The 125,298-nt window shown below is 44.5% G+C and overlaps 3 protein-coding genes and 1 long non-coding RNA gene across 23 annotated transcripts; 3 read left to right on the top strand and 1 right to left on the bottom strand.

The window, feature by feature from the left end:
- Nucleotides 1-44,952: 44,952 nt before the first annotated feature.
- On the top strand, nucleotides 44,953-67,971 carry YWHAB (tyrosine 3-monooxygenase/tryptophan 5-monooxygenase activation protein beta). 5 transcript variants are annotated; one of them, XM_077948950.1, is made up of 7 exons: nucleotides 44,953-45,564; nucleotides 46,896-46,990; nucleotides 60,955-61,257; nucleotides 63,421-63,544; nucleotides 64,382-64,545; nucleotides 65,440-65,535; nucleotides 65,818-67,971. In XM_077948950.1, the coding sequence occupies exons 3-7, from the start codon at nucleotides 60,958-60,960 to the stop codon at nucleotides 65,872-65,874; spliced, it is 741 nt and encodes a 246-aa protein (XP_077805076.1). In that variant the 5' UTR covers nucleotides 44,953-45,564; nucleotides 46,896-46,990; nucleotides 60,955-60,957; the 3' UTR covers nucleotides 65,875-67,971. The 5 variants fall into 5 exon arrangements, with proteins under 5 accessions (XP_077805076.1, XP_015004353.1, XP_077805075.1 ...); XM_015148867.3 differs by having other exon boundaries at nucleotides 44,953-45,125; XM_077948949.1 differs by lacking the exon at nucleotides 46,896-46,990.
- Nucleotides 67,972-69,349: 1,378 nt separating this feature from the next.
- PABPC1L (poly(A) binding protein cytoplasmic 1 like) lies at nucleotides 69,350-116,456 on the top strand. Of its 16 annotated transcripts, none has more exons than XR_013398700.1 (15): nucleotides 69,350-69,743; nucleotides 72,315-72,508; nucleotides 76,129-76,244; nucleotides 78,288-78,427; nucleotides 78,565-78,659; nucleotides 81,268-81,405; nucleotides 84,008-84,103; nucleotides 90,680-90,888; nucleotides 92,335-92,425; nucleotides 93,045-93,173; nucleotides 95,028-95,134; nucleotides 96,549-96,642; nucleotides 97,974-98,104; nucleotides 98,582-98,656; nucleotides 99,032-99,220. XR_013398700.1 is itself a non-coding variant. In XM_028827341.2 (15 exons), the coding sequence occupies exons 1-14, from the start codon at nucleotides 69,551-69,553 to the stop codon at nucleotides 98,648-98,650; spliced, it is 1,860 nt and encodes a 619-aa protein (XP_028683174.1). In that variant the 5' UTR covers nucleotides 69,422-69,550; the 3' UTR covers nucleotides 98,651-98,656; nucleotides 116,243-116,456.
- On the bottom strand, nucleotides 102,095-120,344 carry TOMM34 (translocase of outer mitochondrial membrane 34). The gene is made up of 7 exons (XM_015148947.3): nucleotides 120,095-120,344; nucleotides 116,344-116,443; nucleotides 115,019-115,171; nucleotides 111,677-111,846; nucleotides 108,631-108,778; nucleotides 103,342-103,468; nucleotides 102,095-103,089 (listed from the first exon to the last, which is right to left on the bottom strand). Exons 1-7 carry the CDS (start codon nucleotides 120,219-120,221, stop codon nucleotides 102,985-102,987), a joined length of 930 nt encoding a protein of 309 aa, XP_015004433.2. The 5' UTR covers nucleotides 120,222-120,344; the 3' UTR covers nucleotides 102,095-102,984.
- Nucleotides 119,151-121,386, top strand: LOC144332180 (uncharacterized). Its single transcript, XR_013399986.1, has 3 exons — nucleotides 119,151-119,285; nucleotides 119,675-119,781; nucleotides 121,255-121,386. It is a non-coding gene; the product is annotated as an uncharacterized LOC144332180 (long non-coding RNA).
- Nucleotides 121,387-125,298: the final 3,912 nt, after the last annotated feature.

Here is a 125,298-nt window from a genome sequence, read left to right on the forward strand (position 1 = left end):
CTGGGTTCAAGCAATTCTCCTGCCTCAGCCTCCCAAGTAGCTGGGATTTCAGGCCACCATGCCCAGCTATTTTTGTATTTTTAGTAGAGACAGGGTTTTACCATGTTGGCCAGGCTGATCTCGAACTCCTGACCTCAAGTGATCTACCTGCCTCGGCCTCCCAAAGTACTGGGATTACAGGTGTGAGCCACTGTGCCTGGCTGGTTAAATTATTTTAAACTAAGAAGATAAGAACTGAGGTTCCACAACAGCTATCACCAATACTATCATTTTGCCCATTTTCAATTGACAAGCCGTGTTAGTTTCCTATTGCTGCTATAACAAATTGCCACAAACTTAGTGGCTTAAACAATGCAAATATGTCATCTTACAGTTCTGCAGGTTACAAGTCTACACGGGCACCTTGGGCTGCATTCCTTCCCGGGACCACCTGCATTCCTTGGCTAATGACCTCGTTCATCTACCCAGCAACAATGACTAAGTCTTTCTTATCACTCCAGTTGTTCTTCTGTAGTCGCATCTTCTTCCCTCTGAATTTCCTCTCCTGCCTCCCTCTTCCACTTTTAAAGACCTTCGTGATTACACTGGGTCCACCCAGAGAGTTACACAGAATACTCTCCCTGCCTTAAAGTTGGGCAATTAGGAGGGTTTTGTTTTTGTTTTTTGAGACAGGGTCTGGCTCTGTCACCCAGTGTGGGGTACAATGGTACAATCTTGGCTCACTGCAACCTCCGTCCACCTGTAGGACTCAAGCAAGCCTCCCATCTCAGCCTCCCAAGTAGCTGGAACTACAAGTGGGCGCCACCATGCCCAGCTAATTTTTTTTTTTTTCTTTTTGGTAGAGATGGGGTTTTGTCATGTTTCCCAGGCTGGTCTGGAACTCCTGGGTTCAAGTGATCCTCCTGCCTCAACCTCCCAAAGCACTGGGATTACAGGCGTGAGCCACCATGCCCAGTAGATTACCAATCTTAATTCCATCTGCAGCCTCAATTCCCTTTTGCCATGTAACCTCACATATTCACAGGTTTGGTTTTAGGACATGGGCATTTGTGAGAGGCCATGATTGTGCCTGCCACACAAGTCAAAGACCCAGAGAGGCTAAATAATTTGCCACAGGTTATATGGCTAGAAAATGGTAGAGCCAGACTTCAAATGCAGGCTGATCCCAACACTTTGAATGAGTGCTGACCCAGGCACTGTCATTGTTAATCATTGCACTACATTTCCCTAGCTCGCTTTCCCTTCTTGGCAACCCTACTGTGAGGTAGGTATGGTTATGACTGCTATGTGCAGTTTACAGTTGAAGACATGAAGACTCTTAGGGATGACATAGCTTGGCTAAAATTCACACAGGTAGTGGAAAGCAGAGGAACCAGGTTAGTCGGACTCAGATAAGAGATGCACCCAAAGCCAGGCATGGTGGCTAACACCTGTAATCCCAGCACTGTGGGAGGCCAAGAGGGGAGGATCACTTGAACTCTAGAGTTTGAGACCAGCCTGAGCAACATAGGTAGACCATGTCTCCGCAAAAAATTTTAAAAAATAGCCAGGCATGGTGATGTGCACTTGTAGTCCCAGCTACTTGGGAGGCTGAGGTGGGAGGATTTCTTGAGCCTAGGAGGTCAAGGCTGCAGTGAACTATAATTGCACCACTGCACTCCAGCCTGGGTAACAGAGCAAGACCTTGTCTCAAAAAAAAAAAAAAAACAAAACCAAAAGCCAAAAAACAAACAAACAAAAACAGAGAGAGACAGAGAGGTACCCATAATGAAAGGAGGAAGAAACTGGTTAACTGTGAGAGCGAGACTGTCATCCTTAAACCAAGAGCGTTTCAGCTGGGTGCGGTGGCTCACACCTGTAATCTCAGCACTTTGGGAGGCGAAGGTGGGCGGATCACCTGAGGTGGGGAGTTCGAGACCAGCTTGACCAATATGGAGAAACCCCGTATCTAATAAAAATACAAAATTAGCTGGGCATGATGGCAGGTGTTGTAATCCCAGCTACTCAGGAGGCTGAGGCAGGAGAATCGCTTGAACCTGGGAGGCAGAGGCTGCAGTAAGCCAAGATCGCGCTATTGCACACCAGCCTGGCAAAAGAGCAAGACTCCATCTCAAAAAACAAACAAACAAAAAACAAACCACAAGAGCATTTCAAATACTTTCGTTAAAATCAACAGCTCTTCTCTTAGGTTAGAGAAGTTAACTGGACTACTCTCATTTCCTTCAGACCTCTTCTCAAATGTCAGCTACTCAGGGATACCCTGACCACCCTATCCAAAATAACAGCTCTCATGCCCCAATCCCCCATTCTCTTATCTCTTCCCTTACTACTTGTCATAATTATGTAAACTTTTTGTGCTAGAACAAATGCTTCATGAGAGCAGGTGCTGTGTCTGTTTTGTACACTGCTGCATTCCCAGGGTCTGGCACCCAGCAGGCACTCCATAATTTTTTAGTCTGAAATCAATAATAACTTAATCCAATCTCAATATTCTCATCAATGGACTTGAGAATAAGCAATGTTATTAATGTATCTACATTTAGATACTGGGACTCTTGGCATTTCAATTGAAAAAGGCTTTTGGAGATATGAAGGACTGGACTAGCAAGAAATTCTCCAAGTTTCTAGCCTTGGCTGATCGTCAAAATTTTAAGGGAAGGCCAGGCACAGTGGCTCATGCCTGTAACCCCAGCACTTCGGGAGGCCAAGGCAGGCAGATGGCTTGAGCTCAGGAGTTCAAGACCAGCTTGGGCAATATGGTGAAACCCCATCTCTACAAAAAAATACAAAAAATTAGCCAGGTATGGTGGTACATGCCTGTAGACCTAGCTACTCAGGAGGCTGAGGTGGGAAGATGGCTAGAGCCCAGGAGGCAGAGGCTGCAGTGAGCCAAGCTCATGCCACTGCACTCCAGCCTGGGTGACAGAGCCAGACCATGTCTCAAAAAAAAAAAAAAAAAAAAAAAAGTGAGGGAAACTTGATTAAAACACCAATACCCAGTGCTACCCTCAAAGATTCACATTGAATTGGCCTGGAGAGGGGTCTGAACATCAGCATTTTTTAAGGCTCTCCAGTTGATGCTAACGTGCCTCTGTGGTTGACATTCACAGCCCTGGACCTCCTAAAACAGAATCCCTGGGACAGAGGTTTTCAACCTTGACAGAGCTTTGGAAAATACTGATGTTGGAGTACCACCTCTAAAGATTTTGATGTAATTAGACTGGGTGAGGCCCAGAGAACAGATTTTTCATTTTTGTTATTATACTTTTCAGCTCCAGAATGTCTATGTAGCTCTGTACATTGTTGTCCTGATTTCCTTTAGTTTTTTTTGTCCAAGATTTCCTTTAGTTCTTTGAGCATATTGAACATAGCTGATTTAAAGTCTTTGGCTAGTAAATCCAATGTCTGGGCTTCCTCGGGGACAATTTCTGTCCATTTATTTTGCTCCTTTTTTTTTTTTTTTTTTTTTTTCTTTTTTGAGATGGAGTCTCACTCTGTCGCCCAGGCTGGAGTGCAGTGGCATAATCTCGGCTCACTGCAAGCTCCACCTCCTGGGTTCACACCATTCTCCTGCCTCAGCCTCCCAAGTAGCTGGGACTACAGGCGCCTGCCACCATGCCTGGCTAATTTTTTTTTTTTTTTTTGTATTTTTAGTAGAGACGAGGTTTCACCGTATTAGCCAGGATGGTCTCCATAGCCTGACCTCGTGATCCTCCTGCCTCAGCCTCCCAAAGTGCTGGGATTACAGGCATGAGCCACCATGCCCAGCCTATTTTGCTCCTTTTTTTGACTGAAAAGTTAAAGTTAACTTTCCACTTGATGGGTGCCAAAAGTCTTGCACCCAGATCAGCTGCAGACAAGAGTAGAGCTTTCAATGGAAATTTTAAACAAATGAGATCAAAATCCTGAAGCATTTCTCCAAAGAACTGTAACAGGGATGAAACATTTACTAGTGCAATCCTGAAGACAAAGCACACTCAAAGCAATGGCTACCAAGAGATGGAAGTGGTTCAATCAACGCAAAAACAGACTGGTCAAGAGCAAAGACCATGGCAACTGTTTTATGGGGGATGCTCATTTTACTTGCTGACTTTCTAGAGAGCCAAAGGATAATAACATCTGCTTATTATGAGAGTGTTTTGAGAAAATTAGCCAAAGCTTTAGCAAAACAAAGCCGAGGAAAGCTTCACCAGAGAGTCCTTCTCCACCATGACAATGTTCCTGTTCATTCCTCCCATCCAACAAGGTCAATTTTGCAAGAGTTTCAATGGGAAATCATTAGGCCTCCACCTTACAGTCCTGATTCGGCTCCTTCTGATGTCTTTTTTGTTTCCTAATCCCAAAATATCTTTAAAGGACACCCATTTTTCTTTAGTTAATAATGTAAAAAAGATGGCATTGACATGGCTAAATCCCCAGGCCTCAGTTTTTTTAGGGATGGACTAAATGGCTAGTATCACTTACAAAAGTGTCTTGAACTTGACAGAATTTATGTTGAGAAATAAGGTTTATGTTTTCTGTTTTTATCTTTAATTTCACTTTGCCCCAAACTCTTTGAAGTCCCCATGTACATTTATCTTTATATAAGTTAGGTGTGTATATGTATATTTATGTCTATATGCATAGATTGCTGATGTTCACCAAACCGGTAGGGGCATTAAGGGTGACTTTTCCTGTCCTTATTGCACTTCTCCAGTTTGCTTATGATGTACGCATACTATTTTCACAAAAGGAAACTGGACTTATGGGTTGAGAGGACTGATTAAGCACATCAGTTCATCTCTTCTGTCTCCAAATATCCCATTGAAATGATAACACAAGCATTCCAATATTCTAATGAAAACTAACAGAATAATAATAATAATACCTCTCAGAATTGTGAATTTTAAAATCTGGCACATAGTGTTTGAGGATTATTATCTGCATTTCCCTATCCACTTACAGTTCTAAAGAGAACATTATTATAGATGCTCTTAACCCTTCTTGTGCCATGAACTTCTTTGCAGTCTGGTGGAACTCAAGGATGCCTTCTCAGCATATGTTTTTAATTAACAAATTTATATATATAGGATTACAAAAGAAATCATTCATGTTAAAGTACATTTATCAAAATATTTAAAAAGCAAATCAGGCATAGAATAACATGTGCTTCTACAAGATTTGGAGCATGTCTAATAATGATCATAATTTCAAAGTTGCGATGAACATAAGTGATATTTTGAAATAATTTCAACAACAGCAATGTGATGGGAAAATACCTGACTTCTATCGCTGATGAAGTCACAGGAACACTAATACTACTACAGTCTCTTGTTTATGTTCATAATTGAAGAAAATGCTAAGTTTGAGTTGAACTTTGTGAAAATAAAGATAATTTTTCTCTTAATCCAACTTCATGGATCTCCTAATTTAATAAAATAGATTTCCATATGTCTTTGCCTAAGTCTATTTATCTGTTTGGTCTCTTTCTTACTTATTACAGGCTTTCCTCAAATCTGCTGTTCTTTACATGGTATTAGCCTAAGTAAAAAAAAAATAATAAAAACCTATGATGATCCTTGACTGCTTGCTTATATTGAAGGATGAGACTTACACTAAAAGTTATTGGAAGCTATGTGCATGTGAGGAGGGCTTTTTAACGATGAGCTTTGAAGACTATTCATTAGGGAGCCCCTAGTATCAGGATCTTTACATCTTTCCTTCTGGACTGATCAAATTCTCCAGAAAAGGCTCTTCTAGCTTCTTTTTAGGAGAGGATAATCCTCCCTTAGAGAGTATAGTCCTGGGCAGTGCAGTTTTTGTTTTATTTCTTTTTTTTTTTCTTGAGACATGGTCTCACTCTGTCACCCAGGCTGGAGTGCAGTGATCATGGCTCACTGGAGCCTTGACCTCCCAGATTCAAGCGATCCTCCCACCTCAGCCTCCTGAGGTGCTGGGACTACAGACATGTACCACCATACCTGCTGATAGTCTTTTGGTTTTTTTTTTTTTTTTTTTTTTAACCTAGAAGCCTCATTATTTGTTTAGAGTCAGCATTATTTGTTAAGAGTCAGCATTCTGGAGTCTAGGCTGGGAAAGAATCCTGAGAAGCAACTGGGCAGGACATCTCAACCTTCCTTATGTGAACTTTCACTTAATCCTTCTGCTTTCAGTCCGAAGCCCCTATCTTTCACTACGCTTGGTGTGTCTCAAATCAGATACCCTTTCTCTTGCACTCTGCAGCTGTGCTATCCAATAGAGTACCCTCGGGTCACATGTGGCTACTTAAATTTAATTAAAATAGGCCAGGCACGTTGGCTCACACCTGTGATGCCAGCACTTTGGGAGGCCGAGGCAGGTGGATCACTTGAGGTCAGGAGTTTGAGAATAGCCTAGCCAATATGGTGAAACCCCATCTCTACTAAAAATACAAAAATTAGCTGAATGTGGTGGCGGGTGCCTGTAATCTCTGATACTCGGGAGGCTGAGGCAGGGGAATTGCTTGAGCACGAGAGGCAGAGGTTGCAGTGAGCCAAGATTGCACCACTGGCACTCCAGCCTGGGCGAAAGAGCAAGACTCCATCTCAGAAATAAATAAATAAATAAATAAATAAATAAATAAATAAATGTAATCAAAATAAAATAAACTTTCAGCTTCTCAATTGCACTAGTCACGTTTAAAGTGCTCTATAGCCACACAAAGGTAGTGGTTGGCTACTGCATCAGACAGTGCAGAACATTTCCATCATTGCAGAAAGTTCCATTGAACAGTGCTGCTCAAGAACTAGGATTGGCAAATTTTCTCAATAAAAGGCCAGACAGTAAACATTCTTGGCTTTGGATGCCATATGATCTCCATTGCATCCACTCAACTCTGTCATTGTAGTATGAAAACAGCCACAGACAATATGTGGACAACATTCTTAGCTTGCAGCCTGTACATAAACGGGCAACAGGCTGGATCTGGCCTGCAGACCATAGTTTGCTGACCCCTGTCCGAATGCACTGCCTTTTTAAAAAAAATCCCCACACTGTTATTTTCGTGGATCCAGGGAGGAAGCCGAGTCTAAGATTGCAGTCTTTTTGTTTGTTTGTTTTTTTGTTTTTTTGTTTGTTTGTTTGTTTGTTTGTTTTTTTGAGACGGAGTCTCGCTCTGTTGCCCAGGCTGGAGTGCAGTGGCCGGATCTCAGCTCACTGCAAGCTCCGCCTCCCGGGTTTACGCCATTCTCCTGCCTCAGCCTCCCGAGTAGCCGGGACTACAGGCGCCCGCCACCTCGCCTGGCTAGTTTTTTGTATTTTTTAGTAGAGATGGGGTTTCACCGTGTTAGCCAGGATGGTCTCGATCTTCTGACCTCGTGATCCGCCCGTCTCGGCCTCCCAAAGTGCTGGGATTACAGGCTTGAGCCACCGCGCCCGGCCTTTTTTTTTTCTTTAACCTACAAGTCTGATGATATGTTTAGGACTTGTCTTCTTCCTATACTTTAGGATCCACAAGCACAGAGCCCTGTATTTCTTATTCACTATTCTCCACCTAGTGTCCAGCACAGTCCCTGACATGTAATTGTCTTTTAGTAGATCATGTTGAATGATTAAATGCTCACCAACCCACCCTCTGTGTAATTTGACTTTTCACTTGGATCTGCCTTCAGGAAAGAATGTGCTGGTTTTGCTGAGTAGATGCCAGTCTGCTTAACAATTATATTTCAAGTTATCAACGCATACATTGACATTCCGATTTTCCATCTCAGTCTCATGAGCTTGGTAAATGTAATTCCACTTCTGAAGGAAGACATCAGCTGCTAAGCCTGTGTAGAATCAAACAAATCTTGGTTACAGAAGTGTGAAGTCACAATTGAATTTGATAAGAAGACTTGTAAAGAGAGGAGAAATAATTTGGAGGACATAAGTACCTGGAGAATTTTAAATACTGCACTGAAATTGCCCTCTCAGCAAGATAAGGAAGAGAAGGTTATGTAGAATGCTAACATTGCTGTGACTGTTATAGAACAATATGCCAAGGGCATCGTTGGAAACTGGTCTGGTGGGGCAAAAGCCACAGGGTAGATGAAAACTATACATGCCCCAGAAGGTGGTTATCTTAGAGCTTACTGACTGGGAAGGGAACGAGGGAACCTTCTGGGATGCTGGGAATGTTCTATATTTTAATCTGGTGGTGGTTTCACAGGTATACGCATGTGTACTATTTCATTCTGCCATGCTGGTAAGATATAGCACTTTATCTTATAACAGTATATAAGCTATTTCTTAATTGTTTTTTCAAAAAAAGAAAGGAATCATGAGGGAAATGCAAATCAAACCACAATGAGATATCATCTCACACTCTTTAGGATGGCTACTATCAATTAAAAAAAACACACAAGGGTTATACAGGATGTAGAGAAATTAGATCCCTCAGGCACTGTTTTTGGGGATGTGAAATGATGCAGCCACTATAGAAAACAGAATGGCAGTTCCTCAAAAAATTAAAAAACGGAATTACCATACGATGCAGTCATTCCCCTTCTGGGTATATATTGAAAAGAATTGAAAACAGACTTTTAAAGAGATAGGTGTACACTAACGTTCACAGCAACATTATTCATAATAGCCAAAAGTGGAAGCTACCCAAGTGTCCATTGATGAATGAATGAATGAACAGAGTGTGATATATACCTACAATGGAACATTCTTCAGTCTTAGAAAGGAAGCAGATTCTGACCCATGCTACAATGTAGGTGAACCTTGCAGACACAATGCTGAGTGAAATAAGCCAGTCACAAAAAGACAGATACCTTATGATTCCACTTATACAAGGTACCTAGATTAGTCAAATTTACAGTGACAGAAAGTACAATGGGGGTTGCCAGGGGCTGGGTGGAGGGAAGAATGGGGAGATATTATTAAATAGGTACAGAGTTTCAGTTTTGCAAGACTAAAAGAGGTTTATGGGTGGATGGTGGTGATGGCACAACAGTACAAATGTACTTAATACCACTGAACTATACACTTGAAAATTGTTAAGATGGTAAGTGTTATGTTATGTGTATTTTACCATAATTTTTAAAAAGTAAGAAATAATATACATATATAAATTTTTCCTGATTATTGCAGTTGCTCATTCTTTCCTCATGTGCAGCAATATTTAATGAGAAGACACGTGGCTTTCTGAGAGATACTGCTGTAGGACTACACAGATTGTAAATACAATCTTTAAACCATAAAACTCGTAACTGTTTAACTAGCTGTTATAAAACATGTTTGCTAAAGAAAATTGTACGTGGCCACTTGAGTTGTAGAAAGCGGAGACGGCCAGTTTTGTGTGGTTATTTTTGCCCTATAAAGAGAGTGTAGATTTTTCACTGGACAGAGAACATCGCTGAATACACAGTCGTGCTGGGGCCTCCCAGTGGTTGGTACTATAAAGATGGAAGTTGCCTTTGATAGATCCGATGCAGCCGCACGGCAAGCTTTGTTTCTTCCACACCTGCAAGATAGACAGCTAGGCTTGAGCAAATATGCTGTATTAAGGAAATCCAACCTAAGAGTTATCTTGGAAGACAGACAGCCTCAGCAGGCCACACTTCTCCACCCTGGTGAACTTCTATATCTACACTAAATATGTATTACTTCTTTAATGAAAAAAAAATTGCATATTTCTAATTAAGCACTTACATAGTGCTTGCTATGTGCCATTTGCTGTCCTTAATATTTTACAAACATTAATTTATTGACCAGGCATGGTGGCTCACACCTGTAATCCCAGCACTTTGGGAGGCCAAGGAGGGTGGATTACCTGAGGTCAGGAGTTTGAGACCAGCCTAGCCAACATGGCGAAACCCCGTCTCTACTAAAAATGGGAAAAAATTAGCTGGGCATGGTGATGTGTGTCTGTAATCCCAGCTACTTGGGAGGCTGAAACAGGAGAATCGCTTGAACCCAGGACGCAGAGGTTGCAGTGAGTCAAGATCACGCTGCTGCACTCCAGCCTGGGCGAGAGTGCGGAACTCCGTCTCAAAAACCAAAAAAACATTAATTTATTTAACCCTCGTAACAACCCTAAGAGAGTACCTAATATTAGTACCTAAGAAGTAGGCACTAATAGTGCCATCATCACATTCTACAAATGAGGAGGTTGAAGCACAGAGTGGTCAAGTAACCAGCCCAAGGAAAGCTTGTAAATGGCAGAGCTGGGACTTGAACCCAGGCAGTTAGCATCTGTGCCTGTGCTGTCAACAATTATGCTGCCTCCAAGTCAGGCAGAAGGAATTTCTCGGTGCTGGGGGGTATCCAAGTTCATTTGTGCTCCTATAGCAAAATAGCTGAGACCGGGTAATTTATAAAGAAGATACATTTATTTTTTCACAGTTTTGGAGGCTGGGAAGTCAAAGATCAAGATACAGATACTAGCAAATTTGGTGTCTGGTAAGGGCTGCTCTCTGCTCTCATGATGGCACCTTCTTTGTTGTTTGAGATGGAGTCTCACCCTATTGCCCAGGCTGGAGTGCAGTGGCAAGATCTCGGCTCACTGCGACCTCCGCCTCCTAGGTTCAAGTGATTCTCATGACACAGCCTCGCAAGTAGCTAGGATTACAAGCACATGCCATCACACTCGGCTAATTTTTGGATTTTTAGCAGAGATGGGGCTTTTCTGTGTTAGCCAGACTGGCCTCGAACTCCTGGCCTCAAATGATCCGCCTGCTTCAGCCTCCCAAAGTGCTGGGATTACAGGTGTGAGCCACTGTGTCCAGCCTCATGATAGCATCTTCACATGGTGGAAGGGGGCAAAAAAGGATGAATACTGTGTCCTCGCATGAAGAAGAGATGGAAGGTCTAAAAGGGCCTAGTTAATTCTTTTATAAGGGTATTAAGCCCATTCATGAAGGTAGATCCCTTATGTCTTAATCACCTCCTAAAGTCCCCACCTCTTCATACTACATCAGGTCTGAGGTTCCAACTTACAAATTCAGGGGAGGCACACACATTCAAACCATGGCAAGGAGAGAACACCTCCACGTTTCCTTTCTCCTTTTGTTTCTCTTCTTTCCCCACCCTTCTTGGTCCTTCATTTCAAGGAGGGGAAATTGTTCAATTTTGATCTAGATTGGTCAAATCCTACATTTTAAAGGATTTTTTTCCAGGATGGTTTTGAAGAGAGTTAAAAGGTCTATAGCAGTGTTTTTCAGACTTTCAGATCTTCCAGATGTATAATTTTTTTTCTCAAAAGTATTGGGCAAAGACGTCTGCTTTCAGTAATGATAGAGTAATGGAGACCAGATTTACCCTCCCTTAAACAATTAGGAAAACAGGCAAAATGATATGAAACAATGCTTTCCATATATTGGACAACAGACAATGAAGACTATGATTCCTGAGAGAGAGAGAGAAAAAAAAAAAAAAAAAAAAAAAAAAAAAAGAGAGATGAGCCTTAAGATCACCCCTTCCTGTGTGGAGACAGTTTTCACAATGCAGCTCATAGAAGGGAAACTCAAGCAGAATGGCCAAAGTGGCTAGAAATTACAGGGAAGAGTACTGAAGAGGAGTCCAGAGTTCTAAACTTCAGAAATCTCCAAGGGGTCCTCTTGAGTCTTTGGCTGTGTACTGATTTACACATATGTGAGAAAAAGTACCCAAGGCTGGTGGAGGGGAGGTGGGGACTGCTGGAAGGTAGTAGGCTGAAGAGCTCATATAAGGTGAGAAATTGTTTGTGATTCCAACAGTTAAAATGCAGACACTTCTTAATATATCGGGCATCAAGCAGAGCCCTCATAAGGAGACTCATCTCAGTCATTAGGCTAAATTAGCTCTAGACTAAAGGCTATTTGGAACCTGCCTCTGACAATCGTAAAAGCAAGGCTAAAATGAACCCAAATGACCTCATGTAACTTAACAGTGTCCCAAAACAAAGTTCAATACTACTTAAAGGAATACAATAAAATCCAGCACCCAGTAACAAAATTTACAATGTCCAGTGCTATTCAATGAACTGTTCTCCCTCAAATTCATACATATGTTGAAACCAATGTAATGGCAATTGGAGATGGTGTCTTTGGCGGGTAATTGAGTCATGAGGGCAGAGACCTCATGACAGGATTAGTGCCCTTACAAGAAGAAGCATGAGCTCTTTCTCTCTCTCTCTCTCTCTCTCTCTCTCTCTCTCTCTCTCTCTCTGCAACCCCCACCCCGCCCACCATGTAAGGATACAACAAAAAGGCAGCCACCTGCAAGACAGAGAGAAGGCTCTCACCAGAATCTAACCATTCTGGCATCTGATTGTAGACTTCCCAGCCTCTAAAATGGTGAGAAATAAATGTCTGTTCTTTAAGCTACATGGAGTATCACATTTTGTTACAGCAGCCTGAGCTGACTCAAATATTTGCGTTCTTGACTGGGCATAATGGCTCAAGCCTGTAATTCCAGCACTTTGGGAGGCTGAGGCAGGCGGATCACTTGAGACCAGGAGTTCGAGACCAGCCTGGCCAACATAGTGAAACCTCCTCTCTACCAAAAATACAAAAGAAATACTTGGGCGTGGTGGCAGGCACCTGTAATTCCAGCTACTTGGGAGGCTGACGCAAGAGAATCCCTTGAATCCAGGAGGCAGAGGTTGCAGTGAGCCAAGATTGTGCCAATGAACTCCAGCCTGGGCAACAGAGCAAGATTTGTCTCAAGAAAACCCCACAAGAAAACATTTTATCATCCTATAAAAAATTTTCAGGTATGAAAAGAAGCAGAGAAAAAGACCCACAACCAGGAGAACTATCAATTAATACAAATAGACCCAGAAATCACAGAAATGATGGAATTAGCAGACAAGGGTGCTAATGCAGCTATTACAAACAGGCTTCTTGTACAAAATGGCATAGAGGAAACCATCAACATAGTAAGGAAAGAAACGGAAGATATAAGAGACCAAAATGAAATTTCTAGAGATGAAAAATATAAGACCTGAAAAGAAAGATACACTAGATAAGATTAGCAGAAGATTAGACACTGCCAAATAAAAGATTAAAAACTTCAAGGCATAGTAATAAAAGAGATCTAAAATGAAGCACAGAAAGAAAAAAAGAGGAAAAGATGAAAGAGCATCAGTCATCTACGGGATGATATCAAGTGGCGTAAAATACATGTATCCAAAAGTCCCAAAAAAGTAGAGCAGAGAAAGGGAAGGGACTACGAAAATATTTTAAGAAATAATGGCTGAAATTTTCCTAACTTCGATGAAAAATATAAACCCACAAATCCAAAAACCTGCAAGAATTCCAAGTGGAAAAAAAAACATAAAGAAAAGTACGCCAATGCATATATAATTAAAGTTATTGAAAACTAGTGATAAAAAGAAATTCTTACCCCGTCTCTACTAAAAAATACAAAAAACTAGCCGGGCGAGGTGGCGGGCGCCTGTAGTCCCAGCTACTCGGGAGGCTGAGGCAGGAGAATGGCGTAAACCTGGGAGGCGGAGCTTGCAGTGAGCTGAGATCCGGCCACTGCACTCCAGCCCGGGCTACAGAGCGAGACTCCGTCTCAAAAAAAAAAAAAAAAAAAAAAAAAAAAAAGGAAATTCTTAAAAGTGTTTGGGGAAAAAAGAGTTGGGAACCTTTTGTGGTGATAGAGGCTGTTCTGTATCTTCATTGTGGAGCAGATGTGTTTATTGAAACTGCATATGTTAATTAAAACTCATAAAACTGTTTGTTTAAAAGGATGAATTTTACTTCATGTACATTATACCTGAAGAAACTTGAACCCAAAAATATGGAAGGAGGAGATGGCAAGGAGTGAGGAGAAAAGATGAAAAACGAAGGAGGAAGGAATAAGTGGAATGAGGGTGGCCCAACATGGCCAGATAAGGACAGGGGGAAAAAACAGACCATTTACTATCATCATAGTAATTTCATTTAAAAAAAAGGACTATTTGGAAATAGAAAAGTTGGTGAAAGAAACTAAGGAAAAAGAATCAACTATCTAGAGTTTTTACTCTCCCAATTATTATCAATAAATGTGCTGTTAGGAGAAATTTCCTGTTCCCATTAATACCTGCTGAAATTTTTTATTTCCAGCCTCCTTGGCAACTTGGAATGAATATTAGCTAATATTTGTTGAATATTTACATGCCAGCACTGTTTTAAGCACTTTATTTGCATCTTATCTCTTAATCCTTTTAACAACACTAAGGTAGATATTATTGTACCTGCACTGGAGGAATGTGGTTTAACTTTTATGTAACAAAGTTGGGAATTGTTTTTCTGTTACCATGGATTCCCAGGTTGAAGGTCACATAACCTGAGCATGCCAGATGAACCAAACGTGCAACCACAGGGGGACCCTAAGCCCTGGGACCAAGGAACAGGGACTGAATTAAGAAGCTCAGGAGTTCTTGACCAGCTTGGGCAATAGAACAAGACTTCATCTCTACCAAAAAGAATTTAATAATAATGAAGAAGAAGAAGAAAGAAGAAGAGGAAGAAGAAGAAGAAGAAGAAGAAGAAGAAGAAGAAGAAGAAGAAGAAGAAGAAGAAGAAGAAGAAGAGGAGGAGGAGGAGGAGGAGGAGGAGGAGGAGGAGGAGGAGGAGGAGGAGGAGGAAGAGGAAGAGGAAGAGGAAGAGGAAGAGGAAGAGGAAGAAGAAGAAGAAGAAAAAGGAGAAGAAGAAGTGGAGGGAGGAGGAGGAGGAGAAGGAGGAGAAGAAGAAGGAGGAGGAGGAGGAGAAGCAGCAGCAGCTCCGCAGTAGAATGCAGGATCCAATCAGATTGTGCTCTGGCATCACCCCACAACGGGATCCAGTCAGATCATGCCTCACGGCATCACCTCATTGCAAGATCCAATCAGTTCACATCTCATTACCCTATGCTTATAAAACCTGACCCAGCTCCTAGCTCAGGGAGACAGATTTGAGCATTTCCTCCTGTCTCCTTGCCACTTGGCTCACAATAAACCTTTCTCACTGCAAAAACCCAGTGCTTCAGAGTTTGGCTTTCTGTTGTGCAAGGGCGAACCAACCTAGTTTGGTTTAGTAACATTATTGTCCCCCTATCATAGACATGAAAACTGAGACTCCAAGTGAATAAGTAAATTGCATTGAGGTCCCACAGAGAGAAGGTGGCAGAGCCCTGTTTAGAACCCAGGCAGTCGGGCTTTAGCCATCATCCTGTGCACAAGTATTTCCTGGGGAAGGCTCACGGTGGGAATGGCTCCACAACATTCATCACCCCCATAAGATTCCTAGCGAGTTGCTTGTGAGTTGGCAGAATTGATCTTGTCAAATACAATGTCTGGAGAAAATGTTTCTGTATCTCCCAGTTCGCCCCACATCAGATCCTATGACTATATGTTCTCTGGTAGTTATTATATTCTCCATTTTTATGCCACAAATCCACCAGAAGTAAAATAAATATGTGAAGGTGATTAGAGGGTACGATGAGCTATACACAGTTAATAAACGTGTACTAGGCACCTACAATCTGCCATGTGTATTTTTGCTCCCAATTTACAGCTGCTGAAACTGGGGCCTCAAGAGGATAAATGACTTGCTGTATGATTCCTTTTATATAAAGTTTTAAAAACAGGTGAAACTAATTGACAGTGTTAAAACAAGATTGAGCAACCTTTGGGGAGAGGGAATGTGTAGTGACTGGGAAGAAACGCAGGGGGTCAACCAGTTGTTGGTAATAATGTGTTTCTGGACATGAGTGGTGGTTATCTGAGTGTATAAGAAAAAGACAGAAATGGGCCAGGCCGGTGGCTCATGCCTGTAATCCCAGCACTTTGGGAGGCTGAGACGGGCAGATCACCTGAGGTAGGGAGTTTGAGACCAGCCTGACCAACATGGAGAAACACCGTCTCTACTAAAAATACAAAATTAGCCAGGTGTGGTGGCGCATGCCTGTAATTCCAGCTACTTGGGAGGCTGAGGCAGGAGAATCGCTTGAACCCGGGAGGCAGAGGTTGCAGTGAGCCAAGATCGCGCCATTGCACTCCAGCCTGGGCAACAAGAGCGAAATTCCGTCTCAAAAAAAAAGACAGAAATGAAATGAGCTGGGTGTGGTGCCTCACACCTGTAATCCCAGCTACTCAAGAGGCTGAGGCAGGAGGATCACTTAAACCCAGGAGTTCAAGGCTTCAGTAAGCTATGATGGCACCACTGTACTCCAGCCTGGGCAATGAAGTGAGACCTTGTCTCTAAAAAATAAATACATAAATAATAAACAAAAAGACAAAAATGGAAAAGACAGAAAATATGAGGAAAAAGAGATTCTGTCAAACATTATTATAAAGATTCTAAAAGTTTTCCACTGGTGTTTAAAAAATATTCATCTATGAAGGAAAGAGAATCAGACCAGTATCAGATTTCTCATCAGAAGTCAAAAGCCAGACACCAATAGTGCATGATCTTGAAAGTTTTGGAAGAGATTTTTAAGCTAGAATTCTATTCTCACCCAAACACAATCAAATGTGAGGGCAAAATAAAAACATTTTCAGACTTGCCAGGACCGAGGAAGTTTGGGTTTTTGTAGTCTGTTTATTTAAAGTAAGGACAAAACACTAAAATCTTGGTTATAATTGTAGGACAGAATACAATGTTAACTGTATCAGTCAGGAGACACTTGGATAATGCTTGGTTGAGTTCCATAAACTTTATTTATTATGCTATTGTAGTAAGTAACTCCAAACTCTCAGAGGCTTAAGACAACAAAGATGTATGTCTTTCACATACTACACGTTGACAATACAGTGGCAGGTGGCTCTGTTCTCCTGGGGATGGCTCAGAGGCTCTACCAGAGGGAATGCTGTCAGGTATGACACCAGGGGAGAAGAAAATGTGTGTGTGTGTGTGTGTGTGTGTGTGTGTGTGTGTGTGTGTGTTTATGTGTGGTGGTGGTGGTGCTCACACCAGCCATCAAATGCTCCAGCCCAGAAGTAACAAAGATTACTTCCTCTCACAACTCATTGGCCATAACTAGTCATATGGTTCCACTCAACTTAAAAGGGTGGAGAAATGTAATTCTCAGTGTATCCAAAGGAAATGAGAACTGGATAGGGAGAAACATTTGAGGTCTCACCCCCATTAAAAAATTACAATTTAAAAACAAAAGAGAGGCTGACAAAAGAATGGAAACGGGAAGCAGAGAGGAAAGATGGAGAGAAAAGTAAATCATCTTAGAAAACAGGATTTTCTTTATTTATTTATTCATTTTATTTATTTATTTATTTTGAGACAGGGTCTCCGTCTGTTGCCCAGACTGGAGTGCAGAGGCGTGATCTCAGCCCACTGTAACTTCTGCCTCCCGGGTTCAGGTGATTCTTCTGCCTCAGCATCTCAAGTAGCTGGGACTATAGGCCTGCGCCACCACACCTGGCTAATTTTTTGTATTTTTAGTAGAGACGGGCTTTCACCATGTTGGCCAGCTGGTCTCGAACCCCTGACCTCAAGTGATCCACCTGCCTTGGCCTCCCAAAGTGCTGGGGTTACAGGCATGAGCCAACGTGCCTGGCCAGAAAGCAGGACGTTAAAAGGTGTCGTCCATGTGACAAAATAAGAAAATAGGAGTTATATTAATTGAATTTATGAGGAGAAATGAGAGAACTGCAAATAAGCATATAAATGTCAAACAACTGGAGGTGGAGAAAGCGGGGATTGCAAGTAGACTACAGGGAATGGCCCATTTGCCCAGCTATTTGTCCTAGTGTGTTCACGCTGTGCTATAGTTTGGACATGGTTTCTTTGACTCCTCCAAATCTCAGGCTGAAATGTAATCCCCAGTGTTGGAGGGGTGCTAATGGAAGCTGTTTGGGTTATAGGTAGGATTGCTCATGAATGGCTTGGTGTTGTCCTAGTGATAATGAGTGCTTTCTTGCTCTATCAGTACCCTGGTTTTTAAGAAGCTGGTTGTTAAAAACAGCCTGTGAACCTCCCTTTCTCTCTTGGTTCATTTCTCCCCATGTGATCTCTGCACACACCAGCTCCCCTTTGCCTTCCTCCATGAGTGGAGGCAGCCTGAAGACTTCACCAGAAACAGTTACTGGTGCCATGCTTCTTGGGCAGCCTGCAGAGCCATGCGCCAAAATAAACCCTGCCCCGAATATTCTTTTACAGCAACACAAATAGACTAACATATCATAAACTGGGTGGCTTCTAAACAATAGAAATTTATTTCTCACAGTTCTGGAGGCTGAGAAGTCCAAGATCAAGATGCTTGCAGACGGCCGGGCGCGGTGGCTCACGCCTGTAATCCCAGCACTTTGGAAGGCCGAGGCGGGCGGATCACAAGGTCAGGAGATCGAGACCATGGTGAAACCCCGTCTCTACTAAAAATAGAAAAAAATTAGCCGGGCGCAGTGGCGGGCGCCTGTAGTCCCAGCTACTCGGGAGGCTGAGGCCGGAGAATGGCGTGAACCCAGGAGGCGGAGCTTGCAGTGAGCCGAGATTGTGCCACTGCACTCCAGCCTGGGCGACAGAGCGAGACGCCGTCTCAAAAAAAAAAAAACAAAAACAAACAAAAAAAAAAAAAAAAAAAAAAAAAAAAAGATGCTTGCAGATTCAGTGTCTGGTGAGGGTCTCTTTCTGGTTCATAGACAGCACCTTCTTCCTATGTCTTCACATGGTGAAAGGCCAAGAGGTCTCACTCGGGCCTCTTTTATAAAGCCACTGATCCCATTATCACCTCCCAAAGGCCTTGCCTTCTCATACCATCACCTTGGAGGCTAAGATTTCAACATATGAATTTTAAGGACACACAAACATTCAGACCATGGCGCTGTTCTTTACATTTAGGGAGAAAATCAAAATGATTAAAAGAGGCGATCTCCAGGGTACTGAAGTTGGAAAATAATGTAGTCTTTTTTTCTTTTTCTTTCTTTTTTTTTTTTGAGATGGTCTCACTCTCTTGCCCAGGCTGGAGTGCAGCGGCACAATCTCCACCTCCCTGCAACCTCCACCTCCCAGGCTCAAGCGATTCTCCTGCCTCAGCCTCCTGAGGAGCTAGACTTACAGGAATGCACCACCACACCCAACTAATTTTGTATTTTTAGGAGAGACGAGGTTTCACCATGTTGGTCAGGCTGGTCTCGAACTCCTGACCTCAGGCAATCTGCCTGCCTCGGCCTCCCAAAGTGCTGGGATTACAGGAGTGAGCCACCGCGCCTGACCTCAAATAGTGTAGTCTAAGGTCATACATAGGAGCTTTCACATTGGGCAAATTGCCAGGCACGGTGGCTCATGCCTGTAATCCCAGCACTTTGGGAGGCCAAGGCCGGTGGATCACCTGCAGTCAGGAGTTCGAGACCAGCCTAACCAACATGGTGAAACCCATCTTTACTAAAAATACAAAAATTAGCTGGGTGTGGTAGCAGGCACCTATAATCCCAGCTACTGGGAAGGCAGAGGTAGGAGAATTGCTTGAATCTGGGAGGGGAAGATTGCAGTGGGCTGAGATCTCGCCATTGCACTCCAGCCTGGGTGACAGAGCAAGATTCCATCTCAAAAAAAAATTGCCATTGCTTAACTTCCCTGAACTTCAGCTTCTTCTTCTATAAGTTGGGAAGGCGGGGTGACACTCTTCACTTCCTGGACTTGTATGAGGATTAAGTGAAATTATGTATGGCTAGAGTTTGGCAGAGCAGCTGGCACATGGCTAGATGTACTGGCTAGAGGGACGAGGCCCAAACTGACGTTAGGTCCAGATCCGTGTCCTGAAGGCAGAGCAGAGACCTCAGATTCTTGGAGACCATCCAACCTACTGCTTTCCCGGCCATCGAGCACATGGGGCCCAGTCTTATCCACAGTCACACAAGGAATCAGTCTGTGAGCCCAGGACTAGAACTGGCTCCTGACACCCAGCCCAGGGCCCTGCTGGCCACCCCTGCCACTTCTGAATCATCGACTACATTTGGCTTTGGACATGGAGAACAGGGAGCGATTTGGGAAGAATGAAAACATTTCCTCTGTTCAAATTGTTTCTTTTTGTGCTGGCAAGTCCAAGGTGTTCTGACAAAGGTCAAAAGTATTTATTTTCTTGAATATCATGGGAGTGAGAATGTGACACAGATGAGGAGGAGTGAGGGGGAGGAAAGGAGGGAGGGGGAGGGCTGTTGCCAACTTCAATAGCTGAAAGGGCTTCTTTTTATTACAGGAAGTGTTTGGTTTGGGGGCATAGAAACAACCTTTAGTTTTCTATCAAAAGGAGCAGAAATTACTATCAGGAAAATCACAGTTTATGAACAGACTGACAATTCGGTCAAGGCTATGCTCCATGCGGCCCTGCCCACCTCCCCAGCTTGGCTCCCGTTCCTCACCCCCATCCGAGTTTTGCCAGCCCACTGGGTCCTGACCCACTGCACTCCCTTATGCTGTTCCTCTGACTACACTGCCCGACCGCAGTGCCAACTCAGGCACTGTTCTTGACCTACCTGAGTCCTCCTCTAGGCCTCCTCCTCGAAGACCCTCCAGCTCTTCTGTGTACATCGCACCACATCTTTCTGTCTTTGCACATACTCAACTGCCTCTAAATTGCCCCTGCACCCATCTGTCTCTCCCAGTGGACTGCAGATCATACACTGGACCCTCAGGCTCAGGTCTGGCATTCAGACAGAATCCTGCTATTTTTTGGCCTGCTCCATTTGGGGCCACATGGTGTTTTTGAGCTGTTTGCGTTCATCTCCAGAAACTAAAAATTAAGAGATTTCACATTAAAATCCAGATTTTTGGCTTCTCTCAATAAACTGGAAATCCAGCAACATGGGTCCAGCCCTCCTAGCAGTGGTCCCTTTTGGACACAGCATGCCTTTTCCATTTCTTCACAGTCCCCACCACGCCCTGCTGTCTCCCTGGCATTAAAGCCTCATGTCATCATTCTTGCAATACTGTTCCTTCTTATAGTGGATTAATAAGAAAGTGAAGTATTTATTTTACTCATGTTCCTTCCTCACACCCGACCCACTTCCCTTGTTTATGTTACCGGACTAGAACCTATAGGTATCTGGGCTTTCAACCCTTGCACCAGGCTGGGAACTTCTTGAAAACAGATACAGGCTAACTGTAGTGGCTCACACCTGTAATCTCAGAATTTAGAAAGGCTGAGGTGGAAGATCACTTGAACCTAGGAGTTCGACACCATCCTGGGCAACATAGTGAGACCTCATCTCTACCAAAAAAAAAAAAAATCAAAAACATTAACTGGGCATGGCACCCACCTGTGGTCCCAGCTACCTGGGAGGGTGAGGTGGGAGGATTGCTTGAGTAAGGGAAGTTGAAGTTGCAGTGAGTCATGATTGCTCCTCTGCATCCAGCCTGGGCGATAAGGCCAGACCCTGTCTCAAAAAAAAAAAAAAAAAAGAAAGAAAAGAAAAAATAGATACAGTGCTTCGTATCATCTCTGTAGCTCCCATAGCCAGCACAGTGCATAGCTCAGAGTAGGTCTCTCATAATGAATACAACTCTTGCTACTAGAAGAAAAGAGCCTCTTTATAAATTCTTTCATCTTCTTCATCATCCATTCTAAGGCGGGAAATTAAAGAAAGAAAGAAAAATAAAATTAAAAAGAGAAATAAGCTTTCTTGTATTAGGCTGACTTGTCCCAGAGGCAGCAATGGGCATAGCCCAGACCCAGGGAAAGTCTTGATAATCCTATCTGAGAAGCCAGGACACAAAGGAATGTGCTCTGGAGACTCTCCCGGCACTCCCTCAACACAGGGAGAAGAAAAACACATTTTCCTTTGCTTTATGGTATGAGTTTATAGATTCTTGTTCTCTGTGACTGGTGACTCCAAGTATTCTGTTTTATCTAAGCAGTGGAGTGAAGGTCATAAACCGTCTGAGCAGGCCACCTGGGCGTCATAGTGAAGGCCATGGAATAAGCCATGCTAGGCACTAAGCAAACCTAGATAACGGACATCTGGGTTGCATAGCAACGGTCATGTGTAATCCTGAGTTATGAACCTGTTACAATTTGATTTAACTGTCTTTGTCCTGCCTCTGTATCTCTGCTTTCACACCTCTGTAAGCCTGCTTCAAGCTAGCCCACCCCTTTTTAAAGTATGCATAAAAGTCAAGTGATGTCTTTGTTCTTGGCCCAGTCTTTGGATGTTAAGTCGGCTGGGTCTGCGTGCACTCAATAAAGATATCCTTCTGTGTACACCCCAAGGTCTCTCTCTGGTCCTCCTGATTCCACAACAATTCAACAACTATTTTCTGAGTTCACCTATAAGCCGATTTCCCTCCTCAGTGTTCTTTCTCTTTGATGTCCTGGTACCTCTTGTAAACTCCTAATACTCAAAACCCCTCCCTAGATTGCCCTTTCAGGTACCTCTTACAAAACTTTGATGTTAGCAGTTGCATAAGAGAAGATCACAAAAACCATTAATTAGTAGTGACAGTATTAATGTCAGTAATAAGTAGATATTAATATTATTTACTGAGAATTTCCCATGTATATCAGTTTGTTCTCACACTGCTAATAAAGACATACCTGAGTCTGGATCATTTATAAAGGGAAGAGGTTTAATTGACTCACAGTTCCACATGGCTGGGGAGGCCTCACAATCATGGTGGAAGGTAAATGAAGAGCAGCAAACTCACGTCTTACATGGCAGCAGGCAAGAGGGCATGTGCAGGGAACTCCCCCTTACAAAACCATCAGATCTCATGAGACTTATTCACTATCATGAGAACAGCATGGAAAAAACCCACCCCCATGATTCAATTACCTCCGACCGGGTCCCTCCCATGACACGAGGGAATTACGGGAGCTACAATTCAAGATGAGATTTGGGTGGGGACACAGCCAAGCCATATCACCGTGTACCAAGAACTTTACATAGATTCCTCACTCCAGCTTTACAACAACCCTGTGTATTATTAGTCCTCATATTAGTCAGGACTGTAAGTTGCAAGTAGAAAGAAAAGTAACAACCAACTCTCAAATGGTTTAAGCCAAAAAGTTCATATAACTGAAAAATCAGATCTAGTATTCATGAAAGCATTATGTGGATGACATAATTCTAAGATTTTTACATGTATTAATACTTTTAATCCTGTGAATAATATTTTAAGAAAGGTACTAATATAATTTCCATTTTACAGACAGGGAAACGTGAGTATTGAGATTTCACAATTTTACTATAAGTCATTCTTACTAGCTGGATGCATCTGAACCCACTTTCTTTGTGTAAGGGAATTACCTCCTTCATTCAACTCCTTGGAACCCAGAGTTCAATTCCACAGAGGAAGCAGAAAATGCCATGTTCACCTTGCATGGAGGACATCAGTGTGTGACTTAGGGTTGCCCATTAGGTGCATCTGCCGTGGACTTCGATTTTCAAACTCATTCATATAGAGACTGTTCTCTGGCAGGTGTGGTGAGAGAGTAAGATCAAGTTCCAGAGATGACAATCCAGTGGGGTTACGGGCAGCAATGGATGTCTGGAGCCAGAGGGCCAGAAGTGTCCCCAGGCCAATTCTGTTAATGAGAATGGAGACACCATGCCTGGCTTCTCAACCTCTGAGTTTGGTTCCCCTGTGATTCTATAATCTACTGCATATGCTTTCAACAAAACTCATGTGAGTCAATATTCCATAATAAACTCCCTTACATATATACATCTATCCTATTAGTTCTGTCCCTCTAGAGAACGCTGCCTAATACACCATATCATAAAATAAATTAAAAATTAAAGAGGAAGAAACCGAGGATCAAAGAACTTAAGTAATTTCTTTAGAGTCACACAGCCACGGAATAGAGAAGTTAGAATTTGAATGGCTCAAATTTTGTTTTGCTTTTGTTATTTTTTTGTTATTGCTTTTCTCATTTGGCTTGCAATAATGTTCTTAATTTTGTTTTTTCCCACTTTCCTGATTTAAATGCTCCCTATAAAAAACTTAAATACATAAAGTTATAAGGAAGAAAGTAACATTCTTTGAAATCTCATCAGCATATATTAACTCCTGTTAACATTTTAGTGGGCATCTTTCATGTCTGTCTTAATGCGTATGGGCAATAGAAGTAACCTTTTTCATAAATCATAACAAATAATACACATTATTTTAATCAAGAGCACCCTTTTTAAGTATGATTTTTTTTCTTACCTATCCTTTTCCTCTTCCTTTTCCAACCTCCATTAATCTCCCTTACTTACTCCACACTTTCTGGCTCACGATAACCCCTGTTAACAACTGATGTGTACACTTGTAGACTTTTCTCCAAGCCAAAATAATTACACATTTCTTTATATAAGTCCTGTTTTTAACTCCTGCAATATTAATATTAAAGGACACTAATGTGCTGTGCGCAGTGGCTCATGCCTGTAATCCCAGCACTTTGGGAGGCCGAGACAGGTGGATCATTTGAGGTCAGGAGTTTGAGACCAACCTGGCCAAAATGGTGAAGTCTCATCTCTACAAAAATATATAAAACTTAGCCTGGCATGGTGGCATGCACCTGTGGTCCCAGCTACTCAGGAGGCTGATGCTGGAGAATTGGTTGAACCCAGGAGGCAGAGGTTGCAGTGAGCCGAGATTGCGCCACTGCACTCCAGCCTAGGTGACAGAGTGAGACCCTACCTCAAAAAAAAAAAAAAAAAGAAAGAAAGAAAGAAAGAAAGACAGAAAGACAGAAAAGAAAACAAAAAAAAAGGAACACCAGTTGTGGCATTTGGGGCACCAGAGAGTAACTGTTGAAAGAGATTTCACCCATAGAAAGAGCCCTTCCTGACACCCCTAAAATTGCACTGCTGAGGTGCAATTTCATCTTCAGGTGAGCTCACCCCATCACAGTTCTAGAGTGAGTGTAAGAAGGCTGAGGGTGAGCACCTCTGTCCCCACCAAAGAAATAGATCGCCAGGCCCTGGTCTCATGGTTTCCAGGTTTGCTTGCAGACCCGCCTGCGAAGCTCAAGGACCTGCAGAGTCACTTCTGTCTGGAGCTCCTGAATGCAGTCTAGCTAATCTTCCCTACCCTGAAGCCCTTCAACATCTTTTCTCCATTCCCTTTATGGGTTTTATTCTTCTTTCGCCTGCTCAGCAATTTTCACCAGTCCAAGGACCGAATGCTCTGCTCTCAGATCAATAGCCCGTGGGAAGTACTGCGGACAGTCTCCGAGATGCACCCCAGCTGCTCCTGCAGAGGAATCGCTTTCTTTCTGACTCAGTTTCACTTGAATTAAGCTTCTTCTGCTTTATGAAAGCAGCTTCCTTCCAGAGTATGAGTTGACATCAACCCAGAACCAGAAAGAAATCAGTGGCTGGAACTTGTCTTATTCATCTTTGGAAAGGCCAGCTCTCCAGCAGGGGCTTAGGATTCTATTTCCTTTTTTGTTTCTTAGTCATCACGTTTGAGAAGGCATTTAAAGATACTCTTTGGCTAGAGTAAGTGCTCAGTAAGCATTTGTTGGCGAAGGGATAAAACAATAAGTGATGGAATAATCAGCATTCGTTAAATGGTTGGTGAAGGAGAAGCAAATGAGGTAACACATGTGAAATTGATATGTAATCTGTGAATAGTGAAAAATTGTTCCTGGCCAGGCATGGTGGCTCACACCTGTAATCCCAGCACTTTGGGAGGCTGAGGTGGGCGGATCACTTGAGGCCAGGAGTTCAAGACCAGCCTGGCTAACATGGTGAAACACCTCTCTACGAAAAATACAAAAATGAGCCAGGCGTGATAGCACATGACTGTAATCCCAGCTTCTTGGGGGGCTGAGGCAGGAGAATCCCTCAAACTGGGAGACAGAGGTTGCAGTGAGCTGAGACCATGCCATTGCACTCTAGCCTGGACGACAGAGCGAGACTCCATCTCAAAAAAAAAAAAAAAAAAACCCACACAGAAAAAGAAAAGAAAAAGAAAAGGGACTGGACTGCAGCGTTATCTGCTGGCGCCATCTTCCGGAAACGAGTTAGCACAACAGGTCTATTTCTGCTTTAGCAGGGTGTGAGGGCACTGGAAATGCAGGCAAGGAGGGGAAAAGAGAGAATGAATTTTAGCAAAATCTCTCCATCTCCTCTGTCCTGGATCTCCCAATTACTCTACCAAGATTATTATCAGTTTAATGTAATAGTACTACTAACATGCTAGCACTTGTTTTGAGCACCTAGCATGTGCCAGATACTGTGCTCAGTGTTTTACATGTGTGATTTCATCCTCGCAGTAACTGCAAGAAGTGTTTATAGTAAGTCCTCACTTAACTTTGTCGATGGGTTCTTGGAAACTGCGACTTTAAGCAAAATTATGTGCAGTATGTCCTCAAGTAATGTCCTTTCCATTATGATTACGAGGGAAAAAATGGTTTCATCATACATCATTTCACTTAAAGTTGCAGTTTCCAAGAAACTATCAACATTCAGTTGATATTAAAAACCCGAGGCATACAGGGTGTATGGTGGACTTATCATCTCTAGGGTTACATATCTAGTTGGTGTTTGGGATAAGACTGAAACCTAGTTCTGTCTGACTTCAGAGCCTGTGGTGGGCTGTTGTGAGTCAGGTCCCGAGGAATCAGACTCCAACATGGAGATTTACAGTCAGGAAGTCTATTGCAGAGTGCTGTCGGGATTACATCTGTGGAAGGGAATAGTCAAACTGCAGTCAAACTCAGCAGAGGCCTTGGCTAATGCCATGGGGAATATGGAGCTGGGATGGCAAGAGGACAGGACCTTGGAATGTCCACATCAAACAGTCATAGGGACTCAGCTGAGAGCTGCCAGCAGCCAATGCTCCCAGCAGCTGGGGGAATAAATGCCTCATTCTGGGGATGGGGGTCTTGGTGGCGTACCACAGGATGCACTGCAGAGCCCACTACCTATTCCCCATGAATTGCTCCTCAAATAAGGGAAATGGCTGGGAGGGAGACAACATCAGTGATAGGGTAGTGGAGGAGGAATTTAGAGAGTAAAAATGGTTTTGTCTGTCATCCACCCACCTGTGACCTAGGCTATGCATGCCGTCCAGCTGCAATAACCAATAAATTTTGTTCATTCATGTTGATATAGTGTATGGATTATTTTATGGGTTGCAAACCATTAGCAAAAAAATAAAATGCAATGTTCCACTGGCTGATTGGAGATGCATTCTTTAACATTCTCAAACAAGAAATGGAAGAATTGGCCAGGCACCATGGCTCACGCCTGTAATCCTAACACTTTGGGAGTCTGAGGCAGGGGGATCACTTAAGGTCAGGAGTTTGAAACCAGCCTGGCCGACATGGTGAAACCCCATCTCTACTAAAAATACAAAAAAAAAAAAAAAAAAAAAAAAAAAAAAAAAAAAAAAAGCCAGGCATGGTGGTGGGCCTGTAATCCCAGCTACTTGGGAGGCTGAGGTAGGAGAATCGCTTGAACCCGGAAGTCAGAGGTTGCAGTGAGCCGAGATCACGCCACTGCACTCCAGCCTGGGCGACAGAGCGAGACTCCATCTCAAAAATAAAAATAAAATAAAAACAAAAATAAAATAAAAAGGAGATGGTGCCTTCTACCCTGGGATTTAAAAAAAAATTAAAAATTGGCCGGGCGCGGTGGCTCAAGCCTGTAATCCCAGCACTTTGGGAGGCCGAGACGGGCGGATCACGAGGTCAGGAGATCGAGACTATCCTGGCTAACACGGTGAAACCCCGTCTCTACCAAAAAAATACAAAAAACTAGCCGGGCAAGGTGGCGGGTGCCTGTAGTCCCAGCTACTCGGGAGGCTGAGGCAGGAGAATGGCGTAGACCCAGGAGGCGGAGCTTGCAGTGAGCTGAGATCCGGCCACTGCACTCCAGCCTGGGCGACAGAGCAAGACTCCGTCTCAAAAAAAAAAAAAAAAATTAAAAATTAAATTAAAAAGAGATGAATCTATTTGTATAACATGGAAAGACCTCTAAGACATATTTTTGCATGAAGAAAGTAAGATTCAGTGCCCTAATAAATTATTTAAAAATGATATCTATTTCTAGAGTTTTACATACACTATAAAAGTGTGGAATTTTTTTTACTGACTCGCCTTATGGAAGGATTATACATCCCCACCCCACATAAGTCAGGTATAGCCACATGATTTGCTTTGGCCAAGGGAATTTGAGTGGAAGTGACATGTGAGACATCCACGCAGAAGCTTTAAGCGGCTCCCCCATTCTCTCATTTCTTCTTCCATGAGATCAGCACGTTGCAGCTGCTTCTTCCAGCTGTGTCCAGAGATACAGCTGAATTAAACCCATCACAAACATGAATTAAGGTATACATTTTTAGGCCAGGTGCAGTGGCTCAGGCCTATAATCCCAGCACTCTGGGAGGCTAAGGCAGATGGATTGCTTGAGCCGGGGAGTTCAAGACCAGCCTGAGCAACATGGTGAAACTCCGTCTCCACAAAAAACACAAAAATTTCGCTGGGCCTTATGGCACACATCTGTAGTCCCAGCTACTTGGGAGGCTGAGATGGGAGGATCACCTGAGCCCAGGAGGTCGAGGCTACGGTGAGCCATGATCATGCCATTGCACTACAGCCTGGGAGATAGAGTGAGACCCTGTCTCAGCGAAAAAACAAACAAACAAAAGACAAAAACTTTTATTATTATAAGACACTAAGACTTTGAGGATGTTGATATTGCAGCATAACCTAACCTACCATCACTGATAATACATGTTGCTATATATAATTGAGATGCTGTTACTACTGGGGAGGAGAAATGGCATTGGGGGTGGCGATCATAGGGAATTTTAGTTTTTAATATTTAATATTTTAGTTTTCTTACAATAAAAATATATCCATGCATTACTGTGTAATAAATATACATTATTTAAAAATGAATACAGCAGGAATTTCCCTACTTAAAATTAAATGCTAAAAAATATCTTTTTTTTTTTTTTTTGAGACAGAGTCTTGCTCTATCGCCCAGGCTGGAGTGCAATGGCACAATCTTGGCTCACTGCAACCTCCGTCTCCCAGGTTCAAGCAATTGTCCTGCCTCAGCCTCCCGACTAGCTGGGATTACAGGCGCTGGCCACCACGCCTGGCTAATTTTTGTATTTTTAGTAGAGACGGAGTTTCACCATGTTGGCCAGGCTGGTCTCAAACTCCTGACCTCAAATGATCCACCCACCTCGGCCTCCCAAAGTGCTGGGATTACAGGTGTGAGCCACTGTGGAGCTCTATTTCTGATTAAAACTATAGACCTCTCTGAGTTAGGATCTCAGCCCTAGTTCCATTAAAATGAAAAGCCAAAATTGGTTGGATGTATAGCAAAGACCTTGAAATATCATAGACTGCCTTGCAATTTCAACTTCTCATTCAAGCCAAACAACTGCTGTCTTTATCTTTGAACTTTACTTTTGAGCAAAATCAAAGTGGCTAGACTCCCTGATCCATTGCCTAGTGCCCAGCTTCATGTGTGTCAGATAGTTACAATGACAAGAGCAGGAGTAGCAGCAGCACCTCTGGCCTCTCAATCACATCTATGGTGACTTTGAAACAAAAGCCTCCTGGACTTCTGCAACTCCTGCTCTTCTCATGAATTTGTAACCACCTAATTCCCTATAGTCAATCCCTTTCTGCCTACAATACCTAGAGTGGCTTCTGTTCCTATCTCCTGCACAGAAACATGACTTAGTACAGGTTGGAAGATAATAGTCAGAAAACAGACACAAAGACAAAAAGATGAAAAATTGGAAGAAAAAGAAAAAAAAAAAACAACAGTAAAATTAGAAAGCCATTCCAAGAGGTCTAAACACCTGAATAATCAGAGTTCTGGAAAGTGAAGATATAGAAAATGGGGAGAGGAAGGAAGAAAATATTCAATAAATAATTCATGAAAACTATTCCAGAACTGAAGAAAGTATATTTTCAGATTGGGAGAGATCACTGAGGAACAATTAGACGTTATGTGCCTCCTGAGATGATGCCATAGAAAATACAAGTCCTGTTTATAAAATATTATTGCCAAAAACTAAACTGAAATCTAATCAGGCCTCTAGATTGAACTACTAGTTTACAGGACATTGGAGGGATGGTGTCACATTTTAAAACACCATGAAGGGCCGTGAGCGGTGGCTCACCTCTGTAATCCTAGCACTTTGGGAGGCCAAGGTGGGCAGATTGTCTGACCTCAGGAGTTCAAGACCAGCCTGGGCAACGTGGCGAAACCCTGTCTCTACTAAAAATACAAAACTTAGCCAGGTGTGGTGGCACATGTCTGTAATCCCAGCTACTCAGGAGGCTGAGGCAGGAGAATCACTTGAGCCCAGGAGGCGGAGGTTACAGTAAGCCAAGATCGCTGCAATGCACTCCAGCCTGGGCGACACAGCAAGACTCTGTCTCAAAAAAAGAAAAGAAGAGAAAAGAAAGAAATGAAATTTGAGCAATAACTTCCATGAGCTTGAAGGTGGATTCAGCTCCATGACCTCCAGAAAGGAATGCAGCCCCGCTGACACCTTAATTTTGGCTTTGTGAGACTCTAAGTGGAGGATTTCAGCAGACACACACTATACTCAGTCTTCTTACCTACAGAATTGTGAGATAAGAAGTGGGTTCTGTTTAAGCTACTAAATTTGTAGTAATTTGTTACAGCAGCAATAGAGAACAATCATTAGCAATGAGAATATAGAAAACTTGGCAAACAAACAAGAAACAAAAACTTTGTTAATATTAGGGAAAACAAAAAGTTGTATAATAAAGGGAAAGCCATCACGGAATACAACTGGGCAAGGTTGACAATAGTGTATTTACGGTCACACAACTGTAAACACTGAATACAAATTTAACTAAAATTATCATATAATCATTTTGAAATGATGTATGGGGGCCTGGAGCAGTGGCTCATGCCGGTAATCCCAGTAGTTTGGGAGGTGGGCAGGTGGATCACTTGAGCCCAGGAGTTCAAGACCAGCCTGGGCAACATGGTGAAACCCCATCACTACAAAAAATACAAAAAATTAACTGGACACAGTGGTGCACACCTGTAGTCCCAGTTACAGGGGCACTGAGGTGGGAGGATTGATTGAGGCCAGGATGTTGAGGCTGCATGAGCTGAGATCGTGCCACATTGCACTTCAGCATGGGTGACAGAGACCCTGTCTCAAAAACAAAAGACAAACAAACAAGCAAACAAAACAAAAAAAGGAAAAGAAAAAAAGGATGCCTAGGGAGGGACAGAACGTGACATTTACCTGTGGGATTTGGGGGATTTGGAGAAGATGCTGCATAGGGTGTAAAGAGACAGTCTTTATATTCTGTAAAAAGTACTCAATAGATATTGCCAAAAGTAAGAAAATTAGGGAATTACAAATTAAGTGCATAATTTTGGTAGCAAAAGGTGGTTGCTCATAGAAGCAGGTTATAGGAAAAGGCGTTAAAGACTTTTAAGGCCGGGCGTGGCGGCTCATGCCTGTAATCCCAGCACTTTGGGAGGCTGAGGTGGGCAGATCACTTGAGGTTGGGAGTTTGAGACCAGCCTAACCAACATGGAGAAACCCCGTCTCTACTAAAAATACAAAATTAGCCAGGCGTGGTGGCAGGCATCTGTAATCCCAGCTACTCAGAAGGCTGAGGCAGAGGAATCACTTGAACCCGGGAGGTGGAGGTTGCAGTGAGCTGAGATCATGCCATTGCACTCCAGCCTGGGCAACAAGAGCAAAACTCCATCTCAAAAAAAAAAAAGAGAGACTTTTAAAACACACACATATAACAGGCCTTGAATAACTATTTTCCTGTATCAACTATTCAACTATGTGCAGGTTTAGTCTTAAATAAGAATAAAATCTAATTTTAAAGCAATTGTCAACTCCAGGGGAAAAAAATTCCAAGTAATATATAAATAAACTGAAAGAATGCTGTAGTGGTATATGTGTAAAATGATTTTAGAGAGCAAAATCTCTTAGTCCATAGTAGGAAGTCAATAGAAACTTATTCAAAATTGAGAATTTAAGAAGGAATTGTGGGCCAGGCGTGGTGGCTCACACCTGTAATTCCAGCACTTTGGGAGGCTGAGGCAGGCGGATCACGAGGTCAGGAGATCGAGACCATCCTGGCTAACACGGTGAAACCCTGTCTCTACCGAAAATACAAAAAATTGCCGGGCGTGGTAGTGGGCGCCTGTAGTCCCAGCTACTCGGGAGGCTGAGGCAGGAGAATGGCGTGAACCTGGGAGGCAGAGCTTGCAGTGAGCCAAGATGGCGCCACTGCACTCCAGCCTGGGCGACAGAGCAAGACTCCGTCTCCAAAAAAAAAGAAGGAATTGTGGTGTTTTTTGTTTTGTTTTGTTTTGTTCTTTTTGAGATAGAGTTTTGCTCTTGTGGCCCAGGTTATAGTGCCATAGCGTGACCTTGGCTCACAGCAACCCTCCTGGGTTCAAGCGGTTCTCCTGCCTCAGCCTCCTATAGTCCCAATTGTGTTTTTTGTTGTTGTTGTTGTTGTTTTTAGAAATAAACAAAGAAACAGCTGTTTATGTTATTTAGAACTATGAAGGCAAATAGCAGAAGTAACAGCTAAATGAGTTGAAAATCACCACCCTCTGGGAGAGGTTAGCAAAAGGATGGTGGGTGGGACCTGCCCTTTTTCATAATGAAAACAAAATCATCTGGCTTTTGAAATTACGCATATGTGTTACTTAGACAAAAATAAGAATTCACATTGCATTGCTCTGAGATGTTCTTGATTTTAAAAGATGTTTTATATACATATATAGTTTCATGTATTTCTAAGGATGTGGGTGGGAGGGGGGATGCTGCCAATTAAACCATGACATGCCACTGATGGTAAAACACATCATGATTTCAGATATGTTAAATATGAGAATATGCATATCTTTGACTCTGTGAAACAGAGTACTTCTTAAAAATAGATTTTTTGTTTGTTTGTTTTTTGAGGCAAGGTCTTGGTCTGTCACCCAGGCTAGAGTGCAGTGGCATGATTCATAGCCTACTGCAACCTCGAACTCTTGGGCTCAAGTGATGCTCAGAAAATTGCGGTCATAGGGTACACTGCCGGCTGGAAAACCAGAGAGACAGGAGAATACACAGAATCACAGTTTACCAGGAGCAGAAGCAGCTGGAAACAATAACTGGTGGGAACATTTAAACAGTAATTATGAATTGCTGGAGGCTGAGTGTGGACTAGCTTGAGGGTTTAAAAAACCCAGGTGCCCGTTCTTGGGGGGCAGCTAGGGAGCGGAGGTACATTTTTGTGAGTTTGGCCTCTCAGAGTCCCACCAGTTTCTCGCAGTGAAGAACCGAACAAAATCCCCTCACACTTCGGACAGGAGTGGGGTAAAGAAACCATGTGGAAATAAGCCCAGGGTGCTCTGTTCTCTGTAGCAAAGGCCTGCCCTCAATGGATACTACTTTACCACCATCTTACTAGCCTAGGGGAAGGGCAATTAGACAACTACTGCCTCCTTTAGCTTTCCTGTCTCACGTAGGGGGAGAAAAAAACAAAGCTAAGAAATGCTTTTGGAGGTTATAGCCCAGGGACTCTGGCCCGTTAAAAAGCAAACAAAAACCAGGAGTGCTGGCTCAGGCCTGTAATCCCAGCACTATGGGAGGATGAGGCAGGCAGATCACAAGGTCAAGAGATCCAGCTCATCCTGGCCAACGTGGTGAAACCCCGTTTCTACTAAATATACAAAAATTAGCTGGACGTGGTGGCGCATGCCTATAGTCCCAGCTAGTCGGGAGGCTCAGGCAGGAGAATCGCTTAAACCCAGGAGGCAGAGGTTGCAGTGAGCTGAGACCGTGCCACTGCACTCCAGCCTGGCAACAGAGCGAGACTCCATCTCAAAAAAAAATAATAATAATAAAACCCCAAAATGGAGATTTAATTATAAGATTAAGCTTTCCCCTCACCAATACCTCACCGCCACAGCAACAGAGCTCCATGTAAAAACAGTGGATTACAACTGAGAGAGCTGCAAGACACAAACCAGAATTCCCAAGTTTCCAGAGAAACTACAAGACAACAAGGGAGACAAAAACAAGAACATTTGAGGAAACTGAAGTCTCTGACACTTACAGCTACAGCAAACGGTAAACACAACCTAACTCCTAGACAGACAAACAAAAAACCACCAAAGCCCAATTTACCTCTGTTACTATTAACTGATACATCATGCCTGACTGTCAACAAAATTTATTACACATTAACAGCAAGAAAAAACACTGTATGAAGACACAAAGCCAGTGACAGAAATTTTGGAATTATTGGATCAGAAATTTAAAATTACTGTGATTAGTGTGCCAAAGTCTCTACTGGAAAAAGTAGACAACAGGCGGGGTGCAGCGGCTCATGCCTATAATCCCAGCACTTTGGGAGGCTGAGGCCGGTGGATCAGCTGAAGTCAGGAGTTTGAGACCAGCCTGGCCAACATGGTGAAACCCCATCTCTACTAAAAATACAAAATTAGCAGGCATAGCTCTATTAATTTTAGCCAAAGCAGACTTCAGAATAAGGGAAATGTCAGAGACAAAGATAAGCATTACATAATGATTAAGGGTGAGATCTCCATGAAGACCCAACAATCCTTAATGTGTATGTGCCTTACAACAACAGACCATCAAAATACGTCAGGCAAAACATATAGAACTGCAAGGGGAAATAGGCAAATCCATTATTATAGTTGAAGACTTCAACATACCTGTATCACTAATTGACAAATCCAGTAGGCAGAAAAAACTAGTAAGAATATAGATGTGCAGTACCATCAATGAACTGGATCTGATTGACATTTACAGACTATCCCCAAACAGCAGAATACACATTCTTCTCAAGCTCCTATGAAACATTAACCAAGATAGACTACATTTTGGACCATAAAACATATCTTAACAAATTTAAAAGACTAGCAATCATACAAAGCATAACACCAGATAATTAAACTAGAAATAAGAGAAAGCTGGAAAATCCTAAAATTTTGGAAATTAAACACTAGTAAATAACACATGGGTTGGCCGGCCACGGTGGCTCATGCCTATAATCCCAGCACTTTGGGATGCTGAGGCGGATGGATCACAAGGTCAGGAGATCGAGACCATCCTGACTAACACGGTGAAACCCTGTCTCTACTAAAAATACAAAAAAAAAAAAAAAAAAAAAATTAGCCGGGCGTGGTGGCGGGCACCTGTAGTCCCAGCCACTCGGGAGGCTGAGGTAGGAGAATGGCATGAACACAGGAGGCGGTGCTTGCAGTGAACCGAGATCACGCCACTGCACTCCCACCTGGGCGACAGAGCAAGACTCCGTCTCAAAATAAATAAATAAATAAAATAACACATGGGTCACAGAAGTCTCAAGAGAAGTTAAAAAATATTTTGAATTAAATGAAAATCAAAATTTGAGGGATGCAGGGAAAGCAGTTCTTAGAGGGAAATGTACTGTAATGAATGTGTGTATTAAAAGAGAAGAAAGACCTAACATCATTAATCTAAACTTCCACCATAGGAACCCAAGAAAGCAGAGTAGTATAAACCTAAAGCAAGCAGAAGAAAAGAAATAAAAATTCAAACAGAAATCAGTGAAATTAAAAACAAGAAAATAATAGGAAAAATTGAGAAGACCACAAGCTGGTTCTTTGAAAGATCAGTGAAGTTGATAAATCTTTAGCCAGGCTAATGAAGAAAAAGGAAAGAAGAGATAAATTAATCATAGAAATAAAAGAAAGGCCAAGGCTGGGCGCAGTAGCTCACGCCTGTAATCCCAGCACTTTGGGAGGCCAAGGCGGGTGGATCATGGGGTCTGGAGATCAAGACCATCTTGGCCAACATGGTGAAACCCCGTCTCTACTAAAAATACAAAAAGTAGCCAGGTGTGGTGGCACATACCTGTAGTCCCAGCTACTTGGGAGGCTGAGGCAGGATAATTGCTTGAACCTGGGAGGCGAAGGTTGCAGTGAGCCGAGACTGCACCACTGCACTCCAGCCTGGTGATAGAGCAAGACTCCAGCTAAAAAAATAAAAATAAAAATAAAAAAAATAAAAAGCCATCACTACCACTACTGATCTCATGAACATTAAAAGGATAAAAAAGAAATAGAAATTATTCTGTGGCCACAAATTTAACACCATGGATAAAACGGATCAATTCCTTGAAAGATACAAGCTACCAAAATTCACAAGAGGAGAAAAACATAATCTGAATAGGCCTATACCTATTAAAGAAAGTGAATCAATATGTAATAAACTTTCACAATAGAAAGTACCAGACCAAGATGATTTCACTGGGTGAATTATACAAAATTTTTAAGAAATAAATGATACTAATTATCTGAAGATAAAAGCAGAGTAAATATTTTCTAACTTACTTCAGGAAACCAGCCAGCATTACCCTGATACCGAATCCACACAAAGACATTACAAGAAACGAAAATACAGATCAGTTTCTCTCATGAACACAGATACAAAAATCCTCAACAAATTATTGGCAAATCAAATCCAAGAATGTATAAAATAAATTGTGCACCATGACAAAGTGGGATTTATTCCAGGTATAAAAGGGTGGTTTAATATATCAAAATCAATGAGTATAATCTATCACAACAACAGACAAAAGGGAAAAAAATCACGTGATCACATCAACAAATGCAGAACAAGCATCTGACAAAATCTAACACCCATTCATTATAAAAACTCTCAGCACTAGGAATAGAAAGAGAACTTTTTAAACTTCATCAATAATATCTACAAAAACCCTGCAACGAACAGCATTCTCAATGGTAAGAAATTACATGCTTTCCCCCAAGATCTAGAACAAGGCAAGCCTGTCCCTTTCCACCACTCCAATTCAATATTGTACAAAAGTCCTAGCTAATGTAATAAGATAAGAAAATAAAATCAAAGGTATACAGATTGAGAAGGAAGAAACAAAACTGTCTTTGTTCACGGACATAATTATTTATATGAAAAATCCCAAAAAGCTGGCAAAAACTCCTAGAACTAGTAAGAAATAATAGCAAGGTTGCAGGATAAAAGGTTATTATACAAAGTGAATTGCTTTCCTGCATACCAGCAATTAACTTGTGGGATCTGAAATTTAAAACACAATGCCATTTACATTAGCACAAAAATAAGTATAAATCTAACAAAATATGTACAAGTCTATATGAGCAAAACTATCAAACTCTGGCGGAAGAAACTAAAGAAAACCTAAATAAATGGATAGATATTCCATGTTCATAGATAAAATACTCAATAGTGTTAATATATCAGTTCTTCCCTATTTAATCTATAGATTCAACATATTCCCAATAAAAATCCCAACGAGGCCGGGCGCGGTGGCTCAAGCCTGTAATCCCAGCACTTTGGGAGGCCGAGACGGGCGGATCACGAGGTCAGGAGATCGAGACCATCCTGGCTAACATGGTGAAACCCCGTCTCTACTAAAAAAATACAAAAAAAAAAAAAACTAGCCGGGCGCGGTGGCGGGCGCCTGTAGTCCCAGCTACTCGGGAGGCTGAGGCAGGAGAATGGCGTCAACCCGGGAGGCAGAGCTTGCAGTGAGCTGAGATCCAGCCACTGCACTCCAGCCTGGGCGACAGAGCCAGACTCCGTCTCAAAAAAAAAAAAAAAAAAAAAATCCCAACGAGTAATTTTGTGGATGTTGACACATTCATTCTAAAATTTATATGGAAATGCAAAAGAACCAGAACAACCAACACAAAGATGAAGAACAACAAAGTTGGAGGACTAACACTACCTCACTTCAAGACTTACAACAAAACTATAGTAATCAAGTCAGTGTGGTCTTGGCAAAAGAATAGACACATAAATCAAATGAACAGAATAGAGAATTTAGAAATAGACCCACACAAATAGTGAACTGATCTTTAAAAAGGAACAAAAGCAATGCAATGGAGAAAGGATAGCCTTTTTAACAAATGGTGCTGGAACAACTGGACGTCTGCACACACAACAATGAATGTAGATACTTATAACTTTCACAAAATTTAACTCAAAAAGCAAAACTACAAAACTTCTAAAAGATAACATAGAAGAAAATTTAGGTGACCTTGGGTTTGGCCATGAGTTTTTAGATATGAGAAAGAAAAGACACTTTTTATCTGAAGAATGTGAGCCCCTTTATGAGGCCCAAAAAGGCATTGAAATGTGACAGCACTCATGTCTCCTCCCAGCTGGAGGTAAGTAATCATTTCAAAGATGCCTGTTAAATGAATTATAAACTGACTATTGCCATCCAGAGTTGGGAATTAACCTAAAACACCCCATGCTGAACACCATAATGTATACTCTGTAGTTCAAGAATGTATATAGCCAATCACTAATCAATGTTATCTCTGTAAACCAATGACAATTCCTTAAAAACAACTTTTGTAATCGTCCCCTCTCCCTTTGTTTTTGTTTTTTGTTTTTTGTTTTTTTTGGAGACGGACTCTTACTCTGTCGCCCAGGCTGGAGTACAGGGGCACGATCTCAGCTCACTGCAACCTCCACCTCCCAGGTTCAAGTGATTCTCCTGCCTCAGCCTCTCAAGGAGCTGGGATTACAGGTGCACACCACCACACATGGCTAATTTTTGTATTTTTAGTACAGATGGGGTTTCACCATGTTGGCCAGGCTGGTCTCGAACTCTTGACCTTAGGTGATCTGCCCTCCTCGGCCTCCCAAAGTGCTGGGATTATGGGCGTGAGCCACTGCACCTGGCCGCATCACCCCCTCTCCTAATTTGTTCTTTTTTCTTTAAAAACTTGAGCCTCTCTTTTGTTCTCTGGGGCACTTCCTAGTGTTTCCCTGGCTGCAGTCCTCAACTTTGGTCCAAATAAACTCTATATTAATTTTGCCTGAGTTTCTTTCTTTAGCTCAACAGATGTAACATAAAAAACATGATCCATGAAAGACAAATTGGTAAGTTAGACTTCATTAAAATTAGTGCAAAGTCACTGTTAACAGGATAAAAGACAAGCTACAGACAGGAAAAAAAAATCTTTGCAAAGCACATATCACATAAAGGACTAGTATGCAAAATATACAAAGAATTCTTAAAATTCAATGATAAAAAAGCAAACAATCCAATTTAAATAAGTGAAAAAATCTGAACATACACCTAACCAAGGAAAATATACAGGTGGTAAATAAGCACATGAAAAGATACTCAACATTGTATGTCATGAGGGAATTGCAAACTAGAACAATGAGATACCATTACACCCCTATTCAACTGGTTAAATTCAGAAAAACAAAAACACAAACAACAACAAAAAACCCTCACTATATCAGATGCTGGCATGAATATGGAGCAGCAGGAGCTGTTATTGTTGGTGGAAATACAAAATAGTACAGCCCCTTTGGAAAACAGTTTGGTAGTTTCTTTATTTTTCATTTATTTATTTATATATTTATTTATTTATTTGATAGAGTCTCATTCTGTCGCCCAGGCTGGAGTGCAGTGGCATGATCGCCTCAGACTGCCAAATAGCTGGGATTACAGGCACCTGCCACCACGCCTGGCTAATTTTTTTTTTTTTTTTTTTTTTTTTTTTTTTTAGTAGAGACAGGGTTTCACCATGTTGGCCAGGCTTGTCTTGAACTCCTAACCTCAGGTAATCCACCGATCTCAGCCTCCCGAAGTGCTGGGATTAGTGGCGCATTCTCGGCTCACTTCAATCTCTGCCTCCTGGGTTCAAGTGATTCTCTTGCCTCAGCCTCCCAAGTAGCTGGGACTACAGGCATGTGCCACCACGCCCAGCAGATTTTTGTATTTTTAGTAGAGATGGGGTTTCACCATGTTGGCCAGAATGTTCTCGATCTTTTGACCTGGTGATCCACCTGCCTCGGCCTCTCAAAGTGCTGGGATTACAGGCGTGAGCCACCGTGACCAGCAGCCTATTTTTATTTTTACTGTTTTTTTAGAGATGGGGTCTTGCTGTGTTGCCCAGGCTGGAGTACAGTGGCTATTCACAGGCACGATCCCACTACTGATCAGCACGGGAGTTTTGACCTGCTCCGTTTCCAACCTTGGCCAGTTTACCCCTTCTTAGGCAATCTGGTAGTCCCCTGCTCCCGGGAGGTCATCATATCGATGCTGAACTTAGTGCAGATGCCCAGGCAACATAGTGCACTGCAGCCCAGAACTCCTGGCCTCAAGTGATCCTTCTGCCTCAGCCTCCTAAGTAGCTGGGACTATAGGCATGCACCACCACACCCGGCCAGTTTACTAGTTTCTAACAAAGCTAAACGTCGTCTTAACATATAATCTAAGAGTCACACTCCTAGGTTGAAAACTTATGCCCACGCAAAAACCTGCACACAGATGTTTACTGCGGTTTTCTTCATAATTGTCAACAGCTGGATCCAGATATCTCTCAGTAGGTCTATCAGTTCCCTAAGCCTGCCATAACAAAGGGCCACAAACTGGGTGGCTTCAAACCACAAAAACGTCTTCTCTCACAGTTCTGGAGGCTAGAAGTCTAAAATCAGTGTGACAGCAGAGTCGTGCTCCCTTTGAGACTCTGAGTAGAATCCTTTCATGCCTCTTCCTGGCTTCTTGTGGTGCCCAGCAATCCTTAGTGTTCCCTGGCTTGTAGCTCATCACTCCAGTCTCCGCCTCCATTGTCATGTGTTGTTCCCCATGTGTGTCCTGTCTTCAGATGGCATTTTCCTCCTTCTTTAGGGCACCAGCCACATTGGATTACAGCCCACTTGAATGACCTCATTTTAATTGATTATACTGCAAAAGCCCTTTTCCAAATAAGGTCACATACACAGATACCAAGGGTGAAAGCTTCAACATATCTTTCTGGAGGATACAAGTCAATCCTTAAGAATAGGCTAATGGGACGGGCGTGGTGGCTCACGCCTGTAATCCCAGCACTTTGGGAGGCTGAGATGGATGGATCACCTGAGGTAAGGAGTTCAAGACCAGCCTGGCCAACATGGCAAAACCTCATCTCTACTAAAAATACAAAAATTAGCCAGGCATGGTGGCATGCACCTATAATCCCAGCTACTCGTTTGAACCTGGGAGACGGAGGTTGCAGTGAGCTGAGATCATGCCACTGCACTCCAGCCTGAGCAACAGAGTGAGACTGTCTGGAAAAAAAAAGAATAGGTTAATGGATAAACATACTGTGGCAGATTCATACCAGGGGATATTTTTGTTTGTTTGTTTTGTTTTTTTGTTTGTTTTTGAGATGGAGTCTCACTCTGTTGCCCAGGCTGGAGTGCAGTGGCGCAATCTCGGCTCACTGCAAGCTCCGCCTCCCAGGTTCACGCCATTCTCCTGCCTTAGCCTCCAGAGTAGTTGGGACTACAGGCACCCGCCACCACGCCCGGCTAATTTTTTGTAGTTTTAGTAGAGATGGGGTTTCACCGTGTTAGCCAGGATGGTCTCGATCTCCTGACCTCGTGATCCACCTGCCTCAGCCTCCCAAAGTGCTAGGATTATAGGCGTGAGCCACCGTGCCTGGCCACAAGGGAATATTTTTAAGCAATCGAAAGAAATAAGTTATCAAATCATAAAAAGTCATGAAGGAAACTTAAATCACATTGCTCAATAAAACAATCCAGTCAGAAAAGGCTACATATGGGCTGGGTGCAGTGGCTCACACTTTATTACCCAGCACTTTGGGAGGCCAGGGCAAGAGGATTGCTTGAGCCTGGGAGTTCAAGACCAGCCTGGGTAACATGGCAAAACCCCATTTCTATAAAAAATACAAAAATTAGCTGGGCATGGTGGCACATGCCTGTAGTCCCAGCTACTACGGAGGCTGAGGTGGGAGAATCACTTGAACCCAGGAGGTCGAGGCTGCAGTGAGCCGTGATTGCACTACTGCACTCCAGCCTAGGTGACAGAGTGAGACTCTGTCAAAAAAAAAAAAAAAAAAAGAAAGAAGGAAGGAAGGAAGGAAGGAAGGAAGGAAGGAAGGAAGGAAGGAAGGAAGGAAAACGTATTGTATGATGCAACTATATGACTTTCTAGAAAAGGTAAAACTATAGTGTAAAAGGTCTGTGGTTGCCAAAGGTTGAGGTGAGGGGAGGGAGTGAGGGATGAAGAGTTGAAGAAAAGATTTTTAGGACAGTAAAACTTTTATTTATATACATGACATTACGCATGTGTCGAAACCTACAGAACTATGTACAACATAAAGAATAAACCCCAATGTAAACTATGGACTTTAGTTAATAATGATGTATTAATACTGGCTCATCAATTGCAACAAATGTACCACTCTAATACAAAATGTTAATAATAGGGTAAATTGTGTGGAGGAGGGAGAGGGAATGTTTGAACTCTAATATCTGGTCAATTTTTCTGTAAACCAAAAACTGTCCTAAAAAATTAAGTCTATTGGCCAGGCACAGTGGCTCACACATGTAATCCCAGCACTTTGGGAGGCCATGGCAGGAGGATCACTTGAGGCCAGGAGTTTGAGCCCAGCCTGGGCAACATAAATGAGACCCCGTCTCTACAAACACATTTTTAAAAATTAAGTCTATAATTTGAAAAAAGATTCATTTCAGTATATAAGGCTCAAGTATCATTTCTTTCAGGAAATCTTTCCCGCTCTCCCACCATAGTCCCAAGATGGGTTCGGTGCTCTTCTCCCAAGCTGCCATAATACCCTGCACATATTTTTATTTCTATGGTTGCACCTACCACATTGTATTTTAACATTTCTCTGTATTGCTGTCAATTCACAGCTGTGGTTTGCTGACCGTTGGCCTAGAATGCAGAGATGGTGAAATAATCTAATCCATGCAACCCTTAAACAGGCACCTAGGAATGCCTGACAAAGGGCACTTCTGTTCCCTCAATGCACTGTTGATGTCATTTGTGGTACAATCATTATTAGCCCTCTGGTCTGTTAGGCTATTTTCTGGATGATAGCATAAGGCACAGTTATGTGACATTAAAGGTTACTTAGCCTGAGTAGTCTTTAGATTACTGGCCTTGGGTCTGCCAAAGACCATCCTCATGGGGAAGTTTTTGCACTAGGAAACCTCTCCAGGATTCAAATCCAATGGTTTTGACTCAAATCATGCTGTTAACATCACACAACACATTCTCAATCTTGTTCAACTTAAAAGGTGGTACAGTACAGGGGTCACTGGCACACACGCCTACATGACAGATAACATAAGTGACGAAAACAGACTCAGGTCGAGAAGGGTTCCTGACACTTGGGAAAGTCCATACCCAGTCTAGAGTAGGCAGCCACTCCTTGGCTTCAGCCAATTGTTGCCACACAGAAATGTGGACACGGTGTTACCAGACAAGGTGTAGAGGCAGATTTCTGTTCACACAGAAACTTTTCAGTTTAAAAAAGTGTTGGCAACTAAGTCAAACTGCTTAGAAATACTGGAGATGGCATATTGGGAAGGTAAGGAATCATCCAATTGAATTGTGGTATTTACGATGGGGGAGAAATAGCAGCTAAAGGATAAGGGCAGCTTTTGGAGAACGCTGATTGTCTCAAGGAACTTACATATTGTCATCTAGGTCTGAGTGCACACTAAATAATTTAAGCAAGAACAGGACACGATTAGAATGGTATTTTTAAAAAGATCACTTGGCAGTTGACGGGCGAGGCTGAGAGTAAAACAGTGAATTAGAAGTCTGTCATTTAGCTAAGTAAGGGTAAAGGCAAGACGGCAAAGGCCTATTTACTTGGTTCTTTCTCCTACCCGACTGCAAACTCCAAGACAGCAGGGCCCCATCTGCCTTGTTCATTGCTGTGTCTCCAGCACTAAGCAAAAAGTCTGTTCCACATTTGTTGAAAGAATAAATGAACAGGAGAGAGGGAAGGCGAGAGGCATTTTGAAGGACTGAGTTTAAAAATCAACTACCTTGAAGCCGGGCAAGGTGGCTCATGCCTGTAACTGTAATCCCAGCACTTCGAGAGGCTGAGGCGGGTGGATCACCTGAGGTCAGGAGTTTGAGACCAGCCTTGCCAATACGGCGAAGCCCCGTGTCTACTAAAAATACAAAAATGAACCGGGAGTGGTGGCATGCCCCTGTTATCCCAGCAACTCAGGAGGCTGAGGCAGGAGAATTGCTTGAACCTGGGAGGCACAGACTGCAGTGAGCCAAGACTGTGACACTACCTGGGCGACAGAGAGAGACTCTGTCTCAAAAACAGAAAACAAAACAAAACAAAATCAACTACCTTGAGAGGAGTAGAATGTCGGTAATTGTGAGAGCAGTCATGAGGGGAGGGGAGCCATGGAAGCCTGTTTCCTTCCCTGAACTTCCTCAAGGAGGGGGCATCTTAAAGACGGAATCATGTACACAGATTTTTGTGGGGTTTTTTTGGAGACAGGGTCTCACTCTGTCGCCCAGGTTGGAGTGCAGTGTCATGACCATAGCTCACTGCAGCCTACAACTCCTGGCCTCAAGCAATCCTCTCACCTCAGCTTCCAAAAGTGCTGAGACTATAGGCGCGAGCCACCGCGCTCGGCCCTACACAGGTTTTTGAAAAAGACCTTTGTGCGTTGGATTCCTGGCACTTCAAGTGGCCTCTTCAGTCTACCAAAGAAGGAAAAAGTAAGTACTCCGAAGGATTGAAAGGAGGATTAAGGGAACATTGAGGGATGAGCAATTTCTGTTCTTCCCTAGCTCCACTATTCCCAAAGCACACAGCAAGAGGACTGACATCGGCTTCCGACACCGTGAGGATTACTTTCTGGGTGGAGGGGGGACTGCTAAACCTCGAGTCTCCGTACCTGGCCCTGGCGCGTTTCCAGTCTGAGCAGAAAAGGAAACCCCCACCCACACCTCACTCCTAGTCCTCCGGGTGCCTTTACAGCCCGTATCTTGACCACCCCCAGCTCCGCCCTCTCTCCTCCCACCTCCTTTTCCCGCTCCCCCGCCCCATTTCCTTCTTCTCCGCCCACCTCCTCCTGGGTCCCTCCCCCGGCCATGCGCCCTGCCCCGGCCGCGGCAACCCTGCCCTTCGTTCTTCTTCCTCCTCCCTTCCGTCAGCGCCCCTCCCGTGGGGCCGCGGCAACCCCGTGCCTCGCTTGCCCAATGAGAACACGGCGTGGGGCGGGGCGCGGCCAGGACCGGAGCGGAAGTGGCGACCGGAGCGGAAGTGGAGCTGCCGCCACTGCCGCCGCCGATTCCGGAGCCGGGGTAGTCGCCGCTGCTGCAGCCACTGCAGGCACCGCTTCCGCTGCCTGAGGAGTGGGCTTGGGAAGGAAGAGGTCATCTCGCTTGGAGCTTTGCTCGGAAGGGTCTTTGTTCCCTGCAGCCCTCCCACGGTGAGTGCGGCGCGGGGTCCGACCGGGGCCCCCGGGGGCCCAAATTCGAAGCCCCTCTTTGGCAGCTGCGACGACGGCGGCCCAGCGGGTGGGCCCCGGGGGATAGCGGTGCGCTGCCTCTTCCGCTTCGCGCGGCCGCCGGCGGCAAGGCCAGGCCTCGCAGCGGCCCCTCCCTGTTTCCGGGGCCGGGCCCTGTACCTCTTGGAGAGGCCCGGGCCTCCCTCGCCGCCTAAGGTCCTGCCGGCCGGGCGGGGTGCAACTCTGTGCTGCACCGTGAGGGACAGCGGAGCCGAGGGTCCCGGACTCTCCCTCACTATCTGATTCGGTCCCTCACGCGACCCCTCCCTGCGTCTTGGTCGGCAAGAACCGTCCTCTTCAGCCCAGTCACCTCTGCTCCGTGCTTTCCGGTTTCCAGAAATTAAAATTTAATCAAACGCGGGTGAGTTTTCTAGCCCCAGTCCCCCTGTTTGACTCCTCCTGGATGAGTAAGGGGTTTAACCTTGGGAGACAGCAGTGGGGGAACCCCCTCCCATTTTGCAGTAAAACCATTTCATCATCCTTAACTGGTTATGGAGCCTGGCAGGACCCAAGATTCCCTAGGAAGGGAATTGGGTTTGAATCAAGAAAATGTGTTTGTTGGAGCCGGTTACTGAGTCAGGCCGGATCCCCAGGAAAAAATATCGGGATGAGAATCGGAATATTTTCCCACAGTATTTACCGTCATTTAATGCCAAATTCTTTTGTGTCTTTACCCCAAATTCCCCCTATTGTGTGTTAGCACGTTTTTCGGTCTGAAATTTGCCCGGTGGCTTCCTGGTCGGGGGGTGGGGAGCGGAGGGAAGAAGAGGTGGGAAGGTGAGTGCATCTTTGCCGCAAATGGAGAACTCCCATATAATGAGGTTTCCAGAGGTGGCAGCCTTGGTAAGCAATTTGCCAGCCTTTCTGTGAAATGCATGTCTCTTGTCGTTGCCTTCATTGCATTTCTCTTTGGTAAGGCTAGATAGCATCAGGTCCTGATTTTGCTTACCCTGTGTGGGAGATGGAATTTGGCAAGATGATGCTATGAACATAAAATCAGCCTGCCACGGAAGCCAAAACAGAAAGGTGAAGCACTTATAAGAATATGAAAATTGTCTGCATTTCTCATTCTGTCAGTTCATATGAAGCCAGACACAGATGCAATTTATGGAGCTGGACGCTGCAGCTTTTGCATTTTCATGTTGGAAATTTATATAAGTATTTGTTCTTGGTGAATTTCTTCTTGACTGCTTCCAGGGTACCCTATTTCTTACTTAGGGATATCTCATTTGTTTGAGCCCTCATTTTTCTTGGATTCCTGTCCTTGGCAACACGAAGTGTATGAGTGTACAACCTGTCAATCTTATTGGACCTAAGTTAGAAATTTAAGTGTGGCTTTCAAAATGGAAGGCAAATAATCCTGTAGCAACTGCAGAATTATTTTCCTAGCCTGCCCCTCCAATGAGATAAGAAACCATTCACCTATCTTGCAGATGAAGTCTTTATGAGAAATGAGGTGATTTGGCCTAGACTCTACACCTAGTTTTTTTCAAATTGAATATCCTCATTCATCAGTAGCAAATATGGATTGCCAGCCCCTGGAGTATGACTCCTACCCTATAATCTTTTGTACATTTCCCGTCTTGCAGTGCTTGCTATATTGAAGCCATTTTAGAATTGGAGCACTATAGATCAGGGAGGCAGCCTGTATAAAACCAGGCTGAGCAAATTCCCACGATGCTGGTTCTCTAGGCAGAGTCTCCAGAGATTTGGGCCTCTACAAAAAGTGCATTTTGCCCATTTGGCTGTGGATAGAGAAGCAGAAAGAGCACTGGACTTGGAGTCAGGTAAATTTGGTTGAAATCTTGCCTGCAATATTTTCTAGCTTTCTGAATCTTCAGCATGTTAGTCTGTGGTTCTTAGTTTTCTTATCTCCAGGGTTATCATTAAGCCTTTTTTATAAACTGTAAATTGTTAAATATAAGCTTTTGGTTTTTTAATTAGAGTTCACTATTAATGGCTTTTTCTCTCCAGTTAACATCTGATGACACTAAACCCTGCTTTGTACACAAGTTGCTTTCAAAAAATGGTATATTATTATGGGACTTTATTTTGCATGTAGGCAAATCTAGTCTTTCTGAATCATTTTCTCATCTATATAGCGCAAATGGTAATGCAGCTTTGGATAATTTTTGTTGTGACAAGCTCAATGAAAATAAGCATCTGGGATATAGTTGGGGTTCAATAGATGTTTAACCATCTGCATGAATATACACGTGTATAGATTAGACATAGCGTATGTGCTATTCATGGACATCTATATAGAATCCATCCATTTGTGATTTATCTGATGAGGTGGTATCAATTAGTCTATAATAATAATTACCACTTACAGTACTTACTGTGTGCTAAGCTTTCTTTTAAGCACTTTAAGCATATTAGCTCAGTCTTCATAACAACCAATGAAAGGTAAGACTATTAGCCCCATTTTACAGATGAGGAAACTAAGGCACTGAGAAGAATAATTTTCCCGAGGTCTCACACACAGCACAAGGTAAGTGCCAGAACCAGGAATGAAACTAGATGATCTGGTTGTAAGGAATGATATTATAGATTTCTACGTGTGGTAGAGACAGCACATGTATATGTTTTGTGTGAACACCATTTAGACCTTAATTTTTCTTCACACCAATCCTAATAAACGTTTGAATGGGAATACTAGCTATTTTTGAAGATAGATACAGGACGATTTATTGTGGAGCATATACCCATTCTGGCCTGTAGGGATGATATTGTTAGCATGCATCAGGAAGCAAGCTTGTGAACAATCCAGTTTTTCTAGTACTTGCTTCATACTAGGGAGAAAGTCATCAGTTACTTTGGCATAGAATGTTAGGTTCTTCATCTAAGAGAATTTGATTATGACCATTAATTTTTGTTTATCATACTACTTTATCAGTAGATGTTCAGATTTTTCTTATTTTTGTTGGCAAGGAGGAAATGAGGAAATATATCTACGTAAATAGAGAAAAACTTCTAAATTAAAACATCCTGTTGTGCTACCTGCTCTTTCAGTGCCAACAAACTGAGTTTTCCTTTAAATGCTGGTACCTTAGAGAATGAACTAAAATTTCCTTGTAAAGGTACTTTTAAGTTCCTTGTTTCTACATTTTTCTAGGGAAAGATGACAATTCACTAGTTTAAGGGGCAAGAAATTATGGTTATATAATAGCAACCTTTAAGCTTTAGAATCCTTTTGATCTCTATGTGAATATGATCTTAGCAGTCATCTGTATGTCATGATGGAGAAACTAACGAGCTGGATTCTGAGGGAATTTTTCTGAGGGGAATACTTGAGGAAACAGACTAAAAGTGCTTTCTGTGTCATGATAAGTGTGCTGAAGGCCAATCATATTACTGCTTTCTCTACTAAAAGATTTTCTAATAGAGGTATGGTTATATGTATCTAATACTCATAATGAGATGTAAATGATCAATGGCCTCAAGTCATTCCTAGCAGATTGTAGGTTAGTTGACTTCTTTTTTTTTTTTTAATTCTGGCCAGTTCTTTATTATCTAAGTTTTTCCCTTACTGGTTATTTTATTGTTTTCCCTAAGAGAACCAACAGGAAGTTATTTCCAAATGGCCTTGATCAGGACAAGAAGATTGAAGGCTACAATAAAGTAGATATGAGTCCTATTATTATTATTTGCCCTCAGCTAAGAGCTTTCCTTTAAAATTTGACATTTTGATGAGTCTTTGGCGTGTTTTATGCTGTTTTTAACTCCTTGATTTTGTTTTTGTTTTTAAAGGTAGATATGTTAGCTTAATAGGCCAGTTTTAAAATTTCACTGTAACAACTTTGTATAGTTCTTTTAAAAATTGGCAATTCCCTTTTCCTTAAATGAGTTTTGGAGATCATAATTAATCTTTAGGATATAGGGTTACATAAAGGCAAGAACATTAATTTTAAAATTAATGTTGGTTTAGATCCCAGACCTGCCATATATAGCTGTGTGACCCTGAATGAGTTAACTCTTTGCGTCTATAAAAGGGGACGATGTCACCTGCCTCATAGGATACTTAGGATCAAATGCGTTTCTAGGAATCCCTGAGTGCTTTGCAGGCCATAAATGATGGATGGATATTTTTATTATTTACTAAACGAGTTAGCTGGTTTGGGTTTTTGTATAGTGAACTTTTTATATAGCGAACTGATTGGACTTCTGAATGGAGGAGATGAACAGAAAGTAATCCAAAGGCCTGTTGAAAGTCAGTTTGAATTGGCTGGGCTCAGTGGCTCATGCCTGTAATCCCAGCACTTTGGGAGGCCGAGGCAGGCGGATCACGAGGTCAGGAGATCAAGACCATCCTGGCTAACAAAAAATTAGCCGGGCCTGGTGGCAGGCGCCTGTAGTCCCAGCTACTTGGGAGGCTGAGGCAGGGGAATGGTGTGAACCTGGGAGATGAAGCTTGCAGTGAGCCGAGATCGCGCCACTGCCCTCCAGCCTGGGCAACAGAGCGAGACTCCATCTCAGGAAAAAAAAAAAAGTCAGTGTGAATCTATAAATACAATGATTGGTAGCTGAAAAGTATTAGTCAAAATGTATAGTGTTGCCTCCTGATTTAGAGCTGGCTGGCTGTTTTCAAAAAGTAATCTAAGACTATAAAAACAGTCTATATTTTAAAGGTCAGATGTGCACTACCTTCCTCTGTCCACATAGGAGATAATTGCTTTTTCACTTTTTAAGAATGCATCAGGTGATCAAGTAGTCACTCAGTGTGCTAGGCCTTGTGCTCCACATTGGGGGTCCAAAGATACAAGTCTGGATTCCTACCTTAAGCTCACAATCCAGTGTGGGAACCAGCAGAGACACTTGCATTGCAGTAAACTGTGATAAGGGCCATTTTAGAAATAGGCATAGGGAAATTGTTGTGTGCCTTTCTTTTAAAAGTCTTTCAGAAGCAGAGTACGTGTAAAATAAATGAGGTACATGGTAAGTTTCCCTTCACTGGCTGACCATTTGTTTTTAAGTTTTGTGTGGAATGTACTGTGGTTGCCATTTATTCGAGTGCTTAATGTTTAGCATCATAAACAGGTTTACTCCTTACAGGAACCCTAGTGAGAAGATTTGCCTATCTTTTTTTTTGCAGAGTCTCGCTCTGTTGCCCAGGCTGGAGTGCAGTGGCATGATCTCAGCTCACTGCAGCCTCTGTCTTCAGGCTGCCTCAGTCTCCCAAGTAGCTGGGATTACAGGCGCCCACCACTATACCCATCTAATTTTTTAATATTTTTAGTGAGACGGGGTTTCACCATGTTGGCCAGGCTGATCTTGAACTCCTGACCTCAAGTGATTGCCCTCCTCGGCCTCCTAAAGTGCTAGGATTACAGGCATGAGCCACCACGCCCAGCCGAGATTTGCCTGTATTATGGATGAGAAAACAGATTCACAGAGGTCACATAGCCTATGGACTTGGTGTGCGGTACTGGTAACTCAGACTGATTGGCTTCGATATGTCAGTGGGCCCCAAACTGTAGAAATCTATTCATGAGGTCAACCAATTGGACTGTCTTTATGGATCAGAATTAACATAGTGTCTTTTGGTTTGATTACTTAAAGTCAAGAAGTCAATTTATTGTCATATCTACCATTAAGTCACATGTGTAACCTTGCGCCTGTTACTTAACACCCTCAGTAAGTTTAATCATGGCTAATTGGACATAATTAGCAGTGAAATTCAACAACTGATATGAAAGAGGGGAAGGGATTTTGAAATAATAGAAATGCAGTTTCTCTCCAAATTCAGTGTTCACTGGACATAGTGCTAAGGACTTTGTATTACAGATATGCTGTGTTTTGTTTCCTAACAAAGAACCTGCAAATGTTTGAATGGAATTAAATTTATTACAGGACTCTAAATTTTATGTGTAGAATGGCACACAGACATTTTTATAGTGGGTGTTTTTTAGTGAGTAGTTTTCTCTGAGAGCCAGGAGTGCTTAACTTTTTCTGGGTAACACCCACTAACCACCTGGTCCCACTGACTTTCTCAGTCCCTCCTGCAGTAGCTTGGCATCTGATTTTTCTTCAGCAGAGTGACTCCAGAACTAAAACTTCTACTTTACAGTGCTGTGGATGCTCTATCTAGAATGGTACATCTGTGAATGCTGTTCAGAATATGTGATCAGTTCCTTACCCCATTGAAACATTTGAGCCTAGATTTTTCAGATTCTCCTGTCAGTTTTCTTCCTTGTTCTCATTTCTTTATCTGCTTTGGCCTTTGATTTTTATTTCATCTAGAAAAACATACATGCACTTTATTAATAACATCTCTTTTTAAGTCATGACCTAGCTACCTTTAAACCTCTTTCCTCTAATTCTGTCTGGTTGCTTTTCTAAGGAGAGGCATTGTAACCCTTAAACATGTGCTGTTTTTTTTTTTTTAATTGATGCATAATAGATATACATGTGCTCTTTTCTTGTGTTTCTACCACTAGAGTTTAAGCTCGCTGAGGGGAGGACTACACTGCTTTCTTTTAAATTCCTCTCAGTAATCCAAAGAGTTCTTAGAAATTTGGTAGTTTTTCATTTTGTAGTTATTTCAGCACACATTGGATTATATGTGTTACATTTTTGTGAGGTAGCTTAAGAAGAAAGAATAAGAATGGCTATGAGCCTTTATTCTAACCAACACTATACGGGCATTTTATGTTCATTATCTTATTTGATAGCTATTAATGTCTCCTTTAAACACTGAGAAAACAGATTCAGATAAGTTACAATGTGGAAATGTAGAAAAATCACCTACTTTCTCTTTAGAAGCTCAGATGTGTATGTAAGGCTTGCTAGAAGCAGACCCCACCATATATTTTGTATGTATAGAGCTTGGGTAATTCCTGGCATATAATAATGGAGTCCTCATTTGAAATTTCCAGCAAATTATTAAACTCAAAGCTTATTATTTTAGAATTGAGCATGTTCACTTTTAAAGGCTACAGCTGTCATTTTCAACTCTATCTTTGCAGTGCCTTTATTAAAAAAAATGGATTAGCAATAGGTAATCTTCTTTTTCTTTTCTTTTTTGATTCTTATCCTAGGATATCTGCTCTAGCCACTGGGAAATAACTTCTCAGTATTTTGACCCTGACTAGAAAGATATCACTTGGGGAAGGAATTGAGATAGAGGGGCTAGGCTGTTTCCTAGATCCTCTATTTTCAGCATTTATTATCTGATTTAGGATTTTCTTCAAAGAAAGAGTGCCTTTAGAATTATGTTTCATAGCTGTTTATCTGCACTCTTGATTTCTCTTTTTAAACAGAAAAACACTTTTTTTCTTAAAAAAATAAATAGTACCAAAATTTTTAAAAAGTAATACATACTTGAAGAAAATTCAGAAAGATAAGAAAATGAGGATATAATAATGTTATTACCCAGAGAGACAGCCAGTGTTAACCATTTGGTGTTAACCTTTCTTTTTGGGTTTGTTTGCTGTTGAGGGGATATTTTACAGAAATAAAATATTATTGTGCAACTTCCTCCCCCCAGCCTCCATTGCTCTTAAATAAGTCTTTTTATGACGTTAAAGCTCTTCTTTTGATGGCCACGTAATCTTGTACCATCTATCTCTCCCCCCACCCACCTTTTTTTTGAGATGGAGTTTCACTCTTGTCGCCCAGGCTGGAGTGCAGTGACGCAATCTTGGCTCACTGCAACCTCCACCTCCCGGGTTCAAGTGTTTCTTCTGCCTCAGCCTCCCGAGTAGCTGGGATTACAGTACTGCATCACCCCGGCCAATTTTTTTGTATTTTTAGTAGAGATGGGGTTTCACCACGTTGGCCAGGCTGGTCTGAAACTCCTGACTTCAGGTGATCTGCCTGCCTTGGCCTCCCAAAGTGCTGGGATTACATGTGAGCCAGTGCACCTGGCCAGTCTCCTTATTTTTTAAACCGTTCCCATATTGTTGGATATTTAGATTTGCTTCCATTTTTTCACTAAGCAATCTCTGCGTTTATCAACAAATGCTTCCCAGTCCTGACTTGCTGCATCCAGTGGCTTGGAACAGATTGACAGCCATCATCATCATGTAGGTGTGCTGGAGAGCTCCTGTTCTCAAGCATGTCAGTCTCTTCCTGAAATGTGCCCAGCACAAGGAAAATCTCTTGACTTACTGCAGGGTTGGGCCCTTTGTGGCCTCTAATGAGTTTGCCTGCCCCAGTATCTTGACGCTTCTGTAGTGGTGCCAGGCCTGATGATGAGACCATAGTCTTTCAAAAACTTTTTAGGAGACAAATAAAGAGTATCTTGCTGACTTTTTTTTTTTTTTTAGTGGGAACCTCATTCAAAGTCTTGGAACAACAGTAGGTCTTGATTAAAAACCATCATGGCATATCACTAGAAAATTTAATTAGAAACTAACGGATAAACTTCAGCTACAGTTAACATGTGTGTTCATTTTAACATAACATACTATCTATACAAGATTAATCTAGATTTTTGCTTTTACTTCTCACAAAATTATATATTTGAAAAGAAAATTCAAGCTTATGGTTTTGTGGACTACTACAGTGTAATAGTCGTGGAGAAGAATAATAGTACTTCAGTTTGATTTTGCACTATGCATTTTTCAAGGAAAATTTCCACATTTAGTATTCTTTAATTCCCTGCCCCTCATCTTCACAGCAACTCTCCTGAGGTAGATGCCATCTTTATTTTATGGATTGGAATGAGATTTAACATGCTTACATGGCTGTATAGTGGCATATTGCACTGTGTCACACAGTCCTGCTGCCTTCTGACTGTACTGCATATAGGTACTCTGTGTTCCTTGTGCTCTCCCAATAATGATTTGTAGAAAAACTTGATATTCATTTGCATATGGGTTTTGTGCTTAGTACAGTTGTAAGCATTAAATGTGAAACAAATATGAAGCTTTCCTTTGAGGGCACACAAGTGAAGCTGTAAATGTTACCAGTACTCATCTGTATCATAGAATGACATAAAGAAGCCCTAGACCGTGTAATAGGCTATAAGCATATTCGGAGTCATAGGCAAGGTAAGGGCAGTCAGGGAAGGGTTTGTAGCCCTAGATGAATGGATGCAGTTTGGATAGGCAAGCAGTAAATAGGAGAGCACGCTAGATGACAAAAACAGTTTCAGACATGTTTGAGCATGGTGTTTATAGAGCATGTGGTGCTGGCTAGCCTGAGAGAAAGGTACATGTTGGAGAATAGTGGATGAGAAAGCCAAACAAGTAAAGAGGAGACAATTTATCAGGAATTTGAAAGCCAGGTAGAGCTTAAATTTGATGGAGTAGCCCAAAGGGTGTCGTTGGAAGTTACTGGGTAAGGACAAAGGCAAGACTAGAGGTAATTTAGGAAGAGTAATTTTTTGTTTGTTTTGAAACAGGGTCTCTGTCACCCAGGCTGGAGTGCAGTGGTGCAATCATGGCTCACTGCATCCCTGGCCTCCTAGCCTCAAGCGATCCTCCCATCTCAGCCTCCCAAGTAGCTGGGACCATAGGCATGAGCCACAACACCTGGCTAATACTTAATTTTTTATGGAGACAAGGTCCTACTATGTTGGCTGGTTTTGAACTCCTGGTCTCAAGTGATGCTCCATCTTTGGCCTCTTAAAGCACTGGGATTATAGATGTGATCCGCCATGCCTAACTGGAAGAGTAATTTTGGAATTACTCTTTGAATTTCAGAGGGCACAGAAATCCAAGGAACTAAGTACAAATGTAATGAAGATTTAATATGCTTGTGAGGCTAATAGGTGCTTTGAATTATTTGAGAAAAGGGAGAACTCTCCAACTCTGAAGTTTGATGCTTACATTTCAGGATCAGTTAGTTCATTCAGCAGATACTTATTCCTATCCATTATGTACAGGATGCTGTGGGAGATATGCCTAAAGGAGCTTATGGTGTAGGAAGGGAAATAGGAGATACTATATAAGTAATTTTAGTACTGAAGAAACGTGATAAGACATTGACAGATATCAGCGAAATGCTTTGTGAGAATATATTCATCTTAGAGCAATGCTGTCCAGTAGAAATAGAATGTAAGCCACATGTAATTTAAATTTTTCTGGTAGCTGCATTTAAAAATTTTTTTAAAGTGAAATTAATTCTGTTTTTACTTAACCCATTATGAACAAAATATGATTTCAGTGTGTGGTACTAGCCACATTTTAAGTGAATAGGCACATGTGTGTGGCTTAAGCAGCTTAAGAAAGGCTTCATGGAAGGGATGGTATCTGAGCCACACTGTGAAGAATCTTGTATGCAGAGTAAATTTGGGAAAAGCCATTCCGGTTAGAGGGAGTGGCTTGGTGAGCAAAGATAGAAAAACATACTTTGTATGTAAGAAAACCATTTTGGCAGAAACACATATGATGTGGAAGGCATGATGTGGGGGTCTGGAAGATAGACTGACAAGCTTTCACTGATAGGGGAGGAAATCTGACTCTGCTTTTGGCATCAGGGAACTTTAAAGAATTTTGAGCAGGAAGTGACTTGATCAGAGTTACAGGAAAATGGGTCTTATAGCAAAGGCATGGAGGGGACTGTAGGTAATTGAGTGATTGAAAGCAGTGCCACTAGGGCAAGATTTTGGATGGGAGATTTATTGTAGACATAGAAATAGGAACAATTTCGTTTCTCCTTTGTTTGCTGCCTTCCTCCAAACTGCTGGGTGTTGTGTAACCCATTTCCTGTTGAAATTGGTCTAGTTGCTTCAAAATCCATGTTATATAAGTCAAAAGTTATGTAAGCAGTAGCCATCAGGACATTTAGCTATGGATTTTGTTTGTTGTAAGTTGTTTCTGTATGTGTATAATTAAAAACATTTGAAACAGATAAATGGATACAGATTTTTAAAAGGTGTGCATTCAGTCTTATCTTGCCATGATGGTTCTCAATCTCTTAAGAAATCTTGCAATAATCTCAGAGAAGCATAAAACAGCTGACCCCAAACAGAAAAGGGTACATTTTATTTTAGGAAATAGGGAAGGCATCTTTGGGAGGTCGCATTGAATAGTCCAGATTCTTTGGAGTAGTATGATTTAACTTTTAATGCTTGAGAAGGAGAGAAGTAAAAGGGGGGTAGCTTAATTTCGGGACCTAGTTGAGCTGAAGAGGTTGATGGCATTATTTAGCAATAGCAATCCTTTATTACTCCATTATGATACCACATGGGATGGCTTAACTGTGAATTGGCTTTTGGCCAGTACTTTATGATTTGGAGTCATCCATAGGTAGAGTTTCACAGGTACTGTTTTATGAACTTTGAAGTGGGCCTCTAAGTGACTTCTAACTTCGAATTACTCTACAGACTGGAAATTTTCTTTTTTTTCTTTTTTTTTTTTTTTTTTTTTTGAGACGGAGTCTTGCTCTGTCGCCCAGGCTGGAGTGCAGTGGCCAGATCTCGGCTCACTGCAAGCTCCGCCTCCCGGGTTCACGCCATTCTCCTGCCTCAGCCTCCCGAGTAGCTGGGACTACAGGCGCCCGCCACCTCGCCCAGCTAGTTTTTTGTATTTTTTAGTAGAGACGGGGTTTCACCGTGTTAGCCAGGATGGTCTCGATCTCCTGACCTCGTGATCCGCCCGTCTCGGCCTCCCAAAGTGCTGGGATTACAGGCTTGAGCCACCGCGCCCGGCCCAAGACTGGAAATTTTCTAAAGGTTGTTGGGTCATTGAAAGTTGGCTTCTCTCTGGTGTACCTGGCACTTTCAGGAACCATGAAGTAGGGTTATTTAATGATGAAGATATTTATTATCCTGCTCTCAAAGACCTTATGGTGAAGAAAGTTAGACGTATTGAGACAGTGGTTATCCTTTGATATCCGGGGGGTGTTGGTTCCAGTACACCCGGGGATACCAAAATCTGAAGATCCTTGTTTATTTTGTGTTTTTTTCCGTCTTTATTTGCCACCACGGTTGGTTGAATCTATGTATCTGAAACCTGCAGATACAGAGGGCCGACTATATAATTTTAAGGTGATAGAGTATTTTTGATGTCCTTGTATTAGAGTAGAACAGGTTGTCTTGTGGTAACCAACAGCTCCAGCATCTCAATGTTTTAACCCAACAGAAGTTTCTTTTGTTTTCACCCTGCATGTCCAATGCAGGTCTGCAGGAGGCTTGCACTATATGGTCACCCAGGGACTCAGACTGACAAAAACTCTGCAGTTGCACGACTGTACCACTTAGAATACATGGCCTTCTCAATGGCTGCTGTAAGGGAAGAGAGCCTGGGGAGCCACATGTAGGATATTCACAGTGTTAGCCTGGAAGTAGCATCATTTCTACTTATCTTTCATTGGACAGAACTACCACATGGCCTCTTCTAACTGCTCTGGGGGTTCTGGGAAATAGAAGGGAACAAATGGAATGTTTCTTGAGGGTTACTCTCTTTGCCTTAGCTTCATTCTAGTGTTGTGAGTGAAGATGTCAGATGGATCAAAGTGAGACTTGCCTCGCTGAGTGTAAGCTTACAATTAGTGAGCCTTATATAAGACACAGCTCTGCATGTGATTTAGATAATAGTAGGAAGAAAAATCATAGTTAGGAACTGGAGAATTAATTCTTTCTGAATCACCTAGATTTTGAGTGTATCTTCTTGTGCTCCCTTAAAACATTTTTAGGTGATAGGGCCCTGTGTGTAGAATTTCTCTCTTGAAAATACAGAAATGACTTTTGAGGCAAAACCATTTTGTGAGTGGAGGTCATACTTTCTTGGATTTTTTTTTTTTTTTTTTTTTGAGATGGAATCTGGCTCTGTTGCCCAGACTGGAGTGCAATGGCACAATCTTTGCTCACTGCAACCTCTATCTCCTGGGTTCAAGCGATTCTCTTGCCTCAGCCTCCCCAGTAGCTGGGACTATAGGCACGTGCCACCACTCCTGGCTAATTTTTTGTATTTTTAGTAGCAATGGGGTTTCACCTTGTTAGCCAGGATGGTCTTGATCTTCTGACGTTGTGATTCGCCTGCCTCGGCCTCCCAAAGTGCTGGGATTACAGGCATGAGCCCCTGCACCTGGCCGAAAATGATTAATTTTAAAATAGCACAGGCCAGGCACGGTGGCTCACACCTGTAATCCCAGCACTTTGGGAGGCTGAGGCGAGCAGATCACCTGAGGTCAGGAGTTCAAGACCAGCCTGAGCAACATAGTGAAAGCCCGTCTCTACTAAAAATACAAAATCAGCCGAGTGTGGTGGCGCATGCCTATAGTCCCAGCTACTCGGGTGGCTGAGGAGAATCGCTTGAACCCAGGAGGCGGAGGTTGCAGTGAACCGAGATCGCATCACTGCATGCACTCCAGTCTGGGTGACAGAGTGAGATTCCGTCTCCAAACAAATAATCATTTTCAGAGCCTTAAATTATGATACCATGTACATAGTAATGAAAGAATTTGTTTTAAAAATACTGACATTGGCTAGGCACGGTTGGTCACACCTGTAAGTCCCAGCACTTTGGGAGGCCAAGGCGGGCAGATCACCTGAGGTGTTAGGTATTCAAGACCAGCCTGGCCAAAATGGCGAAAACCCGTCTCTACTTAAAATACAAAAGTTAGCTGTGCACGGTGGAAAGTACCTGTAATCCCAGCTACCCAGGAGGCTAAGGCAGGAGAATCGCTTGAACCCTGGAGGTAGAGGTTGCAGTGAACTGAGATCGCGCCACTGCACTACAGCCTGGGTGACAGAGTGAGACTCTGTCTCAAAAAAACAAACAAATAAAACACACAAAAAAACCTGACATTACTGCTACTGTCTAAAGTAGTATTTCATGTTTTTATACTTCAAGATATTAGCGTATTTTTATACTGTGTGGCACAGATTGATATATCGATATTTAAACCAACAGTACGTAAAATTAACTCTTCTTGTTTAGTAAATAACTTTTCAATTATTTTATCCAAAAATTACTTATTAAAATTACCGACCGCACTCTGTAAATGGTGATTATTGTGATTATTGCAGTGGGGAATTGACTGTGGTGAGTTGATAAGAGGTATTCACTGGTTGGTGTATGGATTTGATAAATTGATAAACTGAAGTCACTGGGATTTTTGTCTATTTCAGAAAAACTTTAAATGAACTCAGTTATGGTTCAGATGAATTCAGTTATGGTTTCAAGTTCTGTTGCTCTACATCTTGTTATATACCGCTTTCTCTTGCAGCCTATACCATATACAAAATTAGTGCCTGATATTTTTATATAATGCTTTATATTTTTCAAGGTGCCTTCACATGTATCAGGTCTTTTGTTCCTCATAACAGGCCCACTAAAAGAGTTGGTAGTGTTATTTTTTTTTTTTTTTAGAGACAGGGGTCTCACTTGGTTGACCAGGCTGGAGTGTAGTGGCACAATCACGGCTCACTGCATCCTGGAATTCTGGGCTCAAGTGATCCTCCCACCTCAGCCTCCTGATTAGCTGGGACTACAGGTGTACACCACCACACCCAGCTAATTTTTTCTTCTTTTGTAGAGATGAGGTCTTACTATGTTAGAGACTAATTTGCCAGGATAATCTTGAACTCCTGGGATCCCAGGCTTGAGTCACCACATCCAGCCCTGGGTAGTGTTCTCATTGCCCGGTAAAGAAACTGAAGCTCTCAGGTTAAGTGATTTAACCAAGGTCATGCCACTTGTAAGTAAGTAGCAGAGCTAGTGCTAGATAGAGCCCAAGTCTGACTGCCCTTAGTTTATGTTCTTCCTGTGTGTCCTAGTAACAAAGTTAGCAGATTACAGAAGATATGATAATAATCTTTCCCATCTTTCAGGTATCTACTGCTTGATGGGTGCAGCCAGATAGATCATTTAAAATCATATCTTTTGCTTCAGGATTGGTTGAAGCAGTCTTCATACTTACTTTTTCCTGTACTATGGGAAAAACAGGGTTAGTCAAAACCAGAGTTCCTTACAGGACAGTGAAGAGAGGACTTAACTGTATTACAGGATATAGTTGGATTAAGGTCATTAAAACAGACAAACCAGACAATTACTGACAATTACTGAGAGAAGTCAAGGACATATATATAGTAAGCATAAACTTTTTTTTTGTTTGTTTGTTTTGAGACTCACTCCATTGCCCAGGCTGGAGTCCAGTGGCGTGATGTTGGCCCACTGCAACCTCTGCGTTCTGGTTTCAAGCGATCCTCCTGCCTCAATCTCCCAAGTAGCTGGGATTACAGGTGGCTGCCACCCCGCCTGGCTAATTTTTGTATTTTTGGTAGAGATGGGGTTTCACTGTGTTGGTCAGGCTGTCTCAAACTCCTGAGCTCGTGATCTGCCTGCCTTGGCCTCCCAAAGTGCTGGGATTACAGGCGTGAGCCACCGCACCTGGCTAGTAAGCATAAACTTCTAAAGAAATAGTTATTAAGCAGTCTCTATGTGCCAGGCAGGTGAATTAGGCTAATGGAAGAAAACAAAAGCTCTAGAGGCAGATAGATGTGAGCTGGAGTTCTGGCTCTCTACCGTCTATTTGCATGTTGCTCTGGGCATATCACTTGCCTTCCCTGACCCTCCATTTCTTCACCCATAAGAAGGGGAAAGGAGTTGTTACGAACATACCTACTCTGTGGGACTTTTGGGAAGATTACTTGACCAAAATAATATAAACGCCTTAGCAAAGTACTTAGCCCTAGAAGTGTTTAATACATGATCAGTATTGTTGATGGCATTTGGAACGAGATGTTTCACATTCAGTATGCTGCTATCCAGATGGGTTGGAAGAAGATTCACACACATGTTTCCTGGGCCACGAAGCCTGACATTTGCTCTTTCTTTTTCTCTTGCTCTTGTTCTAGGGAATGACAATGGATAAAAGTGAGCTGGTACAGAAAGCCAAACTCGCTGAGCAGGCTGAGCGCTATGATGATATGGCTGCAGCCATGAAGGCAGTCACAGAACAGGGGCATGAACTCTCCAATGAAGAGAGAAATCTGCTCTCTGTTGCCTACAAGAATGTGGTAGGCGCCCGCCGCTCTTCCTGGCGTGTCATCTCCAGCATTGAGCAGAAAACAGAGCGGAATGAGAAGAAGCAGCAGATGGGCAAAGAGTACCGTGAGAAGATAGAGGCAGAACTGCAGGACATCTGCAATGACGTTCTGGTAAGTGGCCAGTGCTTCTGTTTTGAACAGTGGTTTCTAAATAGTATTAATTTAATGTATAAATGCAGACTCTCAAAACAGCTTATGAGAGAGAGGTGTCTGAATATACTGGAAAGCTGCCAGTGATTTACAACTAATTTTTAAGCATATAATATAATTTTTGTCACGTATTGCCTGATCAGAGGTTGTACATCACTTCTGAGATGTTTTCCTCTCTTATAAAAAAAGACCTGTGAAAAACAGTGACATTTATTCAGCATCCCTCCATCTTATAAAATTGAGGCCAGATAGACAGGATTTTAATAGATACAGCCACAGATAGGCTATTGTGTATATTAGAGTAGTGATGTCATCACCAGTAGGGGAAGGAGATGAAAAAGCTGAGCTGTCTTTCAGCCTCTCCCCAGTCATGCCTTCACACTGTAAACACTGTCCTGCTTTGGTCTGAAAGTTAGGCGCATCCATCAAGTTTGGCATGCATTCCAGAGCCAAATTCAGAGTGTTTGGGGCATTCTCCTCTCCTCCTCTCCTGTATTTTACATAAGCCTTAGTCAGATGATTGATTCCCTCTGGCCACCACTTGGTATTGAATGGGAAGGGTACGTACTCTAAAACAAATCATAATCATAATGCCTTTCCCCCACATCCTGAGCCCATTGGGAACTTTCTTTTTCTTCCAGGTGAAATCAGGTAAAAATGAACAGTGAGAGCTGCTTTGATGGGAAAAGGAATTCACACTTGGGGACCTACCTCCTTCCCTGCTGGCTCCCTTTCCTAGTTACTGCCCATGACTCCTTTTGAAAACCAGTACAAAGCGTGTCAGCCATCAGGCAGCACCCCTTATCCCTAACCCATTAGGAGTTACACACTGTCTGTCTACAAAGAATATTAAAACAACTACCGCCCCCTGCATCTTCTCACTTTGGTTGATTAAATCCCCTTATAACTAGCTTTGCATTGAGCTTCTCTTTTTATTAGACTCATGGCATAAGAGTGTCATGACTAAATTTGTTGCCTGTTGGTAATTTGGGGGTTTGTTAATGGTGCACTAATTCCTGAATGTTAGGTACATCTGGTATTCAGATGAAGTGTGTCATGCATTCCAAGGGCAAGAAAGTTCCATAATTCATGAAATGTAGACCAACTTTTAAGAGCATCTGAAAGAATGTGAAGAAGAGCTTGGTACTTACTGCCTCTTAACCAGTTTTTCAGGATGCCACATTCTAAAACAACTCTTCGAAAATATTGCTCTGTATACGAAGCTTGGACTCCTTCAGAACTACTTTTGTTGTAAGCATAAATGTTTAAAGGAATTTATTATTAATAGTATTAGCTACTCTTTGAGTGCTTACTACGTGCCAGGCAACGTGTTAAGCGCTTTATGTATGTCAACTTCCTTATCATTATAATTGCCGTAGAAGATGGCTATACCCTAGAAGATGACCCTTCGTATAGCTGAGGAAACTGAGGCTCAAGGTGATTAGGTAATTTGTCCAGAGTCACACAGATACAGATAATAAGTGGCAGAAGAGGGATTTCTACCCAGGTCAGATTGACTTTAAACTTAGTTCTTGGCAGTTTTGCTGTATTATCATCTTTTTCCTCCTAAGGAAAGATTTTTTTCCCCCTTTAATTATAGAAGTAATACCAGTTTATGGGTTTAAAAAGGGTGGGGAGAACAAGTCAGAAGAATATAAATAAGAAAGTAAAAATCACTTCTAATCTTACCACCCAGAGAACCATTATTAACATACTCCTTCCAGGCTTTTCCCTTGTGTATTTGTGAGCATGTACACATATGTATCTTAATGTTAAAATAGGATTCTTGTGGTATTTGTAATCTGCTTTTTTTCACTCATTTCTTTTGAGAGCCTTTCCATTATCGGTGTAGCTCTGCATCATTTTAAAGGCCTACAAAGCATTTCATTGTATGGCTATACTTTAATTATCCCCTATGGATGGTCAAAGTGATTTTTAAAAGAAGAATACAGGCATCTGCTGTTATGACCTGGGCTAAACAACATTTAGTAGCTTGGACGAAAATTGGTGTTTTTTTAATCTTCCAAAAAATTATTTAGAAGCAGTAGTGTGTATCTTGAATCTCAAACATAGTTTTAACATCTTGTGAATAATTCTAAATTCTTAATGTGGATCATTTTTTAGGAGCTGTTGGACAAATATCTTATTCCCAATGCTACACAACCAGAAAGTAAGGTGTTCTACTTGAAAATGAAAGGAGATTATTTTAGGTATCTTTCTGAAGTGGCATCTGGAGACAACAAACAAAGTAAGTAGTATCTTAAGAAATTTGACCAGTAATGGAGCCAGTCTTCGTTCACAGGGACTTTTAACAATTTTGCTTTGTCTGTTTGCCATAGACACCAATGTCACAGTACTAAGAATTTAAAAGACTACAGCATTGTGATGAACGGGGTCATGGGTGGGCAAATAAAAATTTATCTGACAGGGAAATATGGAGGGCATTAAAAATCTGGTGCGCAGTATATTTAAAAAGCTCTTTATCTTGAGTATTATTTATTAGCTCTCTTTTTAGTGGTGAAACTTCTTATACTTGGTAGTATGAAACTGCCCTAGTGATGCATTGCTTTTATCTCATGTATTACTGTGATGCTGATAATCTTAACCACACTTTATTAAGTGTCTATGTGCCAAGTACTTTCCAGTCTCACTTTCTCTTCACACAACCTTACGAGTTAGGTGGCAGGCTGCCCATTTTTCGGATAAACTGAGGTTTATGGAGGTTTTTACTTGCCCAAGCCACAGACCGATGGAGTAAGAGTTGGGAATTAAAGTTAAAGCCTGTGATCTTTGCACTGGAGCATATCGTTTTTCACATTCTGTATTGTTAAAGGTTATAACTGCATTTCTTAACTGCTTTAGTAGACTTTGCCATAATTATTTTCCCCCAAAGCATTTAATATACAACTTGGTTTAGAATAAATATCTAACAAATGTATAACTGAATGGCAGAGACACTGACACCTCATTTGCTAGGTCATTGCTGCTGCCCAATTTGGGATTAAGAAAATAATTTGATAGTTGGTCCAATGTGTGATACCTATGAAAGAACCGAGCCTTTAATATTTTCATCTTTATGTTACAGCCACTGTGTCGAACTCCCAGCAGGCTTACCAGGAAGCATTTGAAATTAGTAAGAAAGAAATGCAGCCTACACACCCAATTCGACTTGGTCTGGCACTTAATTTCTCAGTCTTTTACTATGAGATTCTAAACTCTCCTGAAAAGGCCTGCAGCCTGGCAAAAACGGTGAGAAAGACCCTTTGTGCTATCTAACCATAGCAAAACAGTGCTTGTGTTATTAACTTCTTTTTATTCCTGAACATACTCATTGTCTTGGACTTCTTTTGAAAGATTTTCTGGGGGTGGGAGTGTATCTTTTATGAGATAAATACAGATCTGTTACTTTTTAAATTCATTCTCAATACGTACTGCTGACTTTTGTTTGATTACTGTGTTTTGTGGGGTGGCTGTAGAAAGTTCCAGGTGAATGTAGTTAGTTGTTTCTTGCCAAGCTTTGGGCCTTGGTTATACATTGTCATTCTTGTACCAAGATTTGAGATTATAGTTGTATAAAAGAAATACACACCACATTCTTGTTGTGTGTTGGATTACCTTCCATATTATTCCGTTAGCCTTTTCTACGTTTTTTTTGTAGTCTCTCAACATGCACACACCTTTTTAAAAAAATTATTTGGGAAAGGTGCCTTAAAATTCATCACTTAAATCAGATTTAGTGATGGGAGTTTCACTGTATCCCTTGTATCCAGACCTTTTGAGTTCTAGTTTAAAACAAAAATTTTTTAAAAAATAATTTTAAATAGAAGATTGCTAGAAATGTCTTTGGTAATTAAAAAATACCATGAGTTTGCCCAGAATGACTGTGCTAGGTTTAGCAGTAATACTGCTTGCTTATTAGGTATAGCAAAGTTCTTATCTCGGAATTTCTGTCATTGTTGGTTGGTGCTTTGTAAACATACCTTATACTTTTGCTGGAAACAGCTAACAGACAGGGTAATAATAGCCTAGGTTCCTCCAAAGTACTGTACAAGAAGATAAATTATATTCACTTAGCAGAAAAAAAGTGGGTTAAACTAGCTCCAGAGAACTTGTGAATTCTTTGCTAAAGGCTCTTTGTTTTAGGCGTTTGATGAAGCAATTGCTGAATTGGATACACTGAATGAAGAGTCTTATAAAGACAGCACTCTGATCATGCAGTTACTTAGGGACAATCTCACTGTAAGTACTACTTCCACAGGGTTTATAGTCTCCGTCCTATTCACCTATTTATTAATCATTCACTATTATCTTCAAGAGGGGATTTGTGCCCTGTTAAATATACAGTTTTAAGTTGTTAAATTTGTTATAAATGACTGCTGAAGTTTTGACCTTTGCAGTCATCCCTGTCTGCAGTGACACAGGAATAATTTTCACCTGTTGAGATAAGATTATACATACTGGACCACCTACGTAGGCAACTTTTAGTAGCCCTGCTTTGATCATACTTTCTTTCTCTTGCAGCTGTGGACATCGGAAAACCAGGGAGACGAAGGAGATGCTGGGGAGGGAGAGAACTAATGTCTCTTGTGCTTCGTGATCTGTTCAGTGTCACTCTGTACCCTCCACATATATCCCTTGTGCGATAAAAACAAAAAAGAAAAAAAAAAAAGAATCGTACGTCGACTTTCGATTTTTCACAGCCTCAGCCTAGGAAAAATGGTTCACGGGAAAAACAGCTGGTATTTGTATCTAAAACTCAGATTGGTCACATAAATGCCACGGCATTCCGAAGTTTTGATTTTGATTAACATTGACAGGATTACTGTGTGTTTAATTTTTTAAAAACTGAACACTGTGATTATGGGGTTTTGTAATTTAGCAGAACTCTTACTGGTAGAAAAAATAGACCTGAATTATGTGTAACTTTTTGGAAAGTTTAATCTGATATCAAAATAATCATTGAAATACAATTCCATTGTAAAGTTGTACAGAAAGTTATAGAGATTATATTGTGATGCTGGAACTTGGAGTGAGACACACATCATTTGGCATTTGAGTTTAATGGTAATTCTCAGTAATGCTGCCGTTGTTCGGAGCTTTAAAGACACTTGATCTGTTTGGGCTGTTGCCACTTAAAAGTTCATTACCACAAATGTCCACAGTGTCTTCCTCTGAGGAAACTCGAATCCTGAAATGGAAATTCTTTGTGGCAGATAACTGGCTTATGACACCTTGAAAAGTTCAAGTGCTCATATAACACACCCGACTGAACCCCCTTTCCTACAGCAGTATGTTCACTATGTTACGAATTTGCAACTTGTGCTTCAATAATGGAATCTATTTTCATTGTTAACACTGAGCTAAAGAAAAAAAGCCGTGTGTTTTATGAATGACCTTATCTGTTTCCTGGATAATACCTTTAAGAATGATGTCCTGAGTCAGGCGTGGTGGTGCGTGCATCTAGTCCCAACTGTTTGGGAGGCTGAGGCAGGAGGATCACCTGAGCCCAGGAGTTTAAGGCTGCAGTGCCCTATGGTTGCACCTGTGAATTACTGCACTCCAGCCTGGGCAACATAGCGAGACCTCATCTCCAAAAACAAAAACAAAAACAAAAAAAGGAATGACGTTCTGTAGAGATTGCCTTTCACTTGAGGAGTACTCAGTTTTCAGGTTCTTCCTAGCTCGGGGCTTTTAAATTTTGAAATCTATACATTCATTCCCACCATCCTTTTTTGACTATTGACCTTGGTTTTCTCTTCTAAGTTTCTGTCCCTCTGCTTCCTTACTTTTTTTCTTTTTTGAATTCTATCTTTATCTGTCTTTTGTTCACTTTTTAATGCTATATATGGGCAGGGGTGAGAGACATTACTGAGCACCTTGGTGAGCAAGCCTGGCTTTAAAGAGTTGAGAAGAGCTTCTGGCACCAGAGCTCTGTCTTCCTCCAGTTCTCAACATGGTGTTGCTCTTCAGTCATACCAGGATCTGAATCAAAAAAGTATTTTTAAATATCCATGATTCCTCCCTGTATTGAGGCTGGCCCTGATCATGCTCTTTGTGCCTGTCACCAGGTCTCTCAAGTGCACTCATCCAGCTCAGCGCTCAGATGTGTTTAAGGAGACCCTATATTCAGGGAAGTTGCGTGGATACTGCAGTGGAGAGAATTGAGAATAGTCAGGCCTGTCAGTCTCACAGGATCACCCCTCTACCTTTAATATTCCACCTAGCTGTAGAGTCCATCTGTTTGTCCATCTGCTGAAATGAGAAAAGAAAAATTTATGCACTGATTTAAAACAAACCAAAAAAAGAGAAAAAAAAAACAAAAAAAAAATCCCTCCTTTCTAGCTGAACAAAAATGTGCAGTTAATACTTGGCGCTTGAAAATGCAGTAGTGAATGTGGAACCAAGCCTGTCTGTATATCTGGTAGCTCTTTTCTTGCTTTGTTTTTCCTTACCAGTATTCTGCCTAATGTTTGCTTCTGTGATGGTTATATTGCCTAGCAAGCACACCCGTGGTTGTGAAAATAGTATAGCAAAAAAGAAAAATCCCTGGTTATTGATGTACTAGATTTGTGTATGTCTTTTAAACAGTTCTAGTTTCACCTTACACAGAATAATCAGGAAAAGTGTAAAAATTCAAAAGTGAAATAAAAATTTTATCAGTTAGTTGCCTGTGAATTGATGTGTCACCACCATCTGTGTTGCTACCAGACCTAGCTAACTATTCTGATCACACTTAACTCTCTTTTCTTTAAGAATAGGCAAACAGTTTTATTTCATTATTTAGGACCAGAAGTCAGGGTGTTATACAGGGGAAGAAATTACCATTAATTAAACAGGCTCTTTCCACCCGTTACTTGGTATCTCTCTACCTTCCACACCAAACCATGCATGTATTAGGTCCTCTTTAGTGACTTCTAAGATTTCGTATGGACAGTTATTTTGCATTGTATTCAAGCCCCCCATCCCTTCCCCATTTTTTAACCCTGAGATACAACCAAGCCAGTGAAATATGTAACCTATGGTTGCATAAGGCTTGGTCATCACCAAGCTGGCGTCTCACCTGTCCTCATACTGTATGGTGGCCTGCAGAGCTGGTTCCTCATGGGATTTGCCCCTTCTGGAAACATCCACACTACCACAAGGAGAGAAAAATATCAGGATAGAGAGGTCTTTTTTTAGCCCAAGATTAGAATTAGTGCTTCCTTGCCACTCTGAAGCTGGACAAGCCAGATGGGCACCTTCTGTCCCTAGTTTGGGAGCTGTTCCACCTGTTGAAGCCACACTCAACCAAAGGTTAGTGGGGGCCTACCTGCTTTGTTGGATCAGTGAGACCAGGAAAGTCCTATCAGGGGAAAAGTGAAGTATTGGTGTTCAATGGAGTAGTTGACTTGTTTTTAATGTCCCTATACCACAGATAGAGTGACGCTGCAAGCTCAGATTGACAGTCTTGCTGTTTAGGTCTTGCTCTGCTATTAGGTCCCAACTGTCTGCATTTAGGCTGAGCCACAAGTAACTCAGTGAACCTCCCTGGTATAATGGATGTGTAATGGCTTAGCAGAGGGACAGGGAATATCCCAGGAAGGGGTCTTGGTAATATGAGCCAGTACCAAGAAAGGCCTTAGTGGTCTCCAGTTCTCACCTCTCAAAGCCATTTCCGTCCTTGGTGAGAAACGGTGGGACTGGATCAGGGTCTTTGGAGGACGACATCTTCAATGGAGCAGGATAAAATTCTCTACACAAGCTTTGAAACAGTGGCCTGTTCGGAATTAACGCAAAAAGCGCGGTCTGGGTCTCCTTTCATTCTTGTCAGGAGGGAGTCATTCCCATTTTACAGAGAAGGGAAACGGGTTCAGAAAGACGATGACCTATTCCGGGGTTAGAACCCAATCCCTTGCGTCCTTTCCTCGGCCCAGTCCCGGCCCTTTTAAAACGGGAGGTTTTGAGAGCTCCATTCAAGTGCGCGCAGCCCTGCTCAAGTCCAGGTTGAAGGCTTTTCTCGCCTCCCAGGGCGGGGTCAGAGGTGTCCCCACCTGTAGCTTTTAGATCCCCAAGTGCTCGCAGGTGGGGTGCGGGCCCAAGAGGGATCCCGGGGAGGGGCGTCCGAGCACGCCCACGATTGGTGCGCAGGGACCCGGGGGCGGTAAAGGGAAGGGGCTGGCTCGCGCCCGGCAAGGAGGGCTCCCGCCCGCTTGAGCGCGGGGCCGCTGGGTGACCCGGCTCCTGCTTGCCCCGCAGCCCAGGCCCCCTGCCCACCATGAACGCCAGCGGCTCGGGCTACCCGCTCGCCTCGCTCTACGTGGGCGATCTGCACCCCGACGTGACCGAGGCCATGCTCTATGAGAAGTTCTCTCCCGCCGGCCCCATCCTGTCCATCCGCGTGTGCCGCGATGTGGCCACCCGGCGCTCGCTGGGCTACGCCTACATCAACTTCCAGCAGCCCGCGGACGGTGAGCCCCGGGAATGGGGCGGGAGGGGACGGACCGATGGACAGGCAGGCGGACAGACAGAAGCCGGAACTGGGCCGCTTGCGCTTTAATCTTACACTTTGCAGCCGGGGAAACTGAGGCTCAAAGATAACAAGGCGTTGGCAGAGGCCTGGCCCCTGAGACGGGAATTGGTAATTAGTGTGGCTTACTGCTATTCCTCTGCAGAGGAGAGAGATTAGGGCCGAGTGAAAACAGATACAGGCTTTGAGGGGTCAGGCGGACCAGAGATAGAAGCCCAGCAGCTGTGTGACTCTGGGCAAGTTACTCGACCATTCTGAGCTTCAGATGCCTGTCTGGAAATTGGGGGTCCTAGCCGCCTTATAGAGTGCTTGTGAGGATGAGAGATTCAAAGCACCTGGTGAGGAAGATGCCCAAGGCGACACAGCTGGTGAGCGGGGAGGCAGGAGAGCCCAGCCTTGGGCTCAGGCCTTTCCCAGCGCTACGTGAGATCCGCACTGGGCGCCTCTACCAGCACGGGCTCTGAAAAACCGCTGCCTCCAGGCCGCAAGGCCGCTTTCTCAGAGCTGATAGCATTGATTAGAGCTTGCCCCTTGCACTTCTGTTGAGAGTGGAGGGATGAAGATAAGAGCACCGGGTTTCAAGGGCGTCCTGCCCCTAGAGTGTGAGCTTGGGCAAGGCTTCACCCTCGGCACCTTTTCATTTGCAAAATGGGGCTAAGGCTTACTCTCCGATAGCATAAAGAATGGAGAACTGGTGTCTATGAAATTATCTCTTGTATCACTTGTTACCTCGTAAACGCTCTTAAGTGATAACCTTAAAAAAAAATAATAATAAGGCCGGGCGCGGTGGCTCACGCCTGTAATCCCAGCACTTTGGGAGGCCGAGGAGGGCAGATCACTTGAGGTCAGGAGTTCGAGACCAGCCTGGCCAAGATAGCGACACCCTGTCTCTACTAAAAATACAAAAAATAGCTGGGCATGATGGCTGGCGCCATAGTCCCAACTGCTGAGGAGGCTGAGGCATGAGAATCGCTTGAATCCGGGAGCAAGAGGTTGCAGGGAGCCGAGACCGCGCCATTGCACTCCAGCCTGGGCGACAGAGCGAGACTCCATCTCAAAAACAACAACAACAACAACAGCAACAAAAATAGTGCCTTTAACATTCTGACCTAAGACTCCAGAATCCCAAAAAATGCCCGCCCCAGTGGAGTCCACTAGAAGGATCCCTTGCGCCAGGCCGCCTGGGTGGACCAGGCCGTTCCCTGAGTGGGTGATTTGCTGGGGAAGGGGTTGTTCCGCCGGGCCGGTTCCCCGCCCCTTACTGAGCTGGGTTCCTGGGCACCTTTCTCTTTGCTCTGCTTTGCTCCACCTCCTGCCTCTTCCTCACTTCCTCCCTTCCTCCAAGCCCTGTGAATGAAGTGGGACTTGGTTTTTTTGCCCCACCTCATAGATGGAAACCTCGCTACAGAGAGAAGGATTTTGTCTCCGTGTATTTATGATAAGACTAGGTGGAGAAGCCGAGCTTCCTGAAACTTGCTCCACTGTGTTCCCCACAGCCCCTCTCCATGTCTCTGCGCTAGTAGACTCCCTGAAACAGGTCGCATGTATCACCCGGGAGGGATACAGGCTGCAGCAGTGGCCAGAGGCTGGGCATTGGCTGCTGTTTTGAGACAGACATGATTTTGTGTCAGGTACAAAGTTACAAACAAGGCACCTTGAATACCTTCTTTATTTTTCAGTCCCTCCAACAACCTGGTAGTTGGTAATATCTCCCTTTATTAGGAAAAGTAGGTAATATTATCATCATTCCCCCTTTACAGGTGAGGAGCAGGCTCAGAGAGGTAATGTTCACTTTCCCCAGAACCTGACTGCTTGATAGGTAACCTCAGCTCTGCCCTGCAGAACCTCTGAGTTTTAATTTCCTCAAAGTGCTGCCACCCCTTGTCATATGGACATTCTCTTATTTTTTTTTTTTTAGATGGAGTCTTGCTCTGTCGCCCAGACTGGAGTGCAGTGGTGCGATCGCGGCTCACTGCAAGCTCCCCCTCCTGGGTTCATGCCATTCTCCTGCCTCAGCCTCCCGAGTAGCTGGGACTACACATCCCCGCCACCACGCCCGGCTAATTTTTTTGTATTTTTTTAGTAGAGACGGGGTTTTACCGTTTTACCGTGTTAGCCAGGAAGATCTCCATCTTCTGACCTCGTGATCCACCCACCTCATATGGACATTCTTATCCACTCAGTGTACTTTAGAAGCCAGAATAGACCTGACACGGCCACAGACCTTTCCTGTTTCTTAGTCTCAGTTTTCCCATCTGTAAAATGGGGGCAGGAGTCCATGCTCATGTGGCTACAGGGAGTTGAATGAGATCATAACTGGAAGGTGGGGGGAGCACCATACACGCTTAATTCTCAGCTTATCCTTCCTGAGCCTTCAGGCTCTTATCTTAGGTGGGACCCAGACAATGACTTTCTCTTTTTTTGACTCCCGGTTAAGCACCCGGAGGGGTGGGCGATCAAGGCAAGAAAATTCCCTTAACTTGCTCATTTCTCTCCTCTTCCTTCTGTCCAGCGGAGCGGGCACTGGATACAATGAACTTTGAAATGCTCAAAGGCCAGCCTATTCGCATCATGTGGTCCCAGCGAGACCCAGGACTTCGCAAGTCAGGTGTGGGCAACATCTTCATCAAGAACCTGGAGGACTCCATTGACAACAAGGCTTTATATGATACCTTCTCCACCTTTGGGAACATCCTCTCCTGCAAGGTAGAGGATGAAGGGTGTACATCTTTGGGTGGATCAGTGTCAACTACCTGCCTGGTAGAGGGATGACAAGCAACACCTCACTTTACAGTTTACAAGGTCCTTTCAGTCAAGTTTCAGGAACAGCAAGCACCTGAATGGTAGCCGTTCTTTCAGTTTCATCTTCCATGAATGATCAGACATTACCTGTGTATCAGTCAGCTCTCGCTGTGTAACCACCCTCAAATTTAGTGGCTATCAACAACAATCATTTATTTAGCTCGTAATTCCACAGTTGGCAATGGGCAAAGTTCAGCTGGGCAGTTCTTCTGGTCTTGACTGGGTTCCCTCCTATGCCCACTGAAAGCTGAGTGGGAGCTCTCACTGGGTATATGAGGGAGTGGCTGGCTGTCGGCTGAAACATCTCAGCCTTCCTCCCTATTGGCCTTTGTCCTCCAGCAGGCTAGTCCAGGCTATTCTCGTGGTATTCTCATGGCAATGGCAGGGGCTCAGAAAACAAGAGTGGAAGCACACCAGGCCTCTTGAGAACTGAATGCAGAACTGGAACCATCACTTCCACTACATTTTTTTTTTTTTTTAATTGAGATGCAGTCTCATTCTGTTGCCCAGGCTGGAGTACAGTGGCGTGATCTCAGCTTACTGCAACTTCCTGAGTTCAAGCCTGCTGAGTTCAAACGATTCTCCTGCCTCAGCCTCCTGAGTAGCTGGGATTACAGGTGTGAGCCACCATGCCTGGCTAATTTTTGTATTTTTAGTGGAGACAGGGTGGGTTTCACCATGTTGGCCAGCCTGGTCTCGAACTCCTGACCTCCCAAAGTACTGAGGTTACAGCCATGAGCCACCGCACCTGGCCACTTTCACTACATTCTATTGACCAAAGCGAGTCACAAGACCAACCCACATTCAAAGTGAGAGGGGAGTAGAAATTATAGGATGAAGGGTGTGGCTACAGGAAGGCCGTTAATTGGGGCCATGATGGCAATCAAGTGATTAAATCTTGTTTTTAAGATTCTCTTACATTAGATGTAAGTTCCATCAGTGATCTTGTTCTTAGTCATTATTGTATCCCAATACTTAGAATAAGATGTGACACACATTAGGTGCTCAATAAATATCTGTTGAGCCAATGGATGTATATCATTTGAGAAGGATTCTGATTATTTCTCTGACTTTCTATATGAAGATGTTGAGGATCAGCGGCCATATAGCAGGTCAGTATGTCCGGAACAGAGGACTTAAACCTGGGTGTTCTGCCTCTAGATTTTATGAGGATGGTTGATCGGTTACCCTGTAGCCTTTGGAGTGTCTGGTATTCTAGGGAGGATGGGGACAGTTTTTGTAGCCTATGTGTTAGAACTTTCATCAAGTGCTACTGTGTGCCAAGCATAATCCTTAAGTTCTCAATAAGGACCCTCAAATTCTTGGTCAATAGGAGGCTATCCCTGTGGCTCAGAGGAGCAGGTAGATTTCAGGAGATGTAGTAATGCGCTAAGGGTTATCTGTGACAGAGAGACGGGGCCGTTTCCTGTCTTTGAGGATCAAAGGAAGAAAGAGACTCTTCACTTGTGTATTAAGTTCTTCACAATAATAATGGCAGATTTATCACGTACTTTCTCTGTGTTAGGTTTTCTGCATACATGTATACTCCTTTTAAAAGGGTACCTGGCACACTGCAGCTTCTCAGTGATAACTATAATAATCAAAGAATTAATTCTGTTGGCTGATCCTGGACAAGTCATTTATTCTCATTTTCCCTCTGGGGCTCAGGGGTTAAGAGGTGCTTGGAAGGATTCTCGTGGCATAGATAACAAGGGAGGTATGTAATGCCCTTGGCAGGTTCTTGACCCACAGTGGGGACCCAGTCAATGTGATTAAATCCGAATGACCGATCTGAGGCTTGAGTTGAAAGTGGAAGAACCCTGTTTCAGTAAGAGAGGTGGAGGGGTATGTGCAAGGCATGGGTTTGGAAGCAAGACTTGTTGTGCAGGACCCATTGGGGAGCCTCAAATGCCAAGTTGATATAGTTCTGTGGATAGAAGCTACTAGAGACTGAAGGAATGTGGTCAGAATTACATTTTAGAAAGAGCATCCCAGTGGTAGTGTGGAAGCTAGGCTGGGAGGCAGTGCTTGTTATCCAGGCAGAAAATGCCACTAGCTGAGCTGAGCCTGTAGCCACAGGGATGAGTGGAGCCACAGTCACCTTGAAGTGGGGGTTAGTGGTCTTTCTGTGAGTTCAACAAGAGGGATGGGGACTACATGAACTAGAAGGTCTTTCCCCGTTCTCAAGTTCTGTCCTGCTGACCTGAGTTAGGAGGGTTACAGAATGGGAATAGGATGTTGTGCATCTTTAAAAAAAAAAAAAAAAAAAAAGATGAGGCCAGGTGTGGTGGCTCAAGCTTGTAATCCCAGCACTTTGGGAGGCCAAGGTGGGTGGATCCCCTGAGGTCAGGAGTCCGGGACCAGCCTAGCCAACATGGTGAAACTCCATCTCTACTAAAAATATAAAACATTAGCCAGGCATGGTGGCATGTACCTGTAATCTCAGCTATTCAGGAGGCTGAGGCAGGAGAATCGCTTGAACCTGGAAGGCGGGGGTTGCGGTGAGCCAAGGTTGTGCCATTGCACTCCAGCCTGGGCAGCAAGAGTGAAACTCCTTCTCAAAAAAAAGAAAAATTGAAATGAGTTGTTGTTGCAGTAATTCATGAATTGGCAAAGTTTAAACAATGTGGAAGGGAAGAAAGTGAAAAAGAAGACTCCATTTCTTTCAGCCCTAGTCCCCAAAAGTAATATTAATACATTTTATGTGTCTTTTTCAAAATTTCCCATGTGTAGATGCCTACTTTAGCCCGAATGGATTTTTTTTTTTTTTTTAACAAGACTGTCAGCCATGTAACCAACCACATTCTCTTCAACTCTGCATGTACAGAATACTGCTGTGAATGTACCATCAAGGCCCCCCCTTGATGAATACCCAGGTTGTTTCTAGTTTCTTGATAGAAACATGGATGCAGATATGAGGGTTTGACCCTAACCCTTTTGCCCATTGCCTTAGGAAGACAATCAAAAGCCGGTATGCAGTATAGATGAAACCTGTGTTCATTGTGAGGGCGCTCTCCCTCTTAAATCTGTTTTTTCTTTTCTCTTTTTATTTTTTTTGACACAGAGTCTCACTCTGTCACCCAGGATGGAGTGCAGTGGTGCGACATCAGCTCACTGCAACCTCCGCCTCCTGGGTTCAAGCAATTCCCCTGCGTCAGCCTCCTGAGTAGCTGGGATTACAGGCACCCACCACCACATCCGGCTAATTTTGTGTATTTTTAATAGAGACAGGGTTTCACCATGTTGTCCAGGCTGGTCTCCAACTCCTGACCTCAAGTGATATGCCCACCTCGGCCTCCCAAAGTGCCGGGATTACAGGCGTGAGCCACCACACCCAGCCTTCCTTAATCCGTTAACTTGAGTGGTGGCACTCTCTGAGCTTCCGTATCCCATCCCTAACATGCAGGATTGCCTTTTCCATGCACACAACAGGCATGCAGAGACTGGTCATGATCACCTTTGCCGTTCCTTTCTACCTGAACCCTCTGTCAGTACTCTTCCTGTCCTTCCTCCCTGTGGCCCAGGTGGTGTGTGACGAGCATGGCTCCCGGGGTTTCGGCTTTGTACACTTTGAGACCCATGAGGCCGCACAGCAGGCCATCAACACCATGAACGGGATGCTGCTGAATGACCGTAAAGTGTGAGTGGCTGGGCCCGAGGGAGGGTGGAGGCTGCAGGGACAGAAGCATGGCACCACTGACTTGGAATCGATGCTACCCTCAAGCTGCTAATGGGCACCAGGCACTTGAGTGGCAGGCAGCCTTCCTAGAAGTGCAACCTCAGAGCAGCTGCTCACCCTCTCAGGGACTCTTTCCTAACATAAAGATGGAGCTGATAATCTGCATTAGAGGATTGTTCTGAGTGGTAAAGGAAGTGGTGATTTTAAAACTCTAGAGGGACTGGCTAATGGTCAGATCATCAATGGACTCAGTGTTTTCATCTGTTTTCCAGCCTTCTCAGTATGGGGTGTATGTGTGTGTGACAGGGTCTTGCCATTATGTAGCCCAGGCTAGATACACATGGCACAAACACAGCTCACTGCAGCCTTGACCTCCTTGGCTCAAGTAATCCTCCTGTCTCAGCCTCCTTTGTAGCTGGGACCACAGGTGACCACATGCCACCACACCTGGCTAATTTTTTTTATTGTTTATTTTTTTGTAGAGATGGGGTCTCACTTTGTTACCCAGGCTGGTCTTGAACTCTTGGGTTCAAGTGATCCTCCTGCCTCAGCCTCCTAAAGTGTTAAAGTGCTGAGATTACAGGCACGAGCTACCACGCCTGGCTTTTTCTTTAAACCTTTTGTGTTGTTTCATGAGATTTTGGCAGAAAGAAAAGTATGCATATGCTTAGCTTGCTCTCATCCTACCATTAACTTCGATATCATCCCCACTACACAGATGGGAAAACTGAGAGGCAGATGTTAGAGAGAATCTGCCTCTGGCTGTTCCCTGCCCAGAATTTTTATTTTGCTCATCTGAGGGGCCAGCCCCCATAGTCAGGCCCATGGAGAGAAGGTGGCTTTGAGCTGGGGGATGCACTGAGAGTCATTTTGTCCAGGGTTACTCGGGGGAGCATCCAGTCAACCTGTCAAACAAATCTTGGTGGGCTTTCCCAGTGCTCAGAAGAATACTCTTTGTTAGCTCCAATTTACTCAAGTTTACCTTTGCCACTCAGTTTTCCTCAAATTGTGGTGCCTGGTACAACTTTGTGCTAAACGTGCTAAAAATACCATCAGATTTTATTTTCATTTTTAAAATCTGGGATACTTTCCTAGATGTGTTTATATGAACTAGGAAATGATCTTTTAAAATTAATCTTGTGGCTGGGTGCAGTGGCTCACACCTGTAATCCCAGCACTTTGGGAGGCCAAGGAGGGCGAATCACCTGAGGTCAGGAGTTCAAGATTAGCCTGGACAACATGGTGAAACTCCATCTCTACGCAAAATACAAAAATTAGCCATGTGTGGTGGCACATGTCTGTAATCTCAGCTACTTGGGAGGCTGAGTGAGGCAGGCGAATCGCTTGAACCCGGGAGGCGGAGCTTGCAGTGAGCTGAGATCGCACCACTGCACTCCAGCCTGGGTGATAGAGTGAAATTCAGTGTCAAAAACATAATAAGTAAAAAATAAAATTAATCTTGTATTTAAGTGATTTTAATCAATGCCCCCCATAGCAACACTAGCATTGACTGCGTCTAATTCACTTAACCTTGCTTCCCCAGTACACCCAATACATGTCAATAAGCAAAGCCCTATGATGAGAATTTGAGTCCCAATTTTCCAGCAATGAACTCTGAGGCTCAGAGAGGTTAAGTAACTTGCCCAGGATCACACAGCTAGGCAACTGCAGAGTGAGGATTCAAGCCCTTGTCTGTTTGACTCCCAGGCTCATTCTTCTGTGCTCTCAGCTGCCTGATATATAGTAGTAGTTATGTGTGCATTTGTCACAAGAATGAAACCTTCTTAACCTTCTGCTGGGGACAAGCTCTGGAACATAATATAATATCTTGGCTGTTGGAGGGAGCCGGGCCTTGGGGATATTCTAAGGAGTTTTGTCCTACCCAGTTTCCTGATGAGGGATATGTAAGCCTGGAGAAGGGCAGCAGTTAAGCGGGAGTTGGCATGGGGGTGGCTGATGACTGGTAGCTGTCCACAGCCATCAGCCACTGTGGTGTGTCCACAGCTTTGTGGGCCACTTCAAGTCTCGACGGGAGCGGGAGGCGGAGCTGGGGGCGCGGGCCCTGGAGTTCACCAACATCTACGTGAAGAACCTCCCGGTGGATGTGGACGAGCAAGGCCTGCAGGACCTCTTCTCCCAGTTTGGTGGGTGTGTCCCCAAGGGAGTGGGGGTATCACTGTTTTTCCTCTTCCCCTCCAAAGTTTGGTAGGGGGGAGGGGCCCTCCTGGGGTCTCCTGAGGACTTGCCAGACTCCCCTTTGAGCCAGGTTGGTCCTTTACAGGGAAGATGTTGAGTGTGAAGGTGATGAGGGACAACAGCGGTCACTCGCGGTGCTTTGGCTTTGTCAACTTTGAGAAGCATGAGGAAGCCCAGAAGGTAGGAGCCTCCCCATGGCTCTGTTCTGCGGCAGGGGGATTGAGCTGGGACTAAGAAGAGGGTCCCAGCTGCCTGTGGAGGGGAAGAAAGTCCCTCCCCGGCCTAAGCCAAGAGGGTGGGAGAGTCCTACAAGCAGGCAGAGCCCTTCCTTCCTGTGGTGCAAACGCCAAGGGCTTCTTTCTTCTTTGGTCACTTCTAGCCCTGAGGTCTGCAGAACTGAATATTTAGGCAGGGATGCAAAAGTCATGATTATATAAAAATATTTACTTGTGAACTGACCACTTAAATCAGTTTCCACCAGGTGTGGTGGTGTGCACCTGTAATCTCGGCCTACATGGGAGGCTGAAGCAGGAGGATCCCTTGAGCCCAGTGGTTTGAGTCCAGCTTGGGCAACATAGCAAGACCCTGTCTCTAATTTTTTAAAAACTGTCCAGATGTGATAGCTCATGCTTGTAATCCTAGCACTTGGGGAGGCTGGGTGGGAAGACTGTTTGAGTTCAGGAGTTCGAGACCAGCTGGGCAAAAACAGCGAGACGCCATCTTCACACACAAAAAGGCTCTCACAGTTAGCAAAGAGGATTATTTTGTGCCATGAAATACAACTCAAAGTAAGGATGTTGACGATGCTGTCATGCCATTATGAAAGAATTATGCTTGCTGCTTGGTTCAAATTATCCATGTGTAGTTGCAGTTAGAACCTAATTTTTTAAAGTTCTTTTTAAAATGCAGTTTTAGGTTCAGAGCAATGTTTAGTGGAAGGTACGGAAGTCTTCTGTATACCCCGTGGCCCCACACATGAACAGCCTCGCCATTATCAATGTCCTGCTCCCAAGGGTTACATCTGTTACGAGTGATTAACTTACTTTGACACATCATTAACACACAGTCCCAAGTTTACATTAGGATTTACTTTTGGTGTAGAGTCTAGGGGTTTGGACAAATGCATGATGACATGTATCCACTATTACGGTATCATGCAGAGTACTTTCAGTGCCTTAAACATCCCCTGTGCTCCATCTCTTCATTCCTTCATGCCCCTTAACCCCTGGCAACCAATGATCTTTTTACTGGCTCCGTAGTTTTGCCTTTTCTGGAACAGAGAGTATGTAACTTAGATTGGCTTCTTTCACTTGGTGATACGCATTTAAAATATGGGAATATATAAATATTTACATTTTATTTTATTTTATTTTTATTTATTTATTTTTGAGACGGAGTCTCACTCTGTCACCCAGGATGGAATGCAGTGACATGATCTTGGCTCACTGCAACCTCTGCCTCCCGGATTCGGGTGATTCTCCTGCCTCAACCTCCCGAGTAGCTGGGACTACAGGCGCCTGCCACCATGCCAGGCTAATTTTTGTATTTTTAGTAGAGAAGGGGTTTCACCATGTTGGTCAGGCTGGTATTGAACTCCTGACCTCAAGTGATCCACCTGCCTTGGCCTCCCAAAGTGCTGGGATTACAGGCGTGAGCCACCGTGTCCGGCCATATTTACATTTTAAATATGGGAAACTTTGCAAATCTCAATTTTATTTTTATTTTTATTTTATTAAGACAGAGTCGGCCAGGCATGATGGCTCATGCCTGTAATCGCAGCACTTTGGGAGGCCGAGTTGGGTGGATCACGAGGTCAGGAGATCAAGACCATCCTGGCTAACACAGTGAAACTCTGTCTCTACTAAAAATACAAAAAATTAGCCGGGCACAGCTACTCTGGAGGCTGAGGCAGGAGAATGGCGTGAGCCTGGGAAGTGGCGCTTGCAGTGAGCTGAGATCGTGCCACTGTACTCTAACCTGAGTGACCAAGCGAAACTGTCTCAAAAAAAAAAAAAGAAAAAAAAGACAGAGTCTCACTCTATCGCCCAGGCTGTAGTGCAGTGGCGCGATCTCAGCTCGCTGCAACCTCCACCTCCCAGTTTCAAGGGATTCTCCCGCCTCAGCCTCCTAAGTAGCTGAGATTACAGGCACCCGCTACCATGCCTGGCTAATTTTTGTATTTTTAGTAGAGATGGGGTTTCACCAATTTGGCCATGCTGGTTTCAAACTCCTGACCTCAAGTGATCCACCCACCTTGGCCTCCCAAAGTGCTGTGATTACCAGGTGTGAGCCACTGTGTCCGGCCATCAGTTTTGTTTTTTAAAATACAGCCCCAGTCCGATTTTTTTTTTTTTTTTTTTGAGACGGAGTTTCACTCTTGTTGCCCAGGCTGGAGAGCAATGGTGTGATCTCGGTTTACCACAACCTCTGCCTCCCAGGTTCAAGCGATTCTCCTGCTTCAGCCTCCTGAGTACCTGGGATTACAGGCATGTGCCACCATGCCTGGCTAATTTTGTATTTTTAGTAGAGATAGGATTTCTCCATGTTGGTCAGGCTGGTCTTGAAATCCTGACCTCAGGTGATCCATTCCCCTCGGCCTCCCAAAGTGCTGGAATTACAGGCGTGAGCCAAAGTGGGTATACTTAAATAGCCTTTGTCCTGGTACTGATTATTCTCAGCTAGTGTGGCCAGCCCGGTTTGCAGGTGGCCTCTCTAGATCCAGAAGATGAACTTGGGCCAGGGCTACATCTGAGTGGTTACCAAGCATGTTCCCTCCTCCTCTCCCCAGGCTGTGGTGCATATGAACGGGAAGGAGGTGAGCGGGCGGCTGCTGTATGCGGGCCGGGCCCAAAAGCGCGTGGAGCGGCAGAATGAACTGAAGCGCAGGTTTGAGCAGATGAAGCAGGACCGGCTGAGGCGTTACCAGGTGAGATCAGGCTTCCTGGTGGCAGCCACTCTGTGTGAAAGCAGCTGTGTGTCGGGGGCCCTGAGTGGTGACTGTTTCTTCTAGTCATCCTACTTCTGGGCATTTGGCTCAAGGCAGGAATCGAACGAGCATGGGATGGTCCCCACTGCCTGATTTGAAACAGTGAGAAACTGGGCACAGCCCAACCATGATAGGGGTTAGTAGGGGTGCTGGGGACCTTTTGGTTAGAATAATCCTTCATGTGGGACTGGTTAGCATCCAACCCGGCCCACTCAATCCCAGTTGCATCCTCTAGTCTCAGACAACCAAAGTACCCCGCATATTGCCAAATGCCCCTAGAGGAAATCCTACTCCTGGTTGAGAATAATCAGGCCAAATATGTTACATCCAAAAGTTGGAATGTTGGACAGCCTTTGGATTATATGGAGTTAATAATTAAAGTGAATATTGTAGATCAGTGCAATTTAAAACTTCATTGGGAAGTGAAACCCTCAAAGATTTTTTTTTTTTTTTTTTTTTTAGACGGAGTCTCGCTCTGTCGCCCAGGCTGGAGTGCAGTGCATGATCTCGGTTCACTGCAACCTCTGCCTCCTGGGTTCAAGAAAGTCTCCTGTCTCAGCCTCCCAAGTAGCTGGGATTACAGGTACCTGCCACCATGCCCAGCTAATTTTTGTTTTTTTGTTTTGTTTTGTTTTTGTTTTTGTTTTATTTTTTTGAGATGGAGTCTTGCTGTGTCACTCAGGCTGGAGTGCAGTGGTGTGATCTTGGCTCACTGCAGCCTCTGCCTCCTGGGTTCAAGCAATTCTTCTGCCTCAGCCTCCTGAGTAGCTGGAATTACAGGTGCATGCCACCATGCCTGACTAATTTATGTATTTTTGGTAGAAACGGGGTTTCACCATGTTGCCCAGGCTGGTCTCGAATTCCTGACCTTGTGATCTGCCCGCCTCAGCCTCCCAAAGTGCTGGGATTACAGGTGTGAGCCACCACGCCTGGCCTCATTTTTGTATTTTTAATAGAGATAGGGTTTCAGCATGTTGGCCAGGCTGGTCTTGAACTCCTGACCTCAGATGATCTGCCCACTTCGGTCTCCCAAAGTTCTGGGATTACAGGCGTGAGCCACTGTGCCTGGCCCCCCTCTAAGATTTTTGATAAAAGTTCTAGATTCTTCATGGAGAAGGGCATATAAATATACACATCCACAAAAAATTGTGCACACATACTCAGTAGTTCTCAGTGACGAGCAGTTTTGCCTCCTGGGGGACATTTGGCAACGTCTAGAATTTTCATTATCGTGTGGGTGGTGGGGTGCTACTGTCATCCACTGGGTAGAGGCCAGGGATGCTGGCAGACATCCTACAGTGCCCAGGACAATGCCACAGCAAGGAACTGTCTGGCACAAAATGTCACTAGGTCTGAGGCTGAGAAACACATACATCCTCTTATGTACATACAGCGTGTCCAGGTGCTTACAGACCTACAGAACAAAATACTTGTTACGTGATCTGTGAGAGCAGGATGCTATGCTGTACAACTGTGTGGTCTCTGCTCTCTGTGTGTTCACACACTGTTGTGTTTGGGAGGTCTGGAAGGAGAAAAGTCAAGGTGCTAGAGGCAGCTGTCACTCAACAGTGAGGCACACAGATGCTGAAGTTAGGCTGCCTCGATTGTCCAGTCTCTGCCACTTAGCCACTATACGATCTGGGGCAACTCTTTGTGTTTCAGTTTTGTCCATAAAATAAGGATAAAAGTTTCCTTCAAGCAGGGTTGTTGTGAGGATTAACAATCTAAATGTGGCCTGGTGTGGTGGCTCACACCTGTAATCCCAGCACTTTGGGAGGCTGAGGTGGGCAGATCACCTGAGGTCAGGAGTTCAAGACTGGCCTGACCAACATGGAGAAACCCGTCTCTACTAAAAAATACAAAGTTAGCTGGGCCTGGTTGCACATGCCTGTAATCCCAGCTACTTGGGAGGCTGAGGCAGAAGAATCACTTGAACGCAGGAGGCAGAGGTTGCAGTGAGCCGAGATTGAACCATCGCACCTAGCCTGGACAACAAGAGCAAAAATCTGCCTAAAAAAAAAAGTCTTAAAAAAAAAAAATCAAAATGTATGGGAAAGCTTAGAGTGGCACCTGGCACCAGCATGAGTAAGTGCCCGAGGTTCCTGGGCTGGCAGGTGGTGGAGGGGCAGCTCGCCTGTGTTAGGGGTCTGGTCATGGGCCGGCCTGCAAGGAGCTCTGCCTCCTGCTGCCCGATATCCACCATCTGGAGAGCTCAGCTTGAGCTTGCTCTGCACCTCAGCCTGCCATGGGACTTGGGGCATCCTCGTGGGCCCCATCTGTGAAATGGGGAATAGCTGTGGTGAGGCTGGGACCAGCGCAGATGTGTGAGAACTGCAGGGGAATTCGGGATGTGGGGCTACAGCTTGCATGTGATGGGCACGCTCAGGGATAGGGGTACCTGGGTGCTGAGGGAGACAGGGAGCAGGAGGCTGGGCTGGTGGGGTTCCCCGTGCCCCTTGTGCCTGTGTCAGCCCCCTGATCTCCCCAAGGCAGTTGGGGTTGGAGGGGAAGGGGCCATCCAGCAGTTTCCCTTTCCTTCCAGGGTGTGAACTTGTATGTGAAGAACCTGGACGACTCCATTGATGACGACAAACTGAGGAAAGAGTTCTCTCCCTATGGAGTAATTACCAGTGCGAAGGTGAGGGCTGGGGGCACCTCTGGAGGACAGCGTTCCCCTCCATCCTCTCACCACCATCCCCCGCAACCCCACCCCTCCACCCTCTTGCCCAGTGGCCTCCAGGGGGTTGGTGCCGGCTACCCCTTCTGGGGCTCTGCTGACCCCGTTGGAACTTGTAGCCCATCCGCAGCCTTGTCTGGGCTGAAGGGTAAGAGGGTAGAAATATAGTCCCAATCACACAGCTGGACTTGGGGCTCACTGTAACCTTAGCATTTATTGAGTGCCTACTGTATGCCAGATTCCAGAAATTCACATCTTACTATTTCCATTGACTTTTGTTGTCTGGCCTCTGCCAGTGACATCACACTCCTGGGCCTCCGTTTTCCCATCTGGAAAGTGAGAGGGCTGAACTTCGTCGTTCTTTGTTTGTTCTTCCCTATTTCTGGAGCACCAACTGTATGCCCAACCCTGTTAGGCCCCTGAGATGTGGCAACTGGCCCATCTACTCAGCAGCTCTGTGAGTTTAGCAGATGTCGTCTCATAGATAAGGACACTGGGCTCAGTGGATGGCTTTCGACCCTGGCTTCTCATTACAACCCCCTGGGCAATTCTTAAATATATACACCTGAGTCAGGCATGGACTGTGGCTCCCTGGGGTGTAGGGCCCGGGCTTTTTTTGTTTGTTTTTTAAAGCTCCCAGAGGCCGGGCGCCGTGGCTCACGCCTGTAATCCCAGCACTTTGGGAGGCCAAAGTGGGTGAATCACGAGGTCAGGAGATCGAGACCATCCTAACACAGTGAAACCCCATCTCAACTAAAAATACAAAAAATTAGCTGGACATGGTGGCATGCGCCTGTTGTTCCAGCTACTCTGGAGGCTGAGGCAGGAGAATGGCGTGAACCCGGGAGGTGGAGCTTGCAGTGAGCTGAGATGGTACCACTGCACTCCAGCCTGGGCGACAGAGCAAGACTCCATCTCAAAAAAAAAAAAAAAAGCACCCAGATGGTTTTAAGATGATCTAGTGTTTATTCATTCTGTACTATACTTAAATACCTGTTGTTTTACCAGGCTCTGTGGGAAACAGGAACAAATCAGATGTGATCCTTGCTTTCGAGTAGCTTATAGTCTAGTGAGGAAGTCAGCCCATCACTAACTCAAATGGATTATAAGATGGGGACAGTATGGGAGGCAGAGCTACAGGAGTTCAGTGGAACAGGAGGGAGGGCTGCCTGGAAGAAGGGGCAGTAGCAGCAGTGTTTGACTTGGCCGTGAGGAGGTAGGGAGCTGGAGTAGGAATGAGGAATTTTCCAAAGAGATCTGTGTGAGTGACAGGATGGGGGGACCCGCCTGAGTGATGTGATGCTTGGGTTCTGAGGAAGTGGTCTAGAAGTTCTCTTTTGGCTATTGAGTCCAATTATAAACATTCTTCAGGGAGCCTTGTGTTTGGAGCAAAAAAGGTTGTCTTTTAGGTTAACGTCCTTTTGAAAAATGTGAGAGAAGGCTGTGGCACATGTCAATTAGGCATCAGTAAATTTGATTACACATCATTAAAAGCTATAGGTCCTCTTTCCCAGCCAATGCATACACATTTGATGTAGTAACATGGTTGAAAGATGGAATTTTAAAGTTAATCAGATTTAAATGTAAACCCCAGTCCTACCATTACCTAGCTGTAGAATCTGAGGCAAGTGGCTTTGCTTTTTGGACCTTGTTTACTCACCTATAAAGTGGGAGCAACATTGCTCACCTCTCCAGGTGTCCTGGGAACTACTAAAGAGGCTGCATGTAGAGCATCTGCATTCGATAAGTAGTGAAATAGTGACTGTTGTAATTAATCATCATACACCTTACATACAGCGTCCGGAGATGGACCTTCTTGAGGACTCCTGGAACAAAGGAAATGTGTAAATTTGGATTGCTTAGAGTTAAGGCACACCTGGGGTGACCATCTTTTTAACAAGACAAATTGTATGAAATGGGGATTTTATATATATATCTTTTTTGTGTGTATGTGATGGAGTCTAGCTCTGTCACCCAGGCTGGAGTGCAGTGGTGCAATCTCGGCTCACTACAACCTCTGCCTCCCGGGTTCAAGTGATTATTCTGCCTCAGCCTCCCAAGTAGCTGGGATTACAGGCGCCTTCCACCAAGCCCAGCTAATTTTTGTATCTTTAGTAGAGATGGGGTTTCACTGTGTTGGCCAGGCTGGTTTCAAACTCCTGATCTTGTGATCCGCCCGCCTCAGCCTCCCAAAGTGCTGGGATTACAAGCATGAGCCACCACGCCCAGCCTATATATATATATATCTTATACAATTTTTATTTTTATTTTTCGAGACGGAGTTTCCTTCTTGTTGCCCGGGCTGTAGTGCAATGGCGCGATCTTGGCACACTGCAACTTCTGCCTCCCAGGTTCAAGCAATTCTCCTGCCTCAGCCTTCTGAGTAGCTGAGATTACAGGCACCCATCACCAAGCCCTACTTATTTTTATATTTTTAGTAGAGATGAGGTTTCACCATGTTGGCCAGGCTGGTCTTGAACTCCTGACCTCAGGTGATCTGCCCGCCTTGGCCTCCCAAAGTGCTGAGATTATAGGCGTGAGCCACCGCACCTGGCCCATCTTATACACTTTTATATATTTTGGTTTATTATTATTTTTATGAGAGACAGGTTCTTATTCTGTTGCCCAGGCTGGAGTGCTGTGGTGTGATCATGGCATGCTGCAGCCTCAACCTCCTGGGCTCAAGTGATCCTCCCACCTGAGCCTCCCAAGTAGCTGGGACCACAGGCATGTGCCACCATGCCCAGCTGATTTTTAAAAAATTTATTTTGGTAGAGATGGGGTCTTGCTATGTTGCCCAGGCTTGTCTTGAACTCCTGGGCTCAAGCAGTCCTCCTACCTCAGCCTCCCAAAGTGCTGGGATTACAGGCATGAGCCACTGCATCTGCCCTATATTGTTTTATATAAAAATAATCATGAAAATTAAAGGAATTAATGGATATAAATACTTATACCACTATCAAGTTCATGGTAAGCTCTGAATAAGTGTTAGCTTTGCTAAATTTTATCATTATTAACTAACGACTGCCAGAAGTTCTTAAATATATATATACACACACATACACATATATACACACACACACTATATATATATATATACACACACACACACACATATATATATATTTGAGATGGAGTTTTGCTCTTGTTGCCCAGCCTGGAGTGCAATGGTGCAATCTTGGCTCACTGTAACCTTCGCCTCCTGGGTTCAAGTGATTCTCCTGTTTCAGCCTCCTGAGTAGCTGGGATTACAGGCGCCCGCCACCATGCCCAGCTAATTTTTTTGTATTTGTAGTAGGGACGGAGGTTTCACTATTTTGGCCAGGCTGGTCTCAAACTCTTGACCTCAGGTGATCCACCCGCCTCAGCCTCCCAAAGTGCTGGGATTACAGGCGTGAGCCCCTGCACCCGGCCCTTTGGCTGTCTGATAAAGCCTGTGGACCCCTTCTAAGAATAATTTTTAAAAACTTTTTTGAGACAGAGTCTCACTCTATCGCCCGGGCTGGAATGCAGTGGTGCCATCACAGCTCACTGCAGCCTCCAACTCCTGGCCTCAAGTGATCTCCTGTCCCAGTCTCCCAAGTAGCTGAGACTATAGGAGCACCACTATGCCTGGCTAATTATTTTTTGTATTGCCCAGGATGATCTCAAACCCCTGGGCTCAAGCAATTCTTCCACCTCAGCTTCCCAAAAATAGGCATGAGCCACCAAATCTGGCCCTAAGAATTTTTTTTTTTTTTTTGAGAGGGAGTCTGGCTCTGTCGCCCAGGCTGGAGTGCAGTGGCCGGATCTCAGCTCGCTGCAAGCTCCGCCTCCCGGGTTTACGCCATTCTCCTGCCTCAGCCTCCCGAGTAGCTGGGACTACAGGCGCCCGCCACCTCGCCCGGCTAGTTTTTTTTTTGTATTTTTTAGTAGAGATGGGGTTTCACCGTGTTAGCCAGGATGGTCTTGATCTCCTGACCTCGTGATCCGCCCGTCTCGGCCTCCCGAAGTGCTGGGATTACAGGCTTGAGCCACCGCGCCCGGCCAAGAATATTTTTAAATGCATAAAATAAGATTCTTAGGCTTACAAAAAAAATTATATTGAAAAAATATAATAGATTACTAAAGTGAGAGCAGTATGTGCTTCTTTTATTATTATTATTTTTATTTTTTTGTGACAAAATCCTGCTCTGTCACCTAGACTGGAGTGCAGTGGCATGATCTTGGCTCACTACAACCTCTGCCTCCCAGGTTCAAGAACCCGGGTTCTGCCTCAACCTCCTGGGTAGCTGAGATTACAGGCACCCGCCACCATAACCAGATGATTTTTGTATATTTTTAGTAGAGATAGGGTTTCACCATGTTGGCCAGGCTGGTCTCGAACTCCTGACCTCAGGCAATCTGCCCACCTCGGTCTCCCAAAGTGCTGGGATTACAGGCATAAGCCATTGCGCTCAGCCAAGATTAGCAATAATTAATGTGCTATGAAAATATTTTCTTTTTCTTCATGACAAATTCATGGCTAATACTGCCAGGATTTTTTTGTTGTTGCCCATATTCATAATAGAAGGGAATGCTAATGTGAAAATAAAGATGTCAGTTTTTCCCCAGTCCAGGTTCACAGACCCCCTAAATTATATCCATGACCTCCCTGAGGGGGATCCATGGACTCTCAGGTTAAGACCCCTACACTGAAGGGTCGCAGAGTACAGTTTGAAAATTACTGATTAAGAGCATGGGCTCTCCAGCAGTTCAAGCCCAGCCTGGGCAACAGGATGAGACCTCATGTTTTACAAAAAATGAACAAAATTAGGCATGGTGGGGCATGCCTGCAGTCCCAGCTACTTGGGAGACTGAGGTGAGAGGATCACTTGAGCCTGGGAGGTCGAGGCTGCAGTTGAGATTGTACCACGGTACTGCAGCCTGAGTGACAGAGTGAGATCCTGACTCAAAGGCAAAAAAAGAAAAAAGAAAAAAAGAGGATTTAAAAAATAACTCTAGTCCTTATGGGATGTGTGAGCCAGGCCAGTGTTTTGACCCCAAAAAAGGTTAAAAACCCAGGGTCAGGTGTGGTGGCTCCTGCCTATAATCCCTGCACCTTGGGAGACCTAGGCAGGAGGATCTCTTGAGACCAGCCTGGGCAACATAGTGATTGCCGATCTCTACAAACTTAAAAAAAATATTAGCTGGATGTGGTGGCGTGTACCTATAGCCCTAACTACTTGGGAGGCTAAGGCAGGAGGATCCCTGGAGCCCAGGAGTTTGAGGCTGCAGTGAGCTATGATCGTACCACTGTACTCCAGCCTGGATGACAGAGTGAGACCCCATCTCTTTAAAAAAAAAAAAAAAAAAAAAAAAGACAAACCCTAAATGCCATGTGGGTTGGGTCCTGGAAGAGAAAAAGAATATTAGGGGAAAAAAGAGTGAAATTCCAATGAAGTCTGGAGTTCAGTTAATAGCATTGTAGTTAATAGGAGCTAATGGTATAAAATAGTTAATAGCATTGCACCAGTGTTAATTTTGTAGTTCTGAAAAATGTACCATGTTCACACTGGGGGAAGCTGGGTGAAAGATATACAGGAGGCCAGGCATGGTGGCTGACGCCTATAATCCCAGCACTTTCGGAGGCTGAGGCGGGCAGATCTATTGAGGTCGAGAGTTTGAGACCAGCCTGGCCAACATGGTGAAACCTTCTTCCTATTAAAAACACAAAAATTAGCCGGGTGTGGTGGCACATGCCTGTAGTCCCATCTATCCAGGAGGTTAAGGCAGGAGAATTGCTTGAACCCGGGAGGCTGAGGTTGCAGTTAGCCGAGATTGCGCCACTCCAATCCAGCCTGGGTGACAGAGTGAAACTATGTCTCAAAAAAAAAAAAAAAAAAAAAAAGATATACAGAAAGCCTCTGTACTGTTTTTGTAACTTTTTCTGTAAATCTAAAGTTATTCCAAAGTAAAAAGTTTATTTTAACAAAAAGGCTAAGAACCTCTTTCTCAAATTCCTAAAGAACTTGGCTTGGTACTTAGCAGAGGCAATAGAAGTTTACCAGAACAGTGTGTTGGGTTGAGTCCTGGCTAACGTTCGAACCACTAGCTGAGTGACCCCAGAGAAGTCACTCTTTTGAGTCTCTCTTATCCCGGCTGTAAAGTGGGAGCCGCGATGCCTCCCGCATCGGGAGATTGTATGTGTGAGGTGTGAAGGCATGTAAAGTTATCTGGCATGCAGCAGGCCTCATAGATGGGGGTGCACGCTACATCCCTCAAACAGTTCAGTAAACCGGGTGCACATTACATCCCTCTATCACTGCTTAGTAAACAGGGGTGCATGCTACATCCCTCCATCATAGCTCAGTAAACAGGGGTGCATGCTACATCCCTCCATCACAGCTTTCTCGCGGGCCTGCTCATGCTGGGCTTGGCCCGTGGGGAGGAGGGAGGCAGCGCAGCCCCAGGAGCCTTCCTTCCCCACCCCAGCAGCTCTTGTCTTGTCTTGCTTTTAGGTGATGACAGAGGGTGGCCACAGCAAGGGGTTTGGCTTTGTGTGTTTTTCCTCCCCAGAAGAGGCGACAAAGGCCGTGACAGAGATGAACGGGCGCATCGTGGGCACCAAGCCACTCTACGTGGCACTGGCCCAGCGCAAAGAGGAGCGGAAGGCCATCTTGACCAACCAGTACATGCAACGCCTCTCCACCATGCGGACCCTGAGCAACCCGCTCCTGGGCTCCTTTCAGCAGCCCTCCAGCTACTTCCTGCCTGCCGTTCCCCAGGTGCCGTCCTGCCCACAACTCCCACCGCAGCCTTCCCCCCTGCCCCAGCCAGGCAGAGCGTGAAGACTAGAGTTCTAGGGAAACGGAGGTTTCTAATTGCTTCTGCTGAGGACTCACGAGGAAGTCTTTGTTTTCCTCTCTATAAAAGGGAGAGAGAGTGTTAGTCAAATGGCATTTCCCAGTGAGAGAAGCTCGTGAATGTTGTGCTGAAAAAGACTCTCAATGATCCAGCAAGTGTGGGAAATGTTGCGTTCAGCAAAATAAACCTACATTTTTCTTTCTTTTTTTTTTTTTTGAGGCGGGATCTCCGTGTCACCCAGGCTGGAGAGCAATGGCGTGATCATGGCTCACTGCAGCCTTGAATTTCTGGGCTTGAGTGATCCTCCCACTTTAGCCTCCTGAGTAGCTGGGACTACAAGTGCATGCCACCATGCCCAGCTGATTTTTTGTTTATTTTAAGGAAAGGGGTCTCGCCATGTTGCCCAGGCTGGTCTCAAACTCCTGGGCTCAAGCAATCCTCCTTCCTTGGCCTCCCAAAGTGCTGGCATTACAGGAGTGAGCCACTGTGCTCTGCCCTACATTTTTAAAAAAATTAAATTAATTTTTTTTTTTTTTTTTTTTTGAGACAGAGTCTTGCTCTGTTGCCCAGAATGGAGTACAGTGACAACATCTTGGCTTGCTGCACACTCTGCCTCCTGGGTTCAAGTGATTCTTGTGCCTCAGCCTCCCGGGTAGCTGGGATTACAGGTGCGTGCCACCACACTCGGCTAATTTTTTGTGTTTTTAATAGAGACAGGGTTTCACCATGTTGGCCAGGCTGGTCTTGAACTCCTGACCTCAAGTGATCTGCCCTCCTTGGCCTCCCAAAGTGCTGGGATTACAGGCATGAGCCACCATGACCTAAATTTCTTTACTGTCTATACTGTTCTACCCTAAGATGCCAATTTCTACTGAGACTCTCCAAAACAGGCACAGATTATCCGGCATTTCCCCAGCTTAGATGGTCATTTTTTGTGGGATGCCTGTTAACATCTCCCCTGGATGTTAATGTTCTGAGGAGCATGGTTTGGGAAAGGACCTCATGGGACTTAGAGGAAGTAGAAAGATGTCACCCATGAAAGGCCGCCAGGGTGAGAACATTCCTCTCCTTTTAGCAGTTGCTTAAGCTGGCACAAGTTGGAGTAAGATGTCACCCTTTTTATCCAGGTCATTGGGCTAGCTGACAAGGAGCCCAGATTGAAATCTAAGATCTTTGCCCTGGAGGATTCAGGGCTAATGGACATCCTGAGATGGGAGGAAGGAACTTTCATTTCAGCCTTGTGGGTCTTGACTCACCAGTCCCTGCAGGAGCCAGTGGAGTTCCTGCCATGGTGTCCCTGAAGAGCTGTAGCTTCTCACCTACCCTGCTGCCAAGCGCCTCAGTCTGGGTCTTCTTTTCCCATGCAGCCTCCAGCCCAGGCTGCATACTATGGCTGTGGCCCGGTGACACCCACCCAGCCTGCTCCCAGGTGGACGTCCCAGCCACCTAGACCTTCCTGTGAGTGACCCAGCCCCTTCCACTCTGACTGGCCTATTGGTGTGGGCCCCATGAGGCAGTCATAACACAGGGATGAAACCTGGCTCTGCCACTTTCCAGGGTGGGTGACTTCACTTCTCTGAGCCTCAGTTTCCTCTTCTGAGCATGGGCCTGAATGAGATGTGTGTAAAGTACCAAGCACAGTGGTGAGCCAATGAAAGACACACAGCTAGCCACCAGCAGTCATCGCCAAAGACGCCTCTGATTTGTGACTCTGAAAATTCTTGCAAAGCTGAGAAGATGAAACTCCTGTGGCTATATTATTGACCAAAGGCCCTCTTCTATAAGAGTGAAATGCACACTCACTTGAAACTGTCTTGGAGACTAAGGTGTGCGATCATGGTGCTTATGCAGTTTGGGGCTCTGGCTAGACACGAGCTGGATTTGAAATTGTAGATTCCTACACTCCCCCTCTCTGGAGTTCTGGGTCTAAGTGAATTGACTCCTATTTCTGTTGTGAATGTTGTAGTTTCCCTTCCCATTCTCTTGGTGGCCCTGGAAGCCTCTAGGCACAGTGTGCCACCCTGATTATTCCCACCATTCCATCCAACTTTTCTCTCTGTGGTGTCTGTACCACAAGCTGCCTACCCTCCAGGTGCCTCAATGGTCCGGCCACCAGTCATGCCTCGTCGCCCCCCAGCCCACATCAGCAGTGTCAGGCAGGCCTCCACCCAGGTGCCACGCATGGTGCCTCATACCCAGAGAGTAGGTGAGTGTGGGTAGGGCCAAGGGGAATGGGGGTGGGGCAAAGTTGGCACCAGGAGTCAGGACCAGCCTCCATGGTGACCTTGCCATACGCCCTCTCGGTGAACAAGGCCAACTTTGGAGACTGTAGCGTGGTAGTTAGCTTGGCCTCCAGTTCCTGGGACCAGCTGACTCAGGCCTCTGCTGACTACTACAGCTGATCACCTAATCTGTAAAATGGGGACAAAAATAGTACCCCCATTTTATTGTAGAGAATTTAAATTTTTTTTTTTTTTTTTTTTTTTTTTTTAGGCAGAGTTTCATTCTTGTTGCCCAGGCTAGAGTGCAATGGCATGATCTCTGCTCACTGCAACCTCCACCTCCCAGATTTAAGTGATTCTCCTGCCTCAGCCTCCCAAGTAGCTGGGATTGTAGGCATCTATCACCATGCCTGGGTAATTTTGTGCTTTTAGTAGAGACGGGGTTTCTCCATGTTGGTCAGGTTGGTCTTGAACTCCTGATCTCAGGGGATCTGCCCGCCTCGGATTCCCAAAGTGCTGAGATTACAGGTATGAGCCACCGTGCCCAGCCTTAATTTTTTTTTTTTTTAAAGATCAAATCTCGCTCTGTCGCCCAGGCTGGAGTGTAATGGTGTGATCTCGGCTCACTGCAACCTCTGCCTCCCGGGTTCTAAGCAATTCTCCTGCTTCAGCCTCCCGAGTAGCTGGGATTACAGGCACGCACCACCATACCTGGCTAATTTTTGTATTTTTAGTGGAGACAGGGTTTCACCATGTTGGCCAGGCTGGTCTCGAACTCTTGACCTCAGGTGATCCACTGGCCTCCGCCTCCCAAAGTGCTGGGATTACAGGCATGAGCCACCATGCCCAGCTTGTTGTTGAGGATCAATGAGATCATGCATGCAAGGGCTTAGCGCTGGGCCTAAAGCCTGGTAAGTATTGCAGTGACTATAAACAAGGGTGTAGATTTTGGCTGTTCAGCAAGCACGTCTGTTCTTCCATTCTGCAAATGTTCTCGCATCCACTCTGTGCTGGGGCCCCAAGCACAGCACTGGAGGTTCTGCGTGAACGAGGCATACTCAATCCCTGGCCTTAGGTTGCTGCCAGGCCCTGACACCCCTGCTTATTCCTTTTTATTGTGGTAAATACACATAACAAAATTTACCACTTAACTATTTTTCAGTGTACAGATCAATGGCATTAAGTATATTCACACTTAATGTGAATTTTTATATATAAAAATTGTATAAGATATATATATATATAGGCTGGGCATGGTGGCTCACGCCTGTAATCCCAGCACTTTGGGAGGTCGAGGTGGGTGGGTCATGAGGTCAGGAGTTCGAGACCAGCCTGACCAACGTGGGGAAACCCTGCTTCTACTAAAAATGCAAAACTTAGCCGGATGTGGTGGCATGTGCTTGTTATCCCAGCTACTTGGTAGGCTGAGACAAGAGGATTGAACCCAGGAGGTGGAGGTTGCAGTGAGCTGAGATCACACTACTGCACTATAGCCTGGGTGACAGAGAAAGACTCTGTCTCAGAAAAAAAAGAAAAGAAAAGGAAAGAAAATATTTGTACAAATAGCTCTTTGAAACCCTGCTTTCAATTATTTTGGGTATATACCCAGAGGTAAAATTGCTGGATGATATGGTAATTCTGTTTAACTCTTTGAGGAAGCCCTATACTGTTTTTCTGTGGTGGCTACATCATTTTACATTCCTACCAACAGTGCACAGTGTTCTAATTTCTTTACATTCTTGTCAACGCTTGTTGTTTTCTGTTTTGGTTTGGGTTTGTTTCGTTTTTGGATAGCAGCTGTTTGAACTCTGCTTTTTTTTTTTTTTTTTTTTTTGCAGCCAACATTGGTACTCAGACCACGGGACCCGGTGGGGTAGGATGCTGTACACCAGGCCGGCCTCTCCTGCCGTACAAGTGTTCCTCAGCAGCACATAGCACCTATCGGGTAAGGCCAACCCGGCTGCCTGCTCTTAGCCTGGGCTCCTGGCCGCCTGGCTCAGAACCTTAGCTAAGGTGTTGGCCCTTGGCTTTTTTTCTTTCCTTGGCTTGTAAAGTTTCGTTTATTAATGTGTACAATCAGTAAGAGGTCACCCTTACTGTGAGAAGGGGAAAGAGGGCCAGCATCCTGTTTTATTTACAATCTGTTTTGCCTCGGTTATTACCAAAATTAATTTGGATGTCCTTAGTGTTTGTGATGAACACGAAGGAAAGGTTGGTGATTATTGAAGGGGTGTACTTAATCTTCAAAACAGAAAATATCTACTCTAATCAAAGACTGTATATTTATCTACCTGCCCTAAAAAAGGTCTAAAATTCATTATCATATCCTGTGTAGAATTTCAATGTGTCTAGTTTGAACGACTTCTCAGAAAATGAATGAGAGAAGGGTCTTTTTTTTTTTTTTGACAGCACCCAGGTTAGAGTGCAGTGGTGTGATTATAGCTCGCTGCAGCCTCAAACTCCTAGGCTCAAGTGATCCTCCCACTTCAGCCTCCAAGTATAGGTGTGTGACACCAGGCCTGGCTAATTTTGTGTATTTTTTGTAGAGACAGGGGTCTCATTATGTTGCCAAGGTTGATCTCAAACTCCTGGCCTCAAGCGATCCTCCCACTTTGGCTTTCCAAAGTTCTAGGATTATAAGTGTGAGCCACCACACCCAGCCAAAAATGTGTTAAAATTACCAAGATGTGAAAGGGTGAGAAGTGTGCTGGGGACATGTCCTTAAAGCTACTTGATAAAAAGTGCTTTATTTGGCACAAAGTTATTGGTAACACAGGGCTTTCATTTATCAACGTTCATCAGGGACCTTTATAAGTTCATAGCACTACAGGAAATGTCTAAGCTAGAGGCATGACTTCGTCTTCTAATCCGCTTTGCCCTTGCTGGGGACTCTGCACCCTACCTGATCATCCAGACCTTGCCCGCTGTTCCCCTTCTCCAGTGCCTCCCTGGCCTTCTATTCACTTGCCAGGGTAAGTGGTTTTTTTTTTTCGTTTTTTTTTTTTTTTTTTGAGACGGAGTCTCGCTCTGTCGCCCAAGCTGGAGTGCAATGGCGCGATCTTGGCTCACTGAAAGCTCCACTTCCCAGGTTCAATCCATTCTCCTGCCTCAGCCTGCCAAGTAGGTGGGACTACAGGTGCATGCCACCACGCCTGGCTGAGTTTTTGTATTTTTAGTAGAGTTGGTGTTTCACCGTGTTAGCTAGGATGGTCTTGATCTCCTGACCTTGTGATCTGCCTGGCTTGGCCTCCCAAAGTGCTGGGATTACAGGTGTGAGCCACCACGCCCGGCCCAGGGTAAGTGTTTTGAGGGCATGCCTATCCATGGTGATTAAGGGATGTGTCCCTGGCACCATGCAGGTCCAGGAGCCGGCTGTGCACATCCCGGGACAGGAGCCCCTGACTGCGTCCATGCTGGCTGCGGCACCCCTGCATGAGCAAAAACAGATGATTGGTGAGTAGCTGGTTCTCCTACTCTGGAGCAAGAAGAGGAAGGCTATGAGCTGGCTAGCCTGCTGGGAAACACCCTGAGTGGGGGTCCACCGTGAGGTCAAAGTCCAGCTTTGTCACTGCCCCTCACTAGTGGGTGACTGTGGCCAAGCTGCCTCTGTTCTTCAGGCACTTATTCTCTTGTCTTAAAACCCTGGTCAGACTAGATGGTCCTGAGGTCCAGAACTTCCAGCGCTGCTGTCCTGTGACTTTGAGGTTGGGAGATACTCCAGATGTGGGCAGATCAGGGGACAGAAGGGAGGAGTAGGGGTATGGTCTTGGGTTTCTGCTGAGAAATGGCCTGTAGGTGGGGGTTAAAGTTCGTCACCCCTTTCCTGAATGGGAGGAAGCTGCTGTTGACGTTTCCTAGTGCTCAATGCAGGCAGGTGGGGCATTGGTGCATTTGGTAAATACGTGATGTTCCCCGTAGATTCTGGATTCCTTGTGCAATTCATCTCCACCCCAGTGTCCATGGCAGGCCCTGATAAAAATGTCACTAAGTGAACACAAGCTTGTTCCTGGTTGGCAGGTTCTTTACTGCATGGCCACCAAGACCTCCAGACCCTTCACTGAACGCCCCCATTACCACTGCCCCATTGTTTCTTCAGCTTACTTAGCGTTTTGCCACGTTATCCCCTTCCCCTCACCCTGAATTTTTTTTTTTTTTTGAGTCTTGCTCTGTCACCCAGGCTGGAGTACAGTGGCACGATCTCAGCTCACTGCAACCTCTGCCTCCCAAGTTGAAGTGATTCTCCTGCCTCAGCCTCCCGAGTAGCTGGGATTACAGGCACGTGCCACCATACCTAGATAATTTTTGTATTTTTAGTAGAGGTGGGGTTTCACCATGTTGTCCAGGCTGGTCTCGAACTCTTGACCTCAGGTGATCCGCCTGCCTCGGCCTCCCAAAGTACTGTGATTACAGGTGTAAGCCACTGTGCCTGGCCTTACCCAGAAAACTTTTAAATGAACTTAATGGAAGTAGAAGGCTTTGTTACTAGTTCTCTGTAAACATCTTCACTTTCTTCATGGGAAGACCCCTTCCGCCCTTTCCGCCTTAATTAAGAGGCACCCCATCCTTTCCGGGCCCTGCACACAGCTGAGACAGGCTGACCGCCAATACCAGGCCCTGTCATTAGAAGTACCTGATGTTAGATCAGGTGTTAAATGTCACAGCCTGGAAGGAGCAGTTCTGGGAGAAGAACCCAGGTGTCCTCAGTGCTCCACTCCATACCAGCCCTGGGATGCTGGGATGTGAGCCAGGCAGGTGCACAAGCCATTAGAGGGTGTTCCACACAGGGGAGCGTCTCTACCCCCTTATCCATGATGTCCACACCCAGCTGGCCGGCAAGATCACGGGCATGCTGCTGGAGATTGACAACTCGGAGCTGTTGCTCATGCTGGAGTCTCCAGAGTCCCTCCATGCCAAGGTAAGCAGGAACCTGGGCAGCAGGGAGCCCGAGGGGGCAGGAGCAGAGCTAAGGACAAGGGTTCTCCTAGTGGAGCTAGTGGGCAGCTGTTTGGCCAGATAAAGTGTTTCTTCTTGCTGACACTTGAAGGCCTGCTGAATCTTAGAGTGGAGGGGGGGCTTAGGTAAGGGTTTGCTACTTCGCACCTCCGTGGAATAACTCTGTGTTGTTCCATAGGTAGGGTCTTGGTACAAGGAAGTGTGTTCTGACTCAGTGTAAGGGCTAAGATTTTTCCAGCTGTCCAGCAGTGTACCGCTGTGTCAAAGGTGACAGACAGGCCCATGGGATCTTGCAAGCAGTGGTGGAGGGAGGGTTCCACAGAAACACTGTGGATGGAGGAGGATCCTGTATCCAGGATGCTGAGCCAGGGGGAGGTCAAGGCTCTTCTGGGACCTGCTGGGGCAGCTGCACTAAGCCTTTCCCACTCATGTCCCACAGATAGACGAGGCAGTGGCCGTGCTGCAGGCACACCAGGCTGTGGAGCAGCCGAAGGCGTACATGCACTGAAACCAGGTGGGTGGAACGGTGACAGGAGCAGCTGAGCCCGGGAGAAGCTGTAAGGAACTAGGCAGGGACTTTCACAAACACACTGAGAATTGTGCTGTGTCCCTGGCTTTCTCTGTATCACCAAGGAGTTTGGAGGAAGTCGTGAGAATCAGAGGAGATGATTAACTGTGATCAGAATGGGGGGTGGTGGAGGGTGAAGGAGGTGCCCTCTTGCCAGCTGCCCTGTTTGGCTTCATGCAGAATAGGTTGGGCTTTCCTGGGGCCATGCCTGGCTCCATTCTGCCTGCCTGAAGGCATGGCCGGGATGAAACCACCTTCTTTATTGAAGACTGGGTGTCCGCCATACTTTAAACACACTTACTTTTACCTTTTTGTCCTCAGAAAAGGAAATCCTCACTTCCATGGCTGCCAAAAGGACTGTTTCTGGCTCTCAGTCCTAAGGCCCTGCAAACTCTAACTTATTTCCCAATGAGTCTGTATCTATACTTGGGCTCTGTATCTGAATGAAGGTTGGTCACCCATCCAGCCTATTACCTTTTGCTTTGTGTATTAAAAGTGCTGCAAAATCTGCCTTGCCTCCCACCCTTTTGTGTCTGAGGGAGGTGGGGACAGAGCAAAGGGTAGACATGACTGGGGTGGGCTCTGGCTCTAAGAAACAGAAACCATAAAGGAGTGCTGAAGTACACAGAGGGCATATACACAAGAGCAGGAGAAGTGTCAGGAACTGACCCGTCAACAGTACAGTGGATGACAATATGAATATCACACAATGGACCAGAGCTACAGGGGCCTCCATCTGATGTGCATGGAGCCCCTGGCTTGGGCACCCCGCAGGCCAAACACCCAGCTGCTTCTCGGCTCCAGGCTGGCTAAGGGGTTGTGTAAGATAATTAACCCTTGTAGGAACGCTTTAGGATACCTTCCCAGGTCGGGATTTTCCTCCCCTGGAAATGGGGAAGTCTCTCAAAGCTTCTTCGGGTCAGTTAGTGCTCAGCTTCCAACAGGGACGTACGGTCAAGTCTTTGCCCTCTCCTGTACCTGAGCAGCCAAATGAAAGCTTCTACTATGACCCAAGCAGTCTGGGTTCTGCTAAAAATTCACCAGCAACAAATCTGACTGAGTCCTCAAGGCTGCTCTGCCACTCTCAGCTCCTCAGTCTTCCTGTTCTCCACTCCACAGACCTCTAACCTGTCTTCGCCACACCCTGCCTACTTCTCTGGCTGCTCTTAATCTGTTCCCTGTGCAGATCCATCATCTTCTCCCCAAACGCTGACTGCTGACATTTCTTTAGTCTCAGTCCTGGGCTCTCTCCTTTTCTCATGCCATGTTCTCCTGAGCTATCTAATTTACAAGCACATCTTCAATTTGCACCTAGTCTAGGATGACTCCCTGTTTTTTTCTTCAGCCCAGTCAACTCTTAAGAGCAACTGAGTCACCTTTCTCACATTCCACCACCTACCTGCCATCAGCTCCTGGTTATCTTGGTAACATTCATGTATAAAATCAAGCATATGATTTAACTAAGTCCTCTTTTTTTTTTTTTTTTTAATTTGAGATGGAGTCTCACTCTGTTGCCCAGGCTGGAGTGTAGTAACGCGATCTCTGCTCACTGCAACCTCTGCCTCCTGGGTTCAAGCAATTCTTCTGCCTCAGCCTCCAGAGTAGCTGAGACTACAGGTGCCCACCATCACACCCGGCTAATTTTTATATTTTTAGTAGAGATGAAGTTTCACCATATTGGTCAGGCTGATCTCGAACTCCTGACCTCAGGTGATCCACCTGCCTCGGGTGGGGTTTACAGGCATGAGCCACCGTGCCTGGCCTTATTCTCTGATTCTCTCTTCCAGTGTTCTGTCTCCACAAATGGCCCCACCATTCTGTTGCAAAAGCTAAAATCGGAGGGTTTCCCCAGCCCTGCTGCCATACCACTTTCTCTCCTCCCATCTTCCAGAGAAAATCCACCAACATGACCTCCTACCAAATCGAAATCCACTTCCACTACCTAGTGGAATAAATCCACTAATTTGAGCTAAGCTCGACCCCTGCACTCACTACCTTCCACTGGTTAACTGCATCTACCCTGGCCCTCCCGCAGTCTGTCCTCCACCATGCAGTCCTAAGGCTTCTTTCAAAATGCCTCTCTAATATCTCATCCTTGCATAAATCCTGCAGTAGCTTCCCACCATTAGAATAAGGACCACTTTACACAGCCTAGGAGACCCCGCATGATCTGCTCTCTGCCCTGTCATTCCCACGTAACGGTGTTTGACCTTCTCTGGGAGTGGGGGTAGAATTCCATCACAACCTTTAAGACAGTCACATTGATAGCTGTGTGTCCCTCTCCTAGAAACATTAACCTATGAGAAGCAGAAGTTTTATTCCTCAAAGCCTCTCTGGAAAAGACTGAATGATGTTAACTTTCAAAGATGAGTGATGGGGATGAGGAAGCTTATCACGTTGTGTTCATCAGAAATTTCTGAAGTACAAAACGAGTAGCCTCTTTGGGTTGTGCCAGCCCTACCCTCTGCGTCTTTACTAGCAAATCAAGTTGCTTGCCTTCTAGAGCTCAGGATGATGTAAATCAGTTGTGACTGGATGTCATGAAACCTACCTCACATCAGTCCTGCCTGCTTATGAGACAATAAAGGGGTACAGTGCCCCACTCTGAAACTGTCCCTTGACTATGCCGATGGGGTTTGTCTAACTCTGCTTCAGCCTGGGTGTCTGTGATGGCTCAGACAAGACTCATCAAGAGAGCTCGCTCAGAGGTGGTGTGCTTAACACCGAATGCTGCTTAGCACTGTGTGATGGGAGCCAAGGGATGATCAGACCCCTTTGTCTGCTCTGCTCTGTGGAATCCTAAAACTCCACTTCCATAAGGTGAAAACCAGCCCAGGAAAGGGAGGCAGCCCTTGATGCTAGCTAGATCGTAAAGCACTCGCCAGCCTCACCCCATACCATGTTTTGTGAATTTCATCGGCCCTTTCAGGTCCCTGTACTCACTGGCCGTGCTCCCAGTGAGGGCCTTACACATGCCGTTCTGTCCACGGTGCTTTCCCTCCCCTCTTCACTAGTTAACCTCCCTGTTTGGAACTCAATTCCAGCTTTACTTACTCAGGGACCCCCTTACCTCCACTGCATCAAATTTCCCCTTTTGGGCAGGGAAATCACTTTGACGACTGCTTCACGACACTCAGGCAAGCTGCAATTTTACATGTGTGGTAACTTCTTGGCTTCCCACTGGACTACCAGCCCTCTGAGAGCAGGGGCTGTGTCTGTTCACTGCTGTCTCCCTAGCACTATTCACAGTGCCTGGCCCATGCAGACAGGTCAATAAATTTGTTCAGCAAATGAATGCCCAGTAAGCAATAGCTTTTATTATTACTACAAAGTTCCAGGTGCAAAGCTGAAAAGGCATAAATGAAAGCACAGCAGACACTGATGTAGAAGAAAGCCTTTTAATGCAACAGCTTAAACACACAATTCAACAAAATCAGTCAGTTCAAATTAACTTCAACATATTACAAAGAATTATGAAGCCCGGAGAAGGCCACTGTTGGAACAAAAAGCCAAATCCCTGCCCAGAAAGCAGGACACTGACCAAGGAGGCCTCTCTCCCACTCCCACCTCGAGGAGGAGTGGCCACAATCACTGGGCTCTTTCATCAGCTTAGGTGCCTCTCTGCGGAAGGCAGCAGCACAGAGTCAAGGACAGCTGTCCAAGGGTCAGGGCTCCGCCTTCCCACCAAAGCAGGGCCTGAACAGAAGGCACAGGGGCTCAGACACAGGAGACTGTGCAAGGAAAGGGCAGGGCAGGGCAGGGACAGCAGCTGTACACCTGGAGAGACTGCAGCCCTGGAGAACCAGCTCAACAGGCTGCTTTGGATCAGGGCCTTAGGTTTATCCCCCTCCTCCCACCCCTGCCCGGGAGCTCAGGTTGTTCAGATGGACTGCAGTGAGGTGGGGTCTGGGGAAGCTACAAGGGCAGCACTCAGTCTGCAGCACACTTGGGCAGGACAAAGCCGAACGCTTTGCTGATGAGGATCTGTTGGTGTGATCAGCTAGCTGGGTTGGGGGAATGGAGACAGGGCTTCAGCTTCACGCTTAGCCCTAGTGGGGACCTTTCTGGCGCAACCACCATGTCTGTGTTTGACTACACTGAGCATAATTTGAACAAGCAACGCCTCTTACAGGGTGGAAGGCCATCAAGGGGCTGAGGAGGGGGCTTCAGAGCTCACTTGGGGCATGCTGGGTTTCAGGAGCGGGCACAGAGCAGGTGACCCGTGGCTTCTCTGGGTAAGGTCAGGCAGGGGTTCCGGCTGCCCTGTTGGGATTTTAGTGTAGGTTCTGCTTCACTTCCTGCCGCAACTTCTGTGCGGGACCATTCCTAGGCTCAATCTGTAGGAGGTTGCTGATGTCTGCAAAGCTGGATTTATAGTCCTAATAGAAGAAAAGACAGGAGTGTGGGGAAGGTTCTCGGACTGCGGTGGGGATAGCTGCTGAGGCAGCAAAGTGTTTGCAAACCCCAGCCCACAGGCCTGCTCTGAGTTATCCTGGGCTCAGGATGAGAAGTTAAAGCTGCAGATATTGCCTCAGCTTGGCTATACCCTATGAACAGTGCCACTGGCATAAATCTCTGTAGCTATGTTGGGACCTTTTAGCCAGGATTTTTTTTTTTTTTTTTTTTTTTACCTTGAGTGCTTTGTGGGCTTGAGCCCGTCTGTAGAATGCCTTCACGTTCCTTCCATCCAGCTTGAGGGCTTCTGTGCAGTCCTTCACTGCTTCTGTGTACTGCTTCAGGACCAAATAGCAGAGCGCTCTGAAGGAGAACGACCATTTTGGAGGTTTCAGTCACTTCTTATGGGCCACCCACATGCCGTGGAGTAGTCTGAGAAGTGATCTCCAATTTGCCGAACACCTACTCTGTGCTGGCTACTTTATGTCTTCTTAAATCCTCACAACAATCCTAGCCTTTTTCACAGATGAAACATGCTGGCTCAGAACGGTAAACGAACTTGGGCCAGGTACCGCCAGTACTGAGGGGCAGACCCAGGATTCAAATAGGCAGGCGGTTTGTTCACGGGACTCCAGAGCTTGATCTCATCTAATTATATCATGCTGTACTTCACTCTCCTATACTGAGCTCTTTCAAGCAAAGAAAAGGTTTCCTGAAACCTTTCCCTTGACAGATTAAAAAATTATCTACTTTAAGGGAAAAAAAAAATAAAAACTACTGAACTCTAATGATATAGTGCTGACATGGGGTGAAAGGTAAAGACGTTTGCAATTTACTCTGAAGTGCATCAAAGACAATAATATAGACCAACAGATGGCTACACAGTGATTAGGCAATGTAACAATACTAATTGGATAATTTAGATGGTAGGTATATGGGTGTTCAATGTACAAGTCTTTCAACTTTCCTATATTTTGAACATTTTCATAATAAAATGTTGGAAAAAAGTCATGTGCATCCATACAACAATATATTCTGCATCTGTGGGTTAAAAAAAAGTGCATGTGTATGTATATCTTCCTCATTCAGATCTAGTCCTTCTCTCCAAACAGTCACTAAAAACAAACCGTCAGATGTCTGGGCGCTCATTACATAAGTTCATCTGTTCTACCTCACTGTTTTCAGTGGGTGCAGGTATTCACTAAGTTGGATGTAGCATAATTTGTTTTACCAATTTCCTATTGAGAGGTATTTTTCATTGTTTCCAGTTTGTAAATAAATGATGCCATGACGAACATCCTTGTGCAAGGGACTGCTGTATCCAAAGATACATGCATTTTAAAATCTGATTGGCCAGGTGCGGTGGCTCATGCTTATAATCCCAGCACTTTGGGAGGCCAAGGTGGGAAGATCAACTGAGCCCAGGAGTTTGAGAGCAGCCTGGGCAACATAGGGAGACCCCATCTCTTAAAAAAAAAAGAAAATCTGATTGTTACTGCCAAAATGCTTTCCAAAAAAGCTGAATAGTTATTGACAGAGCCTATTTTCCTACAACTGTACCAACTTTAGGTCTTAAATTTTAATGTATGCCAATATGGAAACAGTATCTCACTGTCTTAGTTGCTTAGTTGTGGGTAAAGCTGAACATCTTTACATAAGGGTTTTTAATCTTATGAAATCAAACTTCTCTAACTTTTCCTTTAACGACTTCTGTAACATTTTTTTCCCTTCACATAAGAATACCTTCCCCACTGGAAGACAGTTAATCCATATGTTCTTCTATAACTTAATGGTTTCGCTTTTTACATTCCAAACTGCGATCCACTTAGAATTTACTTTAAAATAAGAAGGTAGGATTCATGTTTAACTCTAACCTGGCTAACCCAACACCTCTTATTAAATAATCTCTCTTTGCCCCAGACTTTATCACACACCAGATTCTCTCATGTTGGTGTTCTCATTTTTTTCTAACAAACTTACCATGAATTTAAAGAAGAAAATTCGACTATTCCTTTGTGATTGCATGGAATTTATAAATTAACAGAGAGAAAAACCTTCTCCTTGTAACAACTTAAAAGACAGGCACAAATTCTTCGGCATTCCTCCCACTGAGAGGCGGAGGGGTATCTGCTCTCTCTCTTTGAATTCAGGTAGGCTCTGTGACTGCTCTGACCAACAGAGCACAGAGGAAGGGACACGATGTGACTTCCAAGGTTAGGTCATAATAGGCCTTGCAGCTTCCACCTTGGTCTCTGGAAACACTCGCTCTTGGAGCCTTGAACTGACAGGGAAGAAGCCACCTACTCTGAGGCCACCACGCTCTCAGGAAGCTCACGCCAGCACACATGAAAAGGCTGCTAAGAAAGTGGAAAGAGGTGCCAGCTTGCTCTAGCAGTTCCATCGCCCAGCCATTTGAGTCAGGCAGCCCGGCTGCCAGACAATTGAGGAAGAAGGCTTTAGAGGATTCCAGCCCCAGCTACCATCTTGCTGACCCTGCATGAAAGACCCCAAATGAGAACTGCCCTTCCCTAATTCCTGACTCATAAATTACAAGCAAAATAAAATGGTTGTTGTAAACCACCAAGTTTTAGAATAGTAGCCCCTGTTTTGAACTTTGAACACAGAAGAATTCCTTTTTTTTTTGGAGACAGGGTCTCGCTCTATCCCCAGGTTGGAGTGCAGTGGCATGATCACAGCTCACTGCAACCTCCACCTCCTGGGTTCAAGCGATTCTCTCACTTCAGCCTCCCGAGTAGCTGGGATTACAGGTACGCACCACCATGCCCAGCTAACTTTTGTATTTTTTGGTAGAGATGGGGTTTCAGCATGTTGGCCAGCCTGGTCTCAAACTCCTGACTTCAAGTGATCTGCCCACCTCGGCCTCCCAAAGTGCTGGGATTACAGGCATGAGCCACTGTGCCCAGCCTGAACACAGAGGAATTCTAAGGAAACTAAAGTTTCCTCCCCATAGGCTTGGCAATTTAAAGAAATAGCCAAGTGTCTGGGAAGTAGAGGAACCACAGTGAAAGCATTATGCACTGTATTGTGACTTCAGAATAGAAAGGTAGTGATTACTAGGGGCATATGAGACTTCTCAAGACTATATTTAAGATGATCAAAATGCGTAACTTCAGGTAATAAAACAAACACCCTTGACTTTTGGTAAATGAACTGACTCTGTATCCAGTCAGAAGGGTTTTAATTACAAAGGGGTTGGGAAATAACACGAGTGAGTGAAAGGGAAATAAGCCTTGGAGTCACAAAGATCTGGCTTAAATCCCAGCCATCAAGTATTAGTTGTTTAACTTTGTGGTCATTAATTCATCTTTCTGAGCCTGATTAGGTAATACAGGACAATGACCTAAGCTGAAGAACTGCTGTGAGTACAAATGAGATTCTTATGAGAGCTGTTTCAGGGCTGGCAAGTTGTAGGTGCTATGCACTCAGATGTCACCTGCACAAAGGGAGCCAAAGTAAGCCAAAGCCTAGGCACTGTGTCATTCAGATGGGTGTACATGAGGTGGAGCATTAGACTATGTTCAAGACGTTCCAGGATGTGGTAAAATGTTAGCCACAATGCCTAAAAATTCATTTTGTCATTAGTCCTCTAGATTAAATTATAAATCCAATGCAATCACAACCAAAAGCTGTCCAACAAAACATTTTTTGGAATTTGCCAAATGATCTGAAGGTTTAGCTAGAAGAACAAACATGGGCAAATACTAGGAATGCTCTGATTAAGAAGAATGAAGAAAAGACCAGCCTTATAAGATATTATAAAGCAAAAGTAATTAAAACAGTGTGGCGCAGACACCTGCATGAAGAACGGTATCTAAACAAGACAAAACACAGCTCCAAATGTGGCAATGATCCAGAAAAATGAGTTAATGGAGGTGTCTAGCAGCATAAGGTAAGCAAGGTGAAAGAGGGCCCAGAGATAGAGGAGTTAGAAGATGCCGCACAAATATGAAACAAATAGGCTGCAGGCTTCTTTTTCAAATTAGCCTGGCAGATTGAGGCCCCTCTGGTCCAATCAGCAATAAAACCACAGGTGCAAAATTCCAAAATATAAGCTTTAAAATTACAAGTTATCTTTCCAACTCATTGGGCAGCAAAACCTGATCTGAACTGACATGAAGCTACTTCGTTTCTCTATTCCACCCCATGTGAACATGGAATTTCCAAGTTTCACTGGCAGAAATACTTCTGCAAGCTGCCCCAGATGCTGCTGGAGTGTTACATAATTCAGACCATATTACCTCACTGAAGTGGAAAACACTTCTTTTTTTTTTTTTTTTTTTGTGACAATCGAGTCTCACTCTGTCACCCAGGCTGGAGTGCAGTGGCACAATCTTGGCTCACTGTAACCTCTGCCTCCTGGGTTCAAGTGATTCTCCTGCCTCAGCCTCCCGAGTAGCTGGGATCACAGGCACGTGCCACGGCGCCCAGCTGATTTTTTGTATTTTCAGTAGAGATGGCGTTTTGCCGTGTTGGCCAGGCTGGTCTCGAACTCCTGATCTCAAGTGATCCTCCCGCCTCAGCCTCCCAAAGTGTTGGGATTACAGGCATTGAGCCACTGTGGCTGGAAAACACATTTTATCTCAAGAGTTTGGAATAAGGAACAATGTGTCTACATTAGATCCAAGATTTTTGAACTAGAGAGTGATACATGTATACTGATAGGGAAGGATAAACAGATTTATAACATTTTATAATAAATGTTTTATACTAAGCATTTGGTTTTGATATGGGCTCTTGCTGAACGTTTCAAGGTTCTGAGAGTAAAAGTAACAGGAAGATCTTGTTGAAGTCAGATTCCAATTTTGGTGCCAACATTTACTGGCTGGGTGAGTTGAAGGCAAAACCTTTCCTTCTCTGAGCCTCAATTTTCTCAACACTAAAACAGAAAGACCACCTGTAGTACCTCCGAGCATTGTTGCAGAACAGTCCCTCCTACACAGTGAAGGGACCGTGCCCTAGCTCCTAGGCTCTGTCAGTGATCACTGACGGCAGCTCCTGGTGCAGGGCTTTCTACAGGCCCACAAGTCTAACTCTTCAGGCTAGACTGTACCCGTCCTTCTTGCTCTCAGGCCAGGCAATGGTTACCTCACACTTTGGCTTCTGGGTCAGTGCTCTCAGACAGAAATGATGCGAAAATTTCTAACAGGAGGGTCTTGGAGAAGGGTAGGGAGCAGCGTGGTGGAGTGGACAGGCTAAGAGGCTTGTGTTAGGGTTGTGTTGCAGAGCAAGCACACTGCTTTTACTTACATTATATGCTTATGAAAATTCTGGGGACAGGGGCCAACAAAGCCCAGGCTACCATTTGGCATCCCTCAGTTTCTACCCTTTTGAGATAATGAATGCCACTGGTCATGTCTAGCTCACGACAGGGATGCATGTTTTCAGCCATAACATACTTGACTAAATGCTAGGGATGAAGGGCCCACTGAAGTCCAAGAGTAGACTATGAAACAAAACATCCAGTGTCCTGAAATGCCCCAGGCCAGCAGCTATGTAGGAGATACCTGTTGCTGTACGTGGCAGATTCCAGGTTACTACACAAGAGGCTTTCACTGTACTTCTCAATAGCTTTCTTATGGTTTCCCTTCTTTACAAGCTCATTGCCTTCTTCCTTCAGAACTTTGGCTTTCTCCACATCCCCAGCAGAAGGCACTAGATACAAATTCAGAAGAGGGAAAAAACCATGGAGCAGCACCCAACTGAGATCAGTGAGATCTCTTCAGCATCATCCCTTCCAAACTGTTCACAATCCTCTCTCCCAGAGATTTCCTCCACTGTTGTAAATCATCCTTCCTGATTAATGACTTCCCCCAATTAATAGCTTCGGGGCAATTCAACAGTTTTTCATCAAGAAGCTGGGACTCCTGATATAAATACATTTTTGCATGCACATAAAAGTATATAAACGATAAAAAGCAACCCAGGTTCTAGCCTTGTCACTGCCTCTTGGTAGCCGGAAGATCTTGTGTGACCTACAGAACTTTTGGACCTCAATTTCCTCACCAATAAAATGAGGCAATACTAATTACACAGATGGCTATTTTCAGGGTCAAATCTGAGAGTATGTAAGAAAGTACAGAACACACTATATACTTAAAGCAGGACAAGAAGTAAATAAATATTAATACACATCTGGTAAAGAAAGGGTATAGTTTCTGGACTATGGGAAAAAGGGAGAAGAGCTTGCCATTCCTCATCTCTGGTTTGGGCTGAGCCTGTGAGTATCCTCCCTCATCTAACACATGCAGCTCTGCTCCAGCCTTCAAGGAGAGGAAGCAGAGAGAACAAGGTGAAATCCAAGCTGCTCAACTTGGTGTACAGGCCCTTCACTGCTTGGCCCCAATTAATTATTCCAGCCTCGGCTCCATATCATCTGCTTTTTAAATTTTTTAGAACGATGTTTACAAAATACTAAATATTTATGAGCAAGGTAAGATTATAGGTTTACACTGTGAATTCATCACCCAGTTAAAGAAAAGCCACATAACTAGGACCTTTGAAGTCCTGGGGAACCCTCCTCAATTCAATCTACTGCTGGAGGAAACTATTATCCCCAATTCTGTGCTTCTTTCCCACCTTTTAAAACCGTTTAACTGTATACAATAGTACCCACAGACCAGTTTTGGTTTGCTTTGTTTTCAAACTTCATACAGAAGAATAAGTAAGTCTGTGTATTCTTTTATGACTTGGTTTTTCTTTTTCCCCTTAATGTTATACTCCTGAGATTCATCTGTGTTGATGCACCGACCTGCAGCTCCTTCATTTTCATTGCTGCAATACCACAGCTAAATTGTCCATTCTCCCATTTATGGAGATCTGGGTTCTCTCCAGTTGTTTTTTGCTATCACAGTCTTCTATGACCATTCCTGTGTACATCTCCCTGTGCACACGCACACGGGTTCCTCTCGACGTAGGGCTTCAGCTTCACTGGCATCCTACAACACACTACTCTGCAGTCATCCTTATTTCCACTGTTCCCCCCATGCACTTTCATCCCCCACCCTCTCCACTGTCTCTGCCAACGATTCTTCCTCCCTTCCCACCTGATGACCTCCTTCGAGGTCCAGCTCAAGGTTCCACCTCCACTGCCACCCCTTCTGAGTCTTTCCCCGACTCCTTCACACACTTAAGTCAGTTTCTATCCTGAAATCCTCAAACACTAAGACTCTAAAGCACATGTTCCTCTTCCTTGTGTTTTAAGACACTGTTGACATGTCTCAGTCCCTCATTTGACGGAGAGGTCCCTGAGGGCCAAGACTACCTGTCCTCTCTGTGTCACACTGCTTAGCATACACGTGGCTGGGAGCACATGGCTCAGTGACCCTGAAAGAATGAAATCAATGGCAGGTGCACTGATGCCATCAGGTTCATTAGCACCCCACATTTTCATCCTAGAGAAGAGTGGGGAACACTTACCAGGCTCCCACAAACCAGACTGAATGCGACCCATGACCAGACAGGGGTTCTCCTGTAGAAGGTGAGTAACTCTTGTCCTCCTCTAACACCTAAAGGTCACTTACACATGGCAGGGCTCCATCTCTGATCCCTTCTGCACCTCTAGCCTGAATCTCTAGCTTGCTGGGCTGGGACCATTCCCCTGGAACATTAAAAGAGCTTCCTAGTGCCTGACAAATGGCCTCTTCCTTTCACACAGTTGAGGTGAGGAGTCTCCTGTTTTTGGCTGCCCAGCCTGGATCTTTCTCTTCTTCATGCTCCTCCAGGGATTCACACAGTGTACATGCTCTTGGGAAGCGTCACTCTCTAGCTCTGGAGGTGGGGCAGGTGCCTCAGGGGTGACCTACTCACAAATTCTCATCCTCCGGTTATGGTGTGTACTTCAGGGAATGGCCTATAACCATGAAGACCAGAATAGATTGAGAAATCGATTGAGAAAATATGTGAGCTAGAGTTTTTGGGGGAAAAAAAATCCTGTCTTTTCCTAGTGAGCTAACAGAGGAAGACTTCCTTTCTCTGGGTCATGAGGCATGGGGTATGGATGTGAGGAAGGGAATTGCTATAGCTATTTTGCTACTAGGAGGGAAGCTTGCCAAAGACAAAGCTGACACACAACAGAAAAGAAAGATAAGTACAGAAAAATGGAGTTAGTCTGTTAACACAGTAAGCTGCTGGAGTAAACCTTGCCTGAATTCTCTCTGGATTTTTCAGTTTTATGAGTCAATAAATTCCCTATACTATTTTTACCATGTTGAGCTTTCTGTTTTCGCAACCAAAAACATCCTAAGTACTACATCCCAAGTACTACCAGAGGAAAGAGAAGGGAACTCACACTGCATGCCTATGTGCCAGGCTGGGAGTTTTATGTGTCTTATGTCATTCAGTCCTCATGGTTGTGAGAAAGACTTTATCATCCTCCTCACTATACAGCTGAGAAAACAATCTCTAAGAGATGAAGACTTCTATTTTGTTTTATACTTTGTTCCTAAGATTATTTTTATAACTCAGCTAAACAATGCCAATTTTTGCAGGACTAATCTAGAGAAAACGGATAGCAGGAGATTGTAAGACTCTGGGCAGGGTGTCACAGCTCACCTCTGTTCTTTGTAGCTGTGGTTGCTTTGGATTTGCTTTTAGCCATCTCTTTGTGGTTCTCCGAAGGCAAAGAATTCCACCTCTTCTGAGCTGAAACAGGCACCAAGGGGATAGAGGGCAGCTTCAGGCGCCATTCAGGCCCAAGCGAGTCCATGAGAGCTCTGGTCATCCTGGAAAGGAAGGCAGGATTGCAGGGAGGTTTCCAGCTGGGTCAAGAAGGTATTTCTCCTTTCACACACCCATGGGAGGTAGGCCTTTTCAGAAGAGCCAGAGCTGCCACCCTCCCCCTTGTCAGAACCACCTCTTTAGCTCCTCCAACATGCTGCAATACAGGAACAGAAGTCTGCCACCCATAAACGCCATCTCAGATCAGTCACCATGACACTCCTTGAGCTTGATCAAACTATGTTACCTTTAAAGTGGGGATCTGTTGCTTGTTAAGGATACTTAAACCGTGATCCAAAAAGACTATAATTTCTCCAAGAAAGAATCGTACGTTTTGTTTCATATTTTATCAATGAATCGAGTGCACAACCATGCAAGCACCTGACATTTGTTTAATGCTCAGGCTTTTTAAAAAATGCAAAGCTTACGTCATTCTCAAATCTTACAACTCCTCAGGGGTTCCCAATTCCCTAGGCTAATGTGGCCTGTGAGATCTGGTCCCCACCCTTTCCTGTCCCCCTTCACTGTGAGCCACATTCCCTTCTGATCCTTCCGTTCACGACTTTGCACATGCTTTTTCCTCTACCCAGAACAATCATTTCCATTTTGGAAAAAGATTGCCACCTTCCAGGCCTGGCTAACTCCAACTTATTCTTTAGATTTCAGCTTAAAATGCCACCCAGGGCCCAAGTTCATTCTGTCAACTGATCTCCAGCACCTGGTATATCACCTGGCAACCACCAGGGCCCAATCGGTTATGTGTTGAATGAATGAATAAAGCTAACTGTATACTTTTTCTGCTCCTACAACCATGTTTCCTATATTATAAGAATAAAAACCACAGACTGATATCACCACAAATTCCAAGATCTCTCGGGCTAGGCTGTTTTCCTGGCGGCCAAGCAAGCTATTTCAAACCTCTACTCTCCTCAAACCTGTTCCCTGGCCCTTCCCCTTTTTTAGAGCAAACTTCCTCATACCCCAAATACAAACCTACCTGCCTGGGTGCCCAATCCTTCCTATTTCTCTCCTGTCACAATAGAAGAGACAATGGGACTAATCCTCCCACCTAGGCTCTGGATCCCATCTCCAGATACATATAATTATATATACATATATATATATGATTATATATAAAATGTAATATATAAAATTATATATATATAATTTTACATTCATTCTTCTGATCTTACCTCTTTCAGGGACCACACCCAGGCAGCACCTCCCTCTCCCACATCTTCATCCCTCCTACTAACTCCAACCATCAGCATTTAAGTCCCTTTAACTTTTTCCTCACCTAATAAAACCATACTGGACACCCCTTGCCATCACAGCTACACTCCCCAGCCTCCCTTCAAGCCTGACTTTCTGAAAGCATTGCCCTCTGGCTCCCGATCCCACTGACTAGCTTCCATCAGAGCCACCGGTGACTTCATTGCTAAACCTTTAATGTAAGCTCCTCGGAACACCTGACACTAATGATGTCTCCATCCTTCTTGTAGTACTCCTTCCCTTGGGACATAATTGCCCTGTTTCCTTCCACCTCTCCAGCTGCTGTTCCTCTGTAAGTCCCTCAAATGCTGGAGTTTCTCAAAGCTCCATCCTCTTCCCACTTGCTGTGATGTTCTTTTTCTCTCTCACAGCCCTAATCCACCTCTATGCTGATGACCCTCAAATCTGTATGTCTGATCTGTATTTTCTTCTTTTGCTCCATGTGAATACCCAACCGTTTTAATTACATCTCTAGTCTCATGTCCCACAGTCACCTCCGACTGAATGTCAACAATCTGAGTGCCTTCTTCTATTCCTCCCTTCTTGCTACCCTGCAACCACTAAAGCTTGTTGATATATTTCCTACACGTCCCCTGACTGGTCCCATTGTTTTCTCTCCACCCTCTCCCTGGATTGTTGCATGGCTCCCTTCCATCCTGTTGCCCTTCGTATCATCCCTCAACATGGCAGCAAAGAGTTTTTCTCTAAAATACAACTCTGCTCATGTTGCTCCACTGCTACAGACCTTTTCATAAAGCCTCACTTGCTCAGGATTAAGTCCAAGCCTCTGAACACTGGGTCTTGTGTGACTTGGCCTCATCAACCTGTCCCAAGCTGAGCTGCTACCTGCAGCACCATGTGAAACCAACTTCTTACAATTCCTGTGATCTGTCATGCTTGCTTACCCTTGCACACGCTGCTCTGTCTTCTGGCTAGCCCCCTACCCCATATCTCTCAATCTTAGCTCATCTCCTCTAAAAAGCTCTCTCTGGCCTCCCCTTCTCCCTCTCAGCTAGCTAGGTGGCTCCTTTCTGGCCTCAGAGCCCCCTGTCCTGCCTCCTACCATGGCACTTATCATGTTGTACTGTGCTTGCCTCTTACTGACTGGTGTCCTCCTTGAGACCAGGACCTCTATGAGGGTAGGAAGAGGTATGTCTCAGTCATCAGCCCAGGTCCTAGAGCAAAGTCTGTCACGTAATTGGTAGATTTTGTGGAATCAGATAAATTAAAAAGGAGGCAAAGAGAAAACAAAGAATGCTGGTAGACAAGTCAAGCCAGCAATAAAGCACTAAATACATCATGAAGTCCTGTTAAGGGTTTGCTATTTGTATAGCGTTTGGCTTTCTAGCTGCACACGCAGAGGGGAAACATGATCAGTTATACAAATGGCAATATCCATGAGATAAAAGCCAATTACTGCTCAGAGACCAGAAAGGAATTGCATCTGGGGAACCTCTTGGAGGGGTCACAGTGCAACATACTGAACCATGTCCACAAACCATATCCTTTTAGACTTGTCATAGCTGCTTGGGCTTGTGTCTTATTCTTCCAGTTAGAGTTAGCGCTTTAAAGATAAGTGAGGTCTGTATCTCTTTCTCATTTTGGTATCCCCCACTGAACCTGGCACAATACCTTAAACAGTGCACAATAAATATTACTGTGCACATAGATACTGCGAGGCACATGTAGGCAAAAATCAATCAATCAATCTCAGTAATTTGGACTCCCTGAAAACCTGCTAAATACAAAAGCAGATTTTCCTTTCACACCTTCCCTTATGTGCCCATTGGGAGTTTTCTAAGTGTAGCCAAAGGGATCCCCTCAGAAGACAGACAAGGCAATGGCCCGCAGCCAATCAAGGACAGGGAGTTGCTGTGGAGACTACTTGCTGTGAATGGAGCTCACCTGTTGATGCCTTCTACGGCTGACGTCACACTATTATCAATCTGCAGCACAGTCTTATAGTCAACATAGGCCATAGGGTACTTCTCCAGAGCCTCATAAGCAGATGCTCGCCGCAGCAGGGGCTTCATGCTGAAGGGAACCAACGCCAGTGCTCTAGAATAGGAGGCAAACATGTCAACTGGCTGGCTGCTGAGCCACCAGGGTTTCCCTACAGTTTCTTCCAGGCAGGGTTATCTGGAGCACTCAGCATACAGGAAGTAATTTCTGGCTGAGAGACACAGCTAAAAATGCCAAACCTCAGAACAGGGATTTTTCAACTTAGCCTGAAGTGAGGAGGGGAAAGAGGGCAGAGAAACATGAATTTTGTTAAATGTGTGTGCACGTGCATCAATTTTCATAGTTTCAATTGCCCCAAAATCAAGAACAAACGCCTCATGGCTTTCACACTACCATGTGTTTTTACAGTTGTGGTCTAGTGGAATAATAAACAAGCTTTGGAGTCAGATGGGGTGCTGTCTGAATTCCACCTCTGCCACTAACTATGTGACCCAGATAAATCACTTTACTGCCCCAACCCTCAGCAACTAAGTTCTGGCCTGGGACACATGGTAAACGTACCCCACAGGTTGGTCGTGAACATTCAAAGAGAAAAATCTAGCACAGGGCCTGGTACAAATTAATTCAATACAGGCTCCGTGAGTATGCTCACACCCCTCCTGCTCTCCTGGCTATCACCAGGGCATGAATCTAAAGCAATATCACAGGACAACAGATCTGAGAACACATTTCAGGTAAATGTGCACGAGTTCAATGATGATAAAAGAATATTAGACTGGCTTGAAGAAAAAGAGGTATGAAACACTGTTCAGTGTCCTCTAAAACTGGTCATTCATGAATACCATTTTTTTCCTTTCTCCTTGCTTCTTCTGAGACGTCTATTAACCTCTATTCCTCCTTCTTTCCTTTGCTCCCTTCCCCTCACATACTCCCATCCCTGAAAAACACCTGGGCAAGCCAGTTACTGGTCTGCAACTCCACCTCATCCCCAGGTTTCAAATCTCACAAAGACTTTAAGGCCTACTTCTAACTTCCCATCCCACTCCTGTTTCGGCAGTGGAGCCAAGACTCCAAAGACGCAAGTCAGGGGCCATAAGGACCAAGTACAGATTCCCATTCTCAGTAATCTGGTGAAACTCAGTGACACTTTCTTAATATCTGTCCCAGATGTAATTGATGGGATCCTTCTAAAGAAGAAACAAGCCAGATTAACCCAGCCTCCTCTTCTGAGACGCTCAGACATCCCAAAGTTACCCTCAGCCACTTACGAAGTGCAATCTTTGATGCAGTCTCTGCAGTTTCCATCCTTCAAGTGACACGCTGCTCGGTTGGAGAAGAGAACACTTTCGTCTTCTGGGTCTGAAGAACCTGCCCAGGTAGAGTGGGAAGATGATCGGTCTGGGAAATGGGTGCCTCAGGGCACTAGGATACGTTTCATACTCAGAGCTCTTTGGGCTTTGTGTTAAGGCAGTAGAGATAACTATAACCTGATCAGGCTTGTTGGTCTGCTGGGCTGGCGTGTTTGTCATTCTTATGTGACAGCAAGGACACTGAGCTTTCTGCCATTCAAAGGAAACCAAGTATCTCCTCATTCACTCATTCCAGCACTGAACTTGATAACACACAAAAGATATACATGAAATACTAGCTTCTGCCTCAAAGAAATCCATGCTGTAACTACTTGGGTTTGGGTGGGTAAGTGGATGGATGGGTGTGTATTTTATTATAAAAAGCATTTAAATCCAAGAAAGAAAGGAAAGAAAGAAAGAGGGAAGGAGAGGAAGGAAAGGATGGAGAGGGAGGGGAGGAAGGAAATAAAGAGAACAAGATGATAAACGCTATGATAAACGAATTGACCAAAAGTTGTAGGGACACGAAAGACCCATGAAAGACATGAGACTAGTTTTACCTCGTCAAGCCAGAGAGGACTTTGTCAGGGAAATGATAATAGAGCTGGGTGTGATGGGAGTACAAGAACTTTTATCAGGAAAAAGCCTTAAGCTACCCCATGGGGAGAATTATTAGACATTTTCCTAAAGGCAGTCCTTACCCTCAGGATTCGCAGAGGCTCAAGTCCTTCACTGTGGCCACAATGATCTTTATTTATTTTTGAGACAGTCCCACTCTGTTACCCAGGCCGGAGTGCACTGGAGTGATCTCCGCTCACTGCAACTCCGCCTCCTGGGTTCAAGCGATTCTCCTGCCTCAGCCTCCTGAGTAGCTGGAGTTACAGGCGCCCACCACCACGCCTGGTAGAGACAGGGTTTCACCATGTTGGCCAAGCTGGTCTTGAACTCCTGACCTCAGCAATCCATCCGCCTCGGCCTCCCGAAGTACTGGGATTACAGGCATGAGCCACCGTGCCCAACCAATAATGGTTTTTATTTTTAAAGATAATTTTCAACCACTTCAGACCCACTAGTATGGGCCATAATTTTAAAAAGAATTGAAAACAGGGTCTCTTTTTGAAAATTTTGAAACATACAGAACACCATTACCTCAGAATCCACCACTAGATTTAGCACATGTTATATTAGTTCCCAACTTAATTTTTAGAGACAGCGTCTCACTCTGTTGCCCAGGCTGGAGTGTAGTGGCGTGATCAGAGCTTACTGCAGCCTCGAACTCTTGGGCTCAAGCAATCTTCCCAGCTCAGCCTCGCAAACAGATAGGACTACAGGTGTGTACCACCATGCCCAGTTAATTTTTAAATTTTTTGTAGAGACAGAGTTCCACTGTGTTGTTGCCCAGGTTGGTCTTGAATGCCCAGCCTCAAGAAATCCTCCTACTCTGGCCTCCCAAAGTGTTGGGATTATAGGCATGAGCCATGGCACCCAGCCCTTAAAATTTTTTTTATAAAACTCCGGCCATCCCCATCCTTATCCCTGTGCTCCCTCCCCAGAGTGCCAGAGGCCAGAACAATCCTGAAGTTGGTATGTAACATTTTCAAGCATGTTCGTCTACATTTATATGTGTGTGTGTGTGTTAACAGGTAAGATACCATTTTATGTCTATTAAAGCATTTCCTAAGCGGTATCATACTGCCTATCCTTCTGCAACTTGCTTATTTCACTAAGTATCCTGTTCCCATGTTGATATTTGATATCTTTCATTCAATACCAACAATAACAAGTGTTTTCCCCTCTTGTTTTGCCAGGCCCAGAGGTGGAAAGTACAAAGAATAGTAAAATACATCCTTGTCCTTAAGGAGCTAAGTATAAGTACCCAAAACCTGTAATCCATCTTGAGTCACCAGAGTACGGTTGGTCAGAAACAGCAGTGGTGCGGCGGAAAGGGCATCAACCCTGCCATCCTGACAGTCACTCAATCGCTCTGATCACGCGTGCCCACCTATCCACATGAGGACATCACTTCACAGACTCGCTGGAAGGGTTCATTGTGTCAGCCTGTTCCCTGAGCTCTCTTCATGATCAAGAAGGCTGATCAGAGAAATCAAGAGACTTGCCCAAAATTACCTAGAAAATCCGTAGCGGCAGCAGCAGAACCAAACTCTGGTCCTTGCTAAATCTAGATACCAGGCTAGTTTTCCTGTGGACCCAGAATTAACCCATACAAACGTACAAACTTTTCCAGACCAGCTGTGGTGAGATGAATGAAAATGACAGCAACATCAGTACCTCAGCTTCCTCAGCAACTTCATCAAGCAAGGCTGACATGAGGAAGTGGGCCTAAAGGAGAGTTTTCTAGAAAAAAGAAGAGGGCAAAGGAGTGACTTGAAACTGCAAAAAGTGCAGACAAAAAAAAAAAAAAAGAATGAAATCTGGAGAGGATGTGAGGAGAAGTCTAGCAAAATGATTAAAAATTTGGACTTAGCATCAAAATCAAACATCCATATTCAAATCATGGCTCTTCCATGTCTTCGCTGTCAAAGGGAGCCAATTTAACTCTTGGACTCCTCCTTTCTAAGCGTCTTATCCACAGGGCCATAAAAAAGATCGAAGTAGATCATGTCTAAAATGTCCAGCACATGGTAAAACAGTCAACAGATGCTAGCTAACAAAAGGAAAAAAAAAGGAAGGCGGCAAAGGGAAATAGGTACTGAACGGTGACACACAGAAACCAGGATCCAAGGCTCCTTTCAAAAGTCAAGGCTTTAACCAATGAGGGTTTCTGATGAACTCACTCTGCAGAAGGGGCTTTGGGCAAAGGCCTGCGGTATGCTGACGAAAGCTGGACGCTGGGAGAACTGGTAAGAACATGCTATTCTTCTGTTTCCAACTCTCCAGTAGCTTCCATGCCAAGCTTCCAGTTTGGCATGAAATCCAAATTCCTTAGCAGGGTTTAAAACCCCTCCACAATAAATAAGGGTCTGCCTTCCTAACTGACCTCATGTCCTCCTATTCTCTGCCCTGGCTCACTATGCTTTGACCCCTGAAACACACCATGTTTATATCGTCTGGGGGGGCCTTTCTCATTGCAGTTCCCTTCAGGACCGAAAGCCTTGTGCGCTTGGCTTCCCATCATTTAGACATCACCTTAAATATCACTTCTTCAGAGATGCTGCCGTTGATCTCCCGCTCCAGTCAACTCTATCACATCACCCTATCTGTCTTCTTCCTAACCCTGATTATCCCACAGGTCTGGTTTACTTACTGACTCGCTTAAGACTCACGGCCTCCCCACCGCCCCCACAAGAATGCGCTGTCCTTGAGAGAAGGGACTTCTTGTGTCTTGTTACACAGGAGGTATGTAACAGCTACTCAACAAATACTAACTGAAAAATGAATCGCTGCGGGGGAGGAGGGTTTAGCTCCATCCTTAGGGCTCAGAACGAGGCCTAAATAACTTAGGAAGGGGCCAACAGGGTAGTTAACAAGCAGGTGGAAAGAAAGGGCCGAGGAAGTTTCTGGTAGGATGCCGGAGTCGGAAGGGGCTGGAAGGGTGGGGGGGCCGCGCAGGACCGCTGGCCGCGGGCAGCGCGAGGCCCGGGCGGGGGTTGCGGGGGTTGCGGGGGTTGGAGAAGCAGGCCCGGGGGTGAGAAGGGGGCCGGGGTCGTACCTTGCGCCTGCAGCACCCGCAGCGCGCGGCCGTAGAGCGCGGAGGCCTCGGCGTACTGGCCGTTGCGGAAACTCTCATTGCCGGCGGCGCGGAGCTTCTCCACAGAGTCTGGGAATTTGGGGGCCATCCCGGCGCCAGGCCAGCGAGTTGGGGGCGCCTTCCGTCCGTCCTCGTGTGGTGCGGGACAGCGTCCGGAGGGAAGCGCCGGCGGCGAATATCTCCGCCCCACAGCGAACCTAGCGGCGAGGGGGCGGGCCGGAGGCGGGGCCTGTGAGACCTGGAGGCCCGGCGCGCCCCGCCCTCTGCGCGTGCTCGGTTTGGAAATTAGACGACTCTTGCACGCCGGGCGGCTGCATGCTCTGGGCTCCCTGCGTTGCTAGAATGCTGTGAATGACGCAGGGAGGGAGGCCGGCCCCGCTATCAGGGAGATTATGTCCTAGTGGGGTCCCCACAGGCAATTAACTGATAAGCAAACGAAGACTCTAATTTCCTGTGATTAGTGTTGTAAGGAAAACAAAACAGGATATTGCAATGGAAAGTGACCACGTGTGGGCTATTTTAAATAAGGGGATGAGGGAAGGCCTTTCTCATGGGGTAATAATTGAGCTGAGACCAGACAAGATTTAGGGAATGCTGTTCCAGCCAGAGGGATGGTAAGTGCAAAGGTTCCAAGGCTAGAAAGTACCTGGCACCTAGTGCTCTATATTTATTTATTTAATAAATGAATGCACAGGTGGATTGATGGGGTCAAAGTCAACATATAGCGATGAATCTCTAAAGTTTAAATATTTTATTTGAGAATCAAGAATTGCAATTCAGGGCTTACACACAGACCGGGTTGTCTTTGGTACGTCAGAAGAACAAAGAGGTTTGGAGATTTTATAAAACAGAAATGTTACATATTGCTCTTCAAGGAAGTTTACTGGCACTAGTAAAGTGGGGGTTTATCAGCTTCTTGGGGGCTGGCAAGCTTTGATTGGTAAGTGATAGCAGTGGATAAAACTCAGAATTGTAGCAGGCCTTTTCAGTAGCTATTAGGTAAAACTGGTTTTAGGTTACAGCAGGCAGTTTTAGCAGCCAGGCTTGCAAAAAATTACTTTTTTGGAGCAATGTTATATGCCCTGAGTATTTGTTCCCCTGGCTTTTCAATTCTGTCTTAGTTGGATATGACAAGAATGACCCAATTCGTATGATCAACTTTCAGAGTGGATGAAGATCTTTCACGGACGGTGATTTCAATTTATCTCCAGCCTCATCTGAGGTCTCTATGTCCCCCGCATTGCTATCTACACATACTAAGTTCTTGCTTCCTAGCCTTTGCTTGTTATCGCCTTCTCCTGGATTTTTTTTTCTAAATACTTTTTCTCCTGCCTAATCCTGAATTAACTTATAACATTCCATTCAAACATCATCTTGTCTGAAAGCCTTTCCTGATTCCAGCCTCCTCCCCACCCCTACTATGCTCCCTTTGCTCCCTGTTGGTCTCTAGCTTTATTCCTAACTTTGCATTTGTCACCCTTCGATTGCCAGTTTGTAGTTTTCCTTAAACACTGTGAGGTCTTTAATGGTAGGAATTGGGTCCGCTTTATTTTTGTTTATCCAAGACCCTGATAGGGTCTGGCATTCAATAAAAGTCACTGATAAAGATCCAGTCTCTACCTTCAGGAATTCAGTTATAATGATCTGCGTACACTTAACTCCATCAGACTATAAGCTTTCTGAGGGCTGGGTGGATGTTCCATCCGAAATGCTTCCCCTTGCCCCTTGCCCCCACCAAGGATGAACACTGACTGTGGTGGGAAAACCAGATGAGGCCCATGCTGCTGGCTGGCTACTCAATGACTTCCATCTTTGCTTCCAGGAGTCTGAATTTTGCCTGAGACTCTCCCAGGCTGGGGAAGTGAATCGGGATTGCTCTAAGCCAATCAGAAAAATGTCATTTTCTCTTGCCAGTGATTCATCAAGGGATGCACATGTGACGCTGATCTGGGCAATGAGATAAAAGGGAGTCTGAGGCCGGGCGCGGTGGCTCACATCTGTAGTCCCAGCACTTTGGGAGGCCGAGGCGGGTGGATCATGAGGTCAGGAGATAGAGACCATCCTGGCTAACACAGTGAAACCCTGTCTCTACTAAAAATAGAAAAAATTAGCTGGGCATGGTGGCACGCACCTGTAGTCGCAGCTACTCAGGAGGCTTAGGCAGTAGAATGGCTTGAATCCGGGAGGCAGAGGTTGCAGTGAGCACCACTGCACTCCAGCCTGGGCGACAGAGCAACACTCCGTCTCAAAAAAAAAAAAAAAAAAAGAGTCTGTTGGATGTTTATTGGAAAGCTTTCCCTCCCTATAAGAGAGAGGTACTGGGTCAAGTAGCTGTTCTTGCTGACTTTTGGCTTTGGTAGTGCTGGGTTAAGGAATATGATACGTGGAGGTATGGCAGCCATTTTGCAACTATGAGGCAATAAACACAAGTATGAAAAAGCCAACATGCTGAGTAGGATGAGAGGGGAAAAATGAAATAGATGTTGCTGAGTCACTGAATCAACTGCTGACTTATTGACTTATTAATAAACAATAAAGGCAAGGTGTGGTGGCTCACACCTGTAATCCCAGCTCTTTGGGAGGCCGAGGCAGGTGCATCACTTGAAGTCAGGAGTTTGAGACCAGCCTGGCCAACATGGTGAAACTTTGTCTCTACTAAAAATACAAACATTAGCTGGGCATGGTGGCACGCACCTGTAATCCCAGCTACTCAGGAGGCTGAGGCAGGAGAATTGCTTGAATCTAGGAGGTGAAGTTGCAGTGAGCCCAGATCATGCTGCTGCACTCCATCCCGGGCAACATGGCAAGACTCTGTCCCAAAACAAACAGTAAATGCCATGGTGCTTTAAGCCAACATTTAGATGTTTTAACTTGCTTGCAGCTGAATATTTCCTGAGTGGTTTATCGGATAAGTGTAGCTGTGGCAAATTTTATTTTCCAAAAATGGCTCCAATAATATTTCTGGTTCCCCAAGCTCTTCCAGACCCTTGCCACTGCCCTATGAGGAGATGGAGTCTACGTCTCTTCTCCTTGAAACTGGGTGGACCTTTGTGGCTCCCCTCCACTGTGGTAATGACATTAAGTATCTTCCACTAAAAGGCACTACAGCATCCACTTGGCTCTCCCTTGGGAACATGCTTTAGAACTCAGGCTTTATTTTGTGAGGAAGTTCAAGAAAAGTGGAGATGCCCCCAGCCTTCAGACCCAAGTGAGCTTCCAGCCAACAGCTAGCACCAACCTGTCAGCTGTGTGAGATGCCTTTTGGACATGGCTGATCCTGATTGACATCATAAGCAGAGATGAGCCTTCCTGCTGAGCCATGCTCAAATTGTAGATTTCTGAGAAGAAAAAAAGACTGTTGTTCTATGTCTATAAACTTTGGGGTGGTTTCTTATACAGCAGTCAATACCTGGAAATCCCTTCCTGCAATGCTTCCTATAAATGCCAGGACTGATAAAAACAGTACTGAAATAATTTGAAGGAGGGACAGATGAGAGGGTCAGGGGAGGGACAAGGGAACAGAGAAGTCTTCTGGGAAGAGGTGTCTTTTTTTTGTAAAATAGCTTTATTGAGATATAACTCACATATGTTCACCCATTGAAAGAGTACAATTCAATGCCTTTTAGTATATTCAGAGTTGTATAACCATTACCACAACCAATTTTAGAACATTTTCATCACCCCAAAATGAAATCTCACACCTTTTAATCGTCCCCTCCAATTCACCTATGCTCCTTTCCCCCAGGGCCTTAGACAACCACGAATCCACCACAGGCTCTATAGATTTGCCTATTCTGAATATCTCCAAACCTGCCAAAGCTATGCCATTAAAAGGCACTACAGCAAAGAGCATCATGCAACTTGTATCACACTGGGGGCCTGGCAGAGAAGTGGTGGTGGTGGCATCAGGCAGGGCCTGATCCATGGGGTCCAGGGTGACCATGTGGGTCATGCAAATGGCATTACACAATATGCCATGCCTGGCTAAGGTTTTTGTAGGAAAGGGGTTTCACCATGTTGCCCAGGCTGGTCTTGAACTCCTGGGTTCAAGCAATCCTTCTGCCTTGGCCTCCAAAAGTGCTGGGATTACAGGTGCAAGCCATCACGCCTAGTCCCTTGAATACTGTTCTGCAATCATCCCCCAGTTTCCACCAGGTATTGGTTCCAGGATCTATTAGGATACTAAAATCTGAGTATATTCATGTACTGTAGTTGACCCTGCAGAACCCCTGGAAATGAAAAGTCAGCCCACCCTATACACAAGTTTCACATCCTATACTGTATTTTCCAACCATGTTTCACTGTGGATGTGGAACCTTCTGATAGAGAGGGCTGACTGTATTTATTGAAAAAATAAAAAACAACAAACAAGGGTTGTGTTAGTGGACCCATGCAGTTCAACCCTTGTTTTTTCATAGGTCAACTGTATATCCAGAGCTTATAGGAAAATAGCTCTCCCAGTAACCCTGCTCACCATTTCTCTCTTAAGCTATTATTATGATTGGCCACAGTTTGCTATTTAAATTTAAATTTAAACTTAAATAAAAATTTGGCCTTTCAGTTATGCTAGCCACATTTAAAGTGCTCAGTAGCCATATGTGGCTAATGGTTACTATTTCGTACAGCACATATTTAGAACATTCCCATCATTTCAGTAATTTTCACTGGGAACATTCTGTGGAAAAACGGGGTCATCAGGCCGGGCGCGGTGGCTCAAGCCTGTAATCCCAGCACTTTGGGAGGCTGAGGTGGGAGGACTGCTAGAGCCCAGGAGTTTGAGACCAGCCTGGGTAATAATAGGGAGATCCTATTTCTACAAAACACCAAAAACAAAACAACAATTTTGCTGTTGTGGAGTCAAGACAGTCCTGGGTTAAAACCTTTGCTCTCCTTAGCTGTGGAAACCGTGGGTCTCAGCTTTCTTATCTATTAACAGTAGCTACTTCTTCATAGGGCTGTTTTGAGGATTAAGTGAAAGTCCAAGATTGTGTCTGGCACACAGTAGCTTCTCAGTAAATGTTTTCCTTCTATGTCAGGGAATGGCTCCTTTATCCCGTTTTGGGTGCATGGGATGCCATACCTGGGTGGCCCTGAAAGGTAGGTGCTCAGGTGTTATGTTCTGTAGATGGCATATCCTTGGGAAAAGCAAGGCAATTAAAAACAGC

This window comes from Macaca mulatta, chromosome 10 (genome assembly GCF_049350105.2).
Source record: "Macaca mulatta isolate MMU2019108-1 chromosome 10, T2T-MMU8v2.0, whole genome shotgun sequence".
Lineage (NCBI taxonomy): Eukaryota > Metazoa > Chordata > Mammalia > Primates > Cercopithecidae > Macaca > Macaca mulatta.

Excerpts from the sequence above, each read along its gene's own strand:
- YWHAB (XM_028827429.2), top strand. The coding sequence starts at position 46,002 with ATGGAGAACTCCCATATAATGAGGTTTCCAGAGGTGGCAGCCTTG. Across the intron at positions 63,545-64,381 it reads ATCTGGAGACAACAAACAAA|CCACTGTGTCGAACTCCCAG; the intron begins GTAAGTAGTATC and ends TTTATGTTACAG. Across the intron at positions 64,546-65,439 it reads CCTGCAGCCTGGCAAAAACG|GCGTTTGATGAAGCAATTGC; the intron begins GTGAGAAAGACC and ends TCTTTGTTTTAG.
- PABPC1L (XM_028827341.2), top strand. The coding sequence starts at position 69,551 with ATGAACGCCAGCGGCTCGGGCTACCCGCTCGCCTCGCTCTACGTGGGC. Across the intron at positions 95,135-96,548 it reads CAGCACATAGCACCTATCGG|GTCCAGGAGCCGGCTGTGCA; the intron begins GTAAGGCCAACC and ends GGCACCATGCAG. Across the intron at positions 98,105-98,581 it reads CAGAGTCCCTCCATGCCAAG|ATAGACGAGGCAGTGGCCGT; the intron begins GTAAGCAGGAAC and ends CATGTCCCACAG.
- TOMM34 (XM_015148947.3), bottom strand. The coding sequence starts at position 120,221 with ATGGCCCCCAAATTCCCAGACTCTGTGGAGAAGCTCCGCGCCGCCGGC. Across the intron at positions 111,847-115,018 it reads GCCGTAGAAGGCATCAACAG|GATGACCAGAGCTCTCATGG; the intron begins GTGAGCTCCATT and ends CTTCCTTTCCAG. Across the intron at positions 108,779-111,676 it reads CACAGCTACAAAGAACAGAG|TGCCTTCTGCTGGGGATGTG; the intron begins GTGAGCTGTGAC and ends ATTTGTATCTAG.